We start from the raw sequence: 144179 nt of genomic DNA, 5'->3' as shown, positions 1-144179 counted from the left end.
AACTCCATCTAAGTCCATCTTATAGCAAGGCTACAAATAATGTTTAATCTCTTCAGACCACATCCACAACAATAGCTAATTCCGTAAACTTCCTTAAAATCCATCACAAAAGCAGCTGCAGAATAGTCTGAACAAGAAAATAAAATCTTTCAAAGGTGGTGGGCAGCCCTTTGTACGGAACAGCAGTTTTAATTAGCCATCATCAAAAGCCCAAGTGATCCTGAGTGTGCTCCGATCTTCCCTCTTTGCTATTCTCAGGAGAACACAGCCACTCTCCCACTCCTTCTGGCTTTACCACATACACTTCATCAAAGCCCCACATGGATGGGCCTCTCCCTTCGAAGACTGTCTGACATCTGACATGAGCCACTAATATCACCAGTGCAAGTACAATACAACTAAAAGGCCATCAGGCGTTTTACACAGACACAGTAACACAGCTTTATAGAGCTAAACAAATGCAACAGGAAAGAATGCAACACGTCTTTGCATCATTAAACAAATATTCCACAGCATAAATGAATGTAACATATCTAGGATTAATATTCCGTAACACCTAACTATATTTGGGACTATATTCCCAAATACAGTGTCAAGTGAGGGGCAAGATGGTATCACTGACTTTTTACGTAGCTAACCATCAGAGCTTTTTTAAAACGATGGATTTTCTTTATTCTACTCTCCCTTTGCACCTTCATATATAACTAAAGTTTGAGTGAAAGCAGACATGATTGACCCTCCTCCCTGGGTCTCTCCACGCTCAGGAGCTGCTCCACAAACTGCCTGACCATCATCACGTTTAATCACACACTAATCCTACAAGGTAGATCCTGGTATCACCCCTGTTTTATGGGTGAAAAACACTGAGGTTCACAAAGCTCAAGAACTAGCTCCAGAGAAGGCCGTGAAGGGACAGAGCTAAAATTTAAATGCATGTCTGTCGGACTCCACAGCCCCAGCTTTGCTCCCCGGAATGCTCTTCTTCCGCTCAAAGCAAGGACACATGGAAGTAATAGGGACCTGCAAAGCTCTTCCTCCTCCACCTCAAAGCTTTCGCACACTTCATCAGTAGGCTAGCAGAGATATGCCTGTTGACAGGAAAATGGTAAATCCTATGGTGAATTCAACAACCTGGGCTTTTAAGGAAGAAACTAAGGAAGATTGCTAAGAAAGACACAATGTCCTCCTGCATAGATGAGACAGGGCTGTAGGCATCACTGCAGCACAGATTTGTAAAGTAGCAAGGTTATTCAAACAATAATCTAGACAGATTCTTCTTCTGCTCGATAGAACATCCCATTTCAATGGGTTCAAACTTCATTATATAAAATTAATAAATTGAAGGGCTTCTATCTGCTATGGGATACAACATTAAAAAATGAGCAACCCCTACATGTCTTATTTTAGTCTATTTGCTTTCATTTTTGAGATGGGGTCTCATGTATCTCAGGCTGTCCTTGAACTGCTGATGTTCCTATCTCCACCTTCAAAGTGCTGGGATTTCAAGCATGTGCTGCCATGGCTCTGTATATCATTTCTTACATTTTCTTCCCAGCTTCTTGACTCCAGCAGATGTGACTGAAGACAACCCTGCTCACGGACTAAACCAGGGCAGTAGGTCTACTTCAACAGACGCTAGACACCAAACAGACAGAACACAGATTTCCAGAAATCTTATATCAATGAGAAGTAGTCTCAACATATGACCAGAGCTAAGTGAGGAGGGGGGAGGCCACAAGAAGCAGACATCTGTCATTACAAGGCACTGGGAGAAGCAGCTGAGCCAATGGGGACAAGATGCCCACAAACTTAATCCGTAAGTACTTTCAAATCTTCTCTAACAAGAAGAAACATGAATGGAGGTACAGGGCAAAGGAAGAAGAGAAAAATGTAATGAAAAAATCAAGTCAGAGTAAACAGAGATCAGATGTCAAGTCTGAGCCGCAAGGTGGTGGCACACACCTTTAATCCCAGCACTTGGGAGGCAGAGCCAGGAGGATCTTTGTGAGTTTGAGGCCAGCCTGGTCTACAGAGCGAGTTCCAGGAAAGGCACAAAGCTACACAAAAAGCCCTGTCTTGAAAAAACAAAAAAAGATGTCAAGTCTGAATTTGGATGGGCTTGATTTAACTAGGTATGTGGTACCTATCCAGAAAATTATCCATTTCTTTTAGATTTTCCAGTGTTAAGAGCAATGAGCCCAAGATTTTGGCAGAAATTAACTGATGTATTTTTAACAAGTAAATGGCCTCTGCTTCATACTAAAGGATGGCTTCAATAAAATTACAGTGTTTATTAATAAAAAAAAAATCATAGTCCTAAGGGACCAGACTATGTGGAGATGAACAGGAGGAAGTTTCCTTCTGTAAGGTTCTACTGTATAGGAGAAGTGATTAGCTATACAAAGAGCAAGACGTTATGCTGAAAAAGAAAGACATAAAGAGAGAGGCTAGAATGAATACAAGAGAATTACCCAACAGAGTTGAGACCCCACTTGATGTCACACAGTTAGAGTCAACAGGACCCTCAGCATAACTCTAGCAGTCCTCCAAAGCACCATTGTGGTAGGGCGCAGTTCACCCAGAATCATATCTAGGATATACCTAGACTGGTCCAGTATTGGTGGCATACATACAGATATCAAAGAGTCAATTTGGAGAACTGAGGAATCCCAGTTAGAGAAGGGGACTTATGGGCAAGACGAGAAAAAAAAATAAGTATCCTAGGAAAAAATTCTAGACTCTAAACAGGAGCCCAGGGCCAGTGAGATGGCTCAGCAGGGGACAGCACCAGCCATGCAAACCTGAAGACCTGAGTTTGATCCTCAGACTGCACAGTTGGAAGAAAGCACCAACTCTGGAAAGTTGTCCTCTGACCCCCAAATATTTTCTGTGGCACATGGATACCTGAAGTCACATACCACATCACACACACGATAATAAATATTTGTTTTAAAACAGAACCCAGCTGTGTCTAGGGGCATACACTTGGGACACTGAGAAAGGAAGACTATGGCAAGGTGGAAACCAGTCTGATCTATATATTAAATTCCAGCCCTCCAAGGATACATAACAAGACCCTATTCTGAAAAACAAAACAAACTCAATCGAAGACTAAGAAAAGTTCCAGGCAGTGACCAGAGACTGGGATGAATTGAGACTGAAGAGAACCCATGATCATGGGGAATGCAGTTCTTAGAGTAAGTAGAAGCAAGAATAAAATGTAACAAAACTGGATCTGTTGAAGGAACAGGACACCAGCTTACCTGAATCACAAGAGTTATTGTGGAGGCAAAAGATTGCTAAAGACTACCAGAGTCTTCAGTGCAAATGGGGAACTGGCAAGGTCTACAACAGACAGGGAAGATGAAAGGAAGAAGCTAACAGAGCTGGGCAGAGATGACACAAGCCTTCAGTCCCGGTGCTCGGGAGGCAGAGGCAGGTAGATGTGAGTTCGAGGACTGCCTGGTTTACAGAGCTAGATCCAGGACAGCCAGAGCTACCTAGATAAACCCTGCCTTGAAAAAACAAAGGAGGAGGAAGAAGAGGAGAAGTATGAGGAAAAAGGAAGGAAGGGAGGGAGGGAGGGAGGGAGGGAGGGAGGGAGGGAGGAAGGAAGGAAGGAAGGAAGGAAGGAAGGAAGGAAGGAAGGAAGGAAGGAAGGAAGGAGAGAAACTAGCAGAGCTAGATAATGTGTTTCATTGTGCTGGAGAGGGTGAAGGAGCTTGTCAAATATCTGGGCCATAGGCCATGGGACTTAGGAGAACAAACAAATGGCCTTAGCACTGTGGAACCCTGCCTTTAAACATCAGGAGAGACTCTGCTCCCAGCCCTCATCCTTGGCCCCGTCTCTTCTGTCACTGTCCTTGAGTTCTTGTTCATAGTTTTAATCTTCACCTCCATGTGTATGACGTCAGTGTGTGTCCCCAGCCTCGTTGTGACTGTTGTGCTGTGGTCTGAATCTCTAAACAGCCTTCAAGATATCTCTTCCTGGACTACTGGCCAAGGACAACATGCAGGAAACTGAGAGAGAGAGCATCTTCCAGGACACTTGTTGTTCATCTCTCCTTTCCTCCCACAACACTCTCTGGAAGCAAGGCATCTGCTCTTCTCTGTTTCACTCTTTCCACTATTCCCTCCTCCGATCATCTTCAGTCCCACCCAGTTCTCCAGGTCGAACACCCCTTCAGTCCCACCCAGTTCTCCAGTTCAAATGCCCCTCAAGATTTCCTCTCTACTACACCATGCAAATCCCCTCATTCAGGGCTTTCCTACTTAGCTTGCCTAATGGCTTCCTTTTTACTCTTCAACAAAAACCTTCCCCCAAACCTTGCTTTATGTATTTTAGTTTGAATTGCCTCCACAGAAAGCTAGTGAAGTGCAGGAGGAATAAGAAAGGATAAACCATTCAGTACAGAGAAAGATAGTGTCTTAGTAACTTTTAAATCTCTGTGATAAGATACTATGACCAAGGCAACTTAAAGAAGAAAGAGTTTATTTGGGAGCTTAGAGTTTCAGAGATGAATCCATGGCCATCTTGGCAAAGAGAATGGCAGCAGGCAGGCAGGTTTGGTGATGGAGCAGTATCTGAGAGTTTATACCCTAATCTAAAAGCAGGAGGCAGAGATGGCTGAGAATGTATTGGGTTTTTGAAACCTCAAAGCCCGCTCCCAGTGACACACTTCTTCCAACAAGGCCACACCTCCTAATCCTTCCCAAACAGTTCTAACAACTGAGGGCCAAGCATGTAAACATATGAGTCTGTGGGGGCCATTATCACTCAAAGAGGAAGGACATTGAGAGAGGAAGAAAGATGACTCGGGGCAGAGCCACCACAGTGCCCACTGCATAGCCCCTTGGTGGGGAAAGAGAAAGCAGAAGCCTATCTGAAAGGTGAGGCAGGTGGCCTGTGAAAGGGACCGGCTCTCCTACCCACACATCAGCTGCAAGGTTAGTGTGACAGTGACTCCTCTGATGGGATGAGTCAGCAGTGAAAGGAACTCCATTTAACCAGTCTTTATGTCCCCAAGTGTTGTAGCTGGATGTCATCTTGGGAGGCAGCCTGTTGTTTAAAACTGAGTTGTCTTTGGAGCCCAAGAACAGGGGACAATCACAAGTTGTGGAGCTTGATGTCACCGTGCCAAAGCCTGAGGGACAGAAACAGCTATGTCACAGAAAGGGGAAGAGAGGATACCAGCAAGCTAGAGTTCAGGTGACAGTTTGCTCAGCTCAGGCTATGTGCATAGGGTAAGGTAACCCATGCTCTGTAGCCAGGACCTGACCTCATCATTTAAGAAGAACCTTGGAGTCTGACAGCACTGAGCTTGAGATCAGCCAGGAGATCAACCTCTGGATCCCCACGGTTCACTGCTGTAGAGCCTGAGAACTCAGAAGCCACAGCCCTCCAGTACATGTTTAATGCTTTGACAGTAAGGTGACATGTCCTCCACCTGTACAGATATTGGTGCTGTTTGCCTTCCTGACTCTCACTGCACTTGAGAGACATCCCCCAGACCCTAATTAGAATATCAGCTACCCCAGACTGAACAAACTGGAGTGACTCAGGGTAGTGAGTAGAAGGGCCCGACCAGCCTGTAGACTGCAACAGCAGAGGCCCCTGCTGTGCAAAGAAGAGGGACTATGGAAGTGAAGAGAGCCAGCTAGCTGGGGTCTGTTTAGAACAGGCTCAGAGCCAGTGTGAGTCACAGGAAAGACAAGAATCTACAAGTCTAGATGACCTCACCTTGCATCCACCTGCCACAACCAGTATTAGAGGACCAGGAAGAAAGTTCCTCCACTACTGCATCATCGTTTGTCCCTTGTGGTTCCTTTTTATCTTTTCATAGGACTTTTGGTACTATTGTTTCTTCTTCTTCTCCTTCTTCTTCTTCTTCTTCTCCTCCTCCTCCTCCTCCTCCTCCTCCTCCTTCTTCTTCTCCTTCTCCTCCTCCTCCTTCTTCTTCTCCTTCTCCTCCTCCTCCTCCTCCTCCTCCTCCTTCTTCTTCTTCTTCTTTTCTCCTTCTCCTCCTCCTCCTTCTCCTCCTCCTACCCCTCCTCCTCTCCCTCCTCCCCCCTCCTCCTCCTCCTTCTCTCCTCCTCCTTTTTCTCCTCTCCTCCTCCTCCTCCCCCCTCCTCCTCCTCCTCCTTCTCTCCTCCTCCTCCTCTTCCTCCTCTCCTCCTCTCCATCCTCCCTCCTACTACTCCTCCTCCTCCTTCTCTCCTCCTCCTTTTTCTCCTCTCCTCCTCCTCCCTCCCTCCTCATCCTCCTCTCCTCCTCATCCTCCTCCTCTCATCCTCATCCTCCTTTTCCTTTGGAAAGGACATTTTTATGTTTTTTTTGTTTCTCTTCCTGCAGTTATGTGATTTTGCTTATGTATTTTCCCATTATTTTGTTTCTCATTTTTCCCCTTAGATCTGATGAACTTTGAATAAAGTAGCAAGATCCAAAATCAACATTAAAAACTCAGGAGCTTTTTTTATATAACTTAATTTAATTTTACATATCAGCCATGGGTTCCCCTGCCCTCCCCTCCTACCCCTACCCCCTCCTTCCTCCCACCCCCCATTCCCATCTCCTCCAGGGCAAAGACCCCACTGGGGATCAGCTCAATCTGGTAGATTCAGTCCAGGCAGGTCCAGTCCCCTCCTCTCAGGCTGAGCAAAGTGTCCCTTTGTAAGAAACCAAGGAAAAAAATCCCATTCATAGTAAAAGACCACTATGGTGAAAACTTTAAAACACTGAGGGCAGAAATGTGACCTACAGATTCAATAAATCACCGTGGAAATCCTAACATTCTTCATAGGACTTGAAAAAAAATGCAAACACTGCACATAGAAGCTGAAAAGATCCTGAAGAGACAAATCAATGTACCCAGGCTGGACATATCACAGTCACTCATCCCAAAATAGACAAAAAGCATACGACAAAGGCAGCCTGGTATCAACACAGGATCAGACTGCTTGACCAGAGTAAACCCATGTGCCAAATTTAATTGAACAGACTGTTTTTAAAAGAAATGCAAATGGTCAGTAAATATTTGGGAAAATGATCAATATCCTTAGACTTGGGGAAATGAGGACAAAAAACCACTTTAAGCTTCCATTTTATCTCAAATGGCTATCACCACAGAAACAGCAAATGCTGGCAAGGATGCGGCAAAAGAGGAACTGTCATTCACTGCTGACAACAGAAATGTCAGCAGACGTAGCGCTATGGATTCCTGTAATAATTCTGCAAGAATCGAAAACTAGAACTGCCATGTAAGCTACACACTCCCTCTCCAGGTCTATACTGGAAGGAATCCAAGCCAGCATGCCACACAGATATTTACACATCCATGTTAATTTTCCAGATATTCACAATAGCCAAGACATGAAGCAAGCCTAGATCCTAACAGCAGATGAATAGATGATGTGGTGAACATGTGCACAAGAGAGATCTATTCAGCCATAAAGAAAGGTGAAATCATGTCATTTGCAGGAAAACAGATAAAATAAAGATTATCATGTTAAGAACAATAAGCCAGACTAAGAAAGACAAGTACAAATTCTCTCATTTGTGAACTCTAAACTTAAATTAAAAAAATACTATCTCTCTCTCATATATATATATATATATGTGTGTGTGTGTGTGTGTGTGTGTGTGTGTGTGTGTGTAGATATAGATATACACATATGTGTGTATGTATATATATATATATATGTATGTGTGTGTGTGTATATATATATATATATATATATATATATATATATATATATATATATATCTCTGAAGGAACTTAAAGGAGGAAGTTGTAATAATAATGGGTGTGAAGCAAAATATCAAATACTGTATTTTTTCTCATATGTGAAATCCATCAAATGTATGTACATACATGGCAAACACATACATATATTTACATAAATGTACACAAATATGATTAGGCCAGCTAACGAAAAAGCATCGATTTTCTTAAAAAGACTACTTCCCATGGCTTCCCTGCCAGGAGCAGCTCCTTCCCAACTGTTGAGCCGCAGGCACTAACTAGATAGCCTCATGTTTGTGATGAAGCCCACATGATCTACTTTCAAACACACACTCCTTCCACATCAAGGTTCAACTCAGTAAGATTCAAATAGCCTGACATTTGAAAAAGTGCATGCATATATTTATGTAGTTGTATGGATGATCTAACTAATTTCCCCGACGTGCTATGAAAACATAAATTACTTCTGCTGCTGCTCATTTTTAATTTATAAGGCAAGGGCCCCATTAGAAGTCTGGTGTTTAGTTGTTAATGAAGTTAATTTATTGTCAGATTTCAATTCTCTGAGGAAGGCAATCTTACTGATCATAATTTTCCAAGGCCTTCATGAGTTACTCTCTGTGGAGATAGTTGTCCTGAGGAATGCACCATACATTTTTATACACACACAAAGGCCTTCAGCCACAGTGGGAAGAACTTACCACTGGCTGTCAGTAAATATGGGCATATCATGATAGAAGGCCTCTGAATTGCTGTGTCACCTCCAAGTTCTCTAATATGTCACCTTCTACCAGAAAATGTCATTTCTTTCCTGTGCACGTGTTAAACAAAATTGCAGCATTCTGTGGATGAGGCACTGTGGCCAGAAAAGTCAGCAGAGATTGTGAATGGCTGTCTTAGTTAGGGCTCCTATTACCATGAAGAGACACCATGACCACAACTCTTATTAAGGGACAATATTTATGTGAGGTGGCTCACTTCAGTCCATTATAATCATGGTGGGACATGGCAGCATGCAGGCAGACATGGTGCTGGAGAAGTAGCTAAGAGTCCTACATGTTGCAGGCAACAAGAAGTGGTCTGAGACACTGGGTGGTATCTTGAGCTTATGTGAGACCTCAAAGCCCACCTCTACAGTGACACACTTACTCCAACATGACCACACCTACTCCAACAAGGCCACACCCCCTAATAGTGCCACTCCCTTTAGGGGCCATTTTCTTTCAAACCATGAATGGCAAAGTCAGAAGTGGCATCTGAGTGTTATGACTCTAAATAAATTTCATCCCAATACAAGGATCAAAGCACACTAACTGTGAAGCAGAATGAGGACAAAGGTGCCCCGTAGACCAGAATCATGCCTTGACTCCCCGAGAGTGGCTTGACATTAGCACTCCATCTAACTTTGGCTGGTGGTGGCTCTAAAGTAAGGGACCTCAGGACCTGTGACCAACCACACCTAGGCCTCCATCACCACTTGTATGATATGACTTTGTCCTTCACCAAGAGCTGCATAATACTCCTGCAGCTGCAACTCCTCTGGTAAGCCCTACTACAACACAACTTAGGTTTGCTCTGAATCCATCCTTCCACACAAAGAGCCTCATTTTTTGTTTAGTTCTGTTTTTGCTGTTTCAGTTTTTAAAAAATATTGATTATAATCTTATCAAGTTTCATTTCCAAAATTATCATTTACTACTATTTATTAATATATAAGATATATGTACTAATACATAAGACGTGTGTATTAATACATAAGGGCCAGGGAGATGGCTCAGCAGGTCTTGCTGGCTGTGCAGCCTGATGATCTGAGTTCAATCCTGGGAACCCACATAAAAGGTCAGATGCACCGGGTGGGGGTGGCGCACGCCTTTAATCCCAGCACTCGGGAGGCAGAGCCAGGCAGATCTTTGTGAGTTTGAGGCCAGCCTGGGCTACCAAGTGAGTTCCAGGAAAGGCACAAAGCTACACAGAGAAACCTTGTCTTGAAAAAACAAAACAACAAAAACAAAAACAAAAAAAGGTCAGATGCAATGGCACCCACCTTAATTTCAACACTCTCTATTATGAGACATGCGGTGATCAGATGAAACCTTGTGGACTAGTACACAGAGTAGCAGCAGAGACAAAAGACACCTTGCCTCAAAACAAGGTGGAAGAACTGAAAATCTGCCCTCTGACGATCACACATATGCTATGTATGCATTCACCAGGACAGTCACACATCTGCATGTGCATACACACCCCAAAAGAAACCCCATATCATGCACTGCATACTTCCTATGAGTTAAGAATTGCTCTAAACAAGTATATATTGACTCATCATTCACAAAACAAGCAAACTGATGCTGTTGCTATCTATTTTTGTAGATAAGGAAATGAAGGCCCATTTCCCAAAACTACATGGCCAGAAAGAGGGATACCAGATATTCAAACCCAGGTACCTCGATCCCAAGGTCCATATTTTCTGTCACTGTGCAGTGTCTTATCAACATATTCATAGTTATGAACACTGTCATGCATTGTCACTCACCTTTAATCCCAGAGCATAAGCTACAAAGCAGTGTAGCCCAGAGATTCCATGTTACACTTCTCCTTTTAGTGTATACTCAAGTGTATGTGATCACATTCCACAATCAGGAAGTCATAGTCAGTAAATAGTTGGGTGAGAGAGGGAAGAAAGCCATTAAGCTCATTCAGAGCCTAAAACAGGTCCTCAAACAAAGCCAAGGGCATCTACCACACACACCAGTAACTAAGATTCTAAGCTGTATAGGCCAGATAACCAGGGATGATAGTTAGTAGGTGACCTAGACATATTTTGAACATAAGTCGTGGAAACATCTGTCTCCTGCGAGCAGGTAGCAGGATTCACCTTATCCAAAATAACACTACATACCTATGCAGATAATAGAAATATAAATATCTAAGGTGGTGTACACTAAGTAAATATGTGTGTGCAGTCAACAATGAGAGTGTGTCAGCATCCAGGTGAGGGAGACAAAAGGCTCAGGACAGGCAGTGCAAAGCACTCATAAGTCCCACAGAACCAAGGCAACTATAGTGATGGAATAAACTTTACAATAAACCTGATACATGTGACAATTAAATGCAGAAGGAAAGTGGGGAGAACCCGGACTAGCCAGCACCCTTTCTGAAGTACCTTATGTGCTGCATGGCCACTTCAACACACTTCTTCTCTAGCTTAAGAGATCAAGAACATTAGAAAGTGCAGATGACCGGGCAGTGGTGGCACACGCCTTTAATCCCAGCACTCGGGAGGCATAGGTAGGTGGATCTCTGTGAGTTCGAGGCCAGCCTGGGCTACCAAGTGAGTTCCAGGAAAGGCACAAAGCTACACAGAGAAACCCTGTCTCAAAAAAAGAAAGAAAGAAAGAAAGAAAGAAAGAAAGAAAGAAAGAAAGAAAGGAAGGAAGGAAGGAAGGAAGGAAGAAAGGAAGAAAGGAAGGAAGGAAGGAAGGGACAGAGAGAGAGAGAGAGAGAAAGAAAGAAAGAAAGAAAGGAAGGAAGGAAGGAAGGAAGGAAGGAAGGAAGGAAGGAAGGAAGGAAAGAAAGAAAGAAAGAAAGAAGGAAAGAAAGAAAGTGCAGATAACTCTAATACCAGTACTCTGGATTCCATCAAGGTACATAGAATCCAGTGTTTTCACTTATCCAAGGGAACGATGTAACACGCACACACATACACATGTGTACACACACACACACACACACACACACACACACACACACACACGAACAAATAACAGACAAGCATTAAGGAAAGAGGCCACAGAACGAGAAACCACTGGGTGAATATCCCTGCAAGCTTACCAGTGGACAGGAAGAGGTGGCAGGGTGGCAGAGCCAGGGTGATGGCAACAACAACAACAAATTCTTAAAGGTCTTGCCAATTGTTGTGGTCAGAACTGGAGAAAACCAAAGTGGCACTGAGACTGGAGAAAACACCTCTTCCCAGTAGAGCCCCTTATTTCCACAGTTGACATGGCCTCTCGGTACAAGGCCCTCAAACTGTTCCTAGGGGCCAATTTTGTTCATGTTCTCACTAGCCCCAGCCATGATCTCTGCCCAGCCCTTGACACTTGCAAAGCTGGCGATTGACCTTCCCTTCAATCATGCAAACCCCTGGGCTGGGGTTCAGCAACAGAACACAACTGAAACAAAGCTAACACACACAGACACACTTTGCTACAGACCATGATTAGTCAAAAAAAAGAAAAATTCCCAAAGATACCGTGAATTAGAAGCAAGACAGCAACAGCTTGGTCTTACTCTAGCCTTGGAGCACAGCAGCCCTCCAGCCTGCCCATTGGCCCATGTTTCCTCAGATGGCAGGACCCATCTTTAATGGTCCCTTCCCAGGCACTCCCTCCTATACAGGCTTCTCCAAGGAGACTGTGAGATACACACAGCCCTAATATGCAATATAAAAACAAACTTCTCCCCCAGGATATTGACATGGGACATGACATTGCTCCTCAGCCTCCTGACCTTCACCAAAGCACAGCATGACAGCCTCCAACTCACAGCAAACACAGGTATACTGACATACCAAGCGCATTAATGCTCTATTGGGAAAGTACAATACCAAAATAAGAGTTTCAAATACGAGCAGATTGATGTAAAGGGGGCATTTAGCAGACATTGTATTATTCCCTTACAGGATATTGAGGAGATTTTTTTCAGGTTGTTTCTTATCTTGTTTTTGCTCAATTTTTGACAAAAGTGACTTGAGTAGACATGAGTTATAAAGGAGGTAAGGGAGAAGAGGGAAGAAGTAGAAGGGCCATGCATTTAAGTTGGGGAAGGTTAGGTTTGAGATGCCAACTGCATGCAGTGGAAATGTGCACCCGCCAGATCAAAATTTTTAAAATTAAGCATTAATCTGAAGCTTATAAGAGAGGTTGACCCTTCAGATGGGGAAACGGGGGTTCTGAGAACGTTGGAGAGGGAGACAGTAAAGAAAAAAAGAGAGAGGCAGAAGGAAGATAGAAACTTCAGAAGTCTCCGCCGTCCTGAGTGTGAGGTGGTGGAAGAAAAGAGAAACATGCAAGAGAGAGGCAGGAAGAAAGGCAGTGAGAGAAAGGGGGGAAGGGGGGCAGATGCGTCCAGAAAAGGGGAAGTAGGTGGGTACAAGTCCAAAACTCTCCAAGGATAAATGAGGTCACAAGGTTGAAGAGCCCATTGGATGGGAAAGAGAAGAACATGGAGAAATGCTGTTTGGCAGGCAGGATTTAGTGCAGTGGCAGAGGAAGTTCAGCAAGGGATACAGTCACCAAGTGGAAGGCAGGTGCCATTTACTCAGGAGGCTGATGGGGAAGAGGGCCAGAACATGGGGCTCCCAGCTCTGATGGACCTGCCCACTGAGCCCCGCTGTGTCCCAGCACCAAGAACTGTTCTGCTGTGTAATAGGTACTCTGTAGATATTTGTTCTTCTGTGGCCCTTTATTCAATGGATGTGGCTGTTTGATTAAATAAATGAGTTAGTGGATGAATTCTCCTGGTTCTTGAGGGGCTACGAAGGAATAGTCTTGAGCCCATGTTTGTGCCACTCAGGCATGAGAGCTCTGGTTAACACTGTCTTAAAATTGGCTTCTAAGTGGGGGCTGTGAGTGCAGGTCACATCACAGCAGAGGGGAGCCTTTTTTGGAGGCTGAAGTTAGCTTTAGGGGCAGTCACCTGAAAAAAAAGTATTCTCAGGTTAGACACCTGAACTGGACATGGACAGTGGCTAGATGTCTGGGAATGAATCCCTCTCTGTCAAAACCACAGCTTTTAAAACTGTGTATCATAAGCCCATACAATTCAGTGTGAGGGTCACAAAACATTTGGCAAAAGTAAAAGATTTCTAAATGCATGACAACCAAAATGGAGTGCAAATCCCACATATAATGAATTCAGTGATTGTGGCTGCAATTACACAATTCAGTGCATTGTGTGCTGCAGAGTGCAACTTCACTGCAGCCTTGGTCCTAAACACCTAGCACACGCACTTTGCACCACACCTGCCAAGACACCAGGCAACACCCATAAACTTTGCCTGAATCACTTCAGCTCAGATTCCAGGCTGTTGTGTGTTAGCAGGGCTTTGACTGTTCATACAAAGTGTGTCTACTCTTCCAGCAGCACAAGGTTTTAATTACAGAAAACAAAGACTTTTAATATGTCCCCCACCATGCCTTAGCGTGAACAAATTGCATTGCTTTGTGTCAGAATGTTTGATTTTTAAATACTGCTTTCTAAGTTGCTGACTTGACTTTCATTAAAAAAAAAAATCATTCAATGGATTTTGGCTTGAGATTAAGACAGAATTTCCAAGAATTTCTGAACTAGCCCCAACAAACTTCTGCCATCTTGTACTACATTACTTGTGCTATGCAGCATTCTCAGCAACAATGATTATTAAACTAAACTGTAGATCAATTCTGAAAAATACTGAAGATATTCTACTTACTGAAACATTAAATATGCACCCAAGTTTCTTCTCTATGCAAAATTAACTGAGCACATTCATCTCCTTATTATGTAAATCTGCTTTTTCTTTAATAAATGGAAATATGTTATATACCAATCAATTATACATACATATTTAAATATATATTAATTAAGTATATATACTGATCAATTATCTTATGATTTATTATCAGTAGATGTTTAATGCGTATACTTGTGTTATATGCCAGAGATCACATAAAAATTTCTCAGAACAAAGGAGCGGTCAGCGGAAAAGTTTGAGAAGCCTTACTCTAGACCAAGATGGCACCAAGAGACTGAAAGGAATTCTGGGTAGTACATTGCTAAGAAGTGGCTTTCTGTGAGGAGCGGGCAGGGAGAAAGAAATGCAGTCATTGAGGCAAGTGCCCACAGAGCCGCCACAGTCAGCTTTCTTTACTATAACAAAATACTCGAGGTAGGCAACTTATAGAGAGAAAGGGTGATTTCTGACTCGGCTTTAATCTGTGTGAAAGGCTAAGGCAGAAGGATAGTGAGTTCTGGGATATGTGACGAGACTCTATATTTAGAAACTAAAAAGGAACAGTGGGAAGGGAGCAGGTGAGGGAAAGAGAGAGGGCAAAGAAAAAAGGGGGAGAAGGAAAACACCCCAGAATTCAGGGGACAGTCACAGCCACAGGACTAGAAACGTTCACACAGCCACTGAGGGGAAGCCACTGAAGCCGAGCAAGGAGAGGGTCGCTACAACTCTTCAATAGCTAGACAGATGCCTGGAATCTCGAGAAAGTCTAATCAGCACAATTCCATACTGTCTCCAGCAGCACAGGGAATCTGGAGTTCTCAGAGATGCAGCTTGAGCCCAGATGAGCCACCACAGTGGGTCCAGCACACATGGGGACGTGAGGGGATAGCTTCATCTTTGGTGGCAGAACCATTTCACAGTTTGAAAAACAATTCTATAGATGGGTTCTAAGCAAAAGAGTCACAATGAGTCCATATTTTCTTCTTCAAACAAAGCTATATTTCATTAGTATCATGCCAAGATCAGCAGGCCTCCCAGGCAGAAGAAATCTTGGAAATCGCTCCGTCTAACCTTTCCCCTGTCATGATGTCATTGTTAAAATCTGATGGCACTGTCTTTGGACACCGGGCATCTATGGGCTCCTCCATGTCTCCGTCTCTTCTTCAGTGTTCCTAAGTCTACATGGCTGACCTCTGGAGAGTGGTGGAACAATACACATCCCTCTCAAGACTGTCTTCATTTCAAGCAATGGATCCTAGTCCTATGACATCAGACTCTGGTGAAGAGATGAAAGACTTTGATGGTGTTAACCTCTAATACCTGTGGGCTCATCTGTTTCAGCAGCGAGTAGTAACTGCTTTTCAAACCACCTTTAAATAACTCAGAGCTGCTAATCAGCTGGAGTGGAGACTCTTACACTATGTGTGACATCTTTATATCATATTGCCCTGGGCCTCCATGTTTATAAAATAGGTATGTAAATTAAACATCTATTGATGATGAATCACAAATAAATTTATTTTCAGGTAAATAGATAATTTTACCATTTATTAAGACAAAACCAAATTTGAATACGAATACAATGGGTATTTTTGTTTAATTTTACACAGCTCTTGGCTGAATATTTGATACTTCACGATATAGAATATCTTCAGTATTTTTCAGAACTAATCCACATTTTGATTTTGTAATCACTCATGTTGAGAACATGGCTTCACATAAACATGTGAAGTACAAAATTACGGGTGTATGTTTAGGTCCATGTCAGAAATTATTAAAAATTCTCTATAATCCCAAGTCAAAATTGAACAGCTTTTATGAAAGTCAAGAGCTTAGATAGTAGTTTTTAAAAGCAAGCATTTTAACCTAAAACAATCTTATGAAATACTGATTTGTTGTCTATGTATTGAGGAATAACAGTGGGGAAATGTTAAAAGTGCTTGTTTTCTATAGTTAAAGCATTATGTTGTTATTTCGAGCAAAAATGCAGATAATGCAAGCCTGTAGTCCCACAGCTTGGGAGGTGGAACTCTACATAGTAAGTTCAAAAGCTAAGTAGGGCTACAGCAGACCCTGAATCTTTCTTAAGCAGAAAGTAGATATAAATATATATTATCTATAAGTATATATTATACATATAACCATATAAATTATAGATATATAACATACAAATAAATTCATATTGCTATATATAGTAAAATAACAATAAAAATAAACACTGCAGTTCAAATGAGACCCCCTAGTCTGAGCACAGGTATTTCTGGGAATGTTCACCAGTGCTATGTGAACCGCAGACACATGAAATGCCAACTGCACATGTTGTCTGTGCATTCAGAAGAAGACTGTAGTGAAGACACATGACACAACACAGGAACCCTTCCAATGTGGTTGAAGTTTAATTTTGAGTTAATTTTTGGTCTTGGGGATTTTAGAAACCTTTAACTGTTGTCACACTTTTTACAGCCCCCATAGTCTGTTGTAGGACCCCATATGGTCATGACCCACATTCCCAGAGGCTGGGAGCTAGAGAAGGGATGAAGGTTACGGTTGACTACAAAGTTCAACAGATGTAAACAATCACGATGCCCGTTTTGTACAGTAAAAAAGCATCTCACTTATCTAAAGGTTATCAGGGATGTACTTTATAAAAGCTAAAGCCTGGGCCTCCTAACTGAATAGCAGGGAGTACAGGGCAGAGGCCTGGAATCCACTAGACTCAGTACTGATTGAAGCCTATTCCAGCAGTCAGTCAGCTTTACCTCTTTATCCCCTCAAGTCATCCTGGAGTAACTAAGTCAACCTTGGAAATGTGTGCATCTCATTCACACCAGGTAAGAACAGGAGGGAAGCAATAAGGAAGGGCAGCCTGAGGGGCAGAACACAGCACCCTGGGGTGCAAAGAGATCCCCAGAACTCTAGAGAACACCCCACAGTCAAACAGCAAAGCACAGGACAGGGCCTGAGGTAAATATGATGGATGCCATGATTCTCGAGTCCTCTGGAGGATCTCAGCCCACAAACACAATGGCCACAATGACTCGCGGTCCTCAATAATGTTCGTAAACTCCTAAAGAAGGTGGGAAACGCTTTAAGAGGGTCTTTAGAGGGGGGTCGTTCAAAGGCATTCAACGTTTCAAAACATGAAGACTACCCTGAGTCCTGAGACACCACATAAAGTTCTCAAAAGTGTGTGCCGTTGACTATGGCCTGATATCTGCTTTGGGACAATGGGTGGTCCCTCACAATTAGATATGGGGGCATTCATGTATGAAGGAAACTGGGTCCCAGAAGAAAGATCCAAGAAAAGTCTCCTGCGATGGAAAAACGACCTTAGAGACCACAGGACCAAGACCTGACACAAAGCTGTGGAAATCAGGTAATGTGTTTTTGCCTCTCACTGGAGGGTCCACAGCAGATATCCTTGTTTCTGGAACACAACCATCCATGTCACCTTTTCCCAGACAGACTTACATCCTCACCATCCATCCCAGGCTTTGAACTGGACCGAGAGACCTGATACACTCACCTGCAGGAAGCAATGTCCAACTGGGGCATGCTCAGCCAGGGTGACATTATACACCTGCCGCCGGAAAACGGGCTCGTTGTCGTTCACGTCGTCTACAGAAATGCTCACCAGGCAGGTGGCAGAAAGTGGAGGCTCTCCGAAGTCCTGGGCCACCACTCTCAGCTCCACTGCCTCCTGAGCCTCTCGGTCTAGAGCTCGGATAGTGCTGATCAAACCATTGTCCGGGTTGATGCTGAAGGATGGAACACACTCTGGCTTGGGTGACAGAGCCTCGGAGTCGCAGGGCCCCGAGGGTTGCACTAGCACATATCGCAGCCTGGCGTGATCTGTGCCAGCCTGGTCGGCATCCAAAGCGCTGACCCAAACCACCGAGGTCCCTGGGACTGCAGCCTCGGACACTGAGGCCCAGTAATGCTCCTGGATGAAGACAGGTGGCTGGTCGTTGAGGTCCGAGACCCAGAGCAGCAACGACTCCTCGGTGCTCAACGGTGGAGACCCTGCATCCGTGGCCACTAGTCTTAACTCGTATAGATCTCGGTTTTCCCTGTCCAAGAGACCCTTGACACAAAGGAAAAATACTCCAGGAGGGCCGCCTGGCTGCAGCGCGAAGTCTCCATTCCCACCCTCCAAGGACAGCTTCATGCTATCTGCCCCAAGGCGTGCACCAAGCACCCCGGCAGCCTCCTCTTCCTTCTCTGGGTCACCATCTGCGTCGGACACCGAGACTCGAGCCACATAGTCTCCTGGCCGGGCACCCTCAGAGACGTGGGCCGTGCCACCCTCGGTAAGAAAGAGCAGGTGGATGGTGGGCGGGTTGTCATTCACGTCCAGCACATCAATAGACACGCGCACCGTGGCTACCTCTGGCTCTGCGCCCCCGTCGCGGGCCTGGACGACCAGCTGGTGCCAGGCCTGCTCCTCGCGATCTAAAGGTCTCTGCACCCGCACTATGCCGCTCAGCTCCTCCACCGAGAAATAGCCTGGATCGCCCGGTGGCCAGCCAGCTGCGCCCGCCAAGGACACTTGCCGCTCCCGGATGCTGTAGCGCACCAAGCCATTGGGCCCCAAGTCGCGATCAGTGGCACGCACGCGACACACCTCGGCGCCCGGCTGGGCGTCCTCACGTACTGCGGCGCGGTACTCCGCCTGCTCGAAAACTGGCGGGTTGTCGTTCTCGTCCAGCACACGCAGCTGCACGTGCAGGCGGCCAGTGCGCGGAGGACTGCCACCGTCCCAAGCTTCAATCTGCAGCTCGTGCGCCGCCGCCTCCTCTCGGTCCAAGCGCCTCATCAGCACCAAGTCTAAGGGCTCCAGGGGTGTTGAGGACACCGGCTGAGACGGTGACGCAGGTGGCCCCGGTGACCCGTAGCGCAACTGGAAGAAGGGTCCTGCGGGGTCCTGGGGCAGGTCGGACGCTTGCAGCAAGGTGTAACCCTGGATGCTAAACAGTCCTGCGTCCGGATCCTGGGCACCTGGCAGGCGGAAAGCAGTACCTGGGGGGCTGAGTTCCGACACGTCCAGCTGCAGGGAGTCGAGGGGAAAGTGGGGCGAGTGGTCGTTCACATCGTTGACGCGGATCTCCACCTGCACCACTTCGCCCAACAGCGTGGCCGCCACGAAGCTGTAGTGGTTCCGCCGCTCGCGGTCCAGACGCCGTGCCGTGCGGATGATGCCGGTGTCCGGGTGCACGTGGAAGTCGTCCAGCAGCGGCGAGTCATCCGAGTCCTCCGACAGAAAGAAGCCGTTCTCTTCCAGCTGCTGCGCGACTGGCAACCCCGCACGAATGTCACCTACCAGTGTGTCCGGGGGCAGCCCCTCGTCCACAGAGAGGCTGAGGTTGAACACCTGGGCAGACAAGCCCGAGGCAGCCCACAGCCAGGCGTGCACGAAGAACCGGAGCAGGGAGAGCGGCGCCCCGGAGCCGCAGGGCCGCCCACGGGGTGACCCCGCTGGCTGACGCCCTTCGCCCATCCTCCGCCCAGCAGAGCTCATTTCTTCCCCCAGCTCTTTAGGAAGGCTCCGGATAGCTGCCAGCTTGTGGCAGGACCGCAGAACAATCCAGGAGCCTCCTCAGTATCTGAGCCAGAGAGGCAAAGACTTTGTTTGGCAAACCAACTAAAGGACCCAGGAGTTCCCAGGGTGACATCTGCAACTGGTGCAGACGTCCTCTGCCGGCAGCTCAGGCAGGCGGGGGCTGCCTCCGCGGCCACCTCTCCAACCCCTGGATGTCTTTAAGCAAGTTCCATAGCTTTTTCTCTCTTCTATTCTTTTTACATCTGTTCCTTGTTGTGCTCGGCTGGCTGTTTCCCCCTGGTAAAGTCAGGTGCATTATTTCTTTTGCCAAAAAGGAGGAAATTATTTAAAGCGCGCACACAAGGAGGAAGGGGATCCGGCCGGGAAGTGGGTGGAGTAAGGGCGGGGAAGCTGAGAGAGGGCGCAGGGTGGGAGGAACGGTGGGAGGCGCGGCTCCCGCAGCCGGCTGCTACGGGGACCGTAGCTCTCCCTCCCACCGGCGTCCCCGGGAGCTGGGGACTGCGCAGCGCCCCCTCCGACCCAGCTCCCTACTCCTCAGTCCCCTCCCCATGCGTGCTGTGGCTGGCACCAGGGAGATCTGCAACCTGCCAGTCTCGGTTCTGTAGCAGGACTGAAAAGGAGCCGGCCGGCTGGACATTCCGCCCAGGTCTGTGGTGCTGATGGAGGAGACTCAGACCGGTTGTGTCTGGCCTGGCTTTGCGTGCAAAGTGTACCGGGGTGGGGGCGAGGCCAGCAGCCAGCCCGCATGCTCCCCCTCCTTCCTCTGGACAGCCCCTCGGGCGGGTTTGCCCTTGGCTAGGGCCAAGCGAAGAAGGTAGGGGTTATTATGATCACTTTAGGGAGCCAAACTTGTGCTCTCTATTTGGCGAGAGAACCTCGTGCCTAACAGGAGGCCAGATGGAGTCAAAGGCCGAGGCACAGCTGGGGCCAGTTTGACTGCAAAGAAGGCGGAACTTGGAAAGAAAGGGGCGGGGGGGGGGGAGCCCTTCCAGAAAACCAACAAAATCTGTGACACACATGGTGCAGAGCACGCTTTATTATGCCGCGCTACTATTCAGCGACGTGCGGGCGTCTTGTCACTCGCCTCTGCCACCCTTGATGACGACAATGGATGGGGCTTGCCAACCTTTTTAGGCATCCAGCGCCATCATACCTCCCAGCACATTTTATGATGGTGATTGATGCGCAGACAGACCGCAGGGCTTAAGCGCTAGCACCTAAGCTCTTCCTCCATCCCTAAGGGAAGAACGTTGTGAGATCGCTTCCAAAGTAGCGTGGGGCTGAACCCGAAGACAATTCCACTCAGCCTGCGTTGTCCCCGTTTCCCTGCAGTTATTCATAATTATCGGTAGAAACTGATTAATGGCCTCTAATAAAGTATGCTCCAGCGAAGGAGTCTGCCCTCTTGAGAATGGCCGGCCGTATGTAGCCAAAGGTTTCTGCAGTTTTGCATTTCGGCCAGAAGGAAGAATTAATTTCCTAGATACTGTTCTGGGCTGGAGGGAGAGGCAAAAGCCCAGCATCCTGGTCCCCAGTAACCCCAGAGAAGGCCTATGCATATCACTGCTAATCGGCAGCCACGCCACCCTCTACCTCTGACAAAATAATAGTGAAACCATTTTCTGTGCAGTAGATGTGTTGTATGTAAATAGAGATATTATTAAAATAAAGTCTGCCTCCTTTTTTATCAGTGAAGTGCCCTTAAGCATTTGGAGAGCTGAGGAGACTTGGGAGCCTTCTTTCTCATGTGATGTGAGGCACCAGGAGTCTTCTCCCTGGTCCCTTTATAAGTGGCTCTCCATCAAGCATTCAGATTGAGTTTCCGAAAGCCAACTCAAGCCATTTGAAGTCCGTTCAGAACCTGCAGGACATCTTCATACTCAAACTGTTCCAGGCTCCTTCCTAGCTGCCTGCCTTGCTCTCCTCCCTGCTGATCATAGAACCTTCGAGTGGCTGGAGCTTCCCTGTAGGTCTCTTCCTGCCCTGCCAAGCAGGCCCTCTCTCATTCAGGTCTCAACTCAGGTACCAACTGAGGGGAGGGGACTTCTCCCTGAGCATCCTCCCTTTTGTAGCCCCTCCAGGGAAAACCTAGATCCTCACTGAATTTCATTCAGAGCACCTTTGAGTGCCTGAGAGCAGCTCGTCTGGTTCACCTGTTTGTTCTATTACTCTATTGCCGTCTTCTCAGACTCCAAGCACTGCTTTAGTGTGTCCCCCCCAACCCCCACCCCAGTCTGGGAGTGTCTAGTGCACAGTAGGTCACTCTTCACTAAGTGTGACCAGTGGCTGGAATGACTCATGGGCAGATAAAAGAATGAACTTTTAAAATGGAGATTTGAAACCACAACTAAAACCAGATTGGCCCTGAGATCCTTCACTGTAGTGAATCCTGGCTTTGCCTTGGCTTGGCCCTGGGCCTCCTACTTGGAACAACTTCAACTCACCTATAAACTGTATTGTCATCCAATATTTATTAGAGATTAAAAGAAAAGGAGGGATCTTTTTCTGCATGTGGCACTGACATACACTTTGTTAACAGAGGTTTATGTTAGAAATAAATGGAGAGTTGTGTCTTCCAAAGCCTGCTTTCCTGTTGGTTGGTCCTTGGTTTTATAATTGAAACACACACACACACACACACACACACACACACACACACACACACACACGCAATAACAGGTTTCCTGACCTGTCTCAGTACCCTTCCCTGAAAGTTTTGAGCAGATTTCTAGACAAAAAATCCAATTATCTAATGTAAAAGAAAAGAACTTCTGAAACATGTAAAAACAGCTTCTGTGAATGGGGTCTCAACACCCTGCAAGAGACCAGCTTATGTCCGGGCTTTTGAAAGAAGAATCACAGTGTGCCTAGGAAGCCCCTTTTTGCTAAGTTTCTGTCCCCTTTCCTTAAGTGGGAACAATGAAAGGATATTAGGAACTTTAAAAGAGACAGTCCAGTGCATCACAAACAGGAAGCATCCCCTGACACTGCCTTACAGTCTTGTTCTTGTGGGGAAATGTTCTAGAAGTGAGCTGTAATCTCAGCTCTCGCCTCACAGCCTCAAGTGTCTAAAGGAAGAGGATGTCAAATTACCACAATCATGAGCAGAAACTATCACAGCTGGAGAGGCCGGTGCATATCCTCACCAGATGCTATATGGTCTCGGTAGAACAGGTTGGCCATCTTGAAAATCACAGTTTGTTTCACTGTAATAATCAAATGGAACAAATGGTTATAAAGTGCTCAAAACAAAATTCAGAGCATCTCATGTCAACCCTTTAAGATAAGAATTAAAATGATTAGTCCTGTCTTGCAGGTGTGGAAATGGAGGTTTAGGGACACTGCCAGTGATGTCACCAAAGTCACTTAGGTGGTGAGTAGTGCAGTGGTCCCTGCCGATAGCTCTGCTCTCAGGTTCATGGCCGTTTACTGAGTTCTCTGCTGGTTGTTTATCTCTGCAGTTTCCTTTAAGTGCACCATCTTCTTAAAACCAGAGTCCTGGGGCCGAGTGATGGCTCAGGTTACAAAATGCTTCCCATAGATGCATAAGGAACTGAGTTGGATCTCCAGCATCCCTGTAAAAAGCCTGACACACTGACACTGTAATGCAGCTGTGGGCATGTGGAGACAAGAGGCTCTGGGCCTTGCTGGCCAGCCACTCAAGCCAAGCTTTGAGTTCCAGAATCAGTGAGAAGCACTGTCTCACAAAACAAGATGGACACACTACACTCCCCCTGTCCCGGCCACGAGCCTCGGGATTGTTGCAGAAGAGGGGCAGAGATTATAAGAACCAGAGGTCTCAGAATATTGCCACAAAACAGTTTTCCATACATGGCAGGCCTGTTGCACATGCATTCACAGCATCTGTGACTACTCTATGCACAAGGTTTGCATAAGATCAAGCCAGTTAAAACTCCAACATGCTGGAAGAAGGGCTAATGAAGCTCTGCCACCCCCCACCCTCCCACCCCCGCTGATGAGCTATTGGCAGTTGATAGCTACTATGGAGGAAGAACCCATTTTATTTTATTTTTTTCACATGTGAGTAATCACAGGGAATTTTTTCCTCTCCTCTCCATCTTTGTTTTTATTATTTTTAATTTATTTTATAATTTAATTTAATTTTACATATCAGCCATGGATTCCCCTGTCCTCCCTCCTCCAGCCCCTTCCCCACTGCATCCTCCCCCCAGCTCATCCCCCATTCCCATCTCCTCCAGGGCAAAGACACCCCTGGGGCTTCAGCTCAGCCTGGTAGATTCAATGGAGGCAGGTCCAGTCCCCTCCTCCCTTAGCCCAGGCTGAGCAGTGTCCCTGCATAGGCCCCGGGGTTCCAAACAGCCAGCTCATGCACTAAGGACAGGTCCCGGTCCCATTGCCTGGGGGCCTCCCAAACCGTTCAAGTTAATCAACTGATCTACTCTGGTAATCGGACGGCCCAACACCCTAACTGTCATGCTAGAACTCTCATCCAATGACTGATGGAAGCGGATGCAGAGATCCATGGCCATGCCCCAGGTGGAGTTCGGGGAAGTCTAATTGGCAAGAAAGAGGAGGGATTGTATGAGCAAGAATTGTTGAGACCATGATTGGAAAAAGCACAGAGACAAATAGCCAAACTAGTGGAAACACATGAACTATGAACCAATAGCTAAGGAGCTTCCAACTGGATCAGGCCCTCTGGATAAGAACCCATTTTATTTAGGGATGTGGCCCTTAGGGAGGCTGCCATGCTCCAGGGGATGGCCCTACACCCATGCACACACTGGCAGCACAAGTTTTAAGCACTCAGTGGTTAAAAAGAAAAGAATATGTGAAATTGGAAGGGAAATGTAAAAGGAGGTGTTGGAAGGAGTTGAAGGAAGAGAACTGGGGGGTTGCTTTGATCAAAACACATTGAGTACATGTATGAAATTACTGAAGAATAAATATTAATTTTTAAAAAACTGGTTCTAATTAAAAAAACTTTCTACAAAGAGAAAAAATAAAATGGGTAATGATTGAGGAAGACACTCAATGCTGACTTCTGGCCTCTACCTTAACACAGGCACACACACACACACACACACACACACATCTATGCATGCACATATGTGTGAACATGTATGAATACATGCACACATGCAATTTTAAAGATACATGTGAAATTAGAGTCATATCAGATATAATAAAAGTTTGTAGGTAATCAAGTTTGCCTCCATACTTACATTCCAAACTATCCAAAAAACATGATAGTTTTTCTTTTCTTTTGGTTCTACACATACTTATTTATTCTAATTTTCAGCCGAATAGAATATGATAGCATTGTGTTTCAGGTATTAGCATGTGCTTTTTTACTGATTCATTTGGAATATAGAAAAAACACATCAAGAAATTTATAACATTTTATTATAGTGTTGGGTGAACTATGACATCTTACTAAGCACATACTACATTGACTCATGTTTTCAAATCTAGTGGTAGCTACAATGTAAGTTACATTCAGAGCTGTCCCCCAGAAAGTGATGCTTTGATTTATATTTCATTAGTATAGTACAAAAGTGATACTGTATTTCTAGCTTGGAATTTTGCTTTTCCTGGGCTGGTGATATACAGTCAGCCATATGATCATAAGAGCAAGAAACCTCTACTCTACAATGGATTGCACTGTCATATTCTTGGGAATACATATATTTGATAAATTATGTGATGCAGTCAACCTTTCAAACTGTTTCACTGATTTGAAACTTAGATACTTCCACTGATTAAGTATTAACAATCAATGAGCACTTTATTATGAAATAGATTTTGTGATCAACAATTGTATCCAACTACAGCCTATGTGTTATGAAAACATTTAAAGTGTACAGGGTTAGCTGGGACGAATTTTTATTTTATAGCCTTTTCAATATGTGGTGGATCTCTCAGGATGTAACCCCATCATAAGCAAGTAGCTTCTAGACTGAAGTTATCTCTGCTTTGGGGGACTGTATTATAAGTGCATGAGAAAGAACCCCTGGCTAACAAAATAGCTGGGTTTTTTTTTTCTCCTGCCACTCCACTTATAACTTTCTTCTTCTCCTCCCCCATAATTGGTCAGACTGACCACCTTCTCTCTATTCCCTCCACCAAGGCAATAAACATGCTCAACCATATAGGCACCGAGAGCTGGCTTTCCCGACTCCGTTGTTGGCACATTCCTTGTCATTCTTCCCCACAGCCTTTCTTTAGATGCAATAATCCACCTCCCTACTTCCCAAACCCTTTAATCATTTTGTTCCTGTTCTCTGAACTCTTTCCAATTTTCCTATACGTCGGGTAAGATGTGAAAACCAAAACCACACACCACTTTCTAACAGGGTCTTTGCATTGCCAAAGCTCACAAGGCTAACTTACTTCTTCAAGGAGAAATCAAAGCCAACTTGAACAGGTTCTTCCCAAGCGAATGTCAGAACAGGCATGACACCTGGCCCTCCATTCCAATAAACTCACACCTTCTGAGCAGGTAATTATTCTAGAAAGATAATGTAGTTGCTTTTGCACAAAGGGATTTTAGAATACTCGTGTCTTTCTGTAAAACTGAATAAAAGACATCTCTAGCAAATGAAAAATATAAATAGCATTTATTTTTTTCTAGGTGTTGTTTGCATAAAATTATAGTAGTTGATCCATTTCTTAGGACAAAGTAAGATTCGTTGAAATGCAAACACACACAGATAGACAGACAGACAGACAGACAGATAGATAGATAGACAGATAGATAGACAGATGAATAGATAGATAGAGATATAGCAGATATAGATAGTACATTATAATGATTCTAGGCAAAAGAAAGCAAAGGAAATACCCCAAACCTGCCAATCCCACAAATATTCAGTGCGAAAAACACCTGGATTCTTCCCAAGCCACAGCTGTTCAGTTGGAAAATGCCTGGATCCCATTGAATCAAAGCAGTTAAGGGAAAAGAGCCACATCCTGCCCAATGTGTCTGCTCAGAACGACACGCACACATGAATCCTATTTGATGAAGGCACAAGGCACAGTTCTTTAAGAACTAAATAAATCCTGCTGGACTCAAGCACAGTTGTCGATTAACAAACACAGATGGGGATGTACTGGGTACAGATTCTATCTAGGAAATATGTTTCAATACAGACATTGGGAAGGGAGACTTCTGTCTCAGGTCTATGGTTATGTCAGTGGCGCCATTTTGTTTGTTTTTTGTTTTGTTTTGTTTTGTTTTGTTTTCCTCATGTGGATCTGGCAGAAGGGCTCCTTGATTCTGCTTGGCCAGATCACAGACATCTGTGGGTTTCCACCCTGATTCTTTAGGGCCAATGTAGAGAGGGAGGCAAAGCTTCCTTCTGTAAGAACAACACCATAGTTGTGTACCCAGAAAGTTTCACCAAGCCTTTCTGAACACACACAGTGATCTGGACCATCACAATTATATGCTCCACAGTCCCCTCTTTTTGTTTATTTTTGTTTGTTGTTCGTTTGTTTTTACATAAACTTTTATTAATCAAATGGAACATTTTCACTCTATCTTCCAAATATTTTTTAACAGTTCATGATTTTAAAATACCGCTACTGGCCCTGAAACTAGACATGAGTTAAATAGTCATTGAGTTGAAAATTTTTCTCACCTTAATGGATAAAGCAGTGGTTCTCAACCTTCTTAACACTGTGACCCTTTAATACCATTCCTTATGTTGTGGTGACCCCCAACTGTAAAATTATTTTCATTGCTATTTCAAACTGTAACTTTGCTACTGTTATGAGCTATAATGTAAATATCTGATATGCAGAATTGTCCTAGGTGCCCCCACCCCACCACCTGTGAAAGGGGTGTCTGACCCTAGAGGGGTCATGCCCCAGAGATTGAGAACCCCTGGGATAAAGTGTGTATCAGTGCTTAATCCCTAAAAGGTGCTTTGAAGATGACAGTGATATGTGTGCTTGTGGTCTCAGCACATGGGAGGTGGAGGCTGGAGAATCAGGGGTTCCAGGCCATCCTTAGATAGGTAATGAGCCTAAAACCACCCTGGGCTGCAGGAGATCCTGCCTAAACAGAGAAAGGGTGATTTCAGATAGCAGTCAAAATTATTTTGAGGAAAAAACCTGTGCTTTGAGAAGCCACTGGGTTCTGGAACTCTAAGGGTTCTACCCAAAGACTCCCCCAGAAGACAAAAGTCTCTGGAGGGATGGTGGCAGAAATTGCACAGATTTGGTGCTGCTCATCTCTCCGCTGTTGCCTGCTCCCTCTTTATTTCCCATAACTGTTTATATCGCAGTACAAGAAAAGGGGACAGAAGGGTGAAATACCAGAGGCTTTGGGTGGGACATGCTCAATGAATACTACAGACATCCCGGAAGCCAGCCCAGGTCCCACGGTCTTGAGCGCCACACTGGCCACCTCGAGCCTGTGTTTTAGCCATCAGGCTGAGCTCCAGAGGGTGGACAGAGAGAGGACAGCATTGGCAGGAACTTGCGATGCAGCTTCCTGAGTGTGCAGAGGTCCGACTTTCCACCCTTCCATCATGAACTTTTACTTTCTGTGGAAGTGCGGCTTCCACGCTTTTGCTGTGTGATTTATCTTCACTGAGGATTTCCAGCCTCTTTCCTGGTGCATTCTTAGGCCCTGTTTGCCCGGCCTCACCTCTCACCTCTGTGGTCTTCATTAACTTTTTTTTTTTTTGTCTAATTCAGGTATAACAGAGAATCTTGAAAATAACAGCTACAAAGGTATAGGGGAGACAAAATGCTCTAAAGGCTCAAGTTCAAAAGACTCTCCAGAGCATAGATGAATGGGAAATGCCAGGAAGGAACCATTGCAGAAGTCTTTGTGCATTTCTGAGCAAGCATGTTGAGCAGCCCAAGTCCGGGACAGGGGTAGAGATGCATATGGCTTCAGAGAGCACCCACAGCTGCCAACCCTCCAATTTCCCAGGTATCCTGAGTGAAAGACTCTAGTAACTCGGTGCTTCTGCAAGAGTGTCACACCAACAGCGAAGCCCCATCGCAAAGCAAGGGGAAGGGTGGGTTATTCTTGCCTCACATTCCCTTCCTTCTAGACACATCCTCATGGTCCCCCATGGTAGGAGGAAACTGCCCTTCCCTAGGATGCCCACTCCAACCCTGGAAGGTGTGGATGAATTCATTATGTTATCCAAAAGGGAAGATGCAGATGTAATTAAGTTAGGGCATGACACAGAGACATGGGCTGGGCCCAGCAGAGTCAAACACATTCTCAAACATGGGAGTATCCAAATTCTCAGAGGTAGGAGAATAAAAATCAGAGAAGGAGCTGGGTCAAGAAAAACAGAAGCTGGGATGAAGGGGCCATGAGCTCAGGGATCCAGCAGCCTCTGCAAGCTGGCAAAGTGAGGAACTGGAATTTCCCACAGACCTTCCCAAAGAGTGCAGCCTGCCAAGGCTTTGACTGCAGCTGACTGAGGTTCACTTGGACATACCTACAGAACAGGCAGTTAGGTTGTATTGTCTGAAGCCACTAAATGTGTGATAATTTGCTACAGCAGCCATAGGAAATGAGTGGCAGCACCCAGCCTATTAGTCCTTTCCACACAGTGCGTGGACTGTGTTGTTATACCCCCAGTGGTTGGGTGTCTTCATGGCACAGAAGGTGGAATTTATCCCAACACTGGCTTTGCATCCAGCCAACAGTTCCCCAAGAGATCCATGTCAGCTGGAAATTTGGGCAGATTCATTTCAGAGATTGTGTTTCTTACAATATCAAGATGAAGTTATTTAATTTAAATGCATTATCCTAAGTTTTATATTTGTAAGAATGTTACCAGAAAAAATACCAGCATAAAACGGCACTCTGTCTAAAGAGCAAAAGAAATTCTGTGCAAGTAAAATAGAATCATAATTATTAAACTATAGATGTGAGTTTAGGTACAATGGAGAGTTAGTCACCATTGACCTGTGGGAAAGAAAAAAGTAAACAGTAAAAAACAAAGATGACTTTTAAAGCAAAGTATTTGGCCCAACAGCTGGAAAATGGGGTTCTGGTTATATTGTGGAGAGAAATAAATCCCGACTGTGGAAACAAATGTAAGTGTTACATAATGGGCCATGAAATCTCCTCGGTGGAGGTCACTGGCCCAAGAGGTGAGGAATGTGCTAATGCACACACAGAGAATCCATTCGTTTTCACATCCCACACTCAAATGGAAATGCAGCAGCGGCATTTTTGAGCCGCTGGAAGATGCATATTGTAAGACACATACACACTAAAAACATATATTCAACACACACACACACACACACACACACACACACACACACACACACACCAGAAATTTCCTCACTTTTATTGTTATTCTTCATCAGGTTGTGTTTTGTGTTGCTGGGCATGGCACTGATGGACATGCTAGACAGCGTTCTGTTGCTGGGCTCCAACTCCAGCCCCTCCTCCACTTTTTAGAATGCCCACCAAACCCACCAAGTGTTCATAGCATGGAGCTTAAACACTGCTTGAGCTACCTCACTCCAGCGTCGTCGATATTTTCTTCCTACTTTAGCGGTAACAGCGTATTCATTACTGCCTTGTAGCTTCAGATGAAATGGTAGTTGGGAGCTGAACATCTTTAAGGTCTTCTCCAACTCTGAGATTTCATAGGTTTTCCTCGGGAGAAATATTTTCTCCCAAGTTTCTTCTTCCCTTCCTTTCTTCTTTTCTTCCTTTCTTCCTTTCTTTCCTTTTTTCTTTCTTTTTTGTAGAATGCAGCAATGACTAACAACTTGGAACCTTCCCCCTGACAAGTTTGTTTAATTTAAAAAAAAAAAAAGTTTCTCCTAATAGCATCCTGATTTTTTCTTGCCCCTCAGTTATTAACTCTAAGCTCCAAACATGTCTTTCTAACCAAAATCAGCAATTACTGAAAGTGTTGCCATACTCTTAGGATTGGTGTCTGTGGATTTTCACATCCAGAATTTGGAAACACAAAATATTCTCAGAGGGTAAAGCAGTCTGTATCAATTTCAGAAAGCATTTTATATCCCCAGCCAAAGCCCCCTTGAAAGGTGACTTCCTATCCCCATTGTTAAGTTTGCTCAAGGCAGGTAAAGCCAGTGTGTTAAGAATGGTGGGTAAAATGCTACAGCTTTGCTTTCAACAATTACACAGCTCAACACATTTCTTTGAGGCCTGCCTATAAAACAGGATGGACTGTAAACTCTCGGGACTGAGGAGTCACTAATAAATGGCACTAACCCTTCAGAGATGCAAAACAATAGTCATCGCTCATCAGTCCCTGAGAGGTGACAGCTTCCAATTGCCCATTTTCCAGAGACATTCTCCTCATTACCAAGAGAAAGCAGACCAGTTAACTCAGCCAAGATCTATAGCTTGCTGCAGTGATCTCATCGGCCTGTGTCCCTGATGAGGACTCAAGCAGGTGGTGCAGAGAGCAGCAAGCTGACATATGGAGACATATTGCCAAGCATGCTGATCCACCAGGCTGGCTAATTTCCCTTCCATTTTGAAAAGAGCAATTATTTTAAATTGCCATAAATTGAAATGGCTTTGCTCTTGCCACTAAAATGTAACAAGTCTATAAACTATAATATAAATGAGTATCTCCTGACATTTTGATTTAAAAAAAAAAGAAAGAAAGAAAGAAAGAAATTGTGTGGGAGAAACAGAGCCCAACCTACTTCAGTTGGAATTAAGATGGTAACACAGATCAGGGCTTCATCATAGTGAGGAGGTGTACACACTTCCCACTGCTCTGGGGATTATATACCAAACTATCTTTGTAACTTTGTTTTTAAACTCATCTATTTTTGTCAAAAATTCTGTTTTATATGAAGTGAGCATGTTCTGGGTCCCAAAAGAAGGATATTGGAAAGCCAGGATGTGACACAGGAATACTAAGAAGTTCTTCCCCATTGTCACATGTTTGTGTGAAGAAAGGAAAAGAACAGAATGCCAGTTTTGAGGCCAGGGAAAAATCTACCTGCTGACCTTCTCCAAAACCAGAATAAGGGCTGGTTCAATCAAATGTTTTTTCATAAATGAAACACATCCAGAATTCCAAATACAGAGTTCTAAAAGGAAAATTAGTATTCAGGTTCAGTTAGTAGCCCTGGAGGGAAACAGGACATTGATTTATGAAGCTGAGCAAAATTATGACCAGAAGGACCATTAAGAATACATTGTCAGAGTGAGCTTTGGCTGCTAATGTAGACTACGGTTCTGGAACATTCCAGGGCCTTGGTTTGACTCATGAGGTCCTAGAGACCACACTCTAGTTAACTTTAGAAAGGTTTAGATTTGGCCTTGGGCTTTGAAATGGACAGAGAGATGTAACACTTAAAGACAAGCAATGTCCTTCTTCTTTTGGACAGATAGGCAAGTTGCCTGGTTTATGGAGATCTAACTATTTCCTTCCACACAAGAAGACAATGGGCTACCTTGGGGAGTGTAAACACTTTTCGGTTTTTCATTTGAGATTTCCTGGGTGGGGGGGAGGAGAAAAAAAAATCTTCTGACTAGATGTGTTGGGAATCCATAGAATAAACTGACAGAAAGGGTCCCTTCCCCAAGGAGTCGAGCTAGTCAGGAGGTAAATGACTGGACAAAGAATACGTTGCGAGATAAATGATGGAATAATAAGGTGTGGAGGAAAGGTTCCTGGAGCTCCGAGGTTGCTTCATTTTTATTCAGATCCCATCTCACCAAGGCAACTCTTGCTTTGCCCATCTCTTAGCAACCGATCTTTACATCTTGGCTTCCTGGTGCTTCCTACACACCATTTTTTTCCTCCCATGTCATGTCCTGGTTAATTTTATTCACTTTTTTCTGCCTAGTGCCCCCAGCAATGTTGATAAATTTATGGACTAATATAAATTAATACAACTTCTGAACCTAGTTGGAACCACTACTGAATATACTCTTTAGTCAATAAATTCCTTTCCTTAAGTTGTTTTTGTTGTTATTGTTTGTTTGTTTGTTTGTTTTGTTTTGTTTTTCAAGACAGGGTTTTGAGTAGCCCTGACTGTCCTGGCACTTACTTTGTGGACCATGCTGGCCTTGAACTTGAAGATCTGCCTGCCTCTGTCTTCCAACTTCTGGGATCAAAGGTGTGTACCACCACTGCTCAGCCCCTTTCTCTGAGTTGTTAAGAGCCTCCTCATCAGTACACTATTCCCTTCAGCTAACACTCTGCTCCTTTCCCATTGGATTTTTCCTATAAGGGCTTCATTGGGTTTCCAGAATATGTAGTGTCTTGGGCTGGGCTGGTCTATATTGTATCTGACTATTCCTCTGAATTAAACAAGAGTGACCAGTCCCTCATCTAAATGCATTTCTGATACTGTTAATTGAGAAGAGAAAATGTCCCCCCATCAAAACCCTCTCTGCATTTACGCTTTAGTTTTCTGTGTAGACTATTCCAATAACCAAATCTGATTTAGTTCATATGCTCACTTTCTCTTCCAAATGCTAAGTCATTCTTACCTGATGGTCAGTCCTCTCTGAATGATGATGGAATTAAATCTAACAGGTAAGGCACCCCAGGCTCCAATATCACTTTCCCCCAGAAACATGGGTGAGTTCTTAATCTGACATAATTAACTGAGTTTAAATAATATAACCATTCATATAGTCAACTTCTTCCTCTTCCTCTTCCTCCTCTTCTTCCTCCCTCCCTTCCTAAACTCAAAATATTCAGTGCACTCTATCTTTACTGCTTTTAAATACAATGCAGCTCTCTCCTCTATCCCTCTTTAATCTTCGTGTTAAAGATGTTAAAACCCTTGGACACACATCCTAAGATCTAAGCCAGCCTCCCTCTGAGAGCTGAGAGTATGTTTTTTTTCCCACAATGTCAGCCTATAAAACGCTAACGTAGTCATCCTTCCTAAGTACAGTTAATCATCCCCATCACCACCACCTCTCTATTTAAAAGCCCCACTGAGAGTCAAAATCAAATCTAATCCAGTGTGCAGTACTCTTCACTACGTAACTCCAGCTCGTTTCCCGGCCTCCTCCCATCTCCCGTATTTCCTCCTAAGACTTCCAACAGCTTCATCTTTAGAGTTCAAGAAAAGGCCACTGAACTGTAGCCTTTTAAATATGTCCTAGACCCTGGTCCAAGCTCCACCTCCAGATGTGCTGAAAAAAGTTAAACAGCTAGCTGACTCAGGCTTGCTGCTTGGCTTCCACTCACACACTTGAGGGTCCTGTGCAGCGTATACTAAGGCTGACCTGCAGAAATTGTATCCCGTTCCATTTGAGTCACTGTGCAGCAATGCTTGGAACACTGACATCTTGTGGCCAAAAGAGAAAGTGACAGGCAAAACCATCCGCTACATTGTTCCTCTTACACAGACACTGAAAACTGCAGTTCCTCACTATTCCCTTGGCCCAGGTCTTAATGATAAGAAATTGTGAAACTTTACTATTTAGTTCTCTTTATTGTAGAGATCCATTTCCCTTCCTCAACCAAACTGTTGATTAACATCGAAGGGCTCATTTGTTGAAACCCTTACCAGATCCAGGCCTCTCATTGGTCCAGAGAAGTCCTTTGTTCTCATGTTTTAAAGAGTGCTGTGTGCTGTCAGCCCTAGGAGGGAAGTAACAGGTGTCTACTGTTGACCACAACATGGCCCACAGAGGTTCTCTGCACTACTTACTGGAAGAATGATGAATGCGTAGACTACAGTCATGGAATCAAGTTCAAAGCTGGAAGAAGATAGATCATTTCTGAAAGCGGTCATTGGACTGTGAGATGTCACGTGCATCTTGAAATTACTTGCTCCTCAACTCACAGTAGGTTCAATCCCATCAGCACCATCAAGATGAAAATACAGTAGATGAGGAAGCAGTCCACGGAGCTTCAGGTGCCAGCCCCTCAACTTGCCAACTCTAACATGGTCTTTGGGGGTTTAGTGCTCATGAGGAGCAGGACAGAGGCAGGATGTTGCCTGGACAGGCTGCTTAGCACACTGCCTGCACCACCCAGGACTCAAGTCCTGCCTGACATGATGGTTTCCCCTCTCAGGAGCTGAATGAACCTCTAATGTTCTACATATTTAGCCACACTCTCAGGGATAAAGCAGGTAATCCAGGCCTTTCTGAGGCGGACCTAGCAGACCCTGGAGACTTGGCTTAAATCACCATCTTTGGACAGTCTGTGTACAGAATAGAGTGAAGGGCATTCCTTTCAACTGGGCACACTGATGCAAAGGATGCCATGTCCTAATTGCTAAGAAGGTGAAACTGCCCAAGGACTGAAGGTCAGATGCTCCTGGCTGGTGCTCCCAGCATCCTGTGTATGACAGAGTAATTGTCAGGAGGATTATGGAATCAGGCCTGCTTCTCCCACCAAGTTTGAAGAGCAGCATCTAATCTTAATCTCTGCATTCATTTTCTTGGTATGCCTTTAAGGATAAAGTTTTTTTTCCAAATATCAGCTTATAGAACAGTTCTAATATAGAAATGATGTTTTTTGTCTGACAGCATAAAGATTTTTGCTCACATAAAATAAAGCAAATTTATAGAAAATTGGAAATATAATAAATCAAAAATGCATTAGTGCATATTGAACATAAGCTTAACCTAAGCTTCCATAAACAGGATGAGAATGTTGTATTACACATACACAGTTGAGCAAAATCACGGAACCAAAAGCCTGTTTTGTAGTAAAGCATTTAGTACCTCCTGAGATTTATTGAATACTTAGACCCAAAATGGTGGACGAGATAACGCACCACAAGGCTTGGTTCTTTCTTCTTATGGTTATGTCTGTGACTGAGGGCTGCAGCACGCTGCCATTGCCCAGCCTTGGGAGAGAAGCTGGCCTTGAACTCACAGTCTTACTACCTCCACCTCAAGAGTGTTGGTGTCAGAGGTGTGCCCCACCACACCCAGCTTTAAAATTCTAAGTATTCAGGAAATAACACCAACGGAAAACACCTGCCGCTCCACAGCAGGGCCACGCTGTGAGAAATCAGCAGGCGACTTGGTCATTGTAGAGATATCACAGACTGTAATGAGTGGAGCGGAGATGGCTCCCAGTGTTAATGAGGGACATGACCCGTGGCACGCTGGCATGCATGCAGTCCATCTTTACCGAAGTCTTGCGGTGTGGTACCTGACTATATTTCTCAGGTACGTTTGGAAAGAAACACGTAAGTACAGAGAGGTGACATGACCTCTCTAGGGGCATGCCAACAATAGGATGATGGCCATCTCCTAAGAGAATCACCACAGAGCAAATGTCAAACTCATAAATCCCCCCTTTTGGAGCTATCTTGAAAATAAAAGGTAACTTGGTCTTCTGGCTTCTCTTTGACTCTGCATCTTAGCTATCATTTCAGGATGTACACAAGCCTATTTAAAAACAAGTCTGTTCGAAGCATCGTTTCCCCATGGTGGAGAACTGGCTGCGTCTAAGTAGTACCTGCAACCACCAGAGCTGTTTAGGACCAGCTGTATACTAAGCTGATGTGGAAGGTCACCAGCCATTCTGCAGCTCGTGTGGATCATGCAATATCATAGAATATGTGCTTTATAAATATTTTTTTCACAGAGTCGATAACTAATTATGAGTTCATGCTTCATAAATGAATCAATATCAGAAATAAGTCTAAGTGGATTCATCATGGAAACGATTAGTTGGCAGCAAAATTTGAGATTAGCCCTGGGTCTAGGGGGCCTTTGGGCTTTGCTTTCCATTGCAGGACAATAGCAGCTGTTTTGGCTGCAGTGACAACTGTGGACTGGAAAATGCCAGAAGGAAACTAAGTCCTGCTTTTTCTCTCCTTCCCTCAAGTCCGGCACGTAGCTGCTCCACTTGACTCAGCTGCCTGAACTCCAGTCCGCTTGCTTGCATGGTGGTGCATTCTTGGCAGGCCCACGAAGTTGAGGGCTGTCTGCCCTTAATGAGGCACCCCAAATAGGATGCAGTCAGAGTCTGGGGTTCTCATGAATAGTCCTATACAAAATACACAGTTTTCTTGCCTAGGAAAGGTTAAGGCCAAATCAGCAAACCCGCAGGAGAGTATGAAGACAAAGAAATGAAGATATGGCTTCGCCCCCAGAACCAGGGACAGAGGATCTGTGCAGATGACAGCTCTGAGGACCAAGACCACTTCCTGGGGAGACCTCTGGAATCCTACATGCCATGATGAGTCTTCAGCTGGAATCCCAGGATGCTCTTCTGAAATGCTGATTTTGTACATTTGACCATCAGGCCAACCTGAAGAAAATCCCACCACAACTCCAAGATAAAGTGACAAGCCATTTGGTCCCCTTGGCAGTAGACTCACAAAGTGTTTTTAAGTGACAAGGCACTTAAAAAATATGCAAGATTGTCTTTTTAATATTAACCTCAATGTGAATATTGAAACTCTCTTTAATCTTCTCAACAGCCTTTACGTTAAATAGTGCTGGAGGCTGCCGAGAGCCAGACGAAGGGGTCACTTGCCATTCTCCACCTTTCTTTATTCCCATGATCCTCATTTGTGCTGAAAAACAGTCATCTCTCATCTCCATCCCAGGCAAACAGCAAAGCAGACAAGGCAGACTTGGTCCTCCCCGGATGCTGTCAGTAGCTAATGAACGGCATTCAGGCCGAAGACTTTGCTTTTCCTGTCCACAGATGGGGAAGCAATGCCCTGGAAGAGTCGCTCTATATGGCTGTATCAGCCGGTCTGTAAAATGGACTTGAGAACTACAGCTATCTGCTTTTCACAGTGGTAATAGCACTGGGTAGGGCAGCCATCCTTGCCCTCAGCATGCACACACTCAGAGTCAGGCATCACCTTGCCCATGTTTATGCTGGCATAAACCCAATGTTTTTGCTTGGGAAATATTGCAGATTAATTCAGTCCTGCACAAAGCCTGTGCCAGAGTGGCTTAGGGGTGCTCATCTGGGTAGCATTGTTTCTCTAAACCCACCGCAAAGACCCTTCACCCTCACACCTTGTATCCTTCCTGTACATTCCTTTGCCTGTCCAGATAAAGACCCTTTGCCAAGAACTATTATTTTATTTTTTAAGATTTTTTTTCAAAACTATGATGTGCAAATTAATGATTTTTCCATGTAAGTACTGTCAAAAGCTGGGGAAAATATAATGATTCTTCAAATAATTATATTTGATTTTACCTCACATGCCTGTTACTATTTTGATTACATTTTGTTGGTTTGTTTGCTTGTTAAGTACAGAAAACCAATCCCAGGGCCTTGTGCTTTTTAGGTGTCCTCTCTACCAGTGAGCCAAATATGTAACCCCTGTACATACATTTGATGTTCAACTTGCTTTGTGCATTTTTAAATGAAATGTGTGTATGTGTTTGTGCTTGGGTATATACAGATGTGTGCATGCACAGACACAGGTGTGCAGAGAGCAGAGGACAACTTAAGATGTCATCTTCAAGAATACCATTTACATTATTTTGTGGCAGGATCTCTCCTTGGCTTGTAACTTACTAAGTAGGCTAGACTGCCCGGCAGCTAAAAGAGGAACCCTCCTGTGATGAGTTTACAAGCATGCATCATGTCTGACATTTTTATGTGTGTCTGGAACTCTAAATCAGGTCCCCATGCTTCTGAAAGAAGCACTTTGCTGACTGAGCTGTCTCTCAGCCCCACATTCTGACTTTTAAATAAGATAAGCTAAGCTTAGTCTCTCAGAGTCTGTATGTCACTGTGATGTCCTTTGGGCCTGCTCAGGTATGTGAGGCTGCTTCTTGCTGCACAAACCATCTCAGATTGAGTTTTCTGGGCTGGCTTGCTTTTCATTTTAATGTGCTATATGATTGCTCAGATCACTTTGATGCTGTCCTATGTTCATTCTTAGCCACCCTATCCTTTCACGTGTTCTGGATTAAACTTTAGCTTAGCTAAAGTGGGTGGTTATTCTATGCTTACTAGCACAAGGCAAGACATCTGTTGTAGTGGATAGGCATCCCAGCATTGGCCTGGAAGTTCCAACCCCCACTGAGGCTTCGGTAATGGTCACACCCACAAGGCGGGGCAGAGGAGGAGGCGGAAGACGAAGGATCGGGAAGGACTCACTCTCTTGGTTCCGGGACGAGGTGGACCGAGCAGAGTTCTCCAGTGAACGCCTCCGGACTACCCTATACCTTTGCCAGACTCTGCGACCTACCCCTTCATTTGTAAGTTACCCCACAAAATAAACTTCCCTTTTAACTACGTGGAGTGGCCTTAATAATTTCACCAATAATCTGTGAATATCCTCTTTCATGGCTGCCCTGGTAGTTCACGCTTTTACCTCCAAGATGAAGAGGAGTCAGTCCACTTTCCTGGTTAGAGAACACAATTTGGAAATGTGACTTGATGTGGTGTGAAGGCTAACTAACTTGCCCATGTCCCAGTATGGTATGTCAGTGAGCAAGATTCAAAACTATCCTTGAGAAAGTTATAAAGAGCTACATGGTTCACATTTCAAAAGTTTTATCAGTAAGAAGGATCTGATGCCTTTTATTTATGATTCTGCATCTGCGACTGTAAGTGGAAAGAGTGGTTGCATTTCAGGAGCTAGCAAGCTCTTGAAAATAAATGTATGAGTGAATTAATGAATTTGAGATAATAGGAATAAGTGAAACTGGTAGTCTATGCCCTCTTCTAATGAAATTGACATCTGCAATGGTTATTCTTCATTGTCAACTTGACTCGATTTAAAGTCACCATAGAAACACACCTGTAGCTTGTCTCATGTCAAAGTTTCCAGAAAGATTTAAGTCGGAGAGAAGACCCACCCTGAACATGGGCAGACCATCCTATTGGTTGGGGTCCCAGGCTGAGTAAAAGGGAGGAAGCAAGTGAAATATCAGTGTTCATCTTGCTCTCTGCTTCCTGACTACAGAGCCAATGTGAGCAGCTGCCATAGAGCCTTTTCATGCCACCAATTGGGGACCAAGTGTTCAAATGCTGGAGACTATGGGGGACATCTCATTGAAACCACCACTCCCAGATGCCTGCATTCCCAAAGGCACAGGAGGTCTGTAAGAAGAACCAAGAAAAGATAGCTTCATAGTGTACCCTGTAGCATGCCTGACTAGAACATCAGCCACAGCAGAGAACAGGGACTTCTTAGGGTTCCCACAGAGTATTAGAGAGCATCTAGGTGTGCGTGAAGGTGAAGTCCCATCCCCCAAATAATCTCCTTATGGGAATTCACATCCTGGTCTGATGGCACTTCAAGTCAGAATGATTGAGTTTTGTTGACTAGCAAAGGGATTTTAGGTCAGCTGTTGTTTATATTTTTGGCGGGCTGAAACAAAGCTTGAGAACTAGGTTGATGTGTGTAAAAGAAGTTGCTGCCTTAGTCTTGTGAATGTTAGCGTTACTAACTGATTCCAGGAAAGAGGCCTGCTTTCTTCACTCTGCCCTGGATTGCTGACTTTCAGATTAAATTGTAGAGACACAATTCCAGGCCCGCACGTTTGGGTCTCTCTGAGAGCTCTGTGCATCTGACTGCCCCTCAGGGTCCACTCCTTGTATGTTGTAGCCACACAGAGCTGTTTTAAATCTCCACTGAAACGATGGAGAAACTCAAGCTTGATCCTAGTTTCAAACGTTTCCCTTGGGCAGAACCATGGGTTTCATTTCCTGAACCCCTCAGTGTGCATCCTGCCTGCAGGCACTGCAGTCTTATCAATGGGGCAGCATCTTGTGTGCCACGGAGATGCTCAGAGCCCTTTCTTTTAGCTGTTTCCAGTGTCGCATACTGTGTCAAAGTTTATGGAGGTTCTTGGTTCTGCCTCTCTAATTAACACTGCTCGAGATGGCATCTACTCAAATTAAAAAGCCTTGGGGAGTTCCATGTGAAAACCTTTTTTGAAGAAAATATTTTCAGTTGCATGAAGAATAATTATCAATTTAGGACTGGTTCTCTCCTCCTCCTCCTCTTCCTCCTCCTCCTCTTCCTCCTCCTCCTCCTCCTCCTCCTCCTCCTCCTCCTCCTCCTCCTCCTTCTACTTAGTTATTTGGGAGATGGCATCCCACAGTGGATATGAAGGTCAGGGCACAACTTGCAGGAGTCGGTTCTCTCCTTTCACCATGTTGAGTGCCTGTGATCAAATTCAGGTTGTCAGCCTTGGCAGCAAGCAAACTTGCCCATCTTTTCAGCTCTAGAACTCATTTTCAATGACATAGGATCCATTTTCTGTAAGCATGGGTGTAGTTGTGAAAACCCTGGAATCAAAATGAAAAACTGTTGATGTTTCTCCGGTCAGTAATCTATAGAATCAACTGGTTTATCATTGTAGCATCCATGGCCAAATGAGCAATACTATGAAGAATGGGTGTCCACAACAGCGAAGTTATGGAATCAGCCCAGGGGCCTGTCCACAGATGAATAAAGACAATGTGACACATATCTACAGTATGGAGCATTATTCAGCCACGAAGAAGAATAAGATTGTGTCTTCTGTGGGAAATGGATGGAGCTAGAAGACATTATGTAGAACGAAATGAACTTGATTAAGAAACATGGGCATTGCGTGCTGTCTCTCATATATGAGATCTAAGTGGTGAGGGCATGAGCAAATGTAAAGTGAATGCAAAAGGAAGCCTATTGGGGATATGGGGGAGGAGCTGAAAAAAGAGCAGTTTGTGGAGGGAATATCGTCAGAGTATATGATATTAATGTATGGGCATGTCATAATGAAACTTCTCATTTGTATCATGAAAATACACTACTAAAAATACTAAGCATCCGTTTTGGACAGGAATATATTGGTTCTCCTGGGTTCCTGAAGACACTGAGAACCCTTACATAGTTCAGCCATAGAATGCTTGCCAAATGTGTTAGGTAGGGGTCTTGGGTCCTATCCCCAGCAACACTCACATCCACATGAAACATGTACACACACACACACACACACACACACACACACACACACACACAGCCTGTGGTCTGGTCTCAGGCACACCCAGAAGGGTTGAGCCAGGAGACTTTGCCCTCCACCCCCATTCTCTACTCCCTGTGATGGCGGTTGCCACAGCTTGAGTGTCTTCCCATCCTGTGACCTCCGAGTGCCCAGTGCACACAAATCCAGCACAGGGAAGAGACTACAGGGTGATGACCCTGTTGTTCCTACTCCTGGTGCTCTCAGCATGGCAGTTGGTGTGTGACACTAGTACTGGAGTGGTGGGGACAAACACCCACTCACTCCAGACAGGAAAGAGGCATCAGGAAGAAAACGTGATCTAGAAACTCCCCTTCATAGACATAATAGTCAGGGTTCGCTAGAGTTACAGGACTCATAGAATAAAAATATATGAATATTTGAAAATATATATAATTTATTGGCATGACTTACAGGCTACAGTCCAACAACGGCTACCTGTGAATGGAAAGTCCAAGAATCTAGCAGCTGCTCAGTCCCACAAGGCTGAGTATCTTAGCTGGTCTTCTGAACATGCTGGAATAGGGAAGAAGTGGGTTCTGATGCCAGTGAAGGAACAGATGTGCTGACAAGGTGAGGACAAGCAGGTGGAGACAAAGGGAGCCTTCCTTCTTCCGTTGCCCTTATATAGGCTTCCAGCAGAAGGTTTGGCCCAGATTAAAGGTCTGCCTTCCCACCTCAAGAGCTGGATTAAAGGGTATGTCTTCTAGCCTCAAGATCCAGATCACAGGTGTGCCCCTCATTCCTGGATTGTAGTTCATTCCAGATAGAGTCAAGTTATCAACCAGGAATAGTCATGACCATGGTAGCAAGCTCAGCACTCCTCAGTGCTACTCTGGAAAGCGCCACAGAACAGACCTGGGCTGAGAAGATCAGCAAGGGAGCACCCAGAAGGTGGCATGTGTGACTGAGGAACGGATTTTTAATTTCATTTAATTTTAATTTGGTCTTATGTGGCAGTATGATATAATTTTTTTTTTTTAATGTGCCCTAGAATTCTTCTGCTTTCCAGACATATAACTCCTAAAACCCTTGGGACTTGGGAGGGTGAAGCGATTTGTATGTTAATGAGTTGACTCCATTGGTGACTCTGGGATAGCCTAAAGATGGAAGCTTGTTGCTGGGGAAACCAATCACAGGATTTGAGGACTGGCACTTCCAAATCCATACCTCTGCCCTACTGCAAGAAGCAAAGACGTGCCTGAGGTTGACTTTGATGCAATCAGCATTTCATGAAACCTCCATAAAAACCCTAAAGGCCACAATTCAGAGGCCTCCATGATGAGTTGTGCAGATTTAGGGGACACAGGATGAGCCTAGTGAGGTCCTAGAGGACTTACCCCCCTTCCAATCCTTTCCTCACACTTGGCTACCAGGGTTTGTCCCGTTTGTAATAACCTGACAGTATGATCAGTAGACCATTTTCCAGAGTTCTGCCTGGTGCTCTGGTAAAGGAACAAACAGGAAAGGAGTCTGGGGCCCTCCTCTGTGCAGCACGTCAGACAGAAATGGTAGCTCACCTGAGACCTTCTCTGTGTTAGCAGCCGAAGCATCTGAGGTGGTCTGGGGGACTAGGCACATAACCAGTGAGATAGGAAACTGTTGCCAAGCAAACAATGGTAGGATTGAGTTGAGTTGTAATTCCCTCTGTCAGTGGCTACACTGTTTGCTTGTTTGTTTGTGTGTGTGTGTGTGTGTGTGTGTGTGTGTGTGAGAGAGAGAGAGAGAGAGAGAGAGAGAGAGAGAGAGAGAGAGAGAGGGCGGGGGGGTGATCCACACTTTTTGGTGACATCGGAGCACATGAGCAGAAAAAAGAAAAGAACGTTGCAAGATTTTGTTGCTGTTGTTTTCCTAGAAACTATTTAGGGCAGTCTGGGTGCAGAGGAATTCCAAACTTTGCTTGTGTTCATGTTGGGGTTTTAGAAAGGGTGAGTTCCAAGGGAAGAAGAAAAGAGGTGCCAGAGCATAGGCAGAGGAGATAGTCCCAGCATTTGACCTGGCTGCTGACCCTGTTTGGAACCTCCTCCGAGGTCCCAGAGGCCAGCCAGCACTAGGAGAATGGAACTGGGCTGGGACCCCTCTCCTCCCTCCCTTCCAGGCCCTGGAGAATTCTGTTCTACCCTTTGTGTAACTGGCCTTCCTCCCTTCCTTCAGCCAGCTTTCTGATCTGGAGAAGTGTTGGTTGCTAGGAGACTGAACTGCCTTTTCAAGTCGAGTACTTTAGACAGAAACAATTTCTGTGATTTTCTTCCTTAGTGAAACGAAAATTGGTGAAACGTTCGCAGCGCGCTGTTTTCTTTGTCACGCTTTTGTACTTCTCTGTGTATTTGTTTTCGCAATCATGGATCCTTTCATTTGCTTTTCCCACTGCTTCACACTGCAGAGAAGACAACAAAAACGGACTGCTTTTCGGTTGTCTTTAAGAAAGAAAAACATTCCCAGGCTTGTTCCCAGGCATGGTGAGGTGATATTTTGCCTGCTCCGCTCCCAAGGGAGCTCAGGGTGAGAAGCAAAAATGCCATTTCAATGGAATTGAAAAATCACAAAGTGACACCCATTAAAACATATTAGTTTTGCATGCAGTGGCTTGTTGCTTTATGCAACTGTTTCTTACATTGATTTTCTCAAGTTTATAAAATCGTGCAGTCTGAACAGATCATTTAATGAGTGAAGAAGCCACACTCAGACAGAGAATAAGTTGCTGACTTCCAAACACAGGTTCTGTTACACCATAGGAGAGCAGGCAGCATAAACAGGACCCCTTTAAATGTTTAAGCGGGCTCTCCTGAGGAGAAGTGGGAATGTCAAGTGCAAATAAGGGAAGCTGTGTCGAAATGAGATCTCCCTTGTAGTCATTAATTGCCATGTCTTGCGTATAGTAAATGTTCATTAAAAACAAATATTAATAATGATGATGACAGTAGCTTTGCCAATACGTTTCTTTTCTTCCAAATCCCGTAACTTTGGCTTTAAAGTCAAGTTGCAGGTTGTTGTTTTATTTTATACTCCTAGAATGTTACATTGTTTCTGAAGGTTGGCAATGTTGACAGTCCAAAGCTCCAGGACTTACTTCCTTTAAACATTTGAGCAGTAGAAAGTCTCCAAAAGAGGAGGGGACATTTCCTCCTCTCTCGCTTCCCCACTATCTCAGAAATCTGTCCCCTTTGTGTTCCATTTCTTATAACATCTTTGTTTCATCTGAGAACTAAGCTAAGTGCTTGGGGTGGGGGAGCAGAGAAGAGGCCCTGGTTTGGGCTTGCATGGGAACGAGGAAAGGGACCCGTTCAGAGGCATCCGCACCACCAGCCTTCAGCTTGAAAGTGGCCACAAGTCCCATTTAGACTCTCTCATCCTCCTCTAATTAGACTTGCTGTTCCTTAAGCTGCAGCATTCAAAAGAGCACACTGCTTTGTTTTTGCTGTAGTTTAATGCTCTTCTCTTTTAATTAACGGCAAGAATTCAATTCTCCAGCTCCGTGGCAGGGTGCCTGTGATCCTGGAAGCTGGAGCTACAAACTGAGACCTGGAAAGCTCAAGGGAAAATTATTTTGAGATCATCAAGATGGAGAGTCCATGAGGAGTAACCAGCAGTCTTAGGGCCCACGTTACATTGTGCTATACAATAGCTCTTTAAAAAAAAAAATACTGTGTGCATGCAGGTGCCTAGAGGCTCCAGACTTCTCCTGGAGCTAGAGTTAGAGGCAGTAGTGAGTCACCTGACTTGGATGTCTGGAACAGAAGTCGGGTCCTCTCCAAGAGCAGCAGCAAGTACTCATCACCACTGAGCCATCCCTCCAGCCCCTCCACAAACTCCTAAGGAAGTCTCATTTCCACCAGTGAATGCTCACACTCATTGAAGAGGAATTACACTCTAAATGGGATTGGTCTCCACTCACCCATCTGTAGAACTGGCCTCAGTCTGATCCTCTCAGCCACTCAGCCTCTGCTCTCCTCTGCCCATCCTGCAGGAATCACAGCCCTCCCCATGCTTGTCCAGGGAGATAGGTTAGGTGGAACTCTGCCTGATCCTCACTGCTCCTGCCCCTTTCTCCCTTTGCTCACCTCTTGTAACCCTGGAAAGAACAGCCTAAAGCTAAGGCCTCAATTCCTGGGAACTGTAAATGTTTACAAAGGGTATTCAGGCTTCCAGGAGGGTTGTTTGTTTGGTTTATTTTCTTCTGCATAAAGGAAGATTGAAGAAGGATAGAGTAGTCAGGCTGGCCCGGAGTTCCCCAATGTTTTCTGACTGGCCCAGGACTCTCGCCCAAGTGTCAGAATGTGCTTCAGAAATTCTTCCCTCCTGGGTTCCAGGTCATCGGGCCATGATGCCTTGATTCACCACACAGTTTCTAGTCAATGAATAATTGCTTTCTAGTGATTTGTGAATCCTGGACTGACAAGGTGATAAGAATCCAGGGGTGTTGTTTGGACAAATGAGTTTTCCTTGAAAAGCCTCTTTAACCTGTGGAATTCTTAAATCAGTCTGGCTCATCTCATAGATGAGTCTCTCCCTCTCTCTCTCTCTCTCTCTCTCTCTCTCTCTCTCTCTCTGGTGATATTGTGTTTCCCAAAATATTGTGCACCCTAATAAACTTATCTTGGGTCAGAGAACAGAACAGCCACTAGATATAGAAGCCAGAAAATGGTGACACACACACACACACACACACCTTTAATCCTAGCATTCCAGAGGCAGAGATCCACCTGGATCTCTGTGAGTTTAAAGCCACACTGGAAACAGCCAAGCATGGTGATCCGCGCCTTTAATCCCAGGAAGTGATGGCAGAAAGCAGAAAGGTAAATAAAGAGTGAGGATCAGGAATTAGATAGAGCTGGTTAAGCTTTTAGGCTTTTGAGCAGCACAGTTCAGCTGAGATTCAATCTGGATAAGGACTAAGAGGCTTCCAGTCTGAGGAAATAGGATCAGCTGAGGAACTGGCGAGGTGAGGTAACTGTGGCTTGTTCTGCTTCTCTGATCTTCCAGCATTCACCCCAATATCTGTCTCTGGGTTTGATTTTATTAATAAGACCATTTAAGATTCATGCTACATCTCTCTGTCTCTCTGTCTCTGTCTCTCTGTCTCTATCTTACACACACACACACACACACACACACACCACTGACTAAGCTGGCAGTGAAAGAAGCAAAGGAGGAGAACCACACAGGAATGCTGCCAGAATCCAGCATCTTCTGCCTCTGACATCCTGGCTCCTTTGTTGTCAACATCAGCACCAAAACCTAATTCATAACCAAACCCTTCCAGGAATCCAAAGGATAAAACCAAGACAACTGAGGTTTAATGAATAATCAGACAAAGTAGTGGATGAAGAAGAACTAGTAATGTTCACACAGCTCCAAGAGTAACTCAACTGCTAAATAACTTGGGTTATATTTAGATAAAAATCCTACATTTCATGTTGTCAGCTGCTATCTGAAATCCTTTATAATAGAAACAAAGAATACTGAGTGTGATGGAACACCTGCATCTCTTTTGAAAGTCTAACATTTTGCAAGGAAAAGGAGTCTTTATAAATTTCAACTCTTGCTAAAGGGCATTGTCCCAGAAGGAAGCTGTCATTACAAAGCCAGCTTCTAAATGCTGGACATACTCTGATGTTCATTATTAGCATGCCTGCTAGTTCTCTATGACTAGATAATCATGTTACTAAATTAAAATAGTTGTGTGCTTATGTATGTGCAGCATTCACATGCATGTCCACATACACACCCCTGCTGACACTCTATGATTATATAACAAAGAACCCATGAATGCTATTTCCCCTGAGGCCAACCCACATAACAATTTCAGTTGGTTTTCAAGACAACAGGAAGGCTGAAATTAAGGCTGACTCGAGCGTGCTAGTGATCCCCACACATGCTCTTCTTGGCCATCCATGGCTTCACACTTAAGCTCTTTAATTTTAATAATTTGCTCAGGTCTAAGCCCCAGTTACAGAATGTGTGTCTCATTCACACCATTTTCTGCTTGGCTTGTCTGTACACCTGGAAAGGTTTTTTTTTTAAGTCTTCATTTGCATTCAGAATTCTTTTGAAGGCCTCAGATGGGAAATAATGGATAATTGATGGAAGAGCAGAACAAAGCATCCTTTCACAGCACTGGGGACAATCAAGATCAGTAGAAATGAATGTGTTTCCTAAGCCTCAGCTGTCTTTGGGATCAAGATTTCAAAACTTATCTCTCTGTGTGTAGAAATTAAAACTCAAAAACCAAATATTACCTTTGGGCATTTAAAAAGGTACAGTTGTTAAAATATCTACCTATGCATCTATCTACTCTCAGGTAGAGTACGGCGTCACTTGATGAGCTAACCTTGGCAGAATAACATCAAATATTGTTTTAATGGACATTAGTGATATGTCCAGAGTGAAGGTATCTGAGAAGAACCAACACTCAGGACAATGAAGTAAAATGTTCGTAAGAAACTAAAACGGAAGGGTCTTTTTCTTGGATTTAGCACACAGTCTTTCTGAGAAACTGATAAATTTCATGATAGTGTGGTTGCTAGGATACTCCTGAAAATCTATTAAAGTAAGCCCTCTCCTTTAAAGGTTTAGGCAGGGTCTCCATTATTTCAAAATAGCTTTGAAAATCATGATATGTGTTCCAGTGGGCTTCATCTAAGTGCATAAAACAGATGAATGAATGGCCCTTATGAGGAAAGAAAAGCTTACCGAAGCCCTAAAAATTAATCCAATTCTTTCATCATGAAGTATCTTAAGATAGATTTGTGAATGAGATTCAGATTCTCAGTCCCTGAAAGTAAAAGTATGAATTAAAGCTAAAATAGATTCTGCAGGCCAGTGAGATGGTTCAGTGAGCAAAAGTCCTTGCCACCAAAGCTGCCAACCTGAGTTCAATGCCTGAGACTTACCTGATGAAAGAGAACACCTACTCCCTGGAGGTGTCTGCTGACCTCCACACTGCTGCCATCTTTGCACGTGTGGCGTGGTGCACATGTCCAGGCACAAACCATATGTAAAATGTAATTTTAAAGGGCTTTGTAGGTAGCCAGAAAGGGAATTTCGATGTCCAATGGGAGGTCTCAATTACTAAAGACAAAGGTATCATGGAATCATCATCATGCTGCAGGGAAGAAATTCTTAGCAGGATCCTGGCTGTCTGGACTAAACCAACTCTATCAAGATGAGACATCTTCATAGACCATGCGTGTTTTCCACAGCTGGGCTCATAATTTACCACAACCCAAGAAGAAGAGATGATGACATTGATTCCCAGGTCTTTCCCCTGCTTGCTGACTTTCCAAACATAAATTGTACCTGTCTAACATTTAAATTTTGTTTGCTGACAAATAGCCACTTGAGGAAGAAGAGAACAGGAGGGAGGGACTCCAGGCACAAGAAGAAAGAGGAAAGAAGCCCTTGCTGGCCAGACCCTCATTTGGGATGAACTGATTAAGCCAAAGGAAGTTAGATTTCCATACTGCATCTGAGTCTTTGATGGAGAAAAGGAATGTGGATGCTGCACAGGTGGGTGCTGGTGGGGTGTTATGGTCCAGAAACCTGAGCCACCTGGATCTGCTACAAAGCCATGTACCCACTGGACCAGGAGTATGTCAAGGCATCCTGCTCTGCTCTGTAACTCTCCTCAGAACTAGAACTAACAGGTACCTGTTTTGTCCAGCAAGACTACCAAGTCCAGTCCTATTTATCTCAAGAAATCTACATTTATTTTACTTATTGAGCTAAGGTCTCATGTATCCCAGACAAACTGGTTTCAAATTTGCTGTGTAGTCAAAACTAACCTTGACTTTTCTACAGCTAGGATTATAGGTATTCATCACCACATTCAGATTATTCAGTGCTCAGGATCAAATGCAGGACTTAATGCGTGCTGGGTAAAGACCCTACCAACCCTGCTACATCCCCAGCCTACAGAGTCTGCCTTTGTCCATGAGTGTCATAGAGAGGCCGCTTCCTCCCAGCATCATCCTCCTGGAGCCGAGAGACTGCTGCTGTGACCTACAGAACATGAGAGCCCCACGGTCACGTGACAGTACTGCTGTGTTGAAGTAGAACGAGGTAGAAGAAATCAATTCTTAGATAATGATTTATTGGTTTATTTGGTGATTTAAAGCACCTCTCATTCTCCCTATCTGCCAAGCATGACTTCGCTTGCTACCTGGAACAGAATGACCCAGAGGAAGAGTGGAAACGATGAGTCTTTGCCCTGAACAAGCTGCTGACTGCCATGTGGACTTCGGTAAAATCCTGCTCGTGTGCCTGCCCCACCTCGCGGTTTTAGAGTATAAAATGAGAATTCGAACTGGACCTGGGATGGAAGCCTTTTAGGAGGTATCCTGGCTCTGGTCCACCAGTGGCATCTCTTTTCTTGCACTCTCAGTGGTGAGAAAATGCTTGTGCCAACAAAATTCCCACCACGGCGACATCTAGAAAAAGGGGTCACAGTAATGTCACTGTTAACATCCCCTGTGGTGATATTGTGTGCCCCAAAATATCTTGCACCCTAATAAACTTCTCTGGGGTCAGAGAACAGAACAGCCATTAGATATAAAGGCCAGAAAATGGTGGCACACACACACCTTTAATCTAGCATTCCAGAGGCAGAGATCTGTCCGGATCTCTGTGAGTTCAAGGCCACACTGGAAACAGCCAGGTGTGGTAACGAGAGCCTTTAATCCTAGGAGGTGGTGGCAGAAAGCAGAAAGGTATTTAAAGTGTGAGGACCAGGAACTAGAGACTGGTTAAGGTTTTAGGCTTTTGAGCAACAGTTCAGCTGAGATTCATTTGGATGAGGACTCAGAGGCTTCCAGTCTGAGGAAACAGGATCAGCTGAGGAACTGGTGAGGTGAGGTGGCTGTGGCTTGTTCTGCTTCTCTGATCTTCCAGCGTTCACCCCAATAACTGGCCTTGGGTTTGTTTTTATTAATAAGGATCTTTAAGATTTATGCTACAATCCCCTACTCATTATAAGGAGATCAGGGACAGTTCGTAAATCTGCCTCTAAGATTCCAGCCATGCACTCCCTCCTGTCCCCAGCTGGGGGGGAGGGCCTGTAGGGGTGCTAGGATATTTAGAGGGTGGAAAGTAAACTAGAGGCAGGACTTCAACAGGCTTTGTGAGTCAATGTTCTGTGGTGGAACATTTAGTTATACAGCTGTTTCAGTCATCCGGGATCCTTATAAGTAATGCCCACAAGGACAGAGTCATTTCTTCGGCCAGTCATTGCTTTATCTGGGGAGAATACACATTTCTTTTCATCTTCCCGGGAGAAGGTCCTCAATAAATATCTTCTATCCTATGGCTCAAGCTTGGGGTCGGGAGATGAATCAATGGCTAAAGGCATGTATATTTGCCTTTATACCGTTAATCTTACAGCATTGGTCATATTTCTGTTACTAGAACAAATACCTGTCAATTTTCAAGAGGAAAAGCTTGTTTTGGGTCACAGTTACAGAGGTTTCAGTTGGTATCACCACTTTGGGGCCCATACCAGGCAGTAAATCGTGATGGGAATCCAGGGTGAATGGAGCATAGTCATTTCACGGTAGTAGAGAAGGGAAATGAGACAAGTGAGGAGAGAGAGTCCAGGTTTCCTCTTCCCTTTCTTTTCCACACTCTGCTTCATAAAGGACACTGCCTCCAGCACATGGGCCTTTGGGGGACACTTAGGATCTACACTACAATATTTATAGTGAAATGCTTAATATGTTAGTGGTAAAAAATGAGACTCATAGATTGATTGATTGCTTATCTGGACTTTTGAGACTGGAACTCAATGCACAAACCAGGCTGGCCTTGAACTTGTAGCCATTCCCCTGTTTTTATCTCCCAATGCTTGGATACCAGGAATATACCCCCCATGTCTGTCCAATCCGAAAGAGTCAAACTAATCTGTGAAGTTACATTCAATTATTGTCCCCTTAAATCATGTCTCATTTGAAAGGTATTTTAACAGAGAGCTCTTAAAGGAATATCTTACACTGTTTGTCCCTCATTCCAGGTAAATGACAGGGAAATACTTAAGCACCTACCCTTCTTTATGTATTTTTGTCAATGATGGCATTTCATTGTAAAAATGGATTACATCTTGGTAATAAATAATTTTAAAACAATTTAAATGTGAAAGTGCTTCTGTGTCCTGATTATTCATAGGTAGGAAGTTGTGGGTTTCACAACCAAATGACAATATATGCACCCAAGGTCAAGTTGATAACTCAATGTAAATGTACAATTGTCTTCAGATATTTTTCTGTGGTCATGGGCTTTTTACCAGTGTATCTTATATTATGTACTTGATCAAATAAATTCTCACCAACAAGAATGGACTGATTCATAAAAAGGTCTGTCTACATTTGCATATTATAATCAAAGCTTGATTAAATAAGCCAGCAAAACCAATAATATTACAAAGCAATAAAACTTAAGACTAGTTCTTTGTCACATTTGAAAATCAAGGTTATTTTTACAAACTATGATTCCTCTACACAATAGTAACTGTAATAACAGTGATAATGTATGTTATGTCATAGCCCAAACCTATTTCCCATAAATTATTTTTTTAAATTTAGCTCCAAAGACTATGGCCAGCTAGCTCAGGAGTCCTCAACATGGTTCTCCCCCAAAAGCTGCATCGTAGTGCCCAGAGACATCCCAATTTGACCCTAAAACAAACGAGCTGCTTTAACAAAGTCCTGAAGATACATTATTCTCCTAGTGTCTAGAACTACTATGTGCCCTAGATAGAGGGTAGCAGGAACAAACTCCATGCATAGTTTTAGGCAATTATAAAAGACAAAAACAGTGTTGGGAAAACCCAGCCTAAATATGGATGGCTCCATTTCAGGGGCTGGGAGAAAGGCAGCTGAGAGAGAACATCCTGCCTATGGATGCTAAATTTAGAGTAAGCTGTTACTGTCCTGGTGCATGGGGAGTGGAGACACTGGGATCTGAACCCTCTTATCATCAGCTGGTGAAGACCACTGAGCCATAAGTGACAAGTATGTTAATCCCCAGGCACTCCCTCAATTCAAGATCTGGTTACAGAGAACAGCTCTGTGTTCAAACTATTAAGATATTTTTACTGCTGGCACTCAGGCTCTGTTCACTTTTTAAAATTCCTTAATTCAAGTAAAGAAGTCAGCAAGGGTAGAAGGCAGATTCATTTGGTATTATTTCCCCCCTTCAGAGCTGAATTCTTCAGTAGAACAGACACTATAGAAATCATACTCTCAGGGGGCAGGGGCTGGAGAGATGGCTCAGTGGTTAAGAATTCATACTGCTCTTCCAGAGGACCTGGTTCCATTCCCAGCACCCACATGGCCACTCACAACTGTCTGTAATTCCAGTTGCAAGGGATCTAATACCCTCACACAGATATATATGCAGACAAAACACCAATGCACAGGAAATAAAAATAATTTTAAAAAACGAAATCATACCCTCAATTTTCTGTCATTATGGGAGCTTCAAGCCATAAGCTATACCCACAAAGGGCAGTAGAGGGTGCTGTGAGTCAAACAAGATCAGGCAAAGGTCACTGGGAAACTGGGGACAAGATGCTGAGAGAGGCTCTCACCTTCAAAGTCAGCTTGATCTTATCACCTGTCTTAGGAGTCTGCTGCTAACTGTTGAGTACATTTGAAATTCATCAAAGTACAAACTAACCTATTAAAATTACTTCCATTACCCCCTATGTTGTAGCATTTAATGATCTGCTCAATAATTCACCTTCATTATTTTTTAGACCCAAATGAGAACACTGGGAAGTGATTCTCCCAATTTCTCAATGATTGTAATTTCTGTTTTTAATGGCTCTGACAGAGATTATTAAGCACCTACTATGTGTCAGACACTGTTCAGTGTAATGAATGGTGTAGCCCTGCTTCTGTGCAGAACATATTTATTGGGGATTAATTTTGATGGGCTTTAGAACAGCCATTAAAACACACCTCTAGATATGTTATGAAGGTGTTTCCAGAAAGGTAAAGTGTTTAGAAAAACTATTCTGAATGTGGGTGGCACCATGCCATGGGCTGGTGTCACAGATTAAATACAGAGGAGAATGGAATCTGAGCCACCATATAAACAATAGAAAATAAATCTGTAAAATAAAAGTGACATATGAGGACAGGGAGTATGTCTCAGAGTGCTTTCCTAGCGTGCATGAAGCTTTGGATCAATCCTAAGGACTCATAAAACAGGACACCTGTAATTCTAGCACTTGGGAAGTAGAGGCAAGAGGACCATAAGTTCCAATTCATCTTTAACTATGTAACAAGTTAGCCTGGGCTTCTCTCTCTCTCGCTCTCTCTCTCTCTCTCTCTCTCTCTCTCTCTCTCTCTCTCTCTCACACACACACACACACACACACACACACACACACACACACACACAGTGATCCATGAGGGAAAAAAAATCAATCAGAGCTAAGGAATAGTTTGGGTGAAGGGAGCAGGCAAAAGCAGCTTGGCCTGAGCACTGCCATTTTGACTTCGGTCTCCATTTTATGTGTAGGGTGAAATAAAGTTCAGGTTCCCAAGCCCTAGGGGAGCTGAGAACTTTCCAGTGGCTGAGCAACCTCCTCCCTAAGCCACAGAAATAGTCATTATCCGTCTGCCGTTCTTTAGAAACGTTATGGTTGTTCTTAACCACTGAAAGAACAAATGAATCTAATTGGTTGGACTGAAAGACTTACATTGTATATCGATTGACAATAATGGAACACACAGGAAGTCCCTAATCTCTAAATCCTGATTGGTGAAAATTGTAAGTGTGACTTGGCAACAAATGTTTGTGAATTTTATGCTTACAAACGTCACTTCTGCCCCTCCTCGGGGCTGTCAGGAGTCACAAGGCTCCAGAGCCCTTGTCCTGCAGCCCTGATTGATCAGTGACCCGTGTATGTGGTGAATTATTAAAATCTTTGGAATCTATAAGTGTTGTCTCTCTCCTTCCTCGTGGTGGATAAGGGGCTGGGTGTCACCCTGGGGTCTTAAATGTTTGGAACAGGAAGATTCTGATTTTAAACCGGGTGAAAAGTGTGTTTCTATCATTCCTTCATCTAAGAAAGAGGAATTTGGAGTTCCAATTTTTACTAAATTAAGCCCAAATAGGCAGTTCTTACCAATATTTTTACTTGATTCATTAAAATCATTAGATAAACAAGTTCCAGTATATCTTTCAAGACAGATTTATTCATAAATATTACAGAATTGTAAAGGAACCTAAAAATGCACTGTTGATCACACTTCATGAAATAATCTAATGTCAGCTGTACAGAGGGACAATTGATAAATAAAATGTGTATATTAAAAGCATATGGGGCCTAGTGCATATACTCTGTGAAAAATATCAATCTAATTCCTATTTCTACCACCTGGGGAAAAATGTTGTTCTTTTAATGTCTATTTTATGTACATGGGTATGTTTTGCCTGCATTTATGTCCACACACCAAGTGTATGTAGTGCTCACAGAGGCCAGAAGAGGGCATCATATCCCCTGGAACTGGAATTACAAAAGGTTGTGAGCTGCCATGTTAGTGCAGGGAATTGAACCCAGCTCCTCTGGAAAAGGAGCCGATGCTCTTAATCGCGGAGCCATCTCTCCAGCTTTATAGTCACTGTTTGTACAGTGACACTTCCTAAGATCTGTTCTCTTGGGCGACTTCAAGTGCACAGTACATTATTAGTAGCTAGTTGCATTCACAATGTGAGCACTCACTGCTCCACAACTTTCTCATCTTAAAGCTGCAAGTTCATACCTTGGGCCAGCACCTCCCCAGTTCCCTCTCAGAGGCCTTTCCAAGGACTTCTGGACACTTGTGTACATGCGTATCGCCTAAACTGAAAGAGGTAATTTCATACTTGGCAACAAACTACACACCCAGAAATTGCTCGGTGTTTGACATTTCTACAAACAGACCCAAGAACATAAAGGAAAGAACAAAGTCAAGGGAGAAGGAAAACGCTTGGCATTCTGTTAGATGGAACGTATCCATACATTTGAAAACAATTATTGAAGGTCTAACAGATTTTTTGTGAAGACCGGAAGTTGAGGTTGCTTCCCAGGGAGTGGAAGGATGTTTTAGTGGTGAAGGGCTCATACAGCTCTTGCAGAGAACCATAGTTTGGTCCTGAATACTCAAATCTAGCAGCTTACAGCCAACTGTAGCTCCAGCCCCAGGGGGATCTGACACCTCTGGCCTCCTCTGGAATTCGCACTCACACAAACCCACACACAGATGTACACACATAATGTATCATATTTAAAAAAAAAAAACAAACCATTACTTCCCAGAGTAACTAACCACGCGGGCTGAAAATGACACTATAGAAGGAAAAGGAAAGGCTGAACTCTCACTGTCCCTTCTCTTTCAGTTTTTCCTGGCCACGGGCGACCCAGCACCTCCACATCAGCTAAACAGTTTATCCAGAAATGTAATATGGGTTGGGAGAGCCCCGCAGCTGTAAAGTACTTGCTTAGCATCCCGAACTTTTGGGAATCGAAACAACTGAGTTAGTTTGGTACATTTCCCACTGTTCTGCTAAGCGCAAAAATGCATAGGCACATATAAACTATGGAATACAAATGTAAGTTTGCATATGAATTAAGTGCTTATATTTGCATTTAAATGAACACTGCATGATGTAAAGATAAACGTTAAGATTCATGCTAATATTTTTAAATTTTTATATAGAATGTTAAGTAGCACACCAAAAAAAAAAAAAAAATCAGAAAAAAGGGGGAGGGGGAGGAAGCTTTATATTGTAGTACCTACTGTTAATGGCACCTTCTGTCTGATTTGTAAACAGCAGGCCTTGAATTTTCATTTTGCTCTGGGGCACGTAAATTATGTAGCTGATTTTAGTTTTAAGTATTATGTGCTAATATATGTAAAATCATTTGGAATAATGCCAGGCATAGAGCAAGTGTTTTATGAACACTGGTTTGCTTTTTTTTTAAGCATTATTATCATTACTAATGTATTTAGAAAGGCAAAAATACATCTGCACATTGCTCCTGAAGACATTAGCTACAACAAAATGCTTTAAAAAATGGCTTATATGAATATTTCCTACTTATGTGTAGTTCATGAATGGTATATGGATACAATATGCCCTTTATGTAACCCCAAGATTTGCCCATTTCCTAGAAAATGTATTATTTATTTGACAACTTTGCTTCTCAATTTCTGGAAAATTGAAGGGAAACAATGGCTGTCATTTACAACACAGAAATGTTAGAATAGCTCAAGTCTATCGCTAATGGGTATTTGACTTGCTTAACAAATTAGGGGCCCAAAACAACTTTGAGTCTTTCCTCTAAATGCATCAAAAAACCATCTAGCAAATGTTTATTATGTGGTTTATGATAACATATAAAAGACTATTCACTCAAAATCCACCAAATAATGGGCAGAGAGACAGATGGCACAAAGGGGACAGTGTTAGCAGCAAAAAGGAGTATTCCACGCAACATGCTCCAAAGTGGGTGAACCTTAAAAATGTTGTCCAAGCGGAAGGAGCCAGGGATGAAAGACTACATTCAAGAGCCCAAACCAATGAGATGCCAGACCAACATGTCTATGAGTGACAAACACAGATTAGTGATTGACCAAGGTAGAGAGCAATAGGGGCATGAGAAGGATTGTGGAATATTCCTTTACACTGTTAATATATGTCACGGTGATTGGCTTAATAAAGAAGGTGACTGGCCAATAGCTGGAGAGGTAGAGGTTAGGTGGGACTTGTAGACAAAAAGAGAGCTCAAAGAAGAGGAGGAGTCTAAGAATTGTGAGGAGACTTGGAGAGAAGAAGATGAACTTGACATACTGAGAAAAGGTACCAAGCCATGTGGCAGAGCATAGATAAGAAATATGGGTTAATTTAAAATGTAAGAGTTAACTAGTAACAAGCCTGAGCTATTGGCCAAGCATTTATAATTAATAAGTCTCAGTGTGGTTATTTGGGACTGGCTGCCAAGACACAGAGAAACTCTACCTACAAGGGATGGCTAATAATTGTGGAATTTCTTTGAAAGGTGCTAGACATGCCCGACAGGCTGGGGAGATGGCTCAGCAGGTAAAGATGCTTACCAAACAAGCCTGGTGATTAAAGTTCCTGTCTGATAATCTGTAGAGGTGGAAGGAGAGAACCAACTCCACAAAGTTGTCCTCTGGCCTCCTAGTGTGCACTGTAGCACTAGTGCACACACATACACAATGAAAATACTGAGTAAATATTTTTCACATGTTCCACAACTGCTTTGGTAATGATAGCTTAACTTTGTGAGTTTACCAAAATCTGCTGAATTGTGTATTTGAAGTGAGTGAAATGAAGTCTATATGAATAGCTCAATAATGTATTTTTAAATTTTTTATTTGAGCATTTCATACATGCCTATAATGAATTTTGGTTGTTTTCTCATTGCCTCTCATATCACCCCTCCCCATCTTACCAAAGCCCACTTCTTCCCAGGTCCACCATTTCCTATCTTGTTGGATGCGACCCACTGAGTTTAATTAAGGTCACCTGCATGAGCATGAATGTGAAGTTATTTTCTGGAACATAGATAGCTAATCAGTGTATCACTCCTTCCCCCAGTTATCATTAAATGTCAGTCATGGTGTAGAATCTCATTAGACCTTTTAGACCTTCCCCCATTCTTAGTGAGAAGTTGTTGTGGGACCCAACATATAGATCATGATTAGTATGTTATTGTCAAACAATGGGATAACCTCAAAATAGATTTTAAAAATTCAAGAAAATCCCCAAATAAGCTTTCCTGTTTTCTTAACTGTTTTTAAATATCCTCAAATTGTTGGATATTTTCTTAATAGATTTTCATGTTATCAGACATTAAGGATGTCCCATGTAATCCCTTGGGTGAAATGGGATTTTTGCCTCTCAATTAATTTACAGAATAGAGCATGTTTCAAAGGGATTATGATATGAAATCAGTATAAATTCAAGAAAGGTCTGGTACAGTTTGGCTTTATACTGTACATGAAAAAGGGTGGGACTGTGCATGTTGACTCTACAATCATACTGTATGCTATTGCCTTTAGGAAATAATGCAAAGATCAAGTTTCTTGGTGTTTGTAACAACACATGAACAAAGGGAAACTGTGTATTTCTTCAGTGAAAACAAGTGATATCCTAAGAGAGAGAAGGGAAAGATCCTAAGTATACTGGCTAAGAATACAAGGCGTTTAAATCTCTAAATGCATTTCTATAAATTGTGGCAAACTCATGTGGCACAGGAAAAGGTGGAACACACCACACACACACACACACACACACACACAGAGAGGGGGGGGGGAGGCACAAAACCACAAGGCTTTATTCACAAAATAGAACATTTTCCTTCAGAGTTGAAGCGTGTGACATTAGTATATTTGACAAACAGGACACTTAGAATTGCGACACAGCTTGTTTAGGAGAGAACCCCCCACCCCACCCCGGGGAGGCTCTCCGTGAGAGGACTAGAACAGAGATGAACTTTGGCCACCAGGGGTTTGACCAGACTGAAGACTGCAGCAGTGATGAATCTCCTGCCAGGGCCTACACTGTTCCAAGGCTGAGACTCTCTGCTCCACACTGCCACCTACGTGCTATGAACAGGCTGCCTCCAATTCCAGCTTCACCAAGGACGCTTGATCCCCTTATGTGAAACAGGGCAGTTTGCACAGAGCCAGTGGGCATCTTCCATGCACTTCGAGTGATCTATCTCTACATGACTCACAGTGCCCAATGCCATGTGATTGAGTAACTGGGGACACAGAAAGGCAACTATATTTCTGAGACATCTCATCCATTAATCTGGCCTCAGATACATATCTGCTGAAGCCTCATTCTGTCCTACATTGTGGTGACCCTGGATGACTTCCACTTTCCAAACCCTTATTCAGAAAAATGAAGAACCAACCCCCTAGCTCAGCACACAGGCCCTTCTCCAACAGGGCACCATCTGCTCTGCTAACTCCCTCTGCAACCCACACCCACACCCCATTTTTTCTATTTAGTGGTAGCCCTGGCTAGTCTCAGAGCCTACTACATCCTCTCACCTTCTGGGAATGTCCTTCCTCCTCCTCTTCCTCTTCCACAAAGCTTAGCAGTAGGTCAGGGAACCCCATGAAGGACCTTGAAGGCTGGTCAGAATGCCAGAACCTTCTTCCACACTCCCATAGGACAAGGGTGGGGCACTGATGTGGGACTCACTTCTTGTTTTACGACACATCACATTGCTGTTACTACCGCTAATTTTGTTTGGTGTTTGCCTACTCTAAAAGAAGCAAGCACTCAACATATTAATGCCAACAAATAGATGATCTAAATCAATTCAGACTCATCTTAGGCTATAATTCTACATAAAAGAATGCTGGCATTTAGCATGTGTCTGTCCCAAGCTCGGCCTTTTATCCTTTTATACTCCATGCTAGTTCTCTTAGAGGAACAGACATGAAGTCAACACATATCACGGAGAGGATTTACTAGACTGGCTCACACAATGGGGACTGGGTGGTCCAATAGGAGATATTTGTGTACCAGCAGTTTGTCAGCTCCTCACCCCTGTTCTGCCTTCCAGCCTGGGGCAAGCCTTTTCTCAACATTGTTTTTAAGTTTTATGATCATACATATTTGTGAAAACCTTTGCCATATAAAACAAGACAGCACAAGGCCCACTTCTAAAAAAATGCTCCTTCAGTTGATATCTAGGCTCAACACACCACTTGAAACTTTTGGGGGCAACACGGTAGGGACTCACTCACCTTCTTGTACAAATGTCATTTAGAAACTGTGCTGACTAGTTTTGACTTGCCACAAGCTTGAATTATCTGAAAGGAGGGAACTACAATTGAGAAAATGCCTTTATTAGGATCTGGTTGTAGGGTATTATTTGTTAATTAGTGATCAATGGGGTAGAGCCCAGCCTATTGGGGGGGGGGGGGCTTCCCTGGGCAGGTGGTCCTGGTTTTCTATGAAAAGCAAGCTAAGCCAGTAAGCAGCTCCCCTTCATGGCCTCTGCATCAGCTCCTGCCTCCAGGTCACTGCCCTATTTGAGTTCCTGTCCTGACTTCCTTCAGTGATATGGAAGTGTAAGCCTAATAAACTCTTTCCTCTCCAACTTGCTTTTTGATCATGGTATTTCATCACAACAGAGAAATTCTAGGATAGGAACTAGATAACACTTACTTTGTTTTCTTCTGTTCAGACATGTTAGTCTCTCCAGGATGCTTATTTTCTTCCTAGTATTGGTTTATAAAATACATGCATTAAGAAATTTGAAAATAATCAAAATATTCTCCTGTAATTCTACCTCACCTCACAAAGCCACTGTCATCAATTTGATATGACTTCATCAATTTTGAGTATCCATTAGTTTTCACAAGTGCTTTACAGTTCTATATAAGCAACATTTGGTGACTTTGCCCTAATAATCCAGTGTTTCCTTTCAGAGAATACTAAGACATGTTGGATCATAATCCTAATAAACAAGTCCTGTATGGACAGGACATTTGGGTTAGTTTTAAGGATTAAAAAGCAAAAGTACAATGCACTTGAGTACACGTGCCAAGTTATTCCTAGATAGAAAGCAGTTTCCTAGAAATGAAATAAGAAAAAGGATCGAAATAGTCCCAATCAGCCTTGGAAAACTATTCTTTGAAGGCTGTAACAATTACACTCCACCTACAGCATGCAAGGTGGGACGTAAGATTTGAAATTGTTCAAATTCAGTGCACCTTAACTGGAATCATTTCCTGACTAGAGGTAAAGCTTGAAGTTTTGATTCATGGGGAGCTGGGGTCCGAAAGGCAAAAAGGCATAGGCATTAGAAACTTGGTCTTTTCTAGAAAATGCTAAAGACTGCAGTCTTTGTTATCCAGTTGTTTTCTCCAGTTTCCTTCCATGTCTTCCTACTGCAGAACACAGCCCAAACTCAACACCTGAGCGTCCAACACAGAGGCCATCCTCCAAAGCAGGTGATTCTGGGATCCTAGACACATCACCCATGGCGACATTGCTAGAGTCCTTCAGTTTCTTAGCTTAGAAAGTCCCTTTGCTAGGGACTGGGGGTACAGACTCATAGCAGAACATTTGCTCAGCTCTTTGTGAGGCCCTGGTTTGATCTGCAGAATGGCAAACAAATCGGCCTAACCAACTAAAATCCTATTCCCTCTAAAGTCAGCTCAAATGCCTCTTGCTGAATGACATCATGAAGCCTCCCAGGAATGATGAGGAGCTGTGCCTCTGAGCTCCCTGACAACCACTCTCCTGTAGCATTTACACAGAAAGCTGCTAAGACTGCAAGTCTTAGAGAATAGACTTCTGCCTCTTCTGGACCAGAACACAGTGTAGAACTTGGCTGAACAGCCAAATCTACTTTTGGAATAAGTCAGATTAAGAGCTCATTTTTTTTCTTTTCAAACAGTCTATGTAGCCCTGGCTAACCTGGAACTTACTACATAGATCAGGGTATCTCAAACTAACAAAGAACTGTCTGCTTCTGCCTCCTGAATGCTGGGATTAAAAGCATGTACTACCATGCCCAGCAAGAACTCAAATCTTTTAATCCCAAATTATCAGTCACTGACTTTTTTCAAAGGACTGTTTTAAAAAAATGGTGTTTCTGCTGGGTGGTGGTGGTACAGGCCTTTAATCCCAGCACTTGGAAGGTAGAAGCAGGTGGATCTCTCTGAGTTGGAGGCCAGCCTGGTCTACAGAGCCAGTTCCAGAACAGCCAGGAATACATACAGAGAAACCCTATCTCAAACACACACACATAAAAATAAACCAAAAAACAAAACAAAAAGAAATGGTGTTCCTCTCAAAAGTGTCTTATTATAACAATTGGCTTTGTACATTTTTTAAAGAGAATTTTCTAACAAAATTATTATAATAGAGGTTGGAGAAATGGCTCTGTGGTTAAGGGCACTGGCTGCTCTTCAAGAGGACCCAGGTTCAATTCCCAGCACCGAAATGGTGACTCAGAACAATCTGTAACTCCAGTGCCGGGGATCCGATGCCTTCTTCTGGCTCTCATGGGCACCAGGCACACACACTGTACCAGACATACATACACAAGAAACAACTACACACATAAAATATAAAACAAACAACAAAGCCTTGTCAAATAGCACACATTAAGAGCAGCAATAGTCAATAAACCTACATTGTTGATTTTTGCATCTTCTAAAACCGTAAACTGTTCATTTTAGAATAAAACACAGGTGATGGGCACAGGGAGCAGTTTATTGTAAAATACAAAGCAGCAATGACTTCCGCAGTGAGCTTCCATACATGTCTGGACATCCTCATCAATGCCAAGCTATGAACAAAAGGACAACTGTGAAGCCAGTACCCACTAAAATCGCTTTCTCTTGATAATTTCTGGTTTCCAGCTGACTGGGTGAGTTTCTTCTGTCTAAAAAGAGAACAGTAAGCAAAGCGTTATTTTATTAATTTGTTTCCTTTCAACAAAAAGATCTTGTCTTTGCTAAATCACACTTGGCAGGACATGTTGAATGGATCTTTAAGGATGTTAGAAACAGCTGACAAACTTCTGGCATTCTCCAAGTCTACTAAAGGATGTGTGGATCTATCACACACTCAGTTGAGTTTTCACTTCAAGTCAGATTTCTGTTTAGATAGCACAGCAACACCAATGCCGTGATTCCAGATTTCATTTCCATAGCAGTCTATTATTTGCTACTATTATTAAGGTATCATTTTCCCAGTAACTGTATTGAGAAAGAGCTGGATTTTAAAAGTAATTTAACAATTGGAACCATCAGCATCAAAGCAACCACACAGAAGCCCCAAGCCGATCACTATATAGATGACAAATCCCTTAGTACTGTAACAAGTCCTTTTCTTCTAGTCATCAAGTGAGAGGTCCTTGCTAAATTGACATGCCAGTTCTTTTACCTTAAAAGGCATGTTAAAGCTGGTGTGGTGGCTCATGCCCACAATCTCAAGTATCTGGGAGGCAGAGGCAGGAAGACTGCTTCAAGCTTAAGGTCAACTTGAGCTACAAAGTGAGTTCCAGGCTAGCCAGAGATACAATGTGAAGTCCTGTCTCCAAATACAAAACATATAATTAAATTAAATTTAAAAAAACTGAAAGAAACATACAAAGAAACTGAGCGCTTACCGCGGTCTCATCCTCTCTGTAAACTTTAATGGTTTTATCAGCTTCAGCTGTTAGTAACCGACTTTCCGACTGATCAAAAGCACAAGCAAATATTCCTGATTCACTGTCCAAAGACCCAGGTTGTACAGCTGCATGCACTCGCTGAAAATTGTAGCCAGTTCTCCAGTCCCAAAGGTGCATAGTGCCATTGTCAGCTGTGAAGGAAAGATGTGGTTAGATTTCTACCCATTCAACAGCTCAGATGACCCATGAGCAATACAAAGACATAGAACACACACACGAACACACACACACACACACACACACACACACACACACACACACACACACTCACTCACTCAAATTCCCTAATAAGGTTTTGTCTACCTTCGTTTATGTTTAATTCAGAACTATATATCTTAAAAGACACCATAACATTTGACAATCCAACCAAACTGAGACAATTTCTAGCATAAATCCTTACCTTTATCACATGGAAATACAAGGAGGACTAAACTATGCAACATGCTGCATGGATTATCAACACATTATGAATAGGCACATACACCCTAGTCAAGTGAGTCCACTACAACATAGGTGCGATGCTGTAGGAACTACACTAGCTCACCCACTTCAACAAAAGGGCAAACTCAACACCCCATAAAAACCTTGCTTTACCTCCAGATACAAGGACTCCGTCAGCATTCACCGCCAGTGTGTTAATAATTGCATTATGACCAGAGAGATTTTGAATGAAACCTCCATCAGGGAATTTCCACTGCTTTATGTTATCTGGAGATCCAGACGCAAATGTGTAACTAGAACAAAGATTGATTGACAAGAATTAATGGGAAAGTAAGTATACTGCATCAAAAAATCTCCCAGCTTGGAAAAATTCCTGTTTGCTCACTGGTCAAGACAGCTTCACTACAATGTTAAGTCCATCGAGGTGCAAACTCATCAGTATCTCCATTCCAAGTTCCACCAGCCTTTCAAACTATTGAAATGCATTTTAAATCCCAGAATAGTGTTTTCATTTCTTCAGTGTTCTACACCGAATTAACACAACAAATGTACACATGTGATGGCCAAAAAAAGAAAAAAAAAAAAAAAAACAACAACAACAAAACCAAACCAAACCCTATGACAAATTTGGAGAATGGGAGAGAAGGAAAGAGAGGGAGGAGAGGGTCCAGAAGAGGGTGGGTAGGGTGGCCTGATCTGATAACAGCTTGTGACTTTATGCTTGTCTTCTCTGGAATCGTGACTTCACTATTGATGGCTCTTCTTCCATTTGTCCCTCCTGTCCATTAACTTCCTCCTTAAGGATTAAACTGTTCTGTGTCTGCCTCAGACGTTACAAGACAGCATATACAGCACAATCTCTGACAGGTAAAAAGTATGTCTAATGCCCTCTACGTCCTAACCCTATTCAGCCACCATTTCCTCCTACTCTGACATGCACTTTTCACCATGACTTGGTCTTACTTGTCACCATGGAGAGGGACTTTCTCCTTCATTCTGTACAGAGCATGAAGCAAAATAGCAACGAACAGAAAATTAAAGAAAGCCTGTCCATCAGCAGCACAGGCTGCAAGACTACAATAGCAATCCTGGTGTTGGAGTTTCACTAAGACATGGAGAAAGAAAAGCTAATTAGCAAAACACACTTACTGTCGTGGATGCAAAACCACAGCCCTGACTGATTTCTTATGATTCGTCAATGTCACTCTTGTCTTCCCAGCCACCAGATCCCATAATCGTATTGTGGTATCGTGACTTCCTGTAATGAAAAGACACACACACACACAGGCATAGAGAGAGACAGAGACAGACAAGGACAGAATCCACAAGTTAAAATACAGTAATCATAAAGCACTCCTCTATACACATACATACACTAAGTAGAAGTCCTCCCACTGTGAATAATACCCTCAAAGTTCTAAAACTAGTATTAGTTTATATTTTGTTCTTTTTAAAACGCCAAATTGAGGCACTAGAGAGATGGCTCAGTAGTTAAGAGCACTTTTTAACCTGAGTTTGGTTGCCAGCATCCACACAGTGATCACAACCATCTGTAACTCCAGCTCCAGGGGACGTGACACTATTCTAACCTACGTGGGCATCAGGTGCACATGTAATGTACATACACACATGCAAGCAAAACACTTATCCATATAAATCTAAAGGTAAAAAAATAAAATACCAGATCAACTATGAAAATACATAAATAGCAAATAAAACAAATATGTAATTTTATCCTCCAGTGGCTGGAAAGTGAAAAATTGAATTGTTTCACCTTAATATTTCTAGTTAACAGAACAAACCAAGTGAAAGAATTAATTTCCAGGCACAGTAAAGTTCACTGTCATCAAGTAAGACTCATACTAGTCCTAAAGGGATTGGTGGCAGGGTATTTTATAACTTTAACTTCCTAGAATGAGTCATGACACTCTAGAATGACACTTTTTTTTTTCCTGGAAAATGCAAGCTTGATATTCTTTTCTTTTATTTTTATTTTAAAATTAACTTAATTTCACACATCAGCCACGGATTCCCCCGTCCTCCCTCCTCCCCCGTTCCGTCCCTCTCCCCCATCCACCCCCCATTCCTACCTCCTCCAAGGCAAGCTCTCCCCTGGGGAGTCAGCCCAGCCTGGTAGACTCAGCTGAGGCAGGTCCAGTTCCCTCCTCCCTACACCAAGGCTGAGCAAAGTGTCCCAGCCCATGCACCAAAGACATGTCCCGGCTCCACTGCCTGGGTGCCTCCCAAACAGTTCAAGCTAATCAACTGTCTCACTTATCCAGAGGGCCTGGTCCAGTTCCATGGGGGCTCCACAGCCATTAGTTCACAGTTCATGCGTTTCCACTAGTTTGGCTATTTGTCCCTGTGCTTTTTCTAATCATGGTCTCAATATCTCCCGCTCATACAATCCCCCGTCTCTCGCCGACCGGACTCCTGGAGCTCCACCTGAGGCCTGGCTATGGATCTCTGCATCCACTTCCATCAGACACTGGATGAGAGTTCTAGCATGAGTTAGGATATTTGGCCATCTGATCACCAGACTAGGTCAGTTTATGCTTTCTCTCAACCATTGCCAGTAGTCTACAGTGGAGGTATCTTTGTGGATTTCTGGGGACCTCTCTAGCACTCTACTTCTTCCTATTCCTCTGGGGTCTTCATTCATCATAGTATCTCCCTCTCCATTCTCCCACTCTGCTCCTGATCCAGCTGTGACCTCCCGCTCCCCAAGCTCTCTTTCCCTCACCCTTGCCCTCCATTACCCTACCACCCCCACCCCCAGTTTGCTTATGTATATCGCATCCATTTCTCTGTCGTTGGGCGATCCCTGTGTCTGTCTTAGGGTCCTCTTGACTAGGTAGCCTCCCTGGAGTTGTGAGTAGAAAGACACTTGACTCTAGTATCTAACCGCAGTTTTGCAGACAGCTTTATAATACCGACACATTCTACGAGACATGAAAAGCACATGAATGACCCTTGCAATCCTAACTTCCAGCGTCCATGACTGAGCTACAGAGTGACACTACAACCCAATACAAGGCAGGAGGTGGAGGAGCCGCAGCGCAGGCGCAGAACGGCGATGCATCCGGTATGATAGGCAGCAGGGTGGAGAAGCAGATCATACCAGTAATGATCTGTGGTTCTGCGGCTTGGCATCTCACGGTAGCAACTGCATTTGTGTGTCCAGACAAAGTGTGTACACTGGCTTTAGTTCTCACGTCCCAGATCTGTAAAAATACAATCAACGTACTATGAAAAAGAACAGGTATTCATATCTGATAGCTCTAAGTTTGCCAGACCAGGGTGTCTGAACATAAGGAAGAGAATGCAAAAATGGAGGACAATGATCCATGTGCTATGGGGAAAGACAGAGGCCAAGGAAGACAGACGTTCAAAGATCAGGATACTGATCTATCAGCTTAGTCCCACAATGGGATTAGGGAATTAAACAGCTAATGGACAATGACTGTGATAGCCTAGAGCAGTGGCTCTCAACCTTCCTAATGCTTTGACCCTTGGAAACAGTTCCTCATGTTGCAGTGATTGCCAACCATAAAATTATTTTTGTTGCTACTTGATAACTGTAATTTTGCTACTCTTATGAATCATTGTGTAAATATGATTCATAAGCAGGTAAGCAGGATGGTCTTAAGTGATCCCTGTGAAAAGGTCATTCCACCCCTAAAGGGATCACGGCGAACAGGTTGGGAACCACTGGCGAAGAACATGAGGCTGTCACAATTCAGGGGCAGGACAAATTAACTGAACTGAAGAGTGAGGTTGAACAAACATACAAGTCATGAATCCCGAGAGAGACCAGATTATTGATGAATCAAGAATCTATTGTTCTTTATGAGAAAAACAACACGCTAATATCAGGTTTGAATGAGAAGATACAAGGCACCGACAACAAGCACAGAGCTCTATCTCACTCACCCGTGCAGTTGAGTCTCGACTACAAGTCACCAGGACATCGATTGTTGGATGCAAATCCAGACCATACACTGCACTTAGATGGCCGTGATAGTGCCGTATAACCTAAAGATAAAAGCAGAAAAGTTATAATCTCTAAAATCAGGAAGATCAAGAGCGGGTTCTGGGGACACAGCTCCAAGGCAGAGAGAGAGCAAGCCTAGCTTGCCAAGCCCTGGATTCCATCCCAGCAGCGTGGTATAAACAGACAATCAACAGCGGCTCATGCTGTTTGAACATCTTTGCTCCCAGCTTACCTTGTTATATTCAAGATCCCAGCACTTCACTTGTTTGTCTTCTCCACAAGAGAACAAGTAAGGGCTCCTTGTGCTCACGATCACACCACGCACCGTACTGATGTGGCCAGTCAGCGACAGCTTTAATTTGCCACTAGCCAAGTCCCAAATCTGAAATCAAACACTTATTTTTCTTTATGCTGGCTACTCACCCCCCGAAAAAACTCAGAACACTGACATAGCACTAAATGTATGCACATATAAGAACTAAGATTCTTTACAATGATTCTTCTTCAAATAGGAAAAAAAGGCACATTCAGACTGGGTAAGTGTTTGCAGAAGGTGACAAGGTTTATACTCCCAATACATAGAATGATTTACTGATGATGAAAATATCAACAACACAGTATTAACTGTACCTGAGGGAACAGTTTAACCCAGAAAAGTACTGAAGATAAAAGCGTTCAGCCTCACTGCATTTCTAGGTGTCTGTCCATTTCGAGTGGTCATGTTAAGTGCACTCTTCTGAAATGCTATGTCAGCTCTTGGTCAGCAGAATGGACCAACAATCAGCTCACTATCTTTGGAAATAAATTTGTACTTTCCATACCAGCTCAAAGACAAGAGGCCTAACATTTGTAGTGCAACAATCTATCAAAACAAGATATAATACACAAAAAGCCGCCTGTGTACATTCTACTCATTTAAAATACTGAATTTTTCATAAGAATAGATCTTCAAGACAATGTTATGTGAGAAAAACAAGACTCATAAATAAAAAAATGAAGATTTTTGCCTGGTATGGTAGTGCACGCCTTTAATCCCAGCAAGGGGGAAGCAGAGGTAGGAGGATCTCCATGAGTTAGAGGCCAGCCTGGTGTACAGAGCGAGTTCCAGGACAGCCAAAGCTACACAGAAAAACCCTGTCTCCAAACAACAACAGCAAAAGAAGAAACTGACTCTTACAGGATATACACATGTACACACAGAGAAAGGCTTGGCAGTAGACACACAGACACATCAACAGACACACTAAAAGGAACCTGCCCGAGGGTCTAACAGTGGGGGTATGGTGGACAAGTCTAGGCTGTCCTGGACAAGTCTTACACTACTTTCCACTACATCTCTACAGAACTGCGCTTTCATTCTGTAATCACAGGGTGAAAACTTCCTTCAGTAACAGTTACACAGAATTAACAGGAGGCCATTAACATGTTTACAAAATTACAGTGTGAATGCCACTTTGCAAACAGGCATCATTACTAGTTTTGACAGTAAATTTTACTGCATGCAACAATCGTAAAGGGAACCTAGAACATCAATTCTTCTGTAGGAAGTAACTTAAGAAACAAACACAACAACTTCCTTATTACCTTTATAGTTCTGTCAGCAGATCCAGTAACGAACCACTGATTTCCAGGTTCCACAGCGATACACCGAACCCAGCCAAGATGCCCACTGATAACCTATGTAACAAGGAGCGAAGTGAGCACTCATCCATACATGATTTAAAATGCACCCAATATTAACCACAACCTGAATTTGAATTGCATCATCTTCAAATTAGTTCTATAAAATTGACAATTATAGATTTTAGAGTGAGAAAAATTAACTTCTTTTCAATGAGGGGATGAATACTGAAACTGGGTACATCTATACAATGGAATACTATTAACCAATAAAAAGGAATCAGTTTATCTCAAAATCATCCAGTGAAGGACACCACTCGCAAGAAACATCTACCATGCACTTTGAATTTCATGGCCGAGTTAACAACAACAAAAGATGCATGTATAATAACAGCAAAGGGATCAGCGGTGGCCAGGGGCAGAAGAGTTCACAACTGCAATGGTTCAGGGTGCTCTGTGAGGTGGGGTTCTGATTATGGCAGTGGTTACTCAAATCTGTCTATTAGATGCGTCAGGCCTACACATCAGGTATAGATGGTACAGTGTCTGAAAAACAATTATGCTGGCTATCTCATTCCCTACCTCATATTCTATTTTTGAGCTGATGTATTTTGAGTCATCTTGTAAGTTATTGCAGCTGGAAGGAAGGATCACTGGCCAAAGAAACATCTTTCTAAGGAATCTTCTTCTCCTTCCTAATTATCTGCTCTCCACATTTGGTTCCTCCCACCAATACTTCATACCGCGTTTTACAGAAAACAGCACGCAGTTGCACTTGGAAACTGCTCCTGACAGCTCAGCGAAGGACCCAAGCCCACCCACCTCAGGTCATTCCCGAAGTTCCCAAGCTCACTCCTGGCTGATGGGAAGTCCTTACTGTGCCCGGGCAGAAGGAAATGCAGATCCACTTACCCTGTACAGTTTCCACGGTGGGTGCCACTGGGGTTTGGGCATCGTAGGGGCTTTTTTAGCCATTAATGCAGAGTTCTTGGTATTGCCAGCCTCCATAATCATCTAGATATGGGACAGATCACACAACTATTACGGTTATCACATTGAAGGTTTCAGGCCACTTATTCAAAAGAGGATATATGAAAGGTTGCTTTGTTTTATTTTTTCATTAACTGAAGAGGAAGATACTTAAAATACCTTTTCTTTACTTAAAAAAATTATAAAGCTTCATCAGAACTCTGTATGTTCCATATATTTAAAGAGAAAGTAAAAACAACTGAGGCAGACAGAAAGCGTCCTGCACTCTGAGCAGACATCACTGTGGAGTTCAAAACCCAAATGAACCAACACCTAATTGACCAACTTTAGGCAAAAACTTGGTAACTCCCCTTTATCTCTCCATCTTGTAATAGAGTAATTATTTTAAAATATGTACTAGCTGATAAAGGCTGAGCATTCTTAACTCGAAAGTTTAAACTTTCAAATGCTCCAAAATCCAAGCCTAATTTAGATTTCAGATTGAGTGTGGAACAGCTAATATATGTAAATATATTGCCCACCAGAACTAGCTGTTAAGACCCTATTGCTAAGGACACCACACCCCTGGGTTGCAAGATACAGAAAAACCAAGCTGGAACTGAAATGGGAACTCTCCTTATTACCCAGCTTTCACAGAGCTGGAAGGTGCTGCACAGGCTCTCAAAGGAGAAAAAGCATCAATGGTCCTGCCCACCTCTGACCTCTATGAACTTCAATACCAACTAGTTAGGCAAGATGTGCCCATTTGTACACTAGTAGCATTACTGTTATAGCAGTAATTACTGCTCTTTGCTTGGATTTGCGGCCTGCTGGACAGAAGGGAACCCATACATGGTACTATAAACCTGGTCAAAAACATCTGACTAGGAAACCTTAATATCTACCTGTAGACCCACAGACAAATGCTACTCCTAGCCTTAATGAGAGAAACTTCTCTTTGCGGGTCACAGTCATAAATGCAGGAGTTCATGGCTGTGCAAGGTTCTGAGAACAAGTGACAGCTGAGTGCTCAGCACTAAATGAGACATTTATACCATCTCCTCTCAGGCTCAGTGAACACCACAGAAGAGGAAGTGGAAAGGGTCTAAGAGCCAAAAGACAGGGGGATGGGCTGAGAGATGCCACCTCCTGAGCCTAACATAGACGCTGCAATCTTGAACTTCAAACTGCTGAGGAACCTGCATGGGGCCTCCACAAGACCAGCCCCATCAATAATCAGGTGTGGAGAGGGAGAGGTACATGGGGCCTGCCCCTCCCTGCTGAACTACTGACGACTGAGATTTCTGGGAGAAGGGGTCATTCTCTTCAGGTGTGTCCCTACTGCTGAGCCCATCAAGCTCAAATGGAAAGTTCCAAATCCATGGTCTACACACAGCCTGGCTAAGTCCAGTAGGTCACTAAACAAAACATAAAGGCATGCAAGTGGAAAAGTGAAGGGGCGGAAGGTGAGAGTACTCAGAATGTATCTTTTTAGATGTATGAAATGTCGAAGAACACATGGAATTAATTTTAAAACATGTATCTCAATATTCCAAGGGGAAAAAAATCTAAATCTAAATCTAATCTGAAATACTCGCAGTCCAAGCACTTAATAAAGAATGCACAACCTAAAGAATCTACCATTAGTATCACCCCATTACTCCAAAACTATATTGAAAGCTATGAAATTCTACTCTTAGGAGGTGTCAACTGGGCCAAGGGATGTAGCTTAATTGGGAGACTGCCTGCCTAGCATGCATGAAGATCTGGGTTTATCTCCAGCTTGCAATTCAGGAACTCAGGAGGTGGAGGTAGCAGGATCAGGAGTGCAAGGTTAGCTCGGCTACACAGAATACCTGAGACCCTATCCTGAAGAAACTTAAGCTATGCCCTCCTAAGGAGGCAGAAGGCCTGAGCAGTCAGACCTGCTCTGAAGTGTGGTCTGCCCAATGAGCTCTATCACTGTGCAAGGAAAGCCTGTACTCATTTCAAGGGGCTGCACAGACCATAGATGTCACCAAACCAATAGCACTCAACTGCAATCACACACCAACCCACATCGCCAGTACATGTCCCTAATAACATAAACCCATACAAGGTTCAGGTAACGTTCTTTGCATTGTGTGTGTATGTGTTGAGTGCTACAACTAACATAATACATTCCCAGGAACTACAGTAAGGAAAAGTAAGTTACAAAAAACAAAACAAAACAAAAAAACCTGATTCACTTACTGGCAGCAATATAAGAACCCAAGGACCGACACCATTCAAGATGAAACATACCTTAGTACTATAAAAAGATTTTCTTGAAATTTAATTATTTTGTGTGTATATACAGGTGCGTGCTTGTGAAGGCCAGCAAATGTCAGGTGTTCCACTCTATCATCACTCTCGACCACATGAACCTGCAGCAGCTAACTGCTTCACTTTTAGGCTAAGCTGGCTGGCCACTGAGCTCAAGAGATCTCTGCCACCCTACTCTGACCCCCCCACCCCAAAAAATGCTGGTGTTACAGGTGACACAGCCACACACAGCTTTTCCATGGCACTGTGCTTGCACACAGCCAGAGCTCTTAACTGACTGAGCCATGTCCTCAGCCCTATCCTTGTACTTCTGAGAGTGAGTAGTAAATACCAAGATCACAGTATCTTCACTAAAAAACCTACATGTATAACATTAAGTAGACATAGAAGTAACAGGAGCTTGGATTCTTTAAAAAAAAAAAAAAAGCAGTTTATCAAAACTATGTTTTTAGGGCAGTGAAATGTTAAGGACTATCTCAGGCTGCTATTTTTATTAATGAATCCCAGGACAGTACTGATTTCAGTATCCAGGTAAGACTTTTAAGATCAAAGAAAGGAAAGAACCACATTCCAAAAGCTGGAAATCTGCAGTTATTTGACCCAGGAGACTTACAGAATTCATGGCTGAGGGCTGGGAACGGTCAGAAGCCCCAGGGTGTCGGTACTCACTGCCAGCAGGCGCAGTACGATTTGCATCAACTCTGCAGAAGAGAAAGATCATGGAACAATTACTCAGCACCTCTCCAGTTATGCAGTGTGTATAAAGAAAATTTCTCTTTTGAATTCTGTGGGCCAGCTGGGAGACAGCTCAGTTGGTAAAGTGCTTGCTATTGCAAGTATGAGGACCTAAGTTCAATTCCCAGGACCTTCCTTTAAATTAAAAAAAAAAAAAGCATGGTGTCTGTGCTTGTGATCCCAGCACTAGGGACAAGATGGCCATATCCCTGGGGCTTGCTGCCTGCCAGCCTAGCCTACTTGCTGAGTTCCAGGCCAGTAGAAAAACCCTACAAATAAAGGTAGGACCAGTGAGATGGTACAGGGTGGCTAAGGACATTTGCTTTACTCTCCTGAGTTCAACCCCTGAACCTGGAATAGAAAGAGAACCAATTCCCAAAAGCTGTCCTTCCATTTCCACATAAGCACTGTGGTGAACACAGACACACACAGACACACACAGACACACACACACAATGTTTTTATTCTTTTTAATGGCAGACTGGTAGCATCTGGCTTCTACCTGTACACACATTATGGTGAAAATCTTTGTCACTAAAGTACAACAGTCATACCTGGCCTGATTGGGCAACGCCACAGCTAAAGACTGTGCAGCTGACTCACTTGGCATTCTTTGGATCTTAGTATCAGCAGTCAGGGCAACACCTATTTAAATAAAAAGTTCCTTTCAGTACCATCAGGACCTTAATTACTCGACTTAAAACAAAACTGGAGGAGAACACACTGTAAGTTCTAAGCAATGACAGTATAATAATCTTCAATAAGTTCAGCTTGTCTTTGCTTTTAGCTTTTTCATAATAAATACTGGTTACTATATAGCTCAAATTTAAATATAAGCAGCTTAGTATTAAAAGCAACCCAAGACTATTTAATAAAGTTGATTTTCTACTGATTCCGACAGTATGTTTATGAGCAAACAGCAGTTATTTAAACCTGTCTCCACACTCACATGTGTGTGCTTGCTTGCTTCAGCCATAGCTACTCATATGCTTAAATTCAGGTACCTACACATTTGTCTAAATCAACAGATAATACATCTGTGTAGACCTAGTACAGCCTTATTGTCACCTACCGGGTCCTGGTGGATATGGATGTGTACCTGTCACCAAATATTCAACATCTTGCCCTAAAAAATAAATAAATAATGTGAATTTACCTTTATTTAAGTATCTTTTAAAATGCATTATTAATACCAACTAGAGTTTTCTTTTCCAACTAATATTGAAGCCTCAGAAATCAAGGAATTGATCATTTTGCCTGAAAGCTGTTACTAAATCAAGAAAGATCATGCATTTCTAACTAGCTGTGCTGGGAACACAGGCTTTCCCACTACTTGGATTGTTCTTCAAAGCAAATAGCTTCACATGGAATATAAGATTCTTTGTTCCTTATAATTTCATCTTTCTGAATTATAGACCCGACAGATGGTCTCTCCACAGGCTAGTAATAAACTTCAATTTTTTCCCTGTAGACTCATTGTAACCTTGAATATCTCTTAAGAATTCTGTTTTCTAGTTAAAAAAAAAAAAAATCTTAGTTACTCCTCTGATGAGCAAGTCAAGACTTGCACTGTAACAGCAACAAATAAGAAGTCTTCCCCAGTGAGGAACCAAGAAAACATTTTTTTTTCTATTTTAAAAATTCACATGTAAACCTGATGATCTTCACCTTGATTGGCAGGATACTGTTTATGAGGATAAGAATCTGCTGCGTTCTGAGGTCCCTTCTCCTTAAGGTTCTCTTTTGAAGTAGGCATATGCAATACAGGACCATACTCATTTCGAAGCTTGATTGCCATTTTCCGTTTGTGACTATTTAAAAACCATAAACATGAAATGCATCCTTAAATACTGAAAACACATTCATCAATGAAAATATTCAGACAGCCAGAAAACAAGTACATAAACAAATACTTTACTCACTCTCACACATACAGGATGTTTTTCAAGTTAAATAGTATTTTAACAAGTACAAAATTTCAAAATGCATTTCCACACCATATATATTTATTTTTTCTCACAATCTATCATAGAGTATTCATTAAACCCAAGCAGGACCTTACTTTACCCAATAAACATAAAAGCTTTTTTGGTGAGGCCTCAAGGGTTCAACTGAACTATTGGCATACACAAACTAATATATCTTTAAAAAAATCTTTAAATATCTGATAGACACTTTTACTAGTTACTTAAAATGTAGGAAAGCAATGAAAGCACTAAATTAGCTCAGCATTTTAAAGAGAAATGTACTTATATTACCTAAAAAAATCTACCTTATAAATTAAACATAAATGCAAATGAGGGAAAGTAGATTATAATAGAAAAAGCAAAGGACAAAGAAGGGTACTGCGTACAACACAGTCCCAGACTAAGGCTGATGAGAACCCAAATGTGCCCCACAGAAGTCTTCATTATACTAAGGAGCAAGTTTGGGAGTACAGATACTGGCCAAGTACAATTTCAGTTCAGTAAAGCTCTGAGAGCAGGAAGCCAAAAGCACAAACAAAGTGATTCATTATAAATCAGATAGCCTAACAGGAATGCTCCTAACTACTGAGTGTCAAAACATCATAAACAAGGTAATTTATTTAAAAAAAGTATTTAATTTGGGGCTCATGGTTCAAGAGGGTCAGAGTCTTTGGCTATCATACTGGGGACCATGAGACAGCAGGCAGGCATGGTACTGGAGCAGCAGCTGAGAGCTTATACTGATTCACAAGCGTGGGGGATGGGGACAAGAAGAGAGAGCGGGAGCAGGCTAACTGGAAATGGTGTGGGCTTTTGAAATCCCACAGCCTGCTCCAGTGACACAACTTCTCTAACTAAGCCACACCTCCTAAACCTTTGGAAACTGTTCTACAACTAGAGACCAAACATTGAAATACATGAGCCTATGGAGGCCATTCTCCCTAAAACCGTCACACCCGGTATTTCTAAATTATGACTAGCTAATAGGATTTTTACTGTAAAAGACAAGACAATAGAAAAAAATGAGTAAACTCTACTTATATTATGATCAAACGCCATTTGCTATTGCCCAAGTATCCTGTGAGTGTCTGCACCACTTTTAAGACCTTTAAAAGTCACCTTCTCTCTGCGCTCTCTGATCAAAATTAAAATTTTAAATACTTTGGAGACTGAGAAGGAATAAAACTTGCCTCTCTTCATCCAAAGGCACAGGTTTTCCATTATCAGCTACAAACATGTCATGGGTCCTCTTCAATGACCTGAACACCAGTGTGTGTACGGAATGCTTCTGTACCTCCTGTAAAGAAACAACCAAAATCACACATCTAACCACAAGTGACCCACACGTCCTAATCAACACTAGAATGGTTATGCGCATTACATGTTAAATACACAGAATGATGCATACTCCACACTATCTGTAACAAAGTACAGCAGTCAACAACAAAGATGAGAAAGCTCCTGTCTGGCTGAAACTCTGGGTAAAAGTAACTGAATGAAGCCTAGGATTGTAATTCATTTAATCCACATTTACTGAGCTTGTACTGTATCTGGCATGAAGAGAGCTCAAGAAATAACGGGCAAAAATAAGCAAAATAATTCCACATTTTTGGGAGGTTCTATGAAAATAGGCAATGGGATGAGTCAGAGAAAAAAAGAACTGCTAAATGTAATTATGAAAGGTTTAGCTGAGGGAGACAGCCTTAAACACAGAACAGAGGTAAGAACGACGCAAGCTGCGGGAAATGCCACCGCAAAGGTGTTCAGATAATACCCTAACTGCAGCACAGTTGTGAATGCTGGGGACTGTGGGCTGTAGTATAAAATGAGGCTTCAAGGTTGGGCAGCGGTGGTGCACTTTTAATCCCTGCACTAGGGAGGCAGAGGCAGGTGAACTTGAGGCCAGCCTGGTCTGCAGAAGGAGTTCCAGGACAGCCAAGGCTACACAGAGAAACCCTGTCTCCAACTCCCCCCTCCCCATCCCTCCGCCCCCAATGAGGCTTCAAGGGTCTGTGATGTTCAGACTTCTGCCACCACCTACATTTTTAATTCTAGTAACACCGGGCCAGAAAGAGTTTTAAGCAGGACCAATTCATATTTTATTTATGGTTGTGGTGCTGGAGACTGAATACAGCACCTTTGTGCATGCCAGGCAAACATTCTACCATTGAAACACACTCCTCCAATGTGTTCGTTAACGTAAGCACTTAGAGCAGCTGCAAGCTATACTGGGCTAGAGTAGGAAGACTGCAGTGGATCTGTAATGCGGTGGGAGAAATTAAGAAATACTTGGGATACGCAAAAACAAACAATCAAAAAAAAAATTAAGAAGGGCAAGCTGTACTCGGGTAGAACCTAAATAACAGTCGAACTGACAAGTAAGCTTGGACCAGCATCCCAACCACAGCGGGAACATCAGAAGCCCCGCCTCCGAGGACAGCGCCAGCTCCCAGTGACACACAGGGACTGCAAGGTTCTCTCAGGCTTCCCGCCGACCGAACCTCAGAATCGAGATGCCATCGGCCTTCCTCTCGCCCCGAAATCCCGGGACCACCAGCCTTGGCTACACAGCTCCTTTCCCCAGGTTCTCAGCGCTTTCATCCTGCACGTTCGTGGGCAAAGCAAAGCTCCAGAGACAAACGACTCCCGAGTGCTACTTTACCTCCACCATGTCGCCGCTGCTCAGCCCACTCCTCTAGCAGCGAAGAAACTCCAATGATCGACGCAGAAATCGCCGCCACTATTCTATAGCTCCTTCCGGAGATTGGGGCCTGACGGCGGATGTGACGACACCCGCGCACGCGTATTAGCCACCCGCCGCGCGGGGAAGGGGGGCGAGGGGCGGGGTCCAGCGGTCGAGGGCGGGAGCTAGGCGGAGTTGAGCGGAACCTCGAGGCGGAGATCCGGATCTCGGCTGCCTCGGGGAGGAGCTGGGCGGGGCTTAGGTGGGGTGGGCGGAGTCTCCAGGTGTAGGGGCGGGTCTCGACCGAGCTGGGCGGAGTTCCCTGGCTGAGGGCGGAGACTCCGGCCGGATCGAAGGGAGCGTGCCAGCCTTAATGCCTTCCTTAGGGGAGGTATGTGTTCCCGGAAGCTTAAAGCTCCTTAACGCAGAGATCCTGAGCAGTTTTTAAAAGCGATAGCGAACTTAACTTTTTTATTGTATTTGACCTGATGTTAAAGTATTGAAGGGTTTTTTTTGTTTGTTGTTTTTTCTTCCTTGGTTTTTTTTTTTTTTTTTTTTTTTTTTTTTTGAGCTGAGGATCAAACCCAGGGCCTTGGATTGGGGATCTACCACTGAGCTAAATCCCCAACCCAAGTATTGAAGTTTTATGTTTTACTCAGGTATAATCTGTGGTTTATGATCTATCGTTTTCAAATGCTTTTCTGTGTAAAAATAATTGATGTAGTTGGTATTTGCAATCTTATATAAGACATTTTCACTGATCCTTCATCTTCCCGAACCGTGATTAAGTTCAAAGATCCGTCCTCAGAAAATGCTACGAATACTTTGAGAAGAGTGAAAATGTAGCACAAATGTAGCAATGAGAATCAATGCTCTCAAATTATTTTTTAATTCTTAAAAACATTGAAGTCACATTTTTTACCTGAAAACAGTCATTTCTAGTATTGTTTTGGATTTTGGTTTTTTGGTCCCTAATTTAACAGCCAAGCATCTCTCCAGCCTGAAATTAGTAATTTCTAAATTTAAATGTGAGTTTAGCCTAAGGATCTTGTTTTTTGTAAAAGTGGCCAATGGTGGTAGATGTTGCAAGGAAATACCATAACTATAAAACATATTTTGAGGATTTAAATAATATTATAACTTACCCAGAGATAGTAATAACCATAGAAAACATTTTCTTGGTTTTTGTGTTTGTTTTTTGAGACAGGGTTTCTTTGTGTAGCTTTGGTGCCTGTCCTGGATCTTACTCTGTAGACCAGGCTGGCCTCAAACTCACAGAGATCTGCCTGTCTCTGTCTCCCAAGTGCTGGGATTAAAAGCATGCACTACCACTGCCCAGCATAGAAAAGAACATTTTAAATCACAATAACACTAAGCAAATGTAAGAAAGACCTTAATATATCTATGGTAATGTAATGACTGCCAGACAGCTCTTACTAAACCTGTCGATACTGATACTTAATCATCCTAAGCACAACTTACACATGGGCTCCTAACAGCAATATACTGAGGTAACGCACGCTAGATTTTGCTCTTCTTACAATTCATGAATTAGATTAATAGAGAGCTTAGGTGACCTCATTATCCAGTTTAGAATCCATAAATCACATATATCATAGGCAGATTTCATGTGTTATGTAGGAACCTGAGTGTTTCTGCTTGACCTGGCCTCCCTTCTCCTGTTTTCTTGGGTTTTTGAATGGATTCAGCATCTGCAGCTGGCGGTAGCACATGCGTTTAATATCAGCGCTCGTGAGGCAAAGGCAGGTGGATCTCAGCATTTAAGGCCCAGCTGGTCTACACAGCGAGTTCCAGGACAGCCAGGGCTACACAGAGAAACCCTGTCTCAAAAAAACGTGAAAAGACCCTAGCGGTAAAGGCGCATGCCTTTAATCCCAGCACATGGGAGGCTGAGGCAGGCGGATCTCTGTGAGTTTGAGGCCAGCCTGAGTTCCAGGGCAGTCAGGACTACACAGAAAAAAAAAAACAAAATAGAAAAAAAAACCAAACAGGGCCATATCTGAAAGAAAGAAAGAAAGAAAGAAAGAAAGAAAGAAAGAAAGAAAGAAAGAAAGAAAGAAAGAAAGAACCCCTGCACTGCACACACTGCACTGCACTGCACTGTCTTATGTGGACAGTAGATGTCACTATGGCTCTTCACAAGGGCACAGAGGACCTTTTTCTTTCCCCCTTTAAGAAAACACGACAAATGACTTATGAATATAAGTATGGATGCTGCGTTTGTATGTGTGAAAGCAATCATGCAGACTTTAAGGGAAGCCTTTCTTCGTTAACTGAACTGTTTTCACTCAACAATAAAAATCTTTTTATCGCCGGGCGGTGGTGGCGCACGCCTTTAATCCCAGCACTCGGGAGGCAGAGCCAGGCGGATCTCTGTGAGTTCGAGGCCAGCCTGGTCTACCAATCGAGTTCCAGGAAAGGCACAAAGCTACACAGAGAAACCCTGTCTCGAAAAACCAAAAAAAGAAAGAAAGAAAGAAAAATCTTTTTATTTTCCTTCAAATAGTGTCCCCTTTGCTGATGAGCAATGATAGGTGAGGCAAAGTAGACCAGGCACCACTGGAAGGACCTGAGGGACTAACAGATTTAACTGGAGAATCAGATGACTAAGCAGAGAAATGTTATCACTCTTGAACTGCGTGGTAGCTGAGTCTTCTTTCTACAGTGCCGCCATGAGTGTGAAATCCAGTCCATGGGCCTGATTTTCTACTTACTTCCTTGAAGATTTCAAATTGCTTAGGAGATGGCCAGGGCTAGCATGGGGATAAGGCTAGCATGCCTACTCTTAATTTAGGCACCTGTAGTGTCATTGTCCTGGTAGAAGCACTGTAGCCCCACTTTTGAACTGCAAAGATGATCATTAAACTTATGTGTTTTCAGGCTCCAGATGACAGAAATGGAGGAGCCTCTTGTTCTTGCCGTTGCTCCTGTGATCTGTAGCTAGTCAGAAAAGAAAATACCCCCTTGTCCCAGCTCCTCGGGTTCCTTGTAAGCTACACACTCAAGGGTCGCTGACATTACTAGATCAACAAAGGGAGCTGTCCACACAGACAGTGACCTCCTACTCTTCATCCCTGTCACATGCTTTCTCTTACTGAGGATGACAGGTCAACTGCAGGTATCCCAGCCACACTGTTCTGATGTTGGTGCCAGAAGTTCAATTTGGCCTCCAACGTTCCAGGGCTAATTTCCACTGGACAGTTATTTGTGGTTGATATATTGTGCACCCTAATAAAGCTTTCCTGGAGATCAGAGAACAGAGCAACCACTAGATTAGACATAGAGGCCAGACAGTGGTGGCACACATGCCTTTAATCCTATCGCTTCGGAGGCAGAGATTGTTGTGAGTTCAAGACCACACTGTGAACAGAGCCAGGCATGGTGACACACACCTTTAATCCTAGCACTTGAGATATCATGTCTTTGCTTGGGAAGGACACATTCCTTTAATCCCAAGAAGCGATGGCAGGAAGCAGAAAGTTATATAAGGCCTGAGGACCAGGAATTAGAGGCTTTTAAGTGTTTCAGCTGAGATCCCTCCCGGGTGAGGACTCAGGAAACAGGATCAGCTGAGGAGTTGGTGAGGCGAGGTTGGCTGTGGCTTGTTCTATTTCTCTGGTCTTTCAGCATTAACCCCAATATCTGGCTCCAGTTTTTTTTATTATTATTATTAATAAGACCTTTTAAGATTCATGTTACAGTTCTTAAGTTGTAGCCAAGGAGAACATGCTAAAAGACTAATAATTGTAACATTTCCAATCATATGCCTGTGTAGACAAGCAGGGCCACTGATATGTCTTACCTATCTATTCATTCAGGCATACATTCATAAACTCACTCAAATGATAGATATGAAATACCTCAGGTGTAAGGTGTGTGATACAAGCAGTCACTGCTACTCAGCATCCCCCTCCCTTGCTGCCTGCCTGATACAAGTTCAAAAACCCTTTTCATTTTAAAGTCCATGTTCCCTTTGAAGGCTGGTACTGTGCAAAAGCCTCCTACGATTCTGTAGGGTTCAGCACAGGTTTCCGAAGCTGATTGCTGTCTTGTCTTGCCCCGTAAACTCAGGACTCTTGTGTCTATTGCTCACTGAGCTACCCACCTGCTGCAAAGGAGAAACTCAAAGATTTCTACTTAGCCCAGATGGCCTTGTGTTGTGCAGGCTGCGCCTTGCATGCACTGAACAAGTCACAAGAAGAGTGTCTTGATAATCGGTGTTCACAAGTCTTTATCTTTGGTGCCAGGAAGCAGCTGGGCAGGATGGGTCATGTTTTCTCTGTCACTGATCGACTGCCCTTGACCTACATAACAAGATCAACTAATAAGAAAAACACAGCATTATTGGCTTAGCAAACAGCACTCCCTTTCTTCTCCACCAATGGCAGCCAAGTGCAAAAACACTTAAGTATTTCAGTATGTTTCTTCTCATTAACATGGAATCGTCTGCTTGGGACTATTAGACAACTCAGGGTGCTTTCCACTGTCTATAACTCTAGAGAAACAAAAGGTAAAAGGTATCACCTACATCTGCCACATGGACATGAACATCCATGCTAGGTACCAGGCTGAAAAATATGAATGAAAGTAAGAGGTGAGAATGAGTATGCCAATAAGAGACACTGTAATAACCATAGATAACCCAAACAGAAAGCCAGTCAGAGGCACTCTAATAGATGAGCTTGCCCCAAACAGCAACAACAACCAACATAAGGTACAAGCAAAACTCTACAGTCTGCACATGCAATCCGTTGGACAGTGTGGTTCAGTGGGCACAAAACAGGGCCTGTTGAGTCAGACAGACTTGGTCCAGCCTGGTACCAGCTCTTGCAACCTCTTTGCCTGTAGGTAGTTGACTTGACCTCTGAGCTTCAAATTCATCATTTGCTTTTAAGAATTAAATAAGACAAATGAACACCAGCTAGGTGTGTATCCGTGAAGTCCAGTTCATGTGTTTATTCTGTGATTAATGGTTTGAATGCCCTCTGTTTCTGCCTTGCTCCTCCATGTATCCCCAGCCCTAGCACACTACCTGTCCTTTTGAAGGCTCGTAGGTGCTGTGTGGAGAATGACTGTTAAATCTCCGGGGGCCAGTCTAAGTAGCATGAAGAGGCAGAGGTGGTTGAAGGAACTTTCACTTTCATGTTGAACAAGATCTGCCTCACATATATGTAGAGATGCTAAAAAGCACAGACTTACGCAATGATTAGCACTATCGCTAGGAGGTAACCTGTTGGAGACTGGAAATATAGTCATACCATACATCTCAAAACATGATTAGTCTTCTTCAAGATAGTTCTTTTCAAATCAGCAAAAATATAAATGTTGCAGTGATGAAATCCTGTCCAGAGCCTTAAGATGTGTTTCTTATCAATTATATTTTGAAGGTACATTCTCATGTACATTTGATTAGTGCACATATACAAACTTGATTTTTCTGTCAGATTGTTTATTTTTCTAAGAAAAAAATGAAATCAAAAGACTCTCAAAGTATGCTTACCCTGAAAAAGGAAGCACAGATCGGAAAATAAATCAGTGTTTTCCTGTATCTACACTCAGACTTTGTTTCTACAGTCTAAGTTAAAAGATATACTGTACTAACAAAAGAAGAAATTCCAGTGTCTCTGTTCAAACATATTGTTTCAAACACTCTCATGATCCAAACTCAAATCATTTGCTATCTTTCTTATCAAAATATTTTGTAAAATTTATGAGAATGTTTCACTTTTCATACAAAACCGGAAATGCTTTTGAGCAATGCACTTGCCGGAACATGGCTTGTTGACTTTGGATGTCGTCTGAGTTAGGTGGATGGACTAGTTCTTGATTCTTCCTACTGCAAACAAATGAGCAGGTAACACAGCAGTGGTGACTTGTGAGAAATGACAAAAGAAAACAGTCTGCATTTTCCATATGGCCATACTAACTAAAAGAGACATATGAAGACTTCACATATGTTGAAATGATATCTTCTCATGTATATAAGACAAAATAAGATATACAGTATAATGATAAAGAAATGTTAACTGTGCATTCCATTACTATAGTTATAATCTTAATATTGGAATCTATAATCCACTGGTATCATAACAGTGTTTAGAAGTGATTGAAAAATTTAACCATAAAAAGCCAGGTGGTGGTGGTGCAGAGTGAGTTCCTGGAAAGGTACCAAAGCTACACAGAGAAACCCTGTCTCAAAAGACAAAACAAAACAAAACAAAACAAAACAAAACATCAACAACAACAGAAATAACATAAAAAATGCAAAATATAAAAGCCAATCAGGGCAGAAATAAAAGGGAAGCTAGGACTTTTTATTTTTCTATGATGTTTGTCTATCACAGCATAGATAAATGGTTATTTTATAATTCTAATTAACATCTAGAAAAAAGAATAGACACGTGATGATATACTAACTCTTGACTTTGATGGCCACTTTCAAAGTTGATTTTACAACTGCCGCAACACATGAGTATGAATGCATCTCTTTACTGAGGTTTTCCTGAGTAGGCCAAACAGTTTTCTCTGAATTAAACTTTTTTTCTTGCACATCCTTTATGAACTCCTGTACCATTCTCCACAATTTACGGGACCTCTGACACAACGCTCTTCAGAATGTCCTTAGTTCCTATCATTTCCTCTGATTCAGTGACTTGAAGAGCCTCCATGTGTCCACATTAGGCCGGCAGAGAAGGTGAGTTATCTGACGGGTAAACAAGGCTTGCTGGGAAGATGTTGCTCAAATGATAAAGCAGTTCAGCCAACAAGTGACTCCAAATGTCAAATATTAACTAACGGGAGGTAACCATTTCTGAAGTCATGCCTGGAAGAGGACCCATTATATATAAGATCGGCAGTCTCTCGGCTAAGTCTGCAGGCAAAGGGCGGCTGCTTGGAATTTCCAAAAATCCAAAACCATGAAGTATCTATGGCTGCTGCTGCTCTGTCTTTTCTCAGTTCAAACTCAAGCTGCTGATGATGACTACGATGAACCTGAACCACTCCCGGTGATTTTTTTTACAGATATTATTTTATTTTACAGATACAGATATTGCTACTAATATTATTAATATAAAATAATGGAATAATTTTGAGTGAATAGTTATTTAAATTAAGGTAGCCTGGGTTGTACATACAAGACTGAATTGTTAATTTAAGGGACTTCTTTGACTTTCAACATATTTTGTAGGATTGTATCTATGAAAGTAAAGTCATATATTATTTTTTGGTTTAAGCACCTTTAATTTTCCAAGGTGAAGATGGCTTCATTTATGTAAGATGTGTTTTTCTGTCTTGTTCTAATTCTATGAATTTTCACTTACTTCTTGCACTACATTATTATAATTATAAATGACAATTTTTTTTAATTTATGGGTTCTATGATAGTAAAAGATTAGTCTTTTGAAAGGAAAAAATTGGTAGGTTGTTTGCTCTTTACTGAGTAAGATGATATATCACTCCCAAGGTTATTGAATATTGGTAAGAATTATAATTTTAAAATCAGAAAATGAAATTTTGGAGTATTTTTCAGATTAAAATTATAACAGAAGTAATATTTGTTGTCATTATTAATATATAGCATAACTTGCTTACTTGTAGAAGTGTTTTTCCTCATGTTATTTGTTTCTTTTTCTTTCTTTCTTTTTTTTTTTTTTTTTTGAAACAGACTTTCACTTTGTATCTCAGGTGGGGCTCAAGCTTGTGGCAGTCCTCCTGCCTCAGATTGTTTGTTGTTCATTTGAGACAAGGTCTCACTATGTAGCTCTGGCTGTCCTGAAACTCTCTATGTAAGACCAGGCTCACTGCTAATGATCTCATAGAGATCTACCTGTCTCTAACACTCTAGGGTTGGGATTAAAGACATGTGCTACCTAGCTTGACTCAGCTTCTTAACTGCATTACAGATTTGAGCCACCATGCCCAGTCCAAGTAGTTTTACCAACTTATTGTTGGTATTACTTTGATGTCATAAATATTAGAAGTGTATTTAAGAAAATAGTTTAAATTTTATTACTAAATGTATTGTGATGAAATTTACTCTCAGAATACACGTTAATATTGCAATGAGCTGATTCACTGTGGATGATTTGGAGTAAAGGGCATGCTAGCATTCAAATTATTTGATCATACAAATAAAAATAAATTCGTCTGGGTTAAGTAAGAAAAATGTAAAGGATGTATTTGTGTACATTTTCAGAAATTACTTCAAAAGTGCTTGCAGATTCTTACCAATTAATCCTTTCGGTTAAGCTCCAATGTGAGTTTCCTGGTTTCAGTTATTTCCGTAAGCACTCTTTCCTAACCTGTGTCCCCATTGGCTCTTTCAGTATTTGTCATTTATTTTCTCTAGTGAAGCCAGACAATTCATGTCACCTGTGTACAACATTCTAAATCAAGCAAACAAGCCAGTAGTTTTCTTTTTCATAATTGTATTTGCAGTGAACAAAAACACATTTCATTAAATTTGTGTTAGAGCAGACAAGCTCTGATTAGGGCCAGGTCTTTAATATGAAATATGCATATCATCCTGAATGCTCACCCATTAAAAATACATAGCATTGTTTACATACAGAGAGAGACAGACAGAGAGGAGAGAGAGACAGACAGACAGAGACAGAGAAACACAGAGAGAGAGAGAGACAGAGAGAGACAGAGACAGTGAGATTTAGTCAATAATTAAGCCAGTAAATCTTCAGCCAGTCTATTGGGGTTTCAATCCTTGCACCATCCACTAAATGTAAACTACTATAACTATTTAATGAAGAAATGGCAGTACATTTTCAGGTGCAGCTGCTCATGTGGTGGCTTAGATGCACATAACTGGCTATTGCTCCAGCTTTTGTGGTTTCTTCATCTGCAAAAACAGCCTTCAGAGTCAGACTACTGGCGATTAAAAGTGATAAGCATGTTTATTCCAAGTCAAACCTTCCTATCTGATGGCATCTCTTCCACTCAAGGATCTTCTCAAGGAGTCTTAAGTTAGCAAATCATCTTTAATGAAGTCTATAAAGTCTGAAAAATTACTTTAAATATGGTAATAATATCATGTTTGATAAAGAAATTATGTAGGGAGTTTTAAGGGAATAGCTTAACAAATAATGTTGAAAACTGAGACTAGAAGAGGAATTAACAGTGAAGTCAGAAGTGTCTTTGAAGTATGGCTACACTGAAAAGAATAATGAAAACTTAAGAGGAGTCAAGTATAATTCTGAGGGTGTCACAGGTAAACAGGTTTTATTTTCCTAATAATCTTATAAGTCAGATGCAAGCTGTGGTTGTCCTTATTTCATAAATGAGAAAACTGAGTCATGAGTAAAGTAACTTGCCCAAGGTGCAGGGTCAAGACTTGAACCCAAGCAGTACCTTATCCCACACTGTCTTAATTCTCTGTAACATTTAGAGTTATTATTGTCTTATTACTAGCAAGTTTTCTTTAAATAGATCATCTTGTCTCAAATATTATCACATTAGACTCACCCTGATCATCACTTTATAAACATTGAAAGTTGGGGAACTGATTAATAATTAATAACAATTGTAGAAATTTACTAACCCAGGTGGATTGAGACTATTCATTCTTTTTGATCATCTAGACTCCTGATAGTTCTGTGTGTTCCAAAGTTTAGATTTTACAATCTAGGGTAGGTTTGTCTTAGCCCCAGCCAATCCTCCTTATAAAACCGCCTTAGATTATGCAGTAGCTTTGTGTGTTGTTGATCCCCCATCCACCTGACAAGACACAACGAATCTGAGCCAGCCAGTGGAGAGACCTGTAGCAAATCACCAGGCTTGTGCCGTCTCAGAACAGTTACCTCTCACAGCTTCTCTAACTTTGCATCATCTCCCTGCCCGGTTCCTGTAGGATAGCTTGGATGCCCGTGGACATCGACCTATTGACAGGAGAAAGGAACAGGCTCCTAGCCTGAGACCTGCCCCCGCTCCTATCAGTGGAGGTGGCTATCGAGCCCGTCCAGCCAAAGTGGTTGCCAGCCAGAAGAAAGTGGAAAGAGAAGCCCCTGATGCAGGAGGCTGTTTTCACGCTGACAAAGACCAGGTAGGGGCTTTTTTTTTTTTCCCCAGGGTGAGTCTCCTGTGCCAAGAAATCTTAATATTTCATGGGCCAACATCTCTATCATTGCAATTTTGCATATTTAAGGCTTAAAATTCAAAGTATGGACTTGACTTAGTCCTTATTTTTTTTTTTTTTTGAAAAATTCATCCTTTCTTTATTGGACTCTTGGGTCTGGACACAAGATAACAGACTAGGGTGTTTGGACATTGTCTCTTCTTTTGTATTTTGCCTACTTTCTTCTTTGGGCTGGGTAAAATTTTCATAGCCTGATTACATTTATTTTTCCTGTGGTAAGGACTATTTCTTTTCTTTATAAGTGTGTGCTGACATTTTTAAGGTTTCTGGTCTTCCATAAAGAAAATGAAATATCAAGTTTTTTAATGGACTTGTGAGATCACTAAGGTTTCACTAAGACACAGTTTAAACAAATATCTACTACTCTAATGGCAGCTGTTTTCTTCCTTTACAGGGAGTGTTGTGTCCTACAGGGTGTCAATTGCAACAGACTTTGATAAACCAGGAAAGGCCAATCAAGGCGAGTGTTGCTGACTTAAATAACAACATACAGTCCGTTTCTGAGACCTCCTCCACCACCTTCCAGTACCTGACTCTGCTAAAAGACATGTGGAAAAAGAAGCAGGCCCAAGTTAAAGGTAGCCATGCTGGGGGTTTCTCCTTGACATCCGAGGTCAGTCAGAAAGTGTGCTGATTCCTCTCTGTCCCTGCTTACCCTGGGTCCACCCTCAGGCACCTTCATCTGCAGTTTGCCAGACAAGCACTCCTCAAGTTATCAGTGTTCACGCTGCTTTCACTACAGTGACTTTCTTTGGGAAATGTCATAATGGTTTCTTATTTTCAGTCTGTTAGATATTTGCCTTGTGACTCTGAAGATAATATGCATAGAATAAAAAACTTAAGTGTTTGTAAGTTTAACACTTGGGGTGTTGACTATGAAAACGGTCGATGTGACGTAAACTAACCTTCGAGTAGTGACATCTGGCATGTCAGCCTTGAGGGCTATGGACCTGGTGGGTAGGAATCAGCTGGGGTGTCAGTATGGCACAGGCTTTTCAGAGGCACTCACCCAAGTGTAAACATTTAGGAATAAAAGGATTCTGAAATGTCCTTGCAAATCCCAAGGCTCTGCAGTGTGTGCCAAGTGCTTCTTCTCTATAATGTTACATGTTGAGATGGAGCCTTCACACACTGCTCACCAAAGAAGACATAACTTGTATTTGTTACCATATATGATCTTTAGCTTGTACCCAGGGCAAATCAGGGGAGTAGCAGTGGGGTCGTATGCCAATTTGTACCTCTCATAAAATAAATAATGCCTCTTAAGTTCAGCAGTCATGATAGCTTGATGATGCCTCAAAGTCTCTTTATTTATTCTTGGAAAATCAAAATCGTTTTTACATAGTTAGATATACTTTTATAGGCAAAAATGCTGACCATTCCAACATCATTTTGTTTTTCCAGATAATGAAAATGTCATAAATGAGTATTCCTCCATTCTGGAAGACCAGAGATTATATATTGATGAGACCGTGAATGATAACATCCCCCTTAATCTTCGTGTGCTCCGCTCAATCCTGGAGAATCTGAGAAGCAAAATACAAAAATTAGAATCTGACATCTCGGCTCAGATGGAATACTGTCGCACCCCATGCACTGTCAGCTGCAATATTCCTGTAGTTTCTGGCAAAGGTAATGAGTCAGTAAATAAATCCTGTCGAATTCCAGAAGATCTAACACTCTCTAATCATAGGGACTAATAAGTGAACACAGTAGCTTTCCCCTAACAGAATATAATGATAGTCTAGCACATTGTGGTTGTATCCTGGGCTTTTATATTCTGCCTTGGCAGACAACTCCGCCCAGTTCTACTGAGTAGCTTCCACTATAGTATAGGTGGAGATTCCAGGGCTCTCTACTGAGTGCATGCATGTGACATACACAGATGACAGGACCATGGAAAGATGGAAGAGTTTCCTAATCCTGTGTGCTCTATTTATAGGAATGGGAAATAAAGAGAGCTTTATAATTCACTTTACTTGGTTTTGATTGCCAGTGAGAAGAAGGTCCAACCCATAGAACATTATTCTCAAATGTTTGTGATAAAGTGGTCCTTTGTACGCAGTGTAGTCAGTGTTATTCAGGAATGAGTGGCTGAAGACTGTGTTACTGTCCCTTGAACGTAATCCAGCATTGCATTCTTGCAGAATGTGAGGATATCATTAGGAAAGGAGGCGAGACATCTGAAATGTATCTCATTCAGCCTGACATCTCCAGCAAGCCATACAGAGCCTACTGTGACATGGAAACAGAAAATGGAGGTAAGCACTAGTCAGTGGCTGATCTTTCGTTCTCTAAGTGTCCTGGATGCTGGGAAACAAGGCTCTGCTCCAATGGAGCTGGCAAGGAGCCACTCGATTTGAAATTCAATCTGGTATTTGAAAAGATTTAAAAGATCCTTGATGCATGCATTTCAATGACATGTGGCACTTGACATTTCCAAACATTTTAAGAGTTCGCCTCTCATGCTTGTTTCCTTATTATATCTACTTGGAGAACCAAACATAAATAAGTATAAAATAAAACAAATGGGCAATGGGTTCAGGTTGTCCTTCCAGAGTGCTGTTATTACTGGTTACCTTAAGCTAATTTTATTTCTGTCAACTAAAAGGTTGGACACTCATACAGAACCGTCAGGATGGCAGTGTCGACTTTGGCAGGAAATGGGACCCATACAAAAAAGGATTTGGAAATATTGCAACCAACGAAGATGGGAAGAAGTACTGTGGCTTACCAGGTAGAGACTTCAAGTGTAAAATAAAATTCTTCTATTTTAATGAGGGTTTTTTTCTATTAAAAACATTAAGGAGAGGAGTCTATTTCCAGATTTTTAGGATGCTAAAAGGAATTTAACTATACACCTAAACACATATGCACACAATAAATAAAGATTTAAAAAATTAAATGTGGGAGCTAAACATATGGAGGAAGAACAGTTCTTGGGTGCCCAGAGACTTCATTTTTTTCTGATATTTTACATTTGTTTTCTCTAGGTGAATATTGGCTTGGGAACGATAAGATTAGCCAGCTCACCAGGATGGGACCCACGGAACTTCTGATCGAAATGGAGGACTGGAAAGGAGACAAAGTGAAGGCACGTTATGGAGGGTTCACAGTGCAGAATGAGGCTAGCAAATACCAAGTCTCTGTGGACAAGTACAAAGGGACAGCTGGTAATGCCCTCATGGATGGAGCCTCTCAGCTGGTGGGGGAAAACAGGACCATGACCATCCATAATGGCATGTTCTTCAGCACGTACGACAGGGACAATGATGGCTGGTAAGCACCACAGTCTTGGCTCCTTTTCCTTAAAGTCCTCACTAACATTATTACCCAGCATCACAAATGTACCTAACATTATAAACAACCCCCCATACTTAGACACTTGAAGTTTATCAGGAAGTCCCTCTCCTGAACTCTGTACATATCGATTGAAAGCATCCCATCTCTGAGGCAGACATCATCAATTTCATCTTTCAGATGAAATTTAGAGATATAAATTTGCCCAAAGCCAGACAATTACTTGAAGATAGACCAGCAACTAGAGTAAACTCTCTGAGTTTTTTGTGTATCTTTATAAACATCTGTGTCTTTATTCACTAATGCATCTATTGAAACTATTAGTTCGTATCTCAGGGTCTTTCATACTACAGAATTAGATAAACTATTTCAAAATTAGACCACATAGGCCCAGCTGTTTCCCTTTCTTACTGTGGGGCAGAGAAGACCTTTGCTGTATTTGAGCTTTACCTATAGAACTCAAGGGAAAGAGTACCATATACAACTGAGCACAGTACTTTCATGTAGGTTCTTGCCAAAGAACTGAATTGACAGTGGTACTTGCATGTATGGTAACTCAAACTCATTTCCTTTCAGGTTAACTACAGATCCAAAAAAGCAGTGCTCAAGAGAAGATGGTGGTGGATGGTGGTATAACAGATGCCATGCAGCCAATCCAAATGGCAGATACTACTGGGGTGGTGTTTACAGCTGGGACATGTCCAAGCATGGTACAGATGATGGTGTAGTGTGGATGAACTGGAAGGGATCATGGTACTCCATGAGGAAGATGTCTATGAAGATCAGGCCCTTCTTCTCACAGCAATAGTCCCCCAAATGCAGACTTTTATTCCTCTATGTGACTTTTTTATGTTATGTTGTTGGTATTTTCTTTGATACATTATATCCACTAAAACTCAAAACAGTGGTTGATTGTGTCTTTTGGGGAAAGTGTAGGATAAAGACATTGAAAACAGAACATGGATTTCTTTTGTGTTCTTTTTGTTTTAAAATTTTGTTTTTATTGTTTGTAATTATGTGAATGGGTATGGATATGTGCACCACAAGTGCAGGGGCCTGCAGAATCCAGAGGGGTCAGATTCTCCCAGAGCTGGGGTTACAGTGGCTGTGAGCCTCTGTGTGTCGGAACTGGAGTCAGATCTTCTCTTCTGAGCATCTCTCCAGCCCTCCTTTATATCTTTCATTTACCTTTCCTGCAGAGAACTAATGAAAAGGATGGTAATAAATAGAGTCAGTTGACTCCAGCTGACTGTGACGCCTTTCAGGCTAAGCACCGCCCATCCCCATTGGAGAAAAGCATTACACAAATGAACCCCAATGTTTATAAGTCTGGTTTCAAAATCCTACTTACTCATGTAAGGTATCTTGTAAAAAAAATCTTTCTAACAGATTTATTACATAAACCAGTCCCTGTTGTCCTAAATTAATGTTTTCGTATTTTGTGGCCCATGCTGTCAGGATTTGAATTTGTCAGGCAGGAAGGTATTTACACAATCTCAGATGTCTGGTGAGCTGGCATTGACTATTTGAAGAGTCAAATGCCGTACTGTTCCATGGGAAAACAACTGTTCTGCCTCTTGAGAGGACCTCAGGCCTGAGTCCAAGCAAGCAATTAGATGAAGTTCTCATGGTGTGTCTTAGGGAAATGGCGGAGGAGGAAGCCAAGTGGTCCGTCACCCTTGGATTGTTATTTTTGTAGCTGGTTACACTGGAACTACTGTGAAGGTAGACTTTCCTACCCTTGATACCTCTCCCCATGGGCACTCATCACAACAGTTTTTCATGGTGTCTTAGCTCAGTGCTTCTTCCCTGCAGCTATCATTGCTGCCTGTGTGGACGGGCTTAGGCTCCTGAGTCCCATCTTCTCAGTTGCCACTTACTTAAGCAAAGATTAATCCGCTGCTCAGAAATCTCTCTTAGGGCCTTGTCCCTTTGCTTCATTTTTGCTTGGCCTTGTTGCCATAGAGTCTATCCACCATAGTCTATACCACACCTGCCACTCTGGTATCTTCTACATTGCCCAAAAGACAGACAAATCTGCCCAACTTACCTGCCTGCTTAAAGTTAGCTCTTTACTATCAATGTCTGAATGCCTTGAACCCAAATCCCATACTTGGAGACAAAACTGACTGTTATTATCTCCCATTATTACCTGCCCCTTTCATTATATACCTACATTTCACTTGCATACACAAAACAAAACAAAACCCTGCCTACATATATGTTTGTACACAGTCACACTAAAACCAGATCTCTACACTGCATACATGCTCACATGTATGCACACACCCCTTACTCACATGGCATTATTACATCCATAATCTCCTAAACTTTCCTAGTGTCTTTTTGTTTTGTTTCATTGTCTTAAGGTACCGACACCTGACATGAGATCATTTTCAAGTGCACAGCACTGCACTTCTGTCTGCATGGAGGCTCTAGAACTTATTACTATAACTTCATACATCAAAATTTCCCCCTTCTCCCCTCCTGTCCCAGGCCTACTATCATCGTGTTGTTAGTGAGAATATTAAATAAAGAGACCACCATACAAAACATGATTTCCTCAAAAAATAAAAAATAGAATTGATTTGGTGATCTAACAATTCCACTCCTGAAACAAAGAAAATGTCCAAATGCCTGAAGTTAAGATGGTCTTGAGGAACTATCTGCACTCCTGTGTCCATCTCGCTGGCCAGGCCCAGCAGTGTGTTACCTCCAACATAATCTGAAAAATTGCTGTTGATTTTGAACCCCCCACCCCACCCCCCTTCCAGTCAACTGTTCACGCTCAGAACTTTCTGAAAGCCTTGGGAAATGGCTCACATTTCAGCAGTGAACGCCAGCCATTGGTCTGTTTGTTCTGCTTCCTTCAGAAGCTTCTCTTCAACTTTTGATTCCAGCATGAACAGATTGTAATTTAGTAAACATTGAATGAATAAACTCCAAGAATTACCAAGGCCTTGGATCTCTCTCTTTATATATATGGGCTGTTTTTCTAACAGAGGCTCAAAAGCGCGCACACACACACATACATTCAAAACGTAGAATACTTGGAAGTAGAATTTTGAAAGTATAAAAGTTCAGTGAGTTAAGGGAGGTGGAAAAGCACGATCCTCAGACCTTTGCTCTATCCCTTAAGCAAACACAGAGGGCAGAATGAGTCCCTAGAGCCTAAAGTAAAGCCACAGTGGAACCACGGAAGCAGAGACCTGATCTGATGGTCTGTTTTCAGTGGGCAAATAGCAGAAGTAGGTGCCTGTTGCATAATCTGTCACATGCAATCTATCTAGAAAGTAGTGTTGAGATTAAAGGTCTGTGCCACCAGGCCCAGCTCAGTCTGTAGCCTTCTTAAAAATATTTCCAAATATTAACCTTTATGTATTACAAGAATCCTCTGCTTTCCAATAAACCCCTTAAGAGTTTCTGATCACAAGCTGGATTTCGGAATTACCCATATGTTTATATTTGTGAGAGACTCTTCATCCTTCTGACCTAGTCTATTCTGATGCAGATGGTGTCCACAGAGCACTGTTGAGCACCTAGTCATCCTTGAAGTTGCCATGACTCCATAGGTGACCAACTGCCTATGTTTAAGAGGACACTTGGGCTTAGTATGTCTCCAAAGGCCAAAATCGGGTAAAAACCACTTTACCTGTCAGGCTCATGTGATTCTCTCAGTTGGACTTTAAATTCCTCTGAAATGTACCCATTGGTTATTTATAGATCCGAAACCATCACACCCTCTGTCTCTTCTCAGGCAAATGTGATCAAAGGGTAGCATGTTACTGTTTGTTGTCTGGATTATATTTATTTCTTGTCTTAACATTTTGTTTTGGAAGGCTCAGACATAACAGCAATTTCAGGAACAGTTTAATGAGTACCCCTGCGTCCTTCACCCATACCCAGTGACTGTTTGCTCTGTGTGCTGGATCTCTCCAAAAGAGACGCTTAGCACAGTTTGGCAACCACTTGTATAGGTGTGCAAACTTGGGGTCAGGGACCTCCATGGCTGAGTCAAAGGTGAGCTTAGCAAATATTTTCCAGAGGACTCTGTTGCAATCACCATCACCCACCTTCAACAAGGAGCTGATGGACAGCTAGACCTCTGCTCAGCCATGATACTGAAAATCTGGCAGTTCTTTTAAATTGACTTGCCTTTACCACATGAAGTGAAAGACAGTGGCCAGTTCTCATGTGAGAATTAGACCAACTCTCCTTCCCAGGTACAAATTCCTCATCCTAACAGTCCCCTCTGTGATACCTAAGGCCCTCCCTGCTCTCCCCTTCAATTAATTATGGGTATTTCCCTATACTTGAGATTTATAAAACACTCAGTTAAAAAAATTCATCAAGTTGGGTGTGGTTATCTCTTGCCTTTAATCCCTGCAACTCTGGAAGCAGACACAGGTGCATCTGTGAGTTCAAGGCCAACCTGGCCTACATAGTGAGTTTCAGAACATCCAGAGCTACTTAAAGAGAGTCTCTCTCAAAAAACAAACAAAATCTCCAACCATCAGTGAGTTAGGAAATGCATAAATAAGCGAATAAATCAAGTATATCTCAGAAACTGCTTCTGTGTAAAGTCTGTCACCTTCAGAGAGCTTGTATTATTACCTTGGCTACTAAATAAACCTTTATAATTATTCCAAACTGTTTCAGTAAATGCTAAGTGTCCTAGTGTCTTTCTGTTGTTATGATAAAACAATAAAACTTCCTGATAAAAAGCAGCTCTATGGAGTCCCTACAGTTCCTGGTTACAGTTCATCCCCACAGGGAATCCAAGGTGGGCAGGGACTCAAAACAGTCACATCACAGCCACAGTCAAGAGCAGAGAAAAGAGAATGCATGCATGCTTCTAGTACTTAGCTCACTCTCTCCTTTTTGAGACAGCCCAGGACCCAAATCTGGGGAATGGTGACACCCACTGTGGGCTCTGTCTTCTCACATCAATTAATGTAATAAAGACAACTCCCTCATAGACTTACCTACCATCCAACCTGATCTAGATAGTGGGGGTGTTCAGGGAATGGGGTTGCCTAGCTTTGGTGGGAGTGTGGCTTTTGCTTTCGATTTCATCACTTGTCACTTAAGAAAGACTTGAAGATCTGTTTATGCTGCTACTTATTCTTTAAAGCCACTTAGAGCAAATGAGGCCACCAAAACTCGATTCTGTATTTTGTTTTCTATTGCTTTGTGTATGCATGTCCCCCTCACCCCCACCCCGTGTGTGTGTGTGTGTGTGTGTGTGTGTGTGTGTGTGTGTGTGTGCGTGCGTGTGCATATGGCTGGCTGGCTGGTTGTCTGCCTCCTGGTTTGGGGATAAGAAGGAAGAAGTAGATTTATTTCAAACTGACAGATAGTCTCTGAGCAGATGAAGTTCAGTTAATGTGAAACACAGCCACAAAGAGTTGATATTTTCCTTTTTTAAAATGATGGATTGAAATTGTTTTTAATGGTACAAATGTGCATTGAAATCTCACATTACATATGGCAGACTATTTTTCGGTCTTCCATACAAACACAATGTGGAGTGTGTCTCCCTGCCTTCCCATTGCTGCATGGAGCCTCTCCACACAGCCTCCTTGATGCCCAGCATCCCACCCTAGGACACTCTTTTCCTAGCTGTGTCCTTCACTGACCACATGATGGAAAGGATGCTACATGCTGCTCCTGGACTGTTGCTTTTGCTTCTTAGTTGGTGTGAAGCACTGGGATTGCCCATGTACCTGAAAGCAAGAGACCAAGACTCCAAGGAACTAAAAAAGCCATGCCCAGAGGGACGGCCCTGTGCCGTTGAGGGCTCTCCTTTCATAAGTCATAGGAAAGCAGCTGGGGGGAAATCCATAGAGTTCATCCTCCACCTTGGATACCATGAGCTGAAGTGAGCAGTATTTAAGGGCCCAGTGATGCCAATAGATTGAAAAGTCAATGCCATTTAGCGTCTGTGTTTCCCCTGCCTTTTAGTCTAGATTTATTTTCTCAGTTCCCCATTTTTTGTAGATTTTTTTTTCTTTTGAATGACAGCTTATTTTTTTCTCAGATAAAGGATTATTTAAGGATTTTTTTCTGGGTTTTAAGACTTTTTGTACTTGGGGGGGGGGCATGAGCATGTCCTGGCCTCCTTGCTAAGCCAGAGTCTCTCTCTTTTCTGCCATGCTGCATGCTCTAGGCTAGCTGGACCAGGAGGGTTTGAGTGAGTCCCCTGTCACAAACTGTCATCTTAGAGCAGAAGTGCCGAGATTACAGACATGGGATCAAACTCAGGTCACGAGGTTTATGTGGCAAGCACTTTACCTGCTGAGCTGTCTCACTTGCTCAGGTTTCTAAGACAGTTTATAAAAAACAGTTTTCAAAAAACACTATGTGTATTTAGTGTATGTCTGTGTGCGTGTATGAAAGCCAGGGGCAACCTGAGCGAGCCAATTCTTCCCTACCACGTTTGTTCCAAGACTGAACTCAGATCATCAGACTTAGCAGCAAGTACCTTTACCTGCTGAGCCATCTCAGGCGATCAAGGAACTTTAAAACCACATTAACTTTGGTTTTATAACAAAAAAGCTCAGTTGCAGACAGTCATTTTACCGTTTCACTGTATGCTAAAGAACTGATAAGGAGTTTTAGTACATGATTAAAAATACAGGAGGCTCACATTGGAATATTGCCAACATGATTGAATCTATACTTGTCAATTTTGGGATGGAGTATCACTTTCCATTCACTTTAGCGGGCTTCTTAGCTACCCACAACAACAACAGCAAATGCTGTGTTCCTTGTGAAAGGCCTGTCAGCATTGCTGCAGGCACTTTGGCCTTGTAGGCTTCTAGAACATTGAGTCTTGCCTTCCTTTAACACTAGACTTTTCTGAGTCTGCATTTCATAAATATGGGGGAGGAGGCTTTATTAGCTTCCTCTGTGTGTGTTTAATATCCGTCTGCACTGCAGTCTTTGGTGGTAATATATATGTTAGAGGCAATTGTGTGCTCTTGATGCTCATGTATGTTTGAGTGGGCTTTGTGTTTGAGGTCCCTTCAGAGACAAATGCTTAGACTTAAACATACAGTCTTTGTTCTCAGTATGCTCAGCAGGAAGCTATGCATGTCCATACCAAGCGACAAAGGATCTGGAACACTTTCGTTTATTAAAGGTATTTTTCCTCTAGTGGCATGGAACTTGCTGTGTAGACCAGGCTGACCTTGAACCTGCACGGATTCTTCTGATTGCTTGGACTTATAGGTTTCCACTCACTTCCAGCTCACTGAAGATTTAAAATGCTCTAGTTTTCCCTTCAAATCGTGCATGCAAACATAGTTAGGGTGAGTCAGACTGATACAGCACTCTAGTTAGGCTTGGTATGACGTTAGGATGCATCATGGCTGTTGGCCTGTAGTGACCAGCCAGTGGCACCTTGTTTGAACAAATTTGACATGTGTTCAGTGTGCATATGGAGAAGAGGCAGTAATTCTAAGTCTCCTTTTATGGGGCTCAGGAAGTGGGGGTGCATCACCTTTGAAGGTGCCTGTTCATGCTTCCTAAATCCTCTACATTGACTCTGTTGTATTACCCCTGTAGCTCTGCCAGATTACCTCCATAGCATAGCTTAACTCTGCTAGTTATGCCCATCGCATGGTTAGCTCTGCTAGGTTACCCCCTTGGCAAAGGTTACCTCTGGTCGGTAACCTCTATAACATAGGCTTTAGCACTATGCTGGCTTGAATTACGTTGAAATTCATCAGTTTTGTTCCCTCTTCCTCTCCCGGATGGGAATGGGCAGCCCTGTCTTCCTGTGCTTGACTTGCTGCCGCATGTAATCCTTCTCACTCAGACTGGGATGAGGCAAGGGGCCCAGAGGGTAACCTCTATCCTCTGTGGTTAGTGATATCTTGCTTCCTCAAACACGGTGGTGTTTCATGTGCCTGTTCCCTATTGGCTCCTCGGGAGAAGATTAATGGAGTTTCCCCTCCTCAAGAAGTGATGAGTGACAATCCTTCAGCTTTAAACAACAGTAGCCGAGTGTTTGCATGGGACTCAACCGTGATCCCCCCACACTCAGTTCGATCCTCAAATTGAATATTGATTCTTGGTAAAGGTTAAAGTATCATTTTCTTACAGTTAATAAACAGAGAGTGGAATTTGGAGTTATCGTGATATCAGGGGAAAAGTTGATAGTTGTGAATATACTAAACTAAACTGCACTGATTTTTAGAAATGGCTCTTTTAATAAATCCATAAACATTCAAAGAGGGAGTGGGTTTTAGGGCGGTGGCTGGGGAAGGGCTGGTGAGTTTCTTCTAACAAACTCCAGTCTAGAAGTGTTCAGAGTACTAGGAAAGCCAGAGTAGCATTTAACACCGAGAGCAGCCAGAAAGGCTGTATGGAGAGCCAGGAAGCCACTGTTGCTGTGGAGAGGAGTTGGCCAGAGTTTAAATGCTCTTTCTCTGCCTGTATCACTAGTAACTACAGTGTGAAAACAAAGGAAAAAGAAAAACCAAACAACAACAAAAAACCACTGGGCCTGGGCCCTGGCTCAGTCAGGAAAGGCCTAGCCTTGTCAACTCGCTGACAATCACACAAAAAGCCAGGTAACGCCAGCCATCAGATCCGTGGAGCTCACTGACAGCCAATCTAGAGAAGCCGGCGAACTCCTGGTTCAAAACATAAGGTGGAGAGCCGAGGAAGACAAGCGTGGGAGACTATTTAGGCTGGGTCCACAAGGTCAGCTTTAAGTCTAATATGTGAACTAACTTCTGTACTTGCAATGGGCCTACAATTGAGGGGTCTGAGAAGCAGTATGTTTAAATCAGCACTCTTCACTGCAGCCAAGAAGAGCTCCAGTCTGACTCCCTCTTCCTGATGTAATGGACATTCCTCGGCATTTCCTTGCAAAAGTGTTGAAACTCATAGAGGTATTTAAAGGTGAAAAAAATGTATAATTTTATTTTTCAAAGGAGTAATACATCCCAGTTACATTTACCTACAGTACAAAGAACAATAAAATAGCACCTGAAAATTTGTAAGAAGTTGACAAGATTCTTGACTCCATCTTCCTTATTTTCTTTCTTTGTTAACCAACCAAACAAACAAATGGAGCCCCCATCCCTACTTCAACTTCTGCTCCACCAATGGCCTGAGTTTCATCCGAACAGCCCTGAGAGAATAATCTGCTCCTCTGAAGGGAATCCAGACCACCCCGTTCTCTATCTCATAGGGGCTGTTGTTCCTGGGGTCATAGGTGCCCCCAGGGTAGTAAATGCCATTGAGGTTGGCAGCCTGACAGCCGTTATACCACCAGCCTCCCCCGTAGACCTCCGCACAGCTCTCTTCCCATTGGTCCGCATCCCTGTCAAAGGTACTGAACTGCATGTTGTTGTGTGAGGTGTATTCTGCCCCCTCCTCCACAGAACCTTCCATCAGAGCATCTCCAGCCGTGCCATGGTAGGAGGAGACCTGCAGAGCATAGCCCTGAGCCTCAGAGCCTACCTGGAAGTGGTACTCTGCATAAGCCTGTTTCCCAGCCCAGTCCTCTAATTCAATCCTGAGGACAGAGGCCCTCTGAGTGAGTAAGTGGAGGTAGTCATTGCCTAGCCAGAATTCCCCTTCCCCCTTGTCATTCAGGCTGCCGAAACCTCTCTTGTAGTCTTGCCAGGTCCGGTTAAAATTCAGTGATCCATCCATTCTCTGCTGGATCAAAAGCCATCCTCCCAAACTGGTCTCTTGATCGCAATAAACAGAAAAAATCTTACTGGATCCAGGAAGCTTGATACTGAAAATGCCACTTTGGGCACCTGAAGGATGTGTTTGGAGGACATCATCACAGTCTAAAAAAAAAATTAAGCTGGTTGGAAAAAGTTACTCTCATTTAACTTTGCAAAGAAAAGCATTGCCCAGGAGATAGACACTGCCTGCCTGCTTGCCTGCTTAAACTCCTCCTTCCCTCCTTCCCTCCCTCCCTCCTTCCCTTTCTCCCATTCTCCCTTCCTTTCATCCCTCCTCCCATGAGAAAGTGATGCAGCCACATTGAGATGTAATGTTAAGCAGGTAAAGGATACTTAAGTCTTCAAAGTGCAAACTATCTGCAAAGGGATTTGAAATCTTACTTGCATATACAAATAGCAAACAGTCATCAAAGGAAGCTAAGCCTCCATCCATCAATACCAAGAGGACAAATGTTTAACCTGATCTAAATGTCAACTAAGACTAAATTTAAGGTTAGTGAGTTGGATGTCACAATAGCACACATTTTGAATGAATTCGATTAAACAGACTCAGAATTGAGTTTCAGAAGAATTTGTCCATTTTTAAAAATTTATTTATTGAGAAACGACTGCACTGTTAGGCATTTGGCAATTACAGAGATAGACATATGGCAAAGTCCCTGCCCCCATGGAACGTACAGTCTAGCATGAAAAAAAGTATGATTTCAACAAGGCACAATAGAAGGTTAGGAAGGAAGTGCAGCGTGCCTGGGCACGTCGCAGAAATGGTTAACTTAATCTGGGGGTGGGGGGGGAGAGTCAGGGGAACTTCCCGAAAGTTAAGTGTGGATACCTCTGGATGCACGCGATTTGGCACGGCCCCTCTTGGTGGTCCAAGTTTCTCCTTCATGGTGGGTTTCACTTCCTGCCTCATCTGCCATTTTGAAGGTCTTAGAGGTGACTTGTTTTGTGACAGTTGAGGTTTTACTACTGGAAGAAAGGTCAGGTACATGGAAGCGTGAGTCTTCTATGTCTGAAGAATCAGGGCCTGTAGCGTGGGTCTTACTGACATATTCTTTGAAGTCAGATGAGAATGAATCTAAGTGGCGGTCAAAAAAAGCAGCTTGGTCTGGGAACCTTTGGGCAAATCTGTCAAACCTGCCCCCAAAACTCTGGGTTAAGCCTAAATCAACAGCATCACCACAGTCAGAGCCATCATCCGAGGTGACCACTTCCTTGACCACTTCTCTGCGACCATCAGCACCCACAACAGTCTTGGTAATGGTTTTAGAGCAGGAACGATGTACGGTGCTTGTACCAGTAGAGGTGACTTTCTCATTTCCTATCAGGAGCTCTTTATCTCCTTTAGAGGTGGTCACTTTACCTGTGTGATATTCTTTCTTTATTGCTGGGCTGCTACTTCCTGTGAACTCCGAAAACTCACCCCAGTCAGGGTCGCTAGGCCTGGGGTTCCCAGAGCCTGAGGTAGTTGGCCTATAACTTCCAGGTCGAGAGCTTCCAGGACCCCCATGTCCTTCAGACCCCATGGTCCCGGGGTTCCTATTCCCATCACTTCCAGGCCCGGAGCTCCCAGGACCCCAATACCCAGATCCACCAGATCCAGGGTTCCTGGGGTTTTCTGCCTCTGTCCCTGTTCCGTAAGTTGCAGAGTCTCCCGGAGAATCCCCGCGCGCATCTCCTCGTGAATTCCCACCCTTCCGGGCCCCCTCCAGCTCCATTCTCATCTGCCGCATTTCTGTTAATGCTTTCCACTCTGGAGGGGCCTCCTGCAGCTGGCTCTTGTAATTTCCAGGAACCAAGTCAGGAACTGGAACCATTTTTATTGTTGGCAGGTACTGCCTGTCTTTTGCAGGAAGCAATTCTTTAGTAATGACCTGTTCAAGCTGCTTCTGCTGACCTTCATAGTCCTGTAGATCTATCTCACGGGCCACACCCCTGCTGCAGGACCCTTTGCAAGAGCGGATCTTGATATCAATGTCCACCTAAAGAGAGGAAGACAGAGAAACGAATGATGTCTATTGATGTCATTGGTTCCTGGAAATTGGGTTACTCTTTGGACACGGGTTTCACTTCTTTTGACTATCAGAAAACTCAGTCCTATCCCTTTTCTTTGACTTACCATGGCATCCTCACTGGAAGCTGTATAAAGCCAGGGAAGCTGTGCAGTGGGAGCTATTTGGATCCATTTCCGAATTTTGGATGGAGAAAGAGAAATGTGCAAATGCTTGTGAATGGAAACCCTCCTTAAAGAGCCTCCATGAGGTGTCCACACGTGGTGGGCAGGCAGGACAGAGTGTGTTCTTTTGAAACACACTATCTGTTTACCCTTCAAGAATTTCCTTCACATCTCTGGACTTCTGTCTTCATCTCTATGGTGGAAACACCTCTCTCTTGGGTGGATAATGGACTTGGTGGACACTCAGAAGACCAGTGTCTTCTTAGTCAAACATGAAGCAGCTGGGGCTAGGGCTCCCACTTACCTCCAGGCGTTTCATGTCTATCAGCTGAGCCCTGACATTGTTCTGCAGAACCTGAATTTGTTGCGCTTTTTCTATGACTTTACGCTTCAGGATCTCGATTCTGCGTCTCAGATCTTCTGACACTTGGCCATATGTGTTATCAAAGTCTGAAATAAAAAATGCAAGTATTCAGGTGGCTGCAGACTGATTTGCTTATTAAAGCCCTGCCCCCCCAAAAGGAAATGGCTTATAAATATTTCCACACTTTATTCCTTTATAGTCTGTTCTCTGGGTGTATAATCTACAAGTTTCAGGCTTAATTAGATTGTTCCATACAAAAGTCATCCATGGATATTAGTTATGCTGTCCTACTCATGACTAGAAATCCAGAAGAAAATACTTTGGAGTTTTGAAACTGAGATTTGGTAAATAGTGAGCTTGATCACATCCAATTATTTGATTGTAACTTTACTCAAGGGACTTGAATCTACTTTAGCTATTTCTGTTGAGGAGATTTTCATGCTACCTGGAACTTTGAAATAGTTTCTAAACATTTGGGGCATTACCAAGGCCAGTCACCCACCAACGAGTGCTGCACCATTGACATTAAACTGTTCAATGTTTCATGAAGACAGAAGGAGGCAAACAGGCAAACAAGGCCGCAAGAACTGGAACTTCCACGGACTTGCTCTCCATGCCCAGAGTGACGACAGTGCTTCCTAGCCCTGGTGAGTCCTAGGGAGAAGACTGAGCATGGTCCTGTATTTCAAATTGCACACACACACACACACACACACACACACACACACACACACACGTAAATGGTTCAGCAGAATGCGTCTTCGAGAAGCCCTTTGACCTCTGAGACTCCTTGCCTGTAGACCACAAGCAGAATGGCCGCTTGAATGGTCTGCCTCTCCTTATTTTCAGTACATGGGCTGTTAAAAAAAAAATCTAAGCTAACTTCTCTCACTTTGTGGAAATGACGGTCACCTCCTTAAATTTCAGTGCTCTCCACGACCGAGTACTTTGGAGTAAAATCACAGTAGTGGCAAGAAAACATTATCGTTGGGGATTTCTGTTGTTGTCTTTGCTAGAAAAGTCTGAACACTAAATATGTCCTACTCACTGTTGGTATTGGCGAAGTCCCCTCTCAAATACTCCATGATATTCCTGGTCAGCGAATTAGAATCCTTGTTGTTCTTTTGAAAATCAAACAGTGAGTTTTTGAGCTTGTTTATTCTGCTGGTAAAATCTTGATTGACCTCGTCAATCAGCCCTTTCATCCTGCAGCCGGAAGGGCACTTGTGGTTCTGAAAATGAAGCGGTGGGGTTATCAGAAAGGTCTATCTCTTAGCTACCAGTAAGCTTTGTTAAAACAGTCCCTGCAGCTTCCCCTCCCCAGCTCTCCCAGTATCCACTGACACAAAAGTACCTCTGAGGACCAGTTCACAGGCCAGAGGGAAATTCCAGAATGAAGGTCCACTTAGCCTTTCGTGAGGCTCTGCTATTCAGGCATCCCATTTGTTTATCCCACCAGAAACCGGTGATAACTAGTCAATGCTTTAGGACTAGTTTGCTTTCCATTTTCTCTCTCTAATTTGGCCTGTAAGGAGCTAGGTTCCCTTTAGATTATCTCCGATAGGGAGAGGTTTCTAGGACCCACCCAGTGAGCCTGTAGCTCTTTGTATCACAAGGAAGGACGCCCTGTTCACATGTCCTCTGCTTACCCAGTCATCATCAGAGCATGCGGGCCAGTCTGCCTCTTTGCAGTGACTCGGCTGCTTCTCCATAACTCTTGGGCCCCGCCCTTTTCCTCCTCCTGCTAAGAATTCGCCTTCGGTGTCGGTGTCTGAGGTCTTCAAGGGTTCATTCAAACATCCAAAAAGGAGTAGAGGCATCAAGGTTAGCCATTATGATGCTGGTTATGGAGACATGGTGATGCTCACAAGCCCCAAGGAAGAAAAGGAGGAGGAGGTCAAAGCCCGCAGCCTCCACAGCCAGCCTTTCAGTTTCTTACAGTCAAATGAAAATCCTACTTATTTTATGGAGTCATTATGAGAAGCAAAGGAGATGAAGTTTTTTTGTTTTGTTTTAACTGTGTTTGAGTTCAATGAGCACTTGCTAAATGTCAGGGGTTTAAAACGAAAAATGATCTGGATTAACAAGTTTAGATAAATTTCATCTTTTTTATTTCCCTTTTGTGACCATAGATGGAAAAATAGCTGAAAAGTTCTCATTCTTTCTTCTGTAAGTACTTTTTCTGTATGCAAAGACCTAGGCCCTCATGTGCTTGCTCTCCTTCTTCTTCAGGTTTCTATGGTAACCTTTGGAGATAGTCCATGAGTCAGACAAGCGTTTATCAAGGACACAAATGTAGGAAGTTAAAACTTGGCAGTGTTTTGTACTACAATCATGCAATTGTAGATTTTCATTCAAAATGAAAATAATAAACAGTTAAGGCAGTAGTCAGCAACTAGCAGTGTTTGAACACCTTATTATTAGAAATGCAGAGTTAAAAGTCCTCGGCTCTAAACCAAGTGAACTATAAAAACATTTTGTCCAAGAAGACTTTATAGTTTAATGGGTGGAGATGGCTTTTAGGTTTTCATTATTTCCATTCTGTACTACCAACTCACAAGGGTTTTACTGTCACTAACATAGTTTGGGGAAGTTCGTCCTTATAATTAGTCAACGCAGGCTCATTCTCATTTGTGAACATTCAAATAACCCTAATCATCATAATTAAAGAAACAAGTGGGATCCTTTTGTATAAGAAATATAATGGTAAATTCAATTGCACAATAAAGCAGGCAGAAATTGAATATAATAATAGATAAGGAAAATAAAAGAACTATGAATTATCCAGAAATATCACCTTAGCTGGTGATTTTAATTTTATTCCCACACAAAAAATGTTTTCTTCTTTACTTACTGATATCAAGATTTATGAATAGTGAGCCAAGAAGGTAAGTGAAATAATATGCACTCTGGGTAACTAATTAGGATGTCACTGAGTTCCTTGGACATAGTTGACTTGTTTCATAAATTAGAATGCTTCACAAGCCTTATTGATTTATGTTTCTTTCTTTTATATGTCTTTGAAGATTAATTTTGGAAGTTATTACAGTATTTAGATGTTATCTAAAAAGAGCACAAATCATTCCAAAGAGCACACTGTCTCACACCTTGAAAGTATATAACAAACAATATAAAAACTTCCAAACACTGCTAATTTGGAAGGCTGAATCTGACAGATGAATCAGCCTGAATGACAGATGTCAAGATCCCATGAGAATGTGTTCACTATACCCCTATGGCCTTCCTCTTGACATCACATTACCCTGTGTACTTGTCAAACCCATCTAAGAATTTGCCTCCACAGCCTAGCATTCATAAAGCTAAGAAAATATTAGAACAAAGACCTGACAGTAATCTCTCTAATATAATAGACCTGGTAGACTCCAAACTCAGAGCTCCTTGTAGGAGAAATACTAGAGAATGCGAAAAGAGAAACCACATACCCAGACTGTGCTGGCCACACTCAGGATGAGGCAAGCAACCTTCAGGGAAAGCATCTTCTCTTCATCTGAGGATGGCTCAGGAGGAGCACTGCAGCTGAAAGAGAGGACTGACTCTACTCATAGCTCCCATCCTACTTAAATCCGCAGGATGCTGGGTTAATCATCACCTTTGTCCTACTCAAAGGGCCAAAGCTCACACTGCATCCTTTGCTCTGACCACAATGTTGGTATCCCAGAAATCCTTGCTCAATTCTCTGTAGCTTGTTTGCTTCTGATAAGTTGTTGCAGATGGGGGAAGAGTCCACATTCCAGGAAGTGGGGGACTTTGAGGATACAAAGATGAACGTTTCTACACCTGAAGAGGGAGGGAGGGAGGGTTGCTAGGGCACTCTGGCTATCACTTCTGTGAAGTAGAGATTTCACCAATGATATTTGACTTTATGTAGGATTCAGAGTCCATCCAACTTTCAAAACGACTTGAAAGCCTACAGAAAGCTTATGTTAAACAGAAGATTTTCCTCCACTCAAGTGTCAAAATAGCATCCACTGGTGTCCAACACCTCCATCCACAATCCTAGCTCCAGTTTCCTGGCTCTTTGCTCTTATGAAGTTTACTTTTCATCCTTGTGAATCAGTGTCCTCAATTAAAGAATGTGAGCAATGACAACCTACTATACATGTTAATAAACAAATGGCTGAGTTAGTTCAAGGCTTTCAGAGTAGTGGTTGCCGCCACTGTCTGGTAGTAAGTGGTAGCCATTACTAGAGAACAGAAAGGCTGTAGAAAGTGTTTTCTTCCCTCATTGTGGCTTTGGGCATAGACTCTGTTACTTCTTCATCTCCACGTCCAGATCTCCTGGGATCAGTGAAACTGTTGTGTGACCCACCCACCCACCCACTTCTATCCCATCCCCCACCCCCCCACCAAAGAGCAGTAGCTGGATTTTGAACAGAATATTTCTGCATTATTCACAATTCCACACTAGGGAAACAGTAATACCCCTCAATGGATGCATGGATACAGAAAAGGGCAAATGTAAGAGATTATCGTGCAGCCTGTGAAAAGAAGAAAATCTTGCCTTTGGGGAAATATCCTTTAGCCTGGAGGACATCGTGCTAAGTGGAAGAAACTCAACAGAAAGGTACAGTTTCACTTCTGTGTGAAACCCATGATGGGGAACTCAGACACAGAACACCGTATTGGTTGCTGGGAGATGAAAACTGAGGGAAATGGGAAAAGAAGAAAAGAAAAAGATAATCAAATGAGGTGATACATATGCTAACTACCTCAAAGGGGGGTTATTTCACATCAAATATATACAACTTTTATATATCAGTCATGATTCAATAAAGTTAAAAGAAGCCTTTGACTTATGTTTGTTATACTTAGTAATTAAAACCTGAGAACAACTAGTTAAATTTGAATCTCAGACAGACAACCAGTACATCTGAGTGTCTATGTGTCTTCTGCGATATTTGGAATATACCTATATTAGAATGTTGTTGTTGTACATGTGAAATTCAGACTTCACGGGGTATCCCATTAGCTGGCAACCAGCTCTGCTTTGTCTGATCCTGCTTTCTCTGTGAAGCCACCCACTCCTGGTAACAGAGTCACTGATGTTTAGTGAGTGCTAACTGAACACCCACATGTTTAACATGTTCTACATGTTCCTCAGGGTCCTGATTTAATACTCAAATGTAGTCCCTTGTCTTTTTTTTTTTTAGATCAGTCATCACTAGTGGTCTGTATCATTGCAGGGATATTACCTGTCTCTTCCACTAGATCAGAAAATGAGAAATTGAACTATTTTGCTTGTCTTCATAGTTTCTTGAAAAGGTACAGATCCTCATTGAGCAAGCAAGCAAGCATGGATGCTTTCCTCTGTTGCAAACAGAGCAATTCAGACATGTGGAGCTTGCTACAGACAGATCAAAGGTCTCATCAAGGCAATGTCCATCTACTCTGAGGCGAGTTCCTCAGCTTTGAAAAGTCAGCTTCAGAGCTCAGAGAAAGCCCTAGAGCCCACTGAGACTCCAGACAACAGCAGTAAACATTCACCCACAGACACTGTACTTCCAACCTGTCAGGCATATTATAGGAAAAAAGGGTAGATTAAAAAACTTACTTCTAAAGAACAACAACTTGTTTAAAATGTTTTACATTGGTATAGATTTTAGTCTATTGATACAAACTTAAAGTTAATTTTGTTATACTGTGTGTATATTTCTACTCTTGTTTAAGGTACTATGTTTATATAGCTCATTTAAAATTGTATTGGATAGTTAAAAATAGATTAATAATTCATCATCTATGATAATCATACTCGTAGCCATGTTAGTTTAGTCTTCTAGGTATACATAGAGATATTCCAGATAGATAGGTAATCTTCAAATACTTCAAAGACCTACAAAATATGGCATTTAAAATATTTTTAAAATTTAAACTTTCTGGACAATGAGACATGTCTGCTCCTGACAACACCAATTTACTTCAGAGAGGAGGATGGGCATTAAAGACACTTCATATCTTATCTTCACCTTGACAAAAATAGCCATTTGGGCAAGAAACTGTTCTTGCCTAGACTGCTTGATCGACTGGACATGCAGGACCCATAGAAAGATGTCCACTAAACTTTGTTTGACAAAATGGTCCTTCAGGTTCCTGCTTCACAGAGGAAACTGCCAGAAATTCTACAGGACACTGAGAGAAGTGACCGAGAAACTCTAACAATACCTCTCACAAATGTTTTCTCCCCCTGGGCCTGCAGGAAGTTCTTTTTAGGTAAATGGACAGACCATAATCTTCCTGAAAGCAAACCAGAGAGATAAGGTTATTGAAAGCTACCATTGTGGATCCCGTGGAAGCATTTCCAAGGATGTCCACCTGAGCACAGTGCCCTTGCTGCTCCATAGTCCTCTACAGTATATGTCTCACTTTCTAACTCTAGCATCCTCCCCTTCCCTCTCTTCATCCCCCCCCCCCACCCCGCCTCCTTCTCCTCTTCCTTCTCTGAGCACTTCTCCTGGGGAGCAGTCACCCTGAAGTGCTTTTGCACAGTCCTGCTTTGCTTTTCTCCATGGTACTTATCAAACCAGACAACGGAGCAGCACCAGATGGTGGAGAACGATACAGGACAATTACAACTCGATCCTTAGAATCGGCACCTTTGGGTTGGGGATTTAGCTCAGTGGTAGAGCGCTTGCCTAGCAAGCAAGACCCTGGGTTTGAGCCTCAGCTAAAAGAAAAAAAAAAAAAGAAAGAAAGAAGAAAGAAATGACGCCTCTAATTGTTCTCAAAGGTCCAAGAGTCCGTAATCCAAAGCTCCCCATTTTCTCTCTCATTCGAGGTTCTCCCAGTAAGCACTTGTGTGGGTACCTTGACCTGGTTCTTTATTTTTCGGGGGTGGTTTTCTACCTTGTGACACTTCCTGTGCCGCGCACCTCATGCAGGTTCACAAACAATACAATAGTCATCATTTTCAAAGAGTATATGACAAGAAGGAGAGTTTCTAACTGAAAAAAAAAATCAGTAAAATTTAAAGAAATTTTCTGTGACTTAATTCTAATGGCTTTCCCTCTAGAAATTCATACTGTTTTTCTTAGCCCCTTGAGGATATTGCTAGTTATCTTCTTACAGCTGACATCATTCTACCAGTTGCAAATAATCAAAAACAAACATTTACAAGCTTGATGGGAATCACATGCTGCATCATAAAAATCTATATGAACATGTACATTTACTTTTTCCTAATAACAAGAAGTACTGGCACTTAGGCAGGAGATACTTGGTTAAAACAATAATTAAACACAGACCTGGAAAGGATAAACCCACTTCCTGTTGTCGGACTGACCATAAACAGGAGATTTTGGCTCTTGGGACCAAGTTCACAGGACCTCTGCCTGGGTTTTCCCATAGTGGTTAGGCTCTAGCCAGGATTTACTTAGGAGACACTGTCAGACGTGCTTAGCCTCATGCCTTTGTGTGATGTGCCCTTCCTGGATTTCTCAGCTATGACAAAAGTTTGATTTTTGCCTAGCTATTTACCGAGAAAGGCCAATGAGTTCCGGTGATCCCTGTGGGAGTGATTAATGAGGAATTTGTTTTAGAACCTGTCAATGCTCCCATAGGATCTGAAGCCCTCTTAAGGCCTCCATGGGCACTGCAAGCAAATGGTGCACAGAAATACATGAAGGCAAAATTCATACACTTGAAATATAAATAAAGACCAAAGTACAGGCATCCCATGAATGTTCAGTTGACATATTAATTCGGACAACATGACTTCATTTTAAACATTCATTCTCAGTCTGTTTTAGCAAGCAAACTCTTCTGGTTTTGCTAGGTAAAGATGAACACAGAAAGCCTACCAGTTGTGAACACATTACAGTGAGACTTGAAACAGTCTCTACAAGGCTCTTAGCAGTTTCCCAAGAAAGGAATTACAGGCAAAAGGAGATACTGCTAATTGCCGAGGTCCGTCATCTCTGTTTGTTTGTTAGGTGGTGCTGGGGACAGCCTAGCATATTCTAAACACACGTTCTACCATGAGGTATGGCCCGAGTCCGGGACCCAATTTTAAAGGGTTGTTTGATCTGGTCTCACCAATGTGTAAAAGTGTTGTATCTGGATAAATATTCAGCAGCAACAACAAAAATACTGAGAAATACCACAGAGAGACCTACATGAAAGACATTTTCCAACATTCCTGGCCAGGACACAAAATTAGATTCCTCTAAATTGAAAAAAAAAAAAAAAAAGTAAAACCTGCAGAACAAAAATAAGAAAGGAAATGTGGTACCCTGGGGCATCTGCAGGTACTGTGACACACACAGGTAATTCCAGCACTCATGAGGTGGAGGCTAGAGGATTAGATTATCCTTGGCTACATAGTAAGTTTGAAGCCAGCCTAGGCTACATGAGACGCTGCCTCAAAAAAAATGTTTTAAATTTGTATTTCCAAACTTAATATCAGATTCAAAGCCATGTGGTAATGCTAATCTTTTCAGTGAGAAGCAACTCAGTTTTTGCTGTTTATTGGGACAGTTTCCTCCCTTCTCTCATCTAACTACAGCTTTGCAGTGTAAAGAAAACAAATGAGGAGGAGAAACATCTCCAGTCCAAAGTCTACTCGATGTTAGTGTTTTCTTTTTCTTTTGTAACATTTTAACTGTGTGTCAATCCTGCATAATTCCAGAGTGGAATCTGCCCTACCATGTTTACTTAAGAAGAGTCAGCACTCAGATTTAGGATGAGTTTCCTCCACTTGCTAGGAAGAGAAAAATCAAGTGGTGACCTGGCAGGGAGGAACCAGTGCCAACGACCTGGTGTCTAGATTTGAAGGCCAATGTTGTGACCCAGCTAGTAGATTTGAGTGAATGCCACAATCCTGAAACTCACTGTGGTTTCTGCCTCCAGTGTTTCCCAGATGAGCCAGAGTTCCACCCTGTGCCAGCCACCTTCCCAGAAGGCTGTCCTGATGGCTCAGATGGGTGGACCTGTGACACCTCACAACAATCCAATCATGGCTGCAGTGCCATGGACCAAAGCTCATGCTTACAAAGCCAGTAAGTCTTCATTTACATTTGGCCTGAGTTTTTTGTTGATGTTGTTGTTGATTTGTTTCCGTCTTAATGGAAATAACAATCAACAGGCCTCTGCTACATAACTCATACTGGAGAGTGATTATGAGTTGTGTTCATTTTATGGGGTGGACTAATTCAGCAACAGTCCTCTTCCACAGAATAATTGGCAAAACTTTGCCTTCCCCCAAATCAAGATCATCAAGGCCATGCCCTTGGACCATAGTGTGGCATTTAAATAGTAATTTAAAATATTTGAAAAATCACAAGTTTGGAAATAAATAATATTTACTTTATAACTTCTGGACTCAATAGGAAGCTGAGGGAAGTTATAAAGCTTTCAACTTGGAGAAGGCTCTTAAGAGAACAAGGAAGTTACTGGGCAAGGGGTGTAGCTGCAGGCTTGAACTCTCTTGGGCTATGCAAGACCCTAGGTTGGATGTTCACAGCACCAAAAGGAAAAAGAAAAGAAAAGGAAGGAAGGAGAAGGAGGCAGAGGGAGGAAAGGAAAAAGTAGAGCAACGAAGATTTTAGAGATTCTCAAACTGCTTGTGATAAAGAAACATTTCTTATTAAAATTCTACTCAATTATAGTTGTGTTAGTTTACAAAATGCAGTGGAAACAAATTACCAGATAAGTAAAAAATTTTAAAGCTACATAAAACACCTGGCACACACCTTTTTTAAAGATTTTTAAAAACTTACTCTTTGTGTCTTTCACATCATGCATCCTGCTCCCACCCTTCTCCTGTATCCTCACAACCACCCTCTGCCCCTGCAACCCCCTCCCCCAAATAAAACAAAATAAAGTTTAAGATAAAAAATGAAAATGAAAGGAAGAAAGGGAAAATCTTGTCATAGAAGCTGCAGCGTGACACAGTGAGTCACACAGAAAACCCATTTATCCGTACATCTTTACATGCAGGAGTTCATCACAAATAATCACTGGTCTGGTTCCAGGTCCTGCTCTCTTCTACACTATAGACACTGGGGCCTCACTGGGACTTTGCCTGCGCATCCAGTTGCTTGCTCTGTATCTTGGAGAGCCTGTAGTTCCTCAGACCCCACCCCCACCTGTGCTCCAGTAGATCACAGAGAATGACGGGTGTTGGGGTAAGCCAACACGTAACCCTGGTTCTGGGCCTAGGTAGCTGCAGGGTTGGTCAGCCCTCCCACACTCCCCTGTCTTCACCACGAGGGTGAGTTTTCCATTATTGCCTTGGCTAGTTCACCTTTTCATCAATGACCAAGGGGTGAGGGTCCACTCTCCCACACCTACACCTCCAAGACCAGCTCTACTGTGTTGCCCAATCCACACTCTCCTGAGCGTTGCAGCTAAGAAGAGCATGGACAGCTCTCGCACTCTGCCCTTAGGACCTCAGGGCCAGCTTTCCCATCAGGGGTGGGGAGTGGGGGTGGAGCGATATCCCCCCCCCATTACCACCATATTGACAGATGAGTAATGGGGAGAGTTCTCCCATCTGCCGCAGGCCTTGATGGGTGCGTTGGTGGGGATATCTCTCCCTTGCCCATTCCATGGCATACATCTTTAATTCCCAGCACTTGAGAGACAGAGGCAGTCAGATCTCTGACTTCGAGGCCAACCTGGTCTACAGAGTGAATCCAGGACAGCCAGACTACACAGAGAAATTCTGTCTCAAAAACAAAACAAAAAACAAAAAACAAAAAATCAAAAACCAGCAGGAACAAAAAAACAAACAAAAACAAACAAACAAACAAAAAACAGCAAAAAAAAGCTACATAAAACCCAGGCCCCCCACTCTTTTTTTTTTTTTTTTTTTTTTTTTGCTAGATTCAAAAGGCAAAAACACTTCAATACATATAAAGCTAAGCAAACAAAAATTGGACAAAAATTTCTTCTACATGAAAATCCTAGCTTTTTGTATTTAATGCAGACTAGTAACAGGTAAATTGAGGCTCAGTATCAATAACACTGATTTATAGAAAAACATCATTTAACTTAAAACACATACATTCTACAATAAGCAAAAAAGCAAGTAGATAAAGTCGCATTTGTTAGCCCTACAACAGTGGCTGCTCAGTAAGGGGAAGATGGGAAGGAAAGGAAATCGGAATAAATAATAATTAATAAATCTGGAGACGGATTCAGCATAGACCGAAAGGAATGCTCCACTAGGGATATGAATCTCTCAGCCCCTGCCCCTCATGGTGAGCACATTGTAAAGAGGCACACAGAGTAGAGTCCTTTTGCACTCAATATTCTTCATTTATTTTGACTATCTTACTATCTTTGATGTTTAATTTTAATATTTGCACCTCACTCTATTTTTTTACACTGCCCCCATGTGTGTATATGATCATTTGAGTGAGGGTAGTGTACATGTGATGGGGTGTATGTGTGGAGGTCAGAGGACGACAGCCTTTGGTGTTGGTCTTACCCTCCTACATTATATGAGACAGGCCCTCATACTCTAGGCTGGCTGGCTCAGGAGCAGCCTGGACTGCACTTCTGCCTCCTACCTCTCCTCAGCCCCAATTACAGCTAGGTACCAGCGAGTCTGCCTTCATATTTGTTCTGGAGATGCAGACAGTGAGTGGATGCTTTCCCCACTAAGCCATCAGTCAGCCTCCCTCATTCTTCTCAAGCTTCATCAAACAGACAAGGAACCATTAGCGAGACATCCTTCCTAGAGCTTAATGTGCCCTTAAGTTTTTCACATCTACCATCTGTATAAACCAAAGAATCTACTGCAAAAATACCTTCGTTAATTCACGCTGACTTGAGTCAAAGCGAAAGAATTTAAGGTCTCACCAAGCTCTCAGATGTGCTGTCTATACATTTCTCCATCCTCTTCCTCCTCCTTCTTTTCCCCTTTCTCTTTTGTCCTTCTCCCTCCCCTCACTCCTTTTTCCCTTGAAATTTTTTTCCCAGTGGTCTGTTTCATATCCCAGACTGATCTTGAACTCATTAGCCTCCTCTCTTAGCCTCCAAAGTGCTAAGATTATAAATATGGCTCACCACACCTGCCTAGTGCAACTTTTCAATTCCCACTCACCTTCAACAGGCCCACATCCCTGAAACTTGCTCCTAAAGCACAGCTGCAGGAAAAGAACTGGGGAAGGTACATTTTAAACCGTGGCATTTGGCCAATGAGTAATTATTTTTGCCCGTAAATACAAGACCTCGTCCTTACAGTTGTATGGATTGAAGCCATGGAAACAAGATTTTCTTTTTTTGTGGGGAGGGGCGGATTCTGGGGATGTCACATATGCTACCAAAAACTCAACCACTGTTCTGGGCCTCTAGTCCCTCTGGAAATAAGGGGTGGGAGCTTGGGACCTGGTGTCTAGCCTCCTCATTTTGAGGCTTCCTGGTGCTCAGAGGAGTCAAGGAGAGAGATGAGCAATAGTTATCAGTGATTCTGAGCTGCAGAGAGAGGCTTCATATCTGTACAAGGCCCCAGACTTTTAGTTGCATATAAGTTTCATTGTTGTTGATTTATCAAGACAATTGCAGTGACATGGTCTAATGGAGTCTAGAAGCATGCTTTGTTTCTGAAACTGTAACCCTCAGGATTCACCAGTAGATATTAATAACCAAATAAGCGTAAAATTGAAATTAATCCATTTTCTGTGACTCATTGGATTTCAAAATGAACCATAAAATTACTATGAGCTATTCCAGTAAGCCAAGCAATGTAGTGATATCACTGCCGAATATTTTTCAATGTGGAGTCACAAGAATCAGGAAAAAAAACAAACTTGGAAAGAAACTGTGGAAAGTAAGGCTATCCACAGCTAAAACGGAGGATTTCAGCACAAGCTGATCTTTTCATGATACGACCAGTCAAGCACTCAGCACAGCAACCTCTTGCAAGTTTCCCAGCCTTGGCGGACCCCGAAAGCTCCTAGGCTCTCAATATCCCTCACTCAGAAGGAGTAAATGGCTCCTTCTCTTCATCTTCTTGCACACCTGTGAGATAGGCAGTTTGCCCCCCTCAACTTTCTGCTCTGGATGGCAGTTCTGAGATACTGGCTACATGCTCTTGGAGCAAAGGTTCTTCTAGAAGAATCCCCCAATAGCTTGCTCTAGTAGTGTGTATTTGGCCTAAGACATACCTTTGCTCTATGCCTGGGTCTCTGTGACTTCTGCTTACGCTCCCACATCAAGTGGTTGCTGCATCTGTCACCCTGAGCTGCTGTATTCTGGGTGTCTCACAGCCCTTGGAGGGCAGGAGCCATGGCTTTTGTTCCCCTCCATTCCCCTTGGATCAGATCCTCTGTGTAGCATACCATGTAAACTCAGCAACCAACACTGATGGAGGAAAAGGGATGCTTTCCAAGGTCAATAAAAGGCACCAAATATCTCAGCTTAGGAAACAAAATGTTTATTGAAATTCATGTAGAAAAATTAAGGCCAGCATAAAACTGCTAATGGAGTTTTCAACATGGATTCCGTTAACTCTTAAAATGAAGTGAGGCTTTGAAAGTCCATTGTCCCATAAGAAAAATATTATATTTCTCTGCTTGGATAAAGTCCTTTAAAAAAGCAAATCAGCTTTGAAATGTTCTTTAAACGTCTCCAGCCTATGAATATATAATAAAACAAAAGATATATTAAAAAACATAACTGTTTTTGTTTAATAAAGAATTAAATATGATGTAGAGGTAAGAGGAAAATTATACAAGTGAAGTTCTAAAATTTTCTCTTATTTCATTAGTATATACTAAAATACTTAAGAAATATTAAAAACAACAAAAACAGTAATTACAGTTGATCATAAAACAAAACAGTAGTTTTACTTTCAATATTTAGAGCAAAGATCAAACAAAATGTTGTCTCTTCAAATAAATAATTTTTTAATAACTCTGATTCCAGTAAATTAGAAATACAGTCCAAAGTGGATTTTCATTTCCATTTAGGGCTATAAGTGTCATTTTAAGAAAAACTAAACTTAATACACAGAATAAGAGTATGTGGAAGAAAACTTGAGGAAATCATTGGAACTTTGTACAGGCTAATAGAAGCTAATGGTTAACACTTCATATATAAGTTTTAAGCCTTCTAGGCAGATGACTTATTGGTATTCAATGTCAACTTCGTGCTCCACGCTGACCTGTTTGGATGCCCCCATATGATGCTGCTGTCCTCCTTCTCCAATGGAGAGTCTGTTGAAGGGGATTATCTTCATGGTGGTTTCCTTCATGGAATACCAGCGGGTTTTCCATGTGGCCCAAATAATGCCATTGTCATAGCCATTAGGAGTAGATGACTTTGAGTAAGTACCACCTGCAATGAGTCAGAGTTGTGTGTATCTTTATCCTTACATTTCCTTACATCAGAGTCCATTAGAATCATTATGACCTTTTTCATATTTTCTCCTAATGAAAACATCCCTAGAGATCTAAAAAGCAATAAGCTGTTTTTGTGATCACATACATACTTCAAGTTTATCTATTATCATCAAGGCCGGAACTCCTCTGTCTGTTTCTCTTTCTCTCTCTCTGTCTCTGTCTCTGTCTCTCTCTCTCTCTCTCTCTGTCTCTTTCTCTCTCTCTCTCTCTCTGCTATTGGAGACAATCCTTCTGCATTCAGGTTACTATAGTAGGAGCCACAAATTCCTGATGAGGTGGTCTGACACTATATGAGAACATAATCTTTTGGTTAATAGAAGATGCTATCAAAAGGGCTTTAGAAAGTATTTCTAGAAAGTTGTTCGATATCACCGTGCAGTTTCTCATCAGTAGATGGGGCTGTATTCTAATTTCTTAAAAGATCTTTTAGTCTCCCTGGTGTCTCTTCATTCAAAACTGCTAGGTGGTCAGTGAAATCAGTGTTCTACACCCTTCCAGCCTTACAGAAACCATTGCCTCCCCCATACTCAAACAAGTGTCTATAATCCCCAAGCTAGACCCTTCCACTCAAGCTTTTATGAACCTTTGCTCTTACTAGTACTTCTTTGCCTTTTATTTGATTTCTCCTAACATATATTCACTGCCTGTTGCTTGTATCTGACACACAGTTCATGAACAGCTGAGTCAGGTTAATGTGTTCACAAGAATAGATATGGTAATGCTAGTTCAACTATGTCATACACATGGTAGGTCTAAAGGGGACACCGCTGCCCTAAGTCCCAACACAGACAATGAAGAGTTTCAGCAAATAACAAAATACTACTATGTCCTAGGAGTGCGAGGGACTAAAAGATGACCACTGTAGGCAAAAGCTTAATATTACTTAAGATAATGCTAGTTGGATAACTACTGTTATCCCATTCTGACTTCAAATAACAACTATAAAATAAAAGCCATATTGTGTTTATTATAATTCTTCATTTCTTGGCTTCTGTTTATCACCTTCCCTTAAATGTCTATTACACACTACTAATAAGTGAAGAAAAAAAATACCTTGGTAATAAATTCCATTGAGGTGGCCAGCGTGACACTTGTTCATCCACCAACCAGATCCATCCTGTTCAGCACAGTTGCCTTCAAACTTATCGTTATCATTGTCCCAGGTACTGAACTGCATGCCATTGTGGGATGTGAAAAACTTGTCACTGGGATCATCACCAAAATCATAGCCATCAAAGGCATCCCCAGCATCTCCACCAATGAAGTAGGCATAGGTTAGGCGATATTTGTCAGCTTCAGGACCCACCCTGAACATGGCATAATCTGCAGTGCTGTGAGGATGGAATGGAGAAAACACACCTTGAGTCACAAGGCCAAAACAGACACACGGAGTGAAGTTTTTTGCAAATCTAGGCAATCCCTGCGTGCACCAGTCCTGAGCACATCCTCATCACCAAGGATGGATCTAAAAGCCTTCTGTGAATCCCAGAAAAACTAAAATATGTACTTGCTTTTTAATTACAGAATCTTACTATCAAATGAAAACATTTGGTCAATCTAACTATTTCCCCTCTCATTTAACTTTTGTTATCATTACACACACATTATCATAGGCTACAATGATGAGCTACAATGAGCGAACTTGTGCCCCCAATTTGAAGGAGTCGCGTTCCATTATCTATCAGTACTGCTTGAAGTGTGAGGGCACAGAAGGCTCTCCTTTCACAAAGCAATGATGTGCTGGCAAAAAGAGACTTTCTAGAACATCACAGAAGTCATGAACCCTGTGTGATGTATGAAATGAGCACCACCAGAGTCAGAGAGACCTTCTCTGGGAAAATTCGTGAAGGAAGCTACAGTTCTGCAGAGCAGAGAGAATAAACTGCCCTTTGTGAATAAGTAGAGATTTCCAGAAAGAATCTAATCTCTTCCTCGGTATCTCATACTTGGGAAATGGAGGATGCTCCCATAGAAAAATGCCCGCTGCTGACCACAATAGTTAGGAGATTAAAATAAAAATTTTAAAAATGTGTTTGGAACTGGAACATGTTTCATTATTTCATATATAATAAGAAGGTTGTATATTTTTTTCTCTTAAATTAGGTGTTCACAATCCAAACTCCAGATATATCTCAGCCTAGGAAGGCTGGAGATCAGCACAGGAATCAGTTGATTTTAAGGTGGTCCATAGTTTGGCAGAATGAATAGTCATGATATGAGCGGGAAATCCGAATGCTTTAATTTCATGCTCAATTTCTGGTTCACATTTAACAACCCATAGAAATCACTCTGAATGTTCCCAAGTACAAGAATTGTATTGGGGCATTCGGATCCATACTGGGGAGACCTAGAGCCTAGCTGGCTCTTCAGGCTGCCCAAGGACCAAATGTCCTCCTAGGGAAGAGCCTGGATACAAATTTCGCACATGCCAGGATGTTTTGCCACTGGTCCATTGTCAGTTGCAAAGGGTCCATTTGCAGCAAAAATTTCCAACCAAGAGTTAAAGTCTCTTCCACACCCTACCTGGTTCTGCCATTCCAGTCTTTGAGCTGTATTCTCAGTGCATATGGGATTGTGGACTGCATGCTTATCAAATGAATCTTCTCATTTCCCAACCAAAACTCCGTGGTGCCGGTAGGAGACAGGTGTCCGAATCCTTCTTTGTACTGAATCCAGTTCTTCTTGAAGTCCACACTGCCATCAAGCCTCTAGTTGTACAACAGTATGGGCAAGAGGAGAGGACAGATGATTGGTGCATATAAAGAAACAACATTCAAAATATGGAGGCTATGGTTCTGCCACTGGCCAGCTAACTGACCCCGTGGAAGCTGCCTCCATTTCATCACCTACTAAACAGAATAATGGTGCTCCGAGGACTATAAACATCACACACACACACACACACACACACACACACACACACACACACACAAGAGCATGTGTGCACATTAGTGAAAGGGGTATTTTTCTTGTTATTTTTAGTTTTGTTTTTGTTTTAATGTACGTTTTTGGGAGACCTACAGAAGTCTTCGGAACTCACACTTGGTGGTACTACAGTGCACTGCTCAATCACACCCCAAACAGCCCTGCAGGGGATGCTGTAAGGATGGCAGGAACTATACAAGGTAAAACAACAACAACAACAACAACAAAAACCAAACAACACCCCCCCCCCCCCGCAAAGAACAGTTTTGCAGTGCACACCATGCAGGCAGATGCCAGAAAAAGGGCTTTATTGTAAGCCACCCAATTTCATTCTGTGAGAGGCTTTGGGTTGTTGTTAGTGGCCAGCCTTAGCTCTTGATCATGACTTGTCACTAAAGGACTTCGCTTACATGACCATATAACGTGTAACAGCAGTATTGCATCAAAACATAGCAAAGCTAGGATGCTGACTTCAAATCCTGCCCATTACTTATTACTTAGGTGGTCTCGGGCCTCAGTGTCTCTTCTGTAAGTAGAGGTGAGAATAGTGTCCACCCCAAAGAGGCTATGGTGAAAGTGGTGTGGGCTAATCTTCACAGGGTGCTTAGAGAAGTGTCTGGAGCAACGTGGACCATTTATTTAATATATATGTGGGCAGAGGCACCTTACCTTCTGCAACACAGTCCATCCATTTCCAGATCCATCGATTTCACAGTATACTAAGAACTGTTGTTTGGATTTCAAAGGCCGAATGAAGTAAAGTCCACTTTCTTTAGCACCCTTGTTGGCGATTTCCTGACAGTCTGATGAAGAGAAAAAAAAAAAAAAAAAAAACTGCTTGAAATCCAGGTCAGGTGTTAACAGGTTTAGCCACCTCCCCAGTCTTTCCTACCGCCTTTCCTTCCAAATTAGTGATTAGTATCCAAGAAAACTGTGGGCAGTTGGGATCCTTAGATTTAAGGTCTGGTACTTTCCAAACTTGCTACACATTGCAAGATGCACAATTGCTTTTATTTTGGCTGTTTGCTTTGCCGACCCCGATCCCAGGGTAGTTTTCCCATACCTTTGCCTGTTGTGTCATGGATTTGTACGGTGTCCTTGCAAGGCTCCTGGCACTGAGCCTCCAGCTGGGCCACCTTCTGTTTCAGGTTGGTGATCTTCTGGGTATTTGAGTTATAGATTTCCTGCAAATACCTAGAAACAGGGCAATGCAATCAGAGGGGATAGGCACTCCTTCCAGAACACGTGTTTACACTTCTCTGTCAGAAATGTTGCTTTCTTTCCTTGAGCACTCCTTTGCGATAGATTACTTCATTCTTGGAAAATTAAGTTGAAACTTTGGGGAAAAGAAAAATAAAATCCCAGTCCATTTCAATAGGAGTGCGATTGGGCCTTGGATGGGGCAGGCGGTCTCAACTTTGAACACAAATAACAAAGTCCTTGTCAATAAACAAAGGTCACTGCAGGTGGCTTTTCTGACTTTTCCATTTCCCCCTTTTCTCCAAGGGGACTCAGATAACAATGTGTGGATGGTAGGCCTGGTTAAGCAGTAGCTCACATGTGCCATTCAGGGCTTCCCATCTGTTCTCTAGCTTCAATGAGAAAGGTACCTGGGACACTTTACACGCAGCAGTAGGTGCTTTCCCTTTCTAGTTCCAGATCTCTAGAAAACACCTTAGGAAAGGGAGAATTTGGCTTGGGTCATTCCTCACATGGCTGCTTACAAATATTCAGACATGACCAACACCAATGCATAAACCACCGTGTCTGTCTTTGCAGTCAAGAGGAGGGACAATTGGTTGGACCACTTTGCTCCTCTGTTCTAGAAAATTTCTCACGATGCTTTCCTTCTACTTTAATGACGAACAGAAGTCATGGAAATTGTAATGATAAAGACAGCAGAAAGAGGAGAAATAGGTTTGAGGCCACTTCTCCCCAGCTGCCACGCAGTGCGGTTTCCAACAGTGCTGTGAGTTCAGTTTGGGGGAAACAGGGAAAGGAGTTAACACTGCACCCGAGAGTCCATCCCAAAGTCCCGGGCAGCTAGGAGGACGGGGACAAGGTACGATGGCCGCTCCACACACTGTGGTCAAGCGGCTCTAAGGCATTCACTTTCTACTCCACCTTTGACGTGATTTGCTACAGTAACCAAGACCCTTCTTCTGTCTCTGTTTTCTGATTCCTTAATGTTGATTTGGTGACATATTTGTGAAGAAGGATTGTATTTCTACAGGTTTTACATTGTAAGGGGATAGGGGTCATTCAGGCAAACAGGGCCAGGATAGCATTTGAAGACATCTATAATAACCTTTCGCCACCGTGGTTATTTATATATATATATTTTTTTAATTATGAGCTGGCACAACTGATTTTGTCCTTAAAGCTCCTAGATCCACTGGGCTCATGCCAATTTGATATTTTAAATGAAAAATGCATTCCAATATCACTTTCTGTGAAATGTGGAATAATTCAGTAAAATCTCAGTCTGCCCTGACACTTACCGAATACTTGTCTCATGTGTCAGTATCAGCGCTTCGTATTTCATAATGTCTTCTGTCATCTTCTTAGACTTCTGAGTGGCACTGTCAACCACATCTGTAATATAGGGGTCAGAGAAAAGTCGCTTAAGCAAATAGCACAGCGCAAAGCAGAAAAGGCAATTCCTCAGGGGCTTTCTTACTTGGCCTTGGGGGTTGGTCAGGGTTGTAGTAAATTTGTATTGCTTTGATCAGTTCTTTGGCTTCCGTGGTTCTGTTCTGAGCCCGGTTTAAGATGTCTTCCAGAGCCTTGAGGTCATTGTCCACGTCCGTTTGGTAAGAGTACAGGAAGTCTGAGATACCACAGGTGGTTGGGCAGTAACTACCCTGCAAGTCAATAAGAAGGCAACTGAACACCCTGAAAAGACAAGTCTTAAATCTTGCCCATAAATATTAAATCGTTTTTCAAAAGCTTAAGATGTCAACTGGAACATGAAAGAATTGCCTTGTTACCCATCCTTCTCTAGTTCTAAGAAAGGGGGCGACATAGAAGCTACTTACAAATCTCTCATCTAAGATGCAACAGTTATCTCTGGTAGCAATGTACTGTGGGAGAAAAAACACAGACATTTTGCTAGTGGCTCAGATCATGTCTCATTTTTGCATTTAAAACAATATGGCTCCTGAAGGGTGCTTACCGTCAGTGCCGTTGGGGAGAGCAGTAAAAGCGTGCAGCAGAGAATGAAACTCTGGGGCTGCAAGGACCAACTCATGATGTCTGGGTGACCTGGCATTCCCAGCCCCTCACGGCCAGCACTGTGACCTCTTGGGCTCTACTTGGTCCTTTATGTGAGTTCCCAATCTGGGCGGGACTAAGAGTGGCCGGAACTGGTCACGGGGCCTCCTTACCAGAAGTGTAGGCTCTTTCTGCTCATTCTGGCTCCCAGCTGTGCTGTGTCAGATTTCCAGATTTTGCGCACAGGTTTAAGCTCCTCCTTTTGGGCTCGGCCCAACCTGGATCCCCAGACACACAGGCATCTGCACAAGCCAGCAAAGCATTGGCTGCTGCTCTGAGGAGGGACAGAGGCTGTGTGATGCAACTGCTTCCAGTATACCACCACCGGAACAAACACAGTGTTTTGACCTGCCCGTAACAAACACAGCCTATTCCGAGGTCTGGCCTGCTACAGCCACAGCCATTATTGAAAGATCTGTTTTGGCCCAGGGATGAGGTGACACTATTATTTTTAACCTGTGGCTATGACAGGAGGTGACTTTTCCTCTCTCCATGCCTCACTTCTGTATTCCCAAGAATGAATCATGCTGGAAATGGGTTCTTGTCCGTCTGTGCTGTCTTTTTCTTCTCAGGTTAATTCTCATTGAGTTTGGCCTCAACTTGTCTCATGACTGGAACCGAGGCTGACTCCCATCTGCTGCAAAAGGGGAAGGGGCCACGGGTCCCCCCGGTTTGTCCCAAAGCCCCACCCAGCTCATGGAGGGGAAAACCTGCACTCAGAGAAACCCACCTCCCACATTCCTCGTTCTAAGCCTTGCTGAAGTATAAGGGACAGGGAGAGACTCTGAGGAGATTCATTGTCTTTGTGGGGAAAAGGCATTGTCAGCCTCTCTGTGATAATGGCAGGCAGCTGTGGGACCGTCACTAAATGTTGCTCTCCTCCTCCCGTGATGCCAAGCTTGCTGCAAACTTTGATGCACTATGTGATAAGGAGAAATGCATCTAATTTGAAAGATGCGCTGACGTTTTCATGCTTGAAGCTTTTATAAAGTAGTGTCTGCTTTGACACAAAAACCAAGAGCTGTTTGTGCCCTGTAATTAGTCAGAAATCATTCTAACAAAGTGCACTCATCTAACCAAAACTGTGGCCATTTCCCTTCCTGACTGGATTTCCCTGCACTTCCCTCACTTCCTGCTGCAAGCCAGTTGCTGCTCTTCTGAACTGAGTCGCTGCTCCTACCGTGCCATTCAGTGCTGAAAGACCCTTGGCACACCCCCATCTCCAGCCACAGTGAGCGCAAGTCGCAGGTGTCCTCCTAGACTTCCTTTTTCTTCTCCTCACCCTCCTGACGTACCCAAACGAGCCTCTTCTGTGCAGCATGAGGTTGACAAAAATCCTAAATAAGTCAGAAGTCCTGTTTCCTGGAGACTGGTCCCCTCTAACGCAGCTTCACCCCAAAGCACTGGATTCAGCTCTATATGTGTGTAGGATGTTAAGTGTCTTCATAGCTTACAATGTACAGATGTTTTATGCAACTTGTAGAAACAGGGATTTCTTTATTTTCATAGAGTTTAAATAGGGATTCTTCTTCTTCTTTTTCTTTTTCTTTTTTTGGTTTTTTGAGACAGGGTTTCTCCATGTAACAGTCCTGGCTGTCCTGGAACTCGCTTTGGAGACCAGGCTGGCCTCTAACTCACAGAGATCCGCCTGCCTCTGCCCCTCAAGTGCTGGGATTAAAGGCGTGAGCTACCACTGCCTGGCTCCATAGGGATTCTTACTGGTATGCTACATTCATGAGAAATGAGCTTTGCTGCAATTATAGAACGTTTTCTTCTATAAATGATCTGTTGTGATTAACTGCCATCTAGAAGGCTCCAAAGACCAGAGAGCTCTGGGTTACTTAATTGGGGGGTTTTTTCCTCCTAAATGAAATATACCCCTCAGGGATTGAGTGATGAGAAATACATTGATGCCTCACAAGAAGGAGTGTGACAGTGTCAGCGCCACCCGTAGATAGACAAACCATGTCTCTCTCATGGGCCTTTGCACCAAAGAGTGGAAAATACTGACTTGAATTTCAGGCCACAGTCCGTCGGTACAGGTCGGGTGTTAGGCTCTCAACCTCATAAAGTTCTGTTAGCTGTATCAGTGAGTATAACGCAAGTAAAACTGATCAGCTGAAGATGTTACAAATGTATCTTATCCAATCACTGAAAAGAAAGAGATTTACCGATGTTTATTCTATGTGTATGAGTGTTGGTCTGCACAATTGCATAGTACCATGTGTGTGCCAGGTGGAGAATCCCCTGGGACTAGTTATGAACAGCTGTGATCCACCATGTGGCTACAAACAGAACCCGGGTCCTCTGCAAGAGCAGCAGGTATATTGACTCACTGAGCCGTCCTCCGGCCCCTAAATCCAAGTACTTTTGTTCTTTTTTTTTTTTTTTTTGAATAGATTTAAAAATAGACTAGTTTGGAATATGTTATTAGATTTTTAGAAAAAAAAAATCAACAATTTGCTAGTTTCAAGGCCCAGACCTAGTGACCTACATTGGTCTTGCATTGCTGGATAACACTTTGGTTAATTATATTTTAACTAACTGCTCCCGGATAAATGATAAATGATGAATGAATTTCTAGGGGAAAGAATATTTCTTAAATCAAATTTCCTCTGCTTCTAGGTTTTTCTGTGGGGAAAACAGTAGATGTGCCGTGTAAGCCAAATAATAACTTACTATGACTCTGGAGGCACGGTTTGTTTGTGAGACCAGTAGTCCTCCAAGTCCCCTACCATCCAGCTGTGTTCTGACTTGACGCACGCTATGAAGGGTCTTCCACTGCACTGGGGACTCCTTCCGAGTCCTGTTTACTCTATTCAGCTTCACTCCAAAGCTGTCTGCTGAACTGGATTCACAGACCCAGTTTACCAATGATGACACCCTGTCCTGGTGACCTGGCCTATGCTTAAAAGCATGGTAAGAGCCACCGACTTGGAGCATCTTCTTCATGCAAAGATGCCACACTGCAGCTTGGTTGTTTGTCATTTAGAGTTCAGGATGAGCCTGCAAGGTAGATCGGAACTTAAGCATGTGAAGGGTCACACGAGGGTTATTTGACCCAGCCTTACCCCACTGTGCCAGAACAGGGATTTAACCCAGGAACACAAATTCCTTTTACCCGCTGTCTGTGCCCTTCACTATGGTTCTGCACTTGGGGGAAAAACAAACAAACAAACAAACAAACAAAAAACCATTTCTTTTTCTTTTTTTAGTGGAAAACTTTTTTTCTTCTTTTCTTGAAAATAGATGTTTTCCCTCACACAGTAATATCCTGATTATGCTTTCCCTCCCTCTACTCCTCCCAGTTCTTCCCCACCTCTCCTCCCATCCCCACTCACTCTCTTCTTGTCTCTCATTAGAAAACAAACAGGCTTCTAAGGGATAATAATAAAAATAAAATATAAAAACAAAAATCAATGGGCTGGAGAGATGGCTCAGGAGTTGAAAGCACTGGCTGCTCTTCCGGAGGACCGGAGTTCGACTCTCAGCACCCACATGGCAGCTCACACCTGTCTGTAACTCCAGTTCCAGGGCTTCTGACACTGTCACACAGATGTACATGCAGATAAAATACCAGTGAACATACAATAAAATACATGTTTTAAAAAAAAATCAACACATGGACAAACCAAACATATATATATATATGTTTGGTTTGATATATATATCCGTGTGTGTGTGTGTGTGTGTGTGTGTGTGTGTGTGTGTGAGAAGAAGACATGGGATATCTTTATCATTCTCCAACTACTCCTTTGAGAAAGAGCCTCTCCCAGTACCCCAGGCTCCTGTTTTCTAGGCTAGGCTGAAAACCAGCATGCCCCAATGGTCTTCCTGTCTCCACCCTGCCCAGAGCTGGGGTTACAGGTGTGTATGGGATGCTTGGTGTGTTACATGGGTGCTGTGCTGGGATTTGAACTCTGGTGCTCCTTATCACACAACAAACCCTGTTAACCACTGAGTCTTCTCTCCAGCCCCAAGTAGCACTTCTTAATCTAAAATGAGACAAAGAGGCAAGAGTTATTTGCTGATTGAATAGGGTTTTTATAACATTTATAGGTTTAAAAAATATGTATAAATATGTATATGTACATAAATAAGATTGCACAAATGTAAGCTTAATCTATCATTCTAAAACCTGTATTTCTTCTATCTATCTACCTATCATCTATCATATCATCTAATCAATCTGTCTGTCTATCTATCTGTCTATCTATCTATCTCTCTATCTAATCTTCCTTCTACCTATCTTCTTTCTTTCTATATACCTCTTCCATGTCTTATTTCTGGTTAAAGCTGGCTACATAAGTTTCAACTGTCTTCTTTCTCAAACTTAAGTTTAAATTATTTTATGGTTATTTTTTGTTCATTACAACTTTAGATGGAAGTCGTTGCTCACTGTCTGAGTTCAATAGGTCTTGATAATTTGAACTCTTCTACCAGTAGGCTGGTAGAAGAGGCATGCATTGGCTCTAAGGAAATTGGAATCACTTCTGACAACAGAGTATCTCTCTTTCTAACACATGACCCACTTACAAATCATAGCTACATTTGTAGCCTAACTCACGGAATTGGATTTCCTCAAGTTAAGGAGAAAGAAAATGGTCCTTTGGCATATTGAAAACAAATCTAACATCACAGTTTTTAAAAAAAATCCAGGCATAGCAACAAAGTTCTCAGAATATTTACTTTGTGAATGAAAATAATCAGAAATAGTCAATGGAAAGTGAAAGTGTGCTTTCAGTCTCAATAGTTAACTCAAAGGCAGAGCACTGTGTGTGTGTGTGTGTGTGTGTGTGTGTGTGTCTGTCTGTCTGTCTGTCTGTCTGTCTGTCTTGGATGATGGCTCAGAGGTTAGGAACACTCCCTCTCTTACAGAGGACCCATCTTTATAGCTGCTCACAACCCATTGGAGATCCAGTTCCAGGGGATGACCACCCTCTTCTGATGTGACATGGTGCACATAAAAACATGCTGGTAAACCACTCATACACACTAAATAAATATTTTTAAAATTATGCTAGATCAAAGACAGAAAAACTACACGGGGTACCAGGAAATGGCTCCTTTGCTTGGGGCAGGAACATAGATGCAGGTTAGGCCACACAAACAAACAAACAAAATGAGGAACAGAACCATCACGTTCTACTCACAAGAATATGTGCTAGAAAGCAGTCTTCTAAGCCTGTAGGGAGAGAGGCAGGGAAAATGGACAGCTCTCTGCTTGGGGAAAATTCTTCTCATTTTGACATGTCAACTATATTTTTTTCAAGGTGGAGTATATATTGCCCAGGAAGAACAGAAGGTGAGAAGGACAGAAAATAGTATCTCATTCACAAAACAACCCATCATGCCTAGGTCATGTCCACATTTGTTTTAACCTGCAATCTTGAGTGAGAACAAGCAACACAAGTAGAAGATTTTTGTGTTCTCACTGCTGGGGAGGTTTACCTCCCTCCTGTGACTGCACATTTATCCTTCAAAGTGATATCTATGTAGGGGGGCTAGCTTTGTGTTGACATCTTGAAGTCCCTGGCTTCCTGGGATCACAAAAGTGGACACACTGCAGCCACCTTCCAAGGTGGATTGCTGGGTCAACTCTCTCTACCTTGTGTGTGGGAGCTCTGACCTCCACTTCATCAACGGATCAGATTTGCAAAACCAGATGGGTCAGAAGCCCAAATATTTACTGATTGTTTTGCAAGAAAGACAGGAGTGCAAGCCAATTTGTCCTAAAAGCACTGCAGCTGGTTTACTGATCGTGGCCTGTCTGCACCATTCACCGACTAGGACAAGCTCATTCGTGGGGAAGCAAATTTAGGACAGCGTGTTTCACCCGTTAAAACAGTGTGCAGGAAACTCTGTTACCAAGATCCGGGAAACCCATTGCTTAATCAGGCACTCCCATGACTGGGTCAGAAAGCACATGAATATTCCCATTGTGAATAGTTCCTGTGGGTCCCACGGACTGATGGGTAATTTAGCCATTAGTGGCTCGCTGATGTTTAACACCACACCATCTCTTTAGGAGTGTGGAAAGACATCTCTCCTCTTATCTTTGAGCTGCCTCTAACTCTGACAAGAAGTGATGTAAAATTATCCTTAAACTATGCCTTTAAAATGCTCCTGTGCCCTTCAGTTTGGTCACAGTTATTCACCCCAAGTGGCCATTCATCTTCACATATACCCTGAGCACCATTTCCCAGGACTCATTCAACACGAACAAGATGAAGACCCTGTTGTCGGGATTACATTTGAGGGGAAAGAATGAGGCAATAAAGGGGTGATGAGTGGCTCATCAGACAAAGGCACCTGCTGCCCAACCTGAAGAGCTGAGTTCGATTCTCGGAAGCCACAGGGTAGAAGAAGAGAAGCGATGTACAAATAAACTGTCCTCAGACCTCTACATGTGTCTCATGGCACTCACATAAATACTTTGTGTGTGTGTGTGTGTGTGTGTGTGTGTGTGTGTGTGTGTGTGTGTGTGTGGTTATTTTTAGAAAAACTAGAAAGAGGCAACAAACCGAATATCATAGAACATGGACTACCGAGAAATGCTGTGGACAAAAGTTAGGGGAACGAGAGGCTCCAGTGGTGCTGTTTTAGGCAAGCTGATTAGGAAAGCCTGCTGATGAGGTGGCCCTGGCAGGGTTTGTGTTGGTTAGAGGAGAAGCGTGTGGCTGCTCACTGTTGCCCCCTGCAGGCCATTTGCATCCATAAGCTTATATCTCTATTTCTAGCTCCTAATTTTCTAGCTGTATCTGGAGGGGCTGTCAGAAACTTGACAAACCTAGAGACAGAGTGAGAATAAAACATGCCAAATGGGGACCCTGTGGAAATAATCAAGAAATACTGGTGAGTCCATCCATATGTCGCTGTCATGGACTTTGAGTGATGTGTTATTGTCTCCAGCGAACTTCCAGGGGGGTTGGCAGGGGAGGGAAAGGTGGCCTAGTGGAGAGCCTGTGCTTAACACGTGGGAGGACTTGGACTCTATCTCCAGCACAGGAACAAACAAAACCCACACGCAGACCCTCCGAGAACCAAGGAAGTATAAACTGCCAGCCTTTAAGCTAAGATCCTTCCAAAGATGAATACATGGGACTAAGAAGACAGCTCAGGGAATGAAGGCTCCTGTCAGCAAGCTTGTCGACCTGAGTTCCAGCTCCAGCACCTACAGGGCAAAGGAGAGACTCTACTTTTGCAGGCTGTCTCTGACCTCCTCATCTATGCACACACACACACACACACACACACACACACACACACACACATGATATATCTTAAAATGAAAGCGTCTGTGTGTGTCCAGTGTAACTTGTTCACCGTATCTCTTAGACTGGATTGAAATATCACAATCTCATTAAATTTCCAGTGTTATGACTGTGAAATAACACATCAAGTAGAACACATTTCCTGTAAGCTACCTGAGGAGAAGGGGTTCTTATCTCTTGTCTGAAACACTGAAAACAGTATACTCAGAAGCACCTGTTGAGTGAGTAAGACAGGTGTCTCTAAGCCAGCATTTCTCAACCTGTGGGTCCTGACCCCTTCAGGGTTGGAACGGCCTTATCACAGGGGATGCCTAAGCCCACTGGAAAACACAGATATTACATTATGATTCATAATGGTAGCAAACTTGCAGTTAGGAAGTAGCAACAAAGTAATTTTGTGGTTGGGGGGGTCACCACAACATGAGAAACTGTACCAAAGTGTCACAGCATGAGAAAGGTTGAGGACCACTGAACAATTACTATTAGATATTCCTTTGACATAATAAAAAAAAAAAACAGTGCAGTTTGGGGCACAGAACATGAACAGTGAATAGTTTCTAAGATGAGCCAAAGAAAGGAATGGTAACCCCATCACAATAACTGTCTCTGGAGCATCTGTCCACAGTTCCCCAGAAGGCTCCCGGGCAACCTGCATCCTGAGGATGTCACCAGAGGCAGGGAATACAACCTGACATTGCTAGTGGTGCAGCCTGGGGAGCCACGTCAGAGCCCGGGCAGGTATCTGGGTCTGACATAGAAAAGCATTTCCAGAAGAATCGGAGTGAACTGAATTCAGTGAGGCTGTCCATCAAGTATCAAGAGAGAACCGCCCGTGAAGAGAGGCAGGCGGCGAGCGCTCAGCCGGGACTGTATGTGTGACTTGGGGCTTTGAAAGGCCTTAATCTACAACCAGGTTGAGACATTACAGAGAGTATGTGCTGCTGTGTTTATTTTCCTATGCACAGAATTCTGTTCTTGAAAGATGAGTTTTCTTTTGTGACTTACTGGGCAGGGTTGCAGCTGGAGGAGGGAACACTAACAGTAGCCCTGAAAACATTGATCAGAGGATGTCAAAGTCTTCTAAGTAGGTCACCGGGAGGGTGGACTAGAGGCTCGGTCTTTTGACAACCCTGCTTGCAATGTTTCTCAGACAGGTGGGTACAGGGAGGTCTGGTCAGTTATGATGAAACTCCTATTATCATCCAGGAAGACATGAAGAGCCAGGGTGGGGGTGGGGGTGGGGTGAATCTGTTCTTGTGTCTCTTCTATTCCCCAGCTAGCTATCCTGCCTCAGAGTGGACAGGAGCACTCACTGAAATTTTTTTGACTGAAGAGGGTTTTCTTATGCGCTTAATTTGTAGAGAGGCAAAGCAAAACTGTAACATTTTAAAACAAGCCCCATATTGACTGGTGCCCATAAAGCCAGCCAATCTAGACCCAGAAGGCCACCATACTAATAAACAAACAAACAAATAAGCAAGGAAATAGTCAAGAGCTGCTGTTACTTCTTCCCCTGATTTGCTGTACGAAAACAGAAGAGGAGAAGGCTGCACACTGGCGTCTGGGCTCTGTCTGCTTGCCTGGAATGAATGACCGTCAATAGTGGGAGCACAATTAAGCTGAATGAACATTCTAGAAGCAGCAAGTGAAGCAACTTACAGCATGGTGCTTTGGAGTTCTGCCAAGTGCTAGCACTAGCCTAGGTGGTTGGTTTGAATGCGTGGTTAGAGTTAGCTTGGACAGTAAAGACAGCCAGCTGGCCTTCACTTGTTCTCACTCCTAACGGAGTCTGTCTCATCCCGTACTGCAGCCCTGCTCACTCACTCTGTCAGGCCTACTTCCAAGAAGTCGGTTCACCTATCCGCTAATGACCCTGGGCCTGAGATTTCTCTCTTCCCTCTTTTGCCCTGCAGGGAGGAGACCGGTAACACCAGGCAGCCTACTGGTACTGGTCCACCCTGTGGGAGAGACTGAAGTGGAGGCGATGATGATGGGCTGGACCACACCCTGACTAGGATGGCTTATCTATGCATACCACTTGTTTTCTCTCTCTCTCTTTTATTAAGAACATTTTTTATTCATTTTACACACCAAACATCCCCCCTCCTCCTCCCTCCCCTTCAGACTCCCCCTCCAAACCCACCTCCCATTCCCTCCTACAAGAAGGTAAGGCCTCCCATGGGGAGGCACATCCAGTAGAGGCAGGTCCAAGCCCCTCCCCCTGCCTCAAGGCTGTGTGAGGTGTCCCATCATAGGCAGTGGGCTCCAAAAAGCCTGCTCAGGCACCAGGGATGGATTTTGCTCCTACTGCCAGGGGCCCCTTAAGCAGATCAAGCTACCCAACTGTCTCACTGTGCAGAGGGCCTAGCCCAGTCCCGTGGAGGCTCCCCAGGTGTTGGTCTAAAGTTCATGAGTTTGTACTAGTTTGGTTTGGTCGTCTCTGTAGGTTTCCCCATCATGATCTAGATGCTCTTGCTCATAGTATCCCTCTTCTCTCTCTTCGATACTTTGTCTTCTCTTTAAACCTAAACCTTGGATTCCCAAAGATAGAGCTGGAGGTGGAAGTCACTGGACCTCTTCATTCGTTTCTCTGCCCGACGTGGACACATTGAATAAACCTTTCTCTGTTTTTCTCTGTCACCTGGCTCTTTAATTGGTTATGCTGAAGATGGCTGGCAGAGTTTAGTTCGTTGGGACTGTGAGGGTCAGGCTCTGGCCCTATGAACTCTAGTAACAATGGGGCTTTGGGAATGAGAACCCCATGGGTCAATGGGCGTCGGGCCAGCTTCTGAGATGGTATGAGGACATAAAAGAACCCGAGAGTGGAAGTCGGATCTGAAATAGGAACTAAAACAGGGGCTGGGAGTGTATCTCAGCGATGGAGCGTGTATGAATCATGAATCCTCCCCAGGCCGCCGGGTCAGTCTCCAGCGTACAAAACAAACACAACATATAAAAGCCCACGAAATAGAAAAAGAAACAATGCCTGGTTCCTGCCTCACACCCTGCTGATGTAAAGACTTTCAGTTCTACCAAAGAATAATAATATTTCATAACTCAGAACCAATTAGGCTTTTTCAGTATTATTTCATATTCCATGGAGTCAGAGGTGGGGAGGCTGCCAAGGTTTTGTTAATTAATATGCTCTGTGTAGTGAATCTCTGAATCGGAATTTTTGAGCTGCATGGAAGAATAATATTGAGCAGAATTGCAGATGGATTTTCCTAGCACATGTCATTCCAGATGCCTAGGGTTGCAGAGGCTTATTAGAATTAGTGACCAGAATACCAAGAACTTTTAAGGCCTGTGGCAGACAAATCGGCTCTGATATTTAATGTCATACTGCCACCTTCTGGTGGAGTGCTTTGGCCCATCAGACAAAAAAGGCACATTGCTTGACTCAAACTGCTTCCGGGATTGTTAATAGATTAAACGGCCACCTGCGCATTCTTTTGTATGTGGTGGAGTTCTCGCACACATGCCATGTTTCTCGGTTTTCACCTGGAAGATGGCATGGAGAGGCATCGTGCCATGTCCATCATTGATGTTTAAATGGGTCCTCACATCAGAACTTTAAACTCAGAATTTTGACATGCCTGGGTTTGGGAGAGACTTGGATGTCAGTCTTGGCCTGATGGGGTCACAGATTCACTGTGCACTTGGAGGTCTGTCCTGCTAATGGTTAGCATGTGTATGAAATCCCAAATGCACCCGCTTTTACCTTGGCTTCTGTGTTAGTGATTTCCTCCCAACAAGTTGGCACCCTTACTCCAGAAGCCTGCTGACAGTAGTCATATTTTTACAAACCCATGCCAAATGAGCATATTTTTTAACCACATCAAACCTGCTTCACATACAGAGAAGATACACTCAGCGTTTGCTGACCAAGGATAAACTCAGGAGCAGCAACTGCTTCAGCTGCTGCCCTTGCGCGTTCATTGATACAGAGGCACCTGATGGATTGCTAAGGGACCTCATCTAAACACGAATGTCCCCTTCCACATCTCTTCTCCCAGAGTTCTCTGCCTTCCTCCCCTTATTGGTAGTGTTTTGTGCCTAGGTGGCCAAAGGTCTTGAGGGTCCCATGCTGTGTGGGATTCACCGCTGTTACCAGAACTTGTTAGGACCAGAGTCTGGGCCCTGGTAGCCCCAACAGGTTAATCTCGGCCATCAGTCCTCAATAGGGCTATGGAGAAGGTAAAGAGTATAACTCGGGAAAAGGTGACATGGTGACTGTAATGGAAAGAGGAACGAATGAAGGGGTCCGGTGACATCCATGGGGTCGTGACATGAGGTTTATGTTTAAACAGAAGGCAAGAAGTATGCATAACTAAGCAGTCCTGGTCAAGGTGGGTCCGGCCCACCATCATTGTTTCAGCTCCATTGTCTCCTGCAAGGTGTTCTGACAAGTTGTGAGAAACGTGTGAGATCTCTTTCCAGGAGACAAGATCCTCTCTGTTTTGGGAACCACGGTTGCAGTTTCTTCCTCTTCCAAGACAGATCTTTGGAGGAAATTTCGATTCCTGGAGATGCTTTTTTGTTCTTTTTGTAAAATTTTATTTATTTTACACATATGGGTATTTTGTCTGCATGTATGTCTGTGCACCATATATATGCTGATGCCCAGGGAGGACAGAGGAGGCTGTCAGATTCTGTGTGACTGGAGACAAATGTTTGTGAGCAGCCATGACATGACAGTCATAGGGACTGAACCCAGGTCATCTAGCAGAGCACTCAGTGCTCTGATCTACTGGGCCAGCTCTCCAACCCCTAAGATTTCTCTTTGGAAGACAGCTCTTTCTAAGAATCAGCTACAGGTCCAACAAGAATACGCTTTGTCTTCCTAACGCGGCATCCCAAAGCCCTAAGAATGGACAGCCATTCTTTCAACGGTCTGATAGACCAAGAGAAGGGCACAGTGTCTCTCTAAAACCATTGTTCCTGCCAGGATGCTCACCCTCCCTACGTGCAATCCTGTCAGAATGCTGAGCAACAGAGATCATTGCTAACTGTCTTTTAAATCAGGACTCCACCCCTCAAAAACCTCCAGAAACTTGAACCATCAGATGAGAAAGGCCTCACCTCAGCGGAGAAAAAGAAGAGGCAGTCAGTCACAAACCTGAGAGCTTTGTGTGGCTGTGGCCCTGCTCAGGCTTCCCTCCACAGATCAGCACTGTTTCCCAACTAGGTACATAGAGGATCTGATGCCACCTGTGTCCCAGGTTGTCTCCTCCCAACGTGTCCTAGTGGCCACAAACAGGATGACTCTTAGGAGGGGCTGCACTTGAGGGAATCACCCTAGCTATGGGCCAAACTGTGGAGCCTTAGTTTAGCTCTAAGTTTGGTCGCTGGCCCCTTGTGCCTGCCTGCAAGGCTAGCGGGTGTGCAGCCAGGGGGAGGGCTACTCAAAGGGGCAATTAGAGCCAAAAAAGGGCAATATGGGACTGACCTTGGAGCTCAGTGCTTGAAGGTTAGAAAGGGCTGGCCCTCGGGCGTGTAATTCCAGCTAGTTGGGAGACTGAAGAAGTACCATCAATTGAAGGGCTGCCTGGGTTTAAAGCCAGCCCAAGCAACTTAATGAGATTTGGTCTCAAAATAAAAGATACAAAAGGACTGGGCTATAGTGCCCTGGCAGCACACTTGCTTAAAATGTATGGGGTGTAAGTCTCAGCATTGTAAGACTAGAATTGTGAAAGCTTCACGCTTTCCCCAGGCACTTCCCCCTTCCGACTGAGGAGAGGATGGTTGCCTAAGGTCAGGCTTTACTGTTTTGGTTTGTTTGTTTGTTTGTTTTCTTTTTTATTGTCAGCCCCACTTAAGAGCTCTGTGGTGGGGAATAACCTCTGACTGTTTTTTGTTTTTGCCATCACAATGAAGAGAGTGGTATCCACTCTCTAGATTTGTTGAGACACTTAAGCCAAATCATAGCTAATGGGAGCCGTTTAGCATGCTGGCCAAGAGCTGAACACCCAGAGGCTGCTTTGCTGGTTAACTCCTGTCTGTGTGGCCTTGAGACACACACACCTCTCCCTCAGGTCTCTCAACTGTAAGTTCAGGTAATAATACCCATTTACTAGGATTGCTTTAAGGAATCGGAAAGTCTAAAATGCTTGACACATCACATAGGAACCTATTTAATTATAAAAATGCATTTAATTTCTGGTGAGTAATGGAAACTCAGCTGTGTCTGACAGCTATTTTACTTGTCCCGGCGCTGCCAGAGAGTTCATAAACATCAGAAGTCACCCGTGAAGACGCACAGCCTGACCTGTTCCCGTCTTTTATTATAGAATTTTGTCACTTTTTCCTCCCTAGGTCAGTACAGAGTCACAAACAAGGGCCTACAAAGGACCAAAACCAAAACAAACCGCTTTAGGAGGAAATCACATTACTTTTATGTTACTCACATCATAAATGAAAAACAAAAAACCAAAACGAAAATTAGGCAGAGTGTCAGTTTCTGAGGGGAAAGTGCGTGTGTGTGTGCGTGCGTGAGTGCGTGCGTGTGTGCGTGCGAGAGAGAGAGAGAGAGAGAGAGAGAGAGAGAGAGAGAGAGAGTCTAGGTACATGCTTGAGGAGAGGACCATTTGTTGAGTTGGTTCTCTTCCATCTTTATTGGGATGGGGACCTTTACCTGGGATCCGGAAGTATCCACTGTGTTGTGCTATCTCGAAGGCTCTGGGAGAATTTTCCATTGTGCTCCTCTCAGCTCCTAGGAAAGAGCATGGGGGGCAGGGACGGGGTTCCTTTTTATCCTCCGTACTCCCGTGCTATTAATAACTACGAGAAAACAGGGCACTTCATAGTCCTGGCTGGCCTAGACAGAACTCCCTGGTTCTTTGGGCTCCATCATTTCTGCCTTGGTGGATTTTCCTTCTCAGACGCTGAATTTGGGAATCGTTAGTAGCTTTAAATTGCCTGGCGCTAACTCCAGAGACCCAGAAAAGCCTCTGGTCGCCCACATTTCCTAGCGAGGGAATGCCACTGAAATCCTTGAGCACCGGGGACCGGGACCGGGGACTGGCGCTGGGGACCTCTCTCCGCTCCCGGGTGCGCTGCGCGGCTGACCAGCAGGGGGCGCGCGGGATCACGAGTCCAGTCTGACCTGGGGTTCTGCTTGGCGGGTGGGGTGATGGCCAGGTGGACTCCAGGACAGCAGAGCCTCTGTGTCCTGGGGACACTAGCTGACTGTATCGGGAAAGGCGCGACCACCTGCATCTTGCGCCCATCAGCATCAGCCGCGGGGCCCTCCCCAAGGAAGTTAAGTGCATTTTGGACACACCAAAATTCAAAAGATGACACCTAGGCACTTAGGCACCACACCTCCGGCACTGCATGCACTTCTCACACTGTGAGTGTGCAGGGGACGGGCTCCCAAAGCTTCCTTCCCTCCCTCCCTTTCCCTGCCCTATGACAGTCTCCTGCCTCCTGCTTTGAGATTCCTGTTAGTGGTCTGCCCTCTCTTCTAATGGGACCCCGTACCTAATCTGAAAAACGCAGGGCGGAGGCTAGCCTCTGAGGGCCCACAGGGACAGCACAACTGCTTCACTGACAGCAGTTGAAGATTTGGAGGGAGGACAAGGGACTCTTTAGACTGGATTTTGAAAAGAACATTGAATATCTTATGGCTTTCTTGCCATTTTTCCTTACTAAACATTTGTCTGGTTTATTAAACCAAAACAAACAAGTCTGGCCTAAGGCGGGTGAGATGGCCCAGCAGGTAAAGGCACTTGGGCGCAAGCCTGGGGGCCTGGGAGGTCTCTTTAAAACCCAGGTAAAGGTTCAAAGACAGATCTTGAAGGAGAGCTCCAGACAGTGGGGGCTTCCTAAGAGATCCCAGACTAGGCACAAACCACACCCAAACACCTGTTTCCACGGAGAGATCCTTTATTAAGTGGGGAAGAAAAGTTGAAGTGGCTGTTGTCTGACTCAGGCAGAAAACTGCAGCAGGTGACCTTGCAGGTGTGATTTTTTAAGAGGAGCAAAAGGCAGGGTGGGGGTGGGGGATGTCTGTGTTCCAATGGGCTAGGAGGTAGGTGGTGGTGAAGGAGATAGGAAGGAGATGAGGGAGAAGGGAGAGGGCAAGAGAGAGGGGTCAGGGGTATTTGTCCTGGAGGAACAAAGGACTGCCTCCGGATAGAGAGGAGACACATAGGCAAATGGCAGTTTATAAAGTTTATAAAGATGAGGTGCTTAATTGGGTGAATCAAAGGGGGCCTTTCTTTTGATTGCTAGACTTTGGTGGTCAGCCTCAGGAGGAGGAAGTGGTCAAATAAGGAAATGGACCTTGGTGGCTAGCTTTAGGACTGTAATCTATTTTAGCAAGGAAGAGGGAATGGGGAGAAGGGCGAAGCCTGCCAGAGCCATGTGCTCCAGTGGGCTAGTGTCCCTTCAGATATGACTGCAAAGTCTACCTCTGACCTCCACTCATGCCCACCCCATCCTCTCTCTCTCTCTCTCTCTCTCTCTCTCTCTCTCTCTCTCACACACACACACACACACACACACACACACACACACACACAGCAGTAATAAATTACATAATTCACAAATTTTTAAGAAGTCTGTCCTCATGCTCCCTCTTTGTGGCAACGGTAAAGAAATCAGGTGAAAGAAAAAGGTTTGCCAATCAGATCCATGTTCCAGCCCCGATTGCACATACTCACATACAATCGCATGGCTTCAGCAGTCAGGCCCTGGGTGTTCTTCATTTGTATGGAAATCATCTAGTAAACAGAGCCAACAGAGTGCTGTGAATACTTCTTCCTATTGAGCCTTGTCTGGGCTCCAGGCCTGTCCGAGATGTGGCGGTTGTGCCATTCGATTTGAAGGGCTCTTGGCTTGATTTTGAAAACCATAACATTCTCCTGTCACTGAGCTTGAAACAATACTATTGACGTACATTCCTTTTTGTTTCAAGTTGCTGTTCTTTCAAAGTCCTCCAATCAATCAGTTACCATGGGAAGGGTGACTTCACAGACTACTGGCTAGAAGTCCCAGTCTAGGGGTTGATTCTGGGCCAAGTTCTACTGCTAATGGGCTGTGTGAGCTTGCTTTGCCAATGCATTTACTTGCTTAGACACTTGGTTTCTCATTCCAGGGACCAGGACCTCCACGGACTGTGCAAGAACTGGTGCATTCTAGGGTCAGCTCAGGACACTCATCTGTGTGGTGCTTAAGCAAATGATGCTGGTCCAGAAACTCTGACTTTTGAGCCTCATAAGGTTTTCCTGCCTCTTCTAGGTACACTTTACAGCATCCCTGGTCTCTCCACTTTTCCGAGTGCTGACCCCTGGAGGCACCAGATCTCTGGCTGTTCTCTACGCTCCCAGCTGTCCACATACCATCACTATAGACTTCCAGGTTTGCGCCTCCCACATGAACTTGTCTTCCACTACACACCCACACCCAAGCACCCCACTGGCTTTCACATCTGAGATTAAAAACGCAATTATGGCTGGGCAGTAGTGGTGCATGCCTTTAATCCCAGCACTCGGGAGGCAGAGCCAGGCGGATCTCTGTGAGTTCTAGGCCAGCCTGGTCTACAGAGCGAGTTCCAGGACAGGTGCAAAGCTACACAGAGAAACCCTGTCTCGAAAAAACAACAACAACAAAAACATGCAATTATGAGAGTGTACTGATGAGTGGGCTGATGTCATTACCACCAAGAGTGGACTCTTTGTCAAGAGTGGGCTTGTTATAAAGTGACACTGGCCTCATCTTGCACTCTCCGTTTGCCAGAGGTCAACAAAGCAGGAAGGTTCTTCCCTGGCACAAGCCCCTTGACCTTGGACTTCCCATCTTTAGAACTGTAAGGGGAAATATCTGTTCTTTATAAATTACTCAGCCTGTGGCGTTTTGTTACAGCAATGGAAAATAAAACAATACTTTCTCTTCCCATTATCAGGCTACGCCCCTGAAGTCAATGTGACATCTACTATCACCTTAGTCTGAACTACTTCTCTAATTGAACTAAGCAATTAGCCTCCTGCCTAGTCCTCTGGCCCTCATGTAGCGTGCTTTCACATTGCTTCAAGAGCACTCAGGCAAGTTATTCGTGCTCTAAAGCGTCTGGAAACTATTCACTGACCTACCTCATGCAGAGACTTAGAAAATACCATGAGTTAGTCTGCACCCCTTCCCGCCCTTATCTCTTCTTCTGTCTCTGTCCCTAACACTGTGGGTATACTGGCCTCCTTGCTACTACTCCAATATGCCAATCACACCCCTGCCTGAGGGACTTTGCACACACCAGTCCGTCCATCTGAAGTCTCCCTCTGGACAGTAGCTGGTTGACTCCTCACTCCCCTCAGGCTCTCCTCACTCAAGTTTTTTCATGGCAAGCTGCACACCCTAGACCATGCATGCTGTGCTCAAGGGCTGTGATTTGACCCAAGTCATCGTGCCAATTCCTAACCCTTACCTTGCTTTGTTTATCTCCACAGCCCTTGCAAAATAACAAATCTTCCTATTCCCAGCCCAGATGACAGGGATTGTGTCAGCTTTGATGGATGCTGTGTTTGCTCTGCCTGGGGATAGTGCAGGGCATTGAGGTTATCAACACTTATTTATTTTTAGTTTTAAAAGATTAATACTATTTATTACATACGTTACGTTTATTTGTGAATATGTATGCAAGTGTGCCCATGAGTGTTCGTGCTTCTTTGTGTGTGTGAATCTGCATGTGTGTGTGTGAGTGTGCATGTGTGTGTGTGTGTGTGTGTGTGTGTGTGTGTGTGTGAATGTATGTGTGAGTGTGTATATGTGTGTGTGATTGGGTGTGGGTGTGGGTGTGCCACAGTGGGCACATAAATGTCAGAGGAAACTTTGAAGATTCGGTTCTCTCCTTCCATGTGAGTCCCTGACTCAAGTTGTCAGGTTCAGTGGCAAGCATCTTATTGGGTAAAGATATTGCAACAATCCATGGAGTCGGCTTAACGAGTAAAGGAATTTATTAGAGAAGGGAAACTCACGATACAGAACAGAGGAATTATTGCAGGGTCGTGAAAGGCTGAGGCACAATCCCACACAGTTCTTTCGCCTGGTCTGTCTCCAGCATTCAAAACCACCAGCCAGTGAAGACAGCTGAATTCGTACATCCCAGGTCTTAAGGGTCCCAAATAGTCACACCCCAGGGGCATGTACTTCAAGGTCATAGGCAGGTAGAGCAGTTACCTGCTACCTCATTAGGGGCGGTGCTTCAAGGTCATAGCTAGAATAGCTATCCACTACAGTGTCTTACCTGCTGAGCCATCTCACCAGCCATCTACATGGCTTTATTGAATGAATGAATCTATAAAGTGATAATCAGTAGCATTTTTATCTAACAGAGTTAAAGCAATGATCACACTGGGACTGATCTCAATATTGGAAAGAATTTAGTGGCTATGGTCTAATCTGGTTTTCAGTTCTGGTGGCACACTCACTGGCAGTATAGACTTTTCATGTTTGTTTTCCTGTTTGTTGGATGAATATAATACACCTCAGTGGTTTACTGTGAGCACAAGATGAAAGACATGTAAAGTATTTAGTTATGAGGAGATTATGCAGTAACAAGCTATGAGAAACAAGTCTTTTCTGTGACTGGTGGATAGCTCATTGAAGGCCAGTGGGGTGAGACACAGTCAACACCTGTGGTAGAATAAATATTAAGTTGAATTCCTGCCCTGGTGTATGCTTCCTAGCTTGGTTTGGGCCACAGAGCACCCTTTATAAAAAAAGGAATTTCCTTGCAGGATTACTTTGATTTTTTAAAAAAATGTGTTTCTTTGTGTGACACTGGGATTCTTCTCCAGCACAGCCTTGAGGATTTATGCGACCGTGCACATCCTAAGCTGCAAAGCCCAGTATCTACATAGAGAACAGGTTTGAATGACAGCTAGCTACTGGTTATAACATGTTTGTTTTATGACTTTCAGGGTAAATGTTAGTTACACTGCTCATGGCTTGGTAAAAATTGGAAAATAAGTATTTGGGTGTCTCTGTACCCCTAGGTTCTAATGGAGCT

General features: G+C 43.2%; 5 protein-coding genes across 12 annotated transcripts in view; 1 reads left to right on the top strand and 4 right to left on the bottom strand.

The window, feature by feature from the left end:
* Positions 1-20180, bottom strand: part of Dchs2 (dachsous cadherin-related 2) — a 216929-nt gene extending 196749 nt beyond the window's left edge. For both annotated transcript variants that reach the window (XM_036191045.1, XM_036191046.1), the window contains exon 1: positions 17762-20180. In XM_036191045.1, the coding sequence (XP_036046938.1) occupies positions 17762-19753 (1992 nt within the window). In that variant the 5' untranslated portion in view covers positions 19754-20180. The remainder of the gene's footprint in view (positions 1-17761) is intronic.
* A 42738-nt stretch (positions 20181-62918) lies between these two features.
* Plrg1 (pleiotropic regulator 1) lies at positions 62919-78722 on the bottom strand. The gene is made up of 15 exons (XM_036191497.1): positions 78596-78722; positions 77124-77230; positions 75635-75777; positions 75039-75092; positions 74521-74611; positions 73845-73932; positions 70871-70972; positions 69923-70015; positions 68571-68720; positions 68278-68379; positions 67466-67568; positions 65494-65602; positions 64498-64637; positions 63841-64034; positions 62919-63111 (listed from the first exon to the last, which is right to left on the bottom strand). Exons 1-15 carry the CDS (start codon positions 78602-78604, stop codon positions 63052-63054), a joined length of 1545 nt encoding a protein of 514 aa, XP_036047390.1. The 5' UTR covers positions 78605-78722; the 3' UTR covers positions 62919-63051.
* A 6811-nt stretch (positions 78723-85533) lies between these two features.
* On the top strand, positions 85534-92911 carry Fgb (fibrinogen beta chain). Of its 7 annotated transcripts, none has more exons than XM_036191306.1 (9): positions 85534-85624; positions 88422-88428; positions 88505-88550; positions 89215-89362; positions 90189-90416; positions 90932-91045; positions 91396-91521; positions 91778-92063; positions 92661-92911. In XM_036191306.1, exons 1-9 carry the CDS (start codon positions 85555-85557, stop codon positions 92890-92892), a joined length of 1257 nt encoding a protein of 418 aa, XP_036047199.1. In that variant the 5' UTR covers positions 85534-85554; the 3' UTR covers positions 92893-92911. The 7 variants fall into 7 exon arrangements, with proteins under 7 accessions (XP_036047199.1, XP_036047198.1, XP_036047197.1 ...); XM_036191305.1 differs by having other exon boundaries at positions 88505-88691; positions 89311-89362; XM_036191304.1 differs by having other exon boundaries at positions 88505-88691; positions 89179-89362; positions 91778-92039.
* Positions 92912-102615: 9704 nt separating this feature from the next.
* Fga (fibrinogen alpha chain) lies at positions 102616-107834 on the bottom strand. The gene is made up of 5 exons (XM_036189276.1): positions 107781-107834; positions 105987-106115; positions 105386-105569; positions 104278-104423; positions 102616-103779 (listed from the first exon to the last, which is right to left on the bottom strand). The coding sequence occupies exons 1-5, from the start codon at positions 107832-107834 to the stop codon at positions 102616-102618; spliced, it is 1677 nt and encodes a 558-aa protein (XP_036045169.1).
* Positions 107835-118423: 10589 nt separating this feature from the next.
* Positions 118424-124875, bottom strand: Fgg (fibrinogen gamma chain). Its single transcript, XM_036191326.1, has 9 exons — positions 124801-124875; positions 124664-124708; positions 124306-124489; positions 124127-124220; positions 122689-122819; positions 122295-122428; positions 121224-121408; positions 119754-120031; positions 118424-118635 (listed from the first exon to the last, which is right to left on the bottom strand). Exons 1-9 carry the CDS (start codon positions 124873-124875, stop codon positions 118424-118426), a joined length of 1338 nt encoding a protein of 445 aa, XP_036047219.1.
* Between the last annotated feature and the right edge of the window lie 19304 nt (positions 124876-144179).

The sequence above is a fragment of the Onychomys torridus genome, chromosome 6 (genome assembly GCF_903995425.1).
Source record: "Onychomys torridus chromosome 6, mOncTor1.1, whole genome shotgun sequence".
Lineage (NCBI taxonomy): Eukaryota > Metazoa > Chordata > Mammalia > Rodentia > Cricetidae > Onychomys > Onychomys torridus.
Note: the sequence above shows the minus strand (reverse complement) of the source record. Positions and strands in the feature narration are given on the sequence as shown.

Excerpts from the sequence above, each read along its gene's own strand:
- Plrg1 (XM_036191497.1), bottom strand. Across the intron at positions 75,093-75,634 it reads ACAGTATCCTGCCAATCAAG|GGCAAGATGTTGAATATTTG; the intron begins GTGAAGATCATC and ends TTTATTTTTTAG. Across the intron at positions 73,933-74,520 it reads GCGTTGCCCAATCAGGCCAG|AGTTGATGCAAATCGTACTG; the intron begins GTATGACTGTTG and ends TCTCTTCTGCAG.
- Fga (XM_036189276.1), bottom strand. The coding sequence starts at position 107,834 with ATGCTTTCCCTGAAGGTTGCTTGCCTCATCCTGAGTGTGGCCAGCACA. Across the intron at positions 106,116-107,780 it reads GTGTGGCCAGCACAGTCTGG|ACCTCAGACACCGACACCGA; the intron begins GTATGTGGTTTC and ends GAACCCTTGAAG. Across the intron at positions 104,424-105,385 it reads GGACTTCGCCAATACCAACA|ACTTTGATAACACATATGGC; the intron begins GTGAGTAGGACA and ends TTTTTATTTCAG.
- Fgg (XM_036191326.1), bottom strand. The coding sequence starts at position 124,875 with ATGAGTTGGTCCTTGCAGCCCCAGAGTTTCATTCTCTGCTGCACGCTT. Across the intron at positions 122,429-122,688 it reads CCATGACACAACAGGCAAAG|ACTGTCAGGAAATCGCCAAC; the intron begins GTATGGGAAAAC and ends TCTCTTCATCAG. Across the intron at positions 118,636-119,753 it reads CAATGGAATTTATTACCAAG|GTGGTACTTACTCAAAGTCA; the intron begins GTATTTTTTTTC and ends GACTCATTGCAG.
- Fgb (XM_036191302.1), top strand. The coding sequence starts at position 85,555 with ATGAAGTATCTATGGCTGCTGCTGCTCTGTCTTTTCTCAGTTCAAACT. Across the intron at positions 88,692-89,178 it reads TTCACGCTGACAAAGACCAG|GGAGTGTTGTGTCCTACAGG; the intron begins GTAGGGGCTTTT and ends CTTCCTTTACAG. Across the intron at positions 91,046-91,395 it reads CATGGAAACAGAAAATGGAG|GTTGGACACTCATACAGAAC; the intron begins GTAAGCACTAGT and ends GTCAACTAAAAG.